This window comes from Pyrus communis, chromosome 2 (genome assembly GCF_963583255.1).
Source record: "Pyrus communis chromosome 2, drPyrComm1.1, whole genome shotgun sequence".
Classification (NCBI taxonomy): domain Eukaryota; kingdom Viridiplantae; phylum Streptophyta; class Magnoliopsida; order Rosales; family Rosaceae; genus Pyrus; species Pyrus communis.
The window spans coordinates 33,920,728-34,064,906 of record NC_084804.1 but is presented as its reverse complement, the minus strand read 5'-3'; the positions used below and the strand labels follow the sequence as shown (position 1 = coordinate 34,064,906).

General features: G+C 37.4%; 11 protein-coding genes and 1 pseudogene across 13 annotated transcripts; 4 read left to right on the top strand and 8 right to left on the bottom strand.

Moving 5' to 3' along the window:
* Positions 1–6,161: 6,161 nt before the first annotated feature.
* Positions 6,162–8,045, top strand: LOC137724399 (extensin-like). Its single transcript, XM_068463142.1, has 2 exons — positions 6,162–7,470; positions 7,750–8,045. Exon 1 carries the CDS (start codon positions 6,186–6,188, stop codon positions 7,440–7,442), a length of 1,257 nt encoding a protein of 418 aa, XP_068319243.1. The 5' UTR covers positions 6,162–6,185; the 3' UTR covers positions 7,443–7,470; positions 7,750–8,045.
* A 36,577-nt stretch (positions 8,046–44,622) lies between these two features.
* LOC137725941 (extensin-like) lies at positions 44,623–45,839 on the top strand. The gene is made up of 2 exons (XM_068464786.1): positions 44,623–45,249; positions 45,530–45,839. The coding sequence occupies exon 1, from the start codon at positions 44,640–44,642 to the stop codon at positions 45,219–45,221; it is 582 nt and encodes a 193-aa protein (XP_068320887.1). The 5' UTR covers positions 44,623–44,639; the 3' UTR covers positions 45,222–45,249; positions 45,530–45,839.
* Positions 45,840–54,988: 9,149 nt separating this feature from the next.
* LOC137725769 (serine/threonine-protein kinase STY46-like) lies at positions 54,989–67,612 on the bottom strand. Of its 2 annotated transcripts, none has more exons than XM_068464549.1 (16): positions 67,124–67,612; positions 66,274–66,388; positions 64,770–64,885; positions 64,489–64,608; positions 62,636–62,708; positions 61,366–61,476; positions 60,803–60,853; positions 60,588–60,727; positions 60,396–60,503; positions 59,554–59,627; positions 57,370–57,545; positions 56,565–56,660; positions 56,087–56,167; positions 55,958–56,008; positions 55,421–55,561; positions 54,989–55,336 (listed from the first exon to the last, which is right to left on the bottom strand). In XM_068464549.1, exons 1-16 carry the CDS (start codon positions 67,303–67,305, stop codon positions 55,307–55,309), a joined length of 1,665 nt encoding a protein of 554 aa, XP_068320650.1. In that variant the 5' UTR covers positions 67,306–67,612; the 3' UTR covers positions 54,989–55,306. The 2 variants fall into 2 exon arrangements, with proteins under 2 accessions (XP_068320650.1, XP_068320651.1); XM_068464550.1 differs by having other exon boundaries at positions 64,489–64,569.
* A 9,807-nt stretch (positions 67,613–77,419) lies between these two features.
* On the bottom strand, positions 77,420–78,484 carry LOC137725095 (uncharacterized). The gene has a single exon (XM_068463694.1). The coding sequence runs from the start codon at positions 78,482–78,484 to the stop codon at positions 77,420–77,422; it is 1,065 nt and encodes a 354-aa protein (XP_068319795.1).
* Positions 78,485–83,274: 4,790 nt separating this feature from the next.
* Positions 83,275–86,995, top strand: LOC137725432 (SKP1-interacting partner 15-like). Its single transcript, XM_068464106.1, has 2 exons — positions 83,275–84,521; positions 86,195–86,995. Exon 1 carries the CDS (start codon positions 83,402–83,404, stop codon positions 84,476–84,478), a length of 1,077 nt encoding a protein of 358 aa, XP_068320207.1. The 5' UTR covers positions 83,275–83,401; the 3' UTR covers positions 84,479–84,521; positions 86,195–86,995.
* LOC137725433 (germin-like protein subfamily 1 member 7) lies at positions 86,993–88,058 on the bottom strand. Its single transcript, XM_068464107.1, has one exon. It carries the CDS (start codon positions 87,826–87,828, stop codon positions 87,220–87,222), a length of 609 nt encoding a protein of 202 aa, XP_068320208.1. The 5' UTR covers positions 87,829–88,058; the 3' UTR covers positions 86,993–87,219.
* A 22,401-nt stretch (positions 88,059–110,459) lies between these two features.
* On the top strand, positions 110,460–113,497 carry LOC137726390 (serine decarboxylase-like). Its single transcript, XM_068465314.1, has 5 exons — positions 110,460–110,870; positions 110,966–111,197; positions 111,317–111,510; positions 111,628–111,764; positions 112,290–113,497. Exons 1-5 carry the CDS (start codon positions 110,558–110,560, stop codon positions 112,848–112,850), a joined length of 1,437 nt encoding a protein of 478 aa, XP_068321415.1. The 5' UTR covers positions 110,460–110,557; the 3' UTR covers positions 112,851–113,497.
* Positions 113,498–114,122: 625 nt separating this feature from the next.
* On the bottom strand, positions 114,123–116,338 carry LOC137724542 (abscisic acid 8'-hydroxylase 3-like). The gene is made up of 8 exons (XM_068463304.1): positions 116,127–116,338; positions 115,588–115,906; positions 115,335–115,487; positions 114,970–115,239; positions 114,718–114,883; positions 114,510–114,616; positions 114,300–114,418; positions 114,123–114,213 (listed from the first exon to the last, which is right to left on the bottom strand). The coding sequence occupies exons 1-8, from the start codon at positions 116,336–116,338 to the stop codon at positions 114,123–114,125; spliced, it is 1,437 nt and encodes a 478-aa protein (XP_068319405.1).
* A 4,637-nt stretch (positions 116,339–120,975) lies between these two features.
* On the bottom strand, positions 120,976–122,833 carry LOC137726305 (pentatricopeptide repeat-containing protein At2g20710, mitochondrial-like). Its single transcript, XM_068465220.1, has one exon. It carries the CDS (start codon positions 122,650–122,652, stop codon positions 121,207–121,209), a length of 1,446 nt encoding a protein of 481 aa, XP_068321321.1. The 5' UTR covers positions 122,653–122,833; the 3' UTR covers positions 120,976–121,206.
* A 1,446-nt stretch (positions 122,834–124,279) lies between these two features.
* Positions 124,280–126,656, bottom strand: LOC137726667 (pentatricopeptide repeat-containing protein At2g20710, mitochondrial-like). The gene is made up of 2 exons (XM_068465602.1): positions 124,778–126,656; positions 124,280–124,646 (listed from the first exon to the last, which is right to left on the bottom strand). The coding sequence occupies exon 1, from the start codon at positions 126,369–126,371 to the stop codon at positions 125,028–125,030; it is 1,344 nt and encodes a 447-aa protein (XP_068321703.1). The 5' UTR covers positions 126,372–126,656; the 3' UTR covers positions 124,280–124,646; positions 124,778–125,027.
* A 2,538-nt stretch (positions 126,657–129,194) lies between these two features.
* On the bottom strand, positions 129,195–133,218 carry LOC137725469 (transcription factor VIP1-like). Of its 2 annotated transcripts, XM_068464160.1 has the most exons (5): positions 132,445–133,199; positions 132,003–132,135; positions 129,955–130,039; positions 129,593–129,858; positions 129,195–129,488 (listed from the first exon to the last, which is right to left on the bottom strand). In XM_068464160.1, exons 1-4 carry the CDS (start codon positions 133,038–133,040, stop codon positions 129,626–129,628), a joined length of 1,047 nt encoding a protein of 348 aa, XP_068320261.1. In that variant the 5' UTR covers positions 133,041–133,199; the 3' UTR covers positions 129,195–129,488; positions 129,593–129,625. The 2 variants fall into 2 exon arrangements, with proteins under 2 accessions (XP_068320261.1, XP_068320262.1); XM_068464161.1 differs by having other exon boundaries at positions 129,195–129,858; positions 132,445–133,218.
* Positions 133,219–140,776: 7,558 nt separating this feature from the next.
* Positions 140,777–144,179, bottom strand: part of LOC137725094 (disease resistance protein RPV1-like) — a 3,508-nt pseudogene continuing 105 nt past the window's right edge.

Genomic DNA, 144,179 nt, shown 5'->3' with positions numbered 1-144,179 from the left:
TAAGAATATGATGATTTATTTTATTTTCTCAAACTATAGAGCAGTTACTCTCACACTGGCGACAATTATCCTCCCCCAAATCTGGGTATATTTCTACTAAAAAAAAATGTTCACATATAGAAACCGTATAGTAAGTTTATTGAAATTGGCTCTATATCAATGGAATTTCTGCATCCGTACATTAAATTAGAGTGGAACTCGAGGAAAAAAATGGATTACAGATGAAGATAAGAAGACAAAGAAGAAAACTACAAACTTGGAGCTTCAAGGAGAGGGACGGAGCGGGGAGTATAAAGCCACCACCCAGAATTCTACAATGAAAAAGAAAACATTGTATTTTTCTTCGAAGTTCTTTCACATTTTCTTCTTGGCTTTAAGAGCCAAAGTCCAGAATTCCACAATGAAAAAGAAAACATTGCATTTTTCTTCGAAGATCTTTCACATTTTCTTCTTGGCTTTACAGAATCAATTAGTCTCACCCCCAAGAAACGATACAAGAAAACAGCCAAATTAAGGTAAATTCGATATAATGCATTTTTTTTTAATTTTTTTATAGCAACTTGGCAAACAAAAACATAGTAGAAGAAAACAAGGAATATACAAAGAAATTAAGAAAAACTAATGAAAAGGATTTGAAAACTTTAAGTTTTAATGATAAGGACAAAATAAAGGGTAAAGTGAATAGTACTTGACTTTTTAGTGTAAAAATGTGATTTTTCGTTAAAATGAACAGTACCGTGGGCTTTTCGTTAAAACTTCGAAGAAATTAAGGAAGTATGGGAAATCGAAGAAATATAATACAGGACCAACTCTCAATGGGTTTATACTATATACGGTGCACATGTATATGTTCAGGAAATAAACTTTTAGCGAAAATAAGCTGCGAAATTGACTAAATTTTTCTTCATATTTACACTCAATTTTTTTTTCAATAATATATGTAGAATTTAGCCAAAGGAATTAACTTTGTTCCTTAACGATTGAGGAGGAGTTCCTCCCCAATTCACATTGTAGCCAATTCACGGACTTTCATCCTTATGATCGAAATTATTCATACTATAAATTACTGTGTAAATATCATCTTCGCAAAAAAAAAAAAAAAAAAAAAATCAATTAAATATAAGATCGTTTGGTCATGAAACTATGTAAAAATAGATTAACCGATCCGGTATATGAATTCCGAAACTTCTATCTACTTGCTATAATTTATTGACTCAACAATCTTAGTTTTAATTAATTTTTTGTAGATGATCTTTACTTACAAAGTGATTTATAATATAAATGATTCTGATCATAAGTACGAACTTCTCCTCAGAAGCCAAGCTCAAAAGTTAAATAAAAAACAAAAACCAAAATGATCCTCCGCTTTCTGGGTACTCAGCTCAACTCTCCACTTCCTTTCATCTTACAAGCTTCTAGATTTAGATTTGTCTCAAATCACATGCCAACTAATCTGCCCAGCTCGATTTTGATTCTTTGAAAATTCCAGTGCCTCTACTTTTTCATTTCTAAATCTTACTTACTCCCATTATATATAATTAGTTTTTTTTTTTTTTTTTATATATATATATTTATAAAGATGCTTTGTCTAGATATGAAAGACATAGTAGTGATTCAAAGAGATCATTAGGAGCCAAAAATATTTAGTATTTTAAATTGGTTTTACTACATTGCACATTGAGATGAATTTTTAAACAGTCCATCTAGCTTAGCTAGCTACCATGAAAGCTGACTGTCAAATTTCCAAGGGTTTCCACATGAAATGGCATGAAATGGGTTAATGTCACTTTAAATAGTTGATATAAAATGAAAACAAAAGTACAACTGGTTGAGAACCTTCCTTTCATGTTCTCCATATCTTAGTTGCCTCTTGCATAGTTGTCCTCTTCAAAACTTACAACAATTTTACGAATCTTTAATCATACATATCAAAATTTTGTTAAAGGATAACAACAGTTGCAAGTTAAGCTGGATCAAATACAAGAATGAAGATAAGAACGTGCATGCATGGTTACCTTTTCCTTTTTTTTTTTTTTTTTTTTTTTTTAACAGAGAAATCTTTAGAAGCAGTCAAAGGCAACGTTATGTTTTTACTACTGAGGTCTGTGTGCTAAAAGGAGATTACGTAGCTAGGTTCAATCTTCACCCAACACTCCTATTATCACTTGTGACTGTAAAAGATATACGTGTTGGGGTTGGTTGACGTTAATTAGTTGTTCGTATTGATTTGAGAAATTTGATGGAAATGAGGATTAACGAATTACAATTGGAGCTGGCAAATAGTTGGGTTTAGTTGGTTTGGGTTAGATTCACCACTAATTGATTTCTACATGGGTCATTCAAACTCAATCCATTAGCTTATGCAACGGTGGAGTGAAGAATTTTTCACCAGGTGGGTTAGCTTAAAGGTTTAAATATTTATAAACAAAAAAACATGATACTGTATTTTTCACAGTATCAGCTAACTAAATAAAATTCTGGCAAGGTGAGCCAAGAATAAACAAATACATTTTTAAATTCAAACAAATCCAAACTTGTACATACACAAGAATCGATGAGAAAAAAAGAATGTAAGAAAAATAAATGGTTTATAAATTGTATTATATAATCTTATATAATCAAATCGAGAGAATTTGGATTATGACTAATATATGGTGAACTACATTCGAAAATCAATAAAAATTACATGTCAAATTTTATTTTTGAGCTACAGCCCAGGATAGCCCTTAACGTGGCTCCGCAAAGCTTATGGTAAAAATGATTGACCTGAAATGACTCATTCTGTTAACGAGTCAACCGTTTCATCTCGTAACAATTTTCATTTTTTTTAATTTTTATTAAAAAAAAAAAAAAAAAAAAAAAAAAAACATTCGGCTGAAACCCAACTATTTCACGACCTAATTTAACGGGTCAACCGTTGGTCTAGTTTTGTACTTGCCAACAAAACAAAGAACATATGAAATAGTAAATTATTTCAAAGTAAATCAAATAGCGACGTAGATTATATAACAACGAGTTATCGTTTTAACAATTACATTTTTCTTTTCATTGGTTCAGACAATTTTCGAATTGGTATCAACTTCGGTGTTATTGTACAAATGAAAGGTACGGTGACTATAGAAGCTAAAAAAAACATAAACAGAAAATAAAGGGAAAGGTGACCAAGAAAAATATTAGTTTGTGTCGTTCTGATTGTAATAATATGTCATGTGATATTTTTATACATTATAATATGAACGATGAGTAAGTGTTTTTTTTTTTTTTTTTTTTTTTTTTTTTTTTTTTTTTGTGAAACGATATACTTATTAGATTAGATGTTATATTAAAGAATCGACGGAGTTCGAATTCAAACCGTGGTGCAAGGGCACCACTCCTCTCTACTACTGTGATAAAGGATCACTTGTGGTCAGTAAGTTATTAAATGGTGTGAGGATTACACCAAAATATTCATCAGTTTTGGAGTAATGCTAGAGAGACAAAATTTGTAGACAAAATTTAAAAAACTAAAATACATGAAAGTTAATGATTGATTTATTATTTAAAAGTTAATAAACATGCTCATTCCTATTGGTGACACATCATTTAGTTTACAAATTTTGTCTATAAATTTAGTCTCTGGCATTACCCTTAGTTTTAGGCTTTGTAATCAAAATGGTCATAGAGATTGGTATAACTCTTTACTTTGGTCCCAAAAATTGAAAATTGATAGAAATAATCTCTGAGTTTGTTCAATGTAAATCATTTTGGTTCATCTATAAAAAGTCTGTCAATACCATCTTTAAATTGTCACATGAGTGACCACACAAGACAACCTTTTCCATAGTATTTTTGCCAAACTAACTCCTTTTATTAACCAAAATGGTTGAGATTCGTATAACCCTTCATTTTGGTTACTAACAATGAATATCCATAGATGTGGTCCCTGAGTTTGTCTATCGTAAATAATTTTGGTCATTTTGTGAAAAATTTATCAATGTACTCATTAAATTGTCACGTGAGCGACCGCATGATCACCTTTTAAGGGGCATTTTTACCAAACCAACCCCTTCACTTAATAAGAATATTGACAGAATTTTCAAGGAAGGAACAAAATGATTTACGATGGTCAAACTGAAGGACCACATCTATCAATTTTCATTGTTAAGGGCCAAAGTAAAAAGTTATGTCGATCTCAGGAACCGTTTTGGTTAAAAGGGGTTGGTTTGACAAAAAATACATTGAAAAAGGTGGTTACATGGTCGCTCACGTAACAACTCAATGATGATATTGATAGATTTTATACTGAATGATCAAAATAATTTATGGTGGACAAAGTCAGAAATCACGTCTATCGATTTTTTAATCTTAGAAACTAAAACGAGAAGTTATGACAGTCTCAAAAGCCATGAGTTTAACTAAAAACTCTTCTTGTTATACATCAAAATTAATGAATGTGCTTTTGTATGAGGATGTAAATGTGTCAACGAATTAGACCTTCACTGGTTAAACCCATCCCTCCTACTGCTGTTTGAAAAGTAAGCACTAATATGATTAATGATTGTACAAAAAAAAAAAAAAAAAAAAATAAATAAATCTGAACAGCTCATCGTGCATGTTGATTGATGTAGAGCGGATTTTTTTTTTTTTTTTTGGTAAACTTGGGAAGGAATTTCACATTCTTGGGTGATCAATATAATGAGATCTAAGTCTAGTTAAACATGCTTAATTAAGCATTTAAGCATCTTTTATTTATTTGTTTTCATTCTTTATTCCTTCTTAATTTGTTGTAATTGTTTGGAACAACTAGCAAGACAAATCTAGATAGCTAGCATTCACTGCACAATGAAAGATTATTCGTATTTGGAAATGAATAATTAGTTAAAACCTGTATTATTAGGCAAATGGGATCGTAAATATTTGTATCTTAAACCTTCACAGTCAGAGATATTCGAGTCAATTAGTTAAAAGCTATGAAAATTGTGAATGTGACAGACTACGTGCTAAAGTCTGGATTATTTGAGCGATTAGGAGGAGAGGGAAGGGGAGAGAAAAAAAGAGAGGAGGAGAGGGAAGGTGAGAGAAAAAAAGAGAGGAGAAAATCCTACTCCTTGTTTGAGAGAGAGAGAGAGAAAGAGATCTGAGTCTCGCAGCCGACTGGTCCCTCATCTGAGCAGAAAGAACCATAGAAAGTTAGGCAATCAGAGAAGACTTTCTGTTTAAATTATTAACCCAGAAATAAAGCTTCATCTCTTGCTAGCTAGCTAGCCTTTCTGCTACGTACTCTTGTTGCATTAAACTAAACCTTATTAAAGAAAAAATAATCACACCATAGGTGATAGGTTTAGGGAAATGGTTAATGATTTTTGCAAGTTCTTGTTTATTTTTTAATTTTTTTTCTTTATTCAATTTAAATGCTAAAATTAAACAATGACGTGCACCACAAATGAGAGAGTGTGTGAAAATTATATCTCTATATCTAGCGAAAATTGTAGTAATGGTCCCTCAACTTTAATTAAATTGGAGTAATGGTCCCTTAACTAAAAATCTATGATCATTGGTCCCTTAACTCCTTCAAACATGTAACTATAGTCATTTTCTTCAATTCCATTAGAACGTCCATCAAAAAGAGTCACGTTCCATGCAATGAGGCTAAATCGATGGGCAAATATGAAAAACCAAATGAGAAAAATTGCAACAGTGGTCCCTTAACTCTAACCCAACTAGAGAAATGGTCCCTCAACTTTAACTCAATTAGAGTAATGATCCCTCAACTTTAATGTAACAGAGTTAACAAAAAGGATCATAGCTGCACGTTTTGATGAGTCAAGAGACCAATGATTATGAATTTTTACTTGAGGAACCATTGCTTTAATTGGGTTAAAGTTGATGGACCATTGCTACAATTTTCTCCTATATTTATTTATTATTATGTACGTTTACAATGAACCATCTATTCCATGAAGCAAGATATTATAAAAGGGGCAGGGCTTAACAAAATTCAGTCAAAGGCCTCCTTGATCCAAACATTAATTGATAATCTATTCAAATAGTCTGGCCCCATTAGTCTTATTGTTCTTGTTTTTTACTAAGGCAATTAATAATTGCAAGTGAAATTTGGCATGATTACCGTGGTATTAAAGGTAAAGACCAAAGCTATATAAAGGATGAGGAGGCTTAGCTTAAGAGGCAGAAATCTCTTAACAAAGATGGGGAAAATGGGGCCTTCACAAGTGGCGTCTCTTGTGGTCACTATACTAGTGGCACTAGTCTCTCTCACATTGCCTTCAGAAACTTCAGCTAACTACCCTTACTCATCTCCACCACCACCGGCTTCTCCTCCCTACCACTACAAGTCACCACCACCTCCTTCTCCTTCTCCTCCAGTGTACTCACCACCTAAACATCCCTACCACCCCAAGTCACCACCACCATCACCAAAGCCTTACCACTACAAGTCCCCACCACCACCACCTCCTCCTCTAGTGCACTCACCACCCCCACCTAAGGAGCCTTACCACTACAAGTCTCCACCACCACCACCCAAGAAGCCTTACCACTACAAATCTCCCCCACCACCACGCAAGAAGCCTTATCACTACAAATCTCCCCCACCACCACCACCCAAGAAACCTCACCATCACAAGTCTCCCCCACCACCACCACCCAAGAAGCCTAACCACTACAAATCTCCCCCACCACCACCACCCAAAAAACCTCACCATCACAAGTCTTCTCCACCACCACCACCCAAGAAGCCTTACCACTACAAATCTCCCCCACCACCACCACCCAAGAAACCTCACCATCACAAGTCTCCACCACCACCACCCAAGAAGCCTTACCACTACAAATCTCCCCCACCACCACCACCCAAGAAACCTCACCATCACAAGTCTCCTCCACCACCACCACCCAAGAAGCCTTACCACTACAAATCTCCCCCACCACCACCACCCAAGAAACCTCACCATCACAAGTCTCCTCCACCACCACCACCCAAGAAGCCTTACCACTACAAATCTCCACCACCACCACCACCCAAGAAGCCTTACCACTACAAATCTCCCCCACCACCACCCATGAAACCTCACCATCACAAGTCTCCTCCACCACCACCACCCAAGAAACCTCACCATCACAAGTCTCCTCCACCACCACCCAGGAAGCCCTACCACCCGGTGCACTCACCCCCACCACCAAAGAAGCCTTACCATTACAAGTGTCCTCCACCACCACCCAAGAAGCCCTACCACCCGGTGCACTCACCCCCACCACCAAAGAAGCCTTACCATTACAAATCCCCACCACCACCACCACCACCACCACCACACAAGAAGCCTCACCACCCAGTTCACTCACCACCACCACCACCTATGAAACCTTACAAGCCACCAACTCCTCCAGCCGTTCACCCACCACCCGCTTACATCTATTCATCACCCCCACCTCCTCACCACTACTAGATATTGAGAGCTTAGTTGCATCCAGTTGGTAAGCCTCTCCATTCTATGTTTTTAGATCATATCCATACAACTGCAAGAAATTGCCAAATAATTTGACAAAAAACATCCCTAGCTATAAAAGTATAAAACACTAGTGTTTATTTCCTTTTTTGGCTAATAATCCATACTGGCATATGCAAGCTTAATGCATTTCCAGCATATCGTCATTACTCAATTAAAGTTTCTTGATATTTAGTAGTACTCAAGTGTAACAAATAGACCAATGACAGAGACCTAACAAACAACAATAATATATATATCTTTGCAGGTAAAGGAAGAAGAAGTCGAACAGCGCGCATATCACCACACAAAGACGAAGAAGAGAAAGACAACGAGTTTCCACGCAGCTGCTGATGTAACGTGTTTTATTTAATTATGCCATATTTGTTAAAGGTCCATATTTTCCTTTCCTTGTAATATTAGACAGTTGTAGGGCACTCATGTTTCATGTATTTGATTTCCTGTTTGTCGAAAGAGATGGTAAATGTATGTCGTTTGTTTCAACCTTCCAATGGAGAGGTGATCACAATAATAAAATAAATAGATACCCCAAATTTTCCTTAATTTCTCATATATCTGATATGTTTTATTCTCTTAATAATTAGATTTCCAAATAATGTTAGAGAAACCACATATACAACGGGTGTACCATTTGTTCTGACAAATGATAATTACATGTTACCTCAATTAATGTGTTTATCTCACTGGAAGCTAGTTGTAATATCACTTACCACATTATATGGTGATGTGGTGTATATATGTGGCATCCTTAACATCACTCGAGATTCCTCGTAATTAATAATATATGTTAACAAATCAAAGGATGAGAAAGAAGAGCTAACAAGAGTTGGTTGAGTTGGTAAGGATCATTATCTTCGCTAGACCAAATTTTATGTTCGAGTTCAACTGCTGACAATCCCTTAGTGGACAATCTGTTAAAATAAAAAAAGGGGCTAAGACCCCCTCTATAAGTCTTCCATAAGGCTTGCGTATGCCTTGATCCTGGGATGGGATATCCTCCTGCACCCCTAAAGTTTTGATTAACAATAAAAAGAATGAGAAAAAAGAAAAAACTATTTACAAATTCTCTTGTTCCATAACACAAAATAAAGAAGACCACAAATTGTTAAAATGCCTACATAACCAAAAGATTACATTTTGTCAAACTTTATTTTTGTACTAAGTTACAACATGTATTTATAAAGACCTAATTCTAAAACAAACTGGAAAAAAGTCACATCCCGGCCCGGGACGGATCACTTCCCGGGCCTGCTCCACCACCGTAGCACGATATTGTCCGCTTTGGGCTTACCATTCCCTCACAGTTTTGTTTTTGGGAACTCACGAGTAACTTCCCAGTGGGTCACCCATCATGGGATTGCTCTAGCCCCCTTCTCGCTTAACTTCGGAGTTCCTACGGAACTCGAAGGCAGTGAGCTCCCAAAAAGCCTCGTGCTAGGTAGGGATGAGAATATACATACAAGGATCACTCCTCTGGGCGATGTGGGATGTCACAATCCACCCCCCTTAGGGGCCCGATGTCCTTGTCGGCACACACGCGATCAGGGTTAGGCTCTGATACCAAATTGTCACATCCCAGCCCGGGACAAATCACTTCTCGGGCCCGCTTCACCACCGTAGCACGATATTGTCCGCTTTGGGCTTACCATTCTCTCACGGTTTTGTTTTTGGGAACTCACGAGCAACTTCCCAGGGGGTCACCCATCATGGGATTGCTCAAGCCCTCTTCTCGCTTAACTTCGGAGTTCCTACGGAACCCGAAGCTAGTGAGCTCCAAAAATGCCTCATGCTAGGTAGGGATGAGAATATACATATAAGGATCACTCCTCTGGGCGATGTGGGATGTCACAAAAGTAATCTAATTAAAAGGCTTTAGGACAAAAGTTACAACATGTATTCACATTTACGCTGCAAGTGCAAAGAAATCTGAATAGCTCACAACTTCAGGACAAAAGTAAGTTTTGTGGAATCTTTCTTAAAAGGCTTAAATGTTAAGATGGTACTTGTAATATAAGCATATGGTCAATTTAGTCTTTATATTTTTGATTGGGTTTAGTTGACATACCCCGACTCAGAAAGTTCACTTGGACCCTGAATCAAGCTGTGCTGGCCGACACCTGGAAGGTGACGAAGCCATAAAATGTGATAGAGTGTAGAAAAATGTGAATAATTTGAACCTAAATTTTTTTAATACCAGAGTGCGTTGTGAGCGAGAGCGAACCCATTTCACACACGATGTCAGAGCATAAGTAAGGCACATGAGTGTGGGTAAGAATCATACCCTCAGAAATATCCATCGATACTAAGATTTGCCACAGATCCTTGTCGATACAAACTCAGCAGCCAAAACCTAGAGGGCACCAAACAGAAAGTGTGAGTGAGTAATAAAACCAAGTTTCCCAAAGTTATTACCTCTCTAAAAGTAATGCCCCTAAATGTAAAACCCGTATCGTTTTCCATAAGACAATACAACATATATACATATATCCAAACCATACTCAGAAATGACCAAAACCACGGTTTGCCATCAACTCCACCATGCATTAATAAGTAGGCCAATTGAACTTAATCAATACAAAATGATATATCAGTCGGAGTCATCTAATATGACATGTACAACTTATCCATATCTCATCAATCATGGCGAGCATATAAGTCAGAGCCACCTGTACGACTTATTCATATCTCATCAATCATGCTAGCATATAAGTCGGAGTCACATATAGTGACCTGTACAACTTATCCATATCTCATCAATCATGGCTAGCATATAAGTCGGAGTCACCTATAGTGACCTGTACGACTTATTCATATCTCATCAATCATGGCTAGCATATAAGTCGGAGTCACCTATAGTGACCTGTACGACTTATTCATATCTCGGCTAGCATATAAGTCGGAGTCACCTATAGTGACCTGTACGACTTATTCATATCTCATCAATCATGCTAGTATATAAGTCGGAGTCACCTATAATGACCTGTACGACTTATTCATATTTCATCAATCATGTTAGCTAATAGCTCAATAAGTATACCTGCACATGAGTCGGAACCACCTAAAGTGGTCTGTACGACAAGACTGAGTGTAAATAAATACGATCAAGTGCTACGATCACGTGAAGACTGTGCGAATAATCGCAGGTCACCTACGAGTTGAAACCACCTAAAGTGGTCTATACGACAGGACTGTGCACCTACCTTAGATCCAAGGTGAGCATAAAGTGAGGGAGGTGAACATCACGTGAAGGATTGTGCCCTGGCCACGGGCAGGAGCACTAACACCGAGGTGCAGGTTTATGAGCTATAATATATCTCAACATAATCATACTCACTAACATCAACATGTACTCACCTGAGGCTTACCTGGGCGTCTGCGGCGTTATATAGCACTTCAAAGCATTCACAATAGTCAGGTCCAGGTAATATCCATATGAATATGCCATGATGCAATCTAAACCCAAACATTTCATGATATTCCCAAAATATATAATACGGCGTAACATGTACAATCAATAACACCCTACTCCCAAACTATTTACTTTTGAGAGTAATCATTAGTGATAAGCCCAATTAGACTCTAGTTGCATTAACTATCATTACTTACCTTTCCTTACTTCAATTTCTTGATTCTTCACGCATTGATTTATGATCAACATTTAATTACCAAATCACAAAGCTAAATCTCACAATTCCCACCAATGTCCCTCACATTGCCCAATTCACTAAACAAGGCTATTGTCTTAATTATTTAATCTCATTTATTATATGGCTGCATCTAACGTCTTGTTAGACTGCCTACGTGCCCTAAACAGGGATTAAGCCATTCGTAGTTCGCAATTATTAATTGTAGGTAACAAGCATAGATCACTATAGAAGTGCTTGTGCAACTATCAATTATATGCCTATGAAAGAAAAAGACCCATTCACCTGGAGTCCACACTATGATTATCTTGCACGCACATCGAGACATCACAATTTATCGTTGCCTGTGACCAATTATCAAATCATGTCTCAAAGTTCTTACCGATAGAATACATAATTTACATAAAACATATCCTCAAGGACCTTCAAGAATAATTTGAGACCCATTGACCAAAAGTCAACCGTCGATCAAAGATCGACGGTAGGGTCTACAACCCTGTATAACTCGATTCGGAAGATCCACATATTAGATTTCCAATCCATAACTTCCAAAGATCCACATTATGCTTCTAGAATAACATATTAAAATTTTATTATGATCCAACGGTTAGATCCTAGCAAATTTCCAAAACTGATTAGCGGTTAACGTTTTATTTTATGAATTTACAAATCCAATTCGGAAAGATCTGTACCTGGGATTCCCAATCTGTAAGTTCCTACATTCTTCAAATATTATGTACTACAAAGAAACTAAGTTTGGTGACGATCCAATGGTTGGATCGTCGATTCACATAAATACCTATTAACATATCGTAGAGAATTTAGGTTCCAACGATCAACCTACATCATTCAAATATCAAGACTAAATTCAAGACATTCGACATAGCCTAAAAATAGCATTGGCGGCCCACTGGCCACGCGCCGCCGTGGGTGGCGGTCGGCCGCCCCGACTCGTTGGAAAATCCAACTATTTCCAAAAATTCTCAAACTTCACAGAAATGAAGATCTCAGTGAGTGGAGCAACTTTCATACCTGTCACGAAGTCCAAAAGTGGACGGAAGATGGTCAATTTTGCCCACAAAGCCGGTAGGTGCCTAAAACTTCCCGACGTCGATTTGTCGTCTACGGTGGTCCAACGGGTTCAAGGTTGGTTGGGTTTTTCTCCTGGGATGATGGGATACAAAGCCCAAGTGGTGGCATTGGCCATCGCTTTGCCGATTTGCCGGAAAATCGAAAAGGGTGGCCGGAGCACTATTGATTTTCGTCAACTTTTGGCCTCCAACCGCCACATACCATGGTTAATCAAGGTGGTTCTTGGGTCAATTTTGTAGAGGGGAATGAGAGCTTTAAGATGGTGGTGGTGGCGTCGAAAAACTCCATCGGAGTTGGCCGAAATCGGCCTTGAAAGATGGGTGGTCGTAGAGGTGTACGGACGGAACCCACGGGAAAAGCTCCCAGCTTTTCCTTTTTTTTTTTTTTTTTTTTTTTCTCTCACTAGTCCTCCACCCCTTTTAATTTGATTGGTCCATTTTTCTCTTTACTTAAGACTGATTAGTTAGTCTTCCCACAAGGTGGGAGTTCAAATAATTTAACTACCTTTAAATAACCAACTTCAAACGTCCGTAATTATACCATTATAATTTGGACTCGCAAACGGCTTTCGCCTATGCATTCGTAATGACAAGTACTACGAGGATATGCTAAAAGAATAAGTCATATGTCGCTCTAACCGATGATCAATGGAAGTAAAAGTCTTTGCCTCTAGGGCATTTTCATAAATTTACGCTTCTAAAATTAATAAAAATGTAAAATTTGGGACAGGTTGTCATAATCTATCCACCTTAAAAAATTTCTTCCTCGAAATTATAATCAACTAGAGGTGTATAAAAGAGAATGCCCTTCCGTCACGATTAGGGTGCATTGATTTCTCTTTCATGCCTCAAAACTCAAACTTTCATTCTCTTTCAAAACAATACTACAGTATAAAATCTCTTATGAAAACATCAAGTCAAAATAGATATATTTAAATCAAAATTGAACATTGAAAGTTTCCGCCCACACACTCGTAGTTTTACCTAATTTGAAGGTAAATGTATAATAACATTGGGTTAAGCCCAACAATAAGTAAAAGACTAAATGTAATCGAACGAGGGTACAACATTACCATCTTGTCCCTCATTGGAGAAATACCCATACATTATCTGAACAAGCTTCAAACGTGCTCACACACTACTTTCCCAAGCAACATCATCAATACTATATAATTTCCGTGTCACACTTTCCATCATTCTAATACTTACCCACAACTCTCTGCTACAACTCACATATTGCTACCATATCTCAATTGATGTCGTACTCATAACTAGGAATGTAACCTCAGTTACACATAACTCTAACAAAGCTAAGTGTCTAACAATCATGTACCAAGCATAAAATCTCCGTTTATCAATTCCAATGGTATTATAACTAACTATGGATACAAACAACTAAAACAAAGATAGTGATATATTACAACCATAGTACTTGTGGGATGAACAAAATGCAACATGTCCACTAAAGTCTAAGTAATTCGCTTCAGTCAAATCTTTAGTTTATGGGTGGAAATATGATACTAAACAACATCTCACTTCTATTTTAGTTGTCTTCACACGTGTCTTGCTGTTGAAATTTCAACGTCCATTTTAAAGAAAGAATCATCACCAATACCTTAAACTTTGAGGCTAAGAAAATACTACTTTCTACTTAAGAAAAACTACCACCAATTGGAACATCATATAAGTGTATCATTGGTTTAGCATCACGATTAATGAATTTCACATTCTTTACACATACAACATATCTCGAACTGAGCATATAAAAAGATACTTCCTAACTCCATTCATATAACAAAATGATTAAAATCATTTGAACCATTTCTTGATAGATTAAAGGTAACTCTATATCGATACTCATATTTCCCAACTAAATAGAATAGGACAGGCTGAAAGTGTGCAAGAGTAGATACACAATAGTGCACTCATAGATGCTAATTTAATTCTACTATTGCCTCTGACAGAACTTAGCTTGTTCCAAAAAGTAAATGTAATAAAAAGTTCTAAGATCAATGAAGATTTGGACACACTTTCCTACATAAGAGTACCAATCAGTTTTCCAATGAAAATAAAAATTGTTAATTCTAGGTCATAAATATGATGGTTCATCTTTAGCAGTTCTACCACTAAGAAACATAAGCGTTAACATACTAAGAAAGTCTGAATCCGAATTGACTTGTCACATCAATCGACAATCACCATGCATCATCAAAATCTCCACAGAGAGGTGTCATCTAGCCTTCGAAATAAGGTGATGATTGTTGACTTTAGGTCAATGAATAAGATGGTTCGTTTCAAACAGTTCTAATCGTTGAAAAATAAAAGCAATACTCCGTCATGTTGCCATACCAACTTAACAATGTGGTGGTATCCGCGTTAAGATTTTTGGAATATGATGCCCCAAAAGTATACGTCCTCAAAATGAAAAAACTACTAACCAACTCTACGACACGAACTAAAAGGTCTTCACAGTTTCCTCAACACTCATAACAATCTAACAGTGAGATATCATCTCGCATTTCGATTCTAATGTCTACCTATGGAAGTGATCGGGAGGTGGTTAGTCAAAGGGTTTTCGTTTACCTAGATAAGTGATAGGGTAAAAACAACAATCATGAGTTTACCGTCCTATTACAAAGCTTATTCCTAAGCTTCCACAATCCTAATTTATTCGGCTCAAGCGAAGTAGTTCATTGATCCTAGAAGGATTTGATGACTGCTTTTCGGATTTCTACAACTCCCAGGATATGACAACTTACATTCGCAAGCTTATTCTCACCCATTTAATAAGTAGAACTACGAAAGCAAAAATCTGGGAATAACGTTGATTGAAAAATCTCAATGCTAGAAAAAAACCTTGCTTAAGATCTACTTTCAAAAAGACTTCATTGACAGTCGATCTTCCTCCTGAATATCCAACATGAACACAAGTATGCTTGAAGATATTAGTGCTAATAGGGACCAAAAATATTTATCCCTCAGATGATCTTCCGTGAAATGTTACTAAGAAATCAAGACTACCTAAGATTTCCAATCTCTAAAGGATCAATACTAACGGCGATAGTTCAATGATAGAATTATTTGGTAATATCTCTGGCGATACATGATTATCAAAACATTTACTTAGGCCATCAACTTGCCTCACTTTCATACCTTTCCTCCACAAGGAAAATCTTCATTTTAATCCTAAGGACAAATGCCAAAATGATTTATAAAATGTCGTCAAGGCCACAAAACAGTCCAAAACTGAAGAAAAGTTAACATATTTTTCCGTAATCGACGAGGCGGTAAAGTTCGAGCATTAGACACAAAACCAAGAATGCTCACATCACGCGTGTGATGAACACAATACTGCCCAACTTATGCTCTAATACCAAATTGACACACCCCGACCCAGAAAGTCCACTTGGACCCTGAATCGAGCTGTGCTGGCCGACACCTGGAAGGTGACGAAGCCATAAAATGTGATAGAGTGTAGAAAAATGTGAATAATTTGAACCTAAATTTTTTTAATATCAGAGTGCGTTGTGAGCTGGAGCGAACCCATTTCACACACGATGTCAGAGCATAAGTAAGGTACAGGAGTGTGGGCAAGAATCATACCCTCAGAAATATCCATCAATACTAAGATTCGCCATAGATCCTTGTCGATACAAACTCAGCAGCTAAAACCTGGAGGGCACCAAACAGAAAGTGTGAGTGAGTAATAAAACCAAACTTCCCAAAGTTATTACCTCTCTAAAAGTAATGCCCCTAAATGTAAAACCCGTATTGTTTTTCATAAGACAATACAACATATATACATATATCCAAATCATGCTCAGAAATGACCAAAACCACGGTTTGCCATCAACTCCACCATGCATTAATAAGTAGGCCAAATGAACTTAATCAATACAAAATGATATATCAGTCGTAGTCATCTAATATGACATGTACAACTTATCCATATCTCATCAATCATGGCGAGCATATAAGTCAGAGTCACCTATAGTGACCTGTACGACTTATCCATATCTCATCAATCATGGCTAGCATATAAGTCGGAGTCACTTATAGTGACCTGTACGACTTATTCATATCTCATCAATCATGCTAGCTAATAGATCAACAAGTATACCTACACACGAGTCGAAACCACCTAAAGTGATCTGTACGACAAGACTGGGTGTAAATAAATATGCTTAAGTACTACGATCACGTGAAGACTGTGCGAATAATCGCGGGTCACCTACGAGTCGGAACCACCTAAAGTGGTCTGTACGACAGGAATGTGCACCTACCTTGGATCCAAGGTGAGCATAAGGTGCGGGAGGTGAACATCACGTGAAGGACTGTGCCCTGGCCACGGGCGGGAGCACTAACACCAGGGTTCAGGTTTATGAGCTATAATATATCTCAACACAATCATACTCACTAACATCACTAACATCAACATGTACTCACCTGAGGCTTACCTGGGCGTCCACGGCGTCATATAGCACTTCAAAGCATTCACAATAGTCAGGTCCAGGTAATATCTATATGAATATGCCATGATGCAATCTAAACCCAAACATTTCATGATATTCCCAAAATATATAATACGGCGTAACATGTACAATCAATACCACCCTACTCCCAAACTATTTATTTTTTAGAGTAATCATTAGTGATAATCCCAATTAGACTCTAGTTACATTAACTATCATTACTTACCTTTCCTTACTTCAATTTCTTGATTCTTCACGCATTGATTTATGATCAACATTTAATTACCAAATCATAAAGCTAAATCTCACAATTCCCACCAATGTCCCTCACATTGCTCAATTCACTAAACAAGGCTATTGTCTCAATTATTTAATCTCATTTATTATATGGCTGCATCTAACATCTTGTTAGACTGCCTACATACCCTAAACAGGGATCAAGCCATTCGTAGTTCGCAATGATTAATTGTAGGTAACAAGCATATATCACTATAGAAGTGCTTGTGCAACTATCAATTATATGCCTATGAAAGAAAAAAACCCACTCACCTGGAGTCCAAGCTATAATTATCTTACACGCACATCGAGACATCACGATCTATCGTCGCATGTGACCAATTATCAAATCACGTCTCAAAGTTCTTACTGATAGAATACATAATTTACATAAAACATATCCTCAAGGATCTTCAAGAATAACCCATTGACCAAAAGTCAACCGTCGATCAAAGATCGACGGTAGGGTCTACAACCCTGTATAACTCTATTCGGAAGATCCACATATTAGATTTCCAATCCATAACTTCCAAAGATACACATTATGCTTCTAGAATAACATATTAAAATTTTATTACGATCCAACGGTTGGATCCTAGCCTATTCCCAAAATTGACGTTTTATATTATGAATTTACAAATCCAATTCGGAAAGATCTGTACCTGGGATTCCCAATCTGTAAGGTCCTACATTCTTCAAATATTATGTACTACAAAGTAACAAAGTTTGGTGACGATCCAACGGTTGGATCGTCGATTCACATAAATACCTATTAACATATCGTAGAGAATTTAGGTTCCAACGATCAACCTACATCATTCAAATATCAAGACTAAATTCAAAACATTCGACATAGCCTAAAAATAGCATTGGCGGCCCACTGGCCATGCGCCACCGCACGCGCCGCCGTGGGTGGCGGTCGGCCGCCCCGACTCGCCGGAAAATCCAACTATTTCCAAAAATTCTCAAACTTCACAGAAAATGAAGATCTCAGTGAGTGGAGCAACTTTCATACCTGTCACGAAGTCCAAAAGTGGACGGAAGATGGTTAATTTTTCCCACAAAGCCGACGGGTGCCTAAAACTTCCTGACGTCGATTTGTCGTCTACGGTGGTCCAACGGGGTCAAGGTTGGTTGGGTTTTGCTCCTGGGATGATGGGCTACAAAACCCAAGTGGTGGCATTGGCCATCGCGCTGCTGATTTGCCGGAAAAATCGAAAAGGTTGGGCGAAGCACTATTGATTTTCGTCAACTTTTGTGGCCTCCAACTGCCACATACCATGGTTAATCAAGGTGGTTCTTGGGTCAGTTTTGTAGAGGGGAATGAGAGCTTTAGGATGGTGTGGTGGCGTCGAAAAACTCCATCGGAATTGGCCGAAATCGGCCTTGGAAGATGGGTGGTCGTAGAGGTGTACGGACGGAACCCATGGGAAAAGCTCCCAGCTTCCCCCCCCCTCCGTTTTTTTTTTTTTTTTTTTTCCTCTTCCTTTTTTCTGATTTCTCACTAATCCACCACCCCTTTTAATATGATTGGTCCCTTTTTCTCTTTACTTAAGACTGATTAGTTAGTCTTCCCACAAGGTGGGAGTTCAAATAATTTAATTACCTTTAAATAACCAAATTCAAACGTCCGTAATTATATAGTTATAATTCGGACTAGCAAACGGTTTTCGCCTATGCGTTCGTAATGACAAGTACTACGAGGATATGCTAAAAGAATAAGTCATATGTCGCTCTAACCGATGATCAATGGAAGTCAAAGCCTTTGCCTCTAGGGCATTTTCATAAATTTACGCTTCTAAAATTAATCAAAATGTAAAATTTGGGACAGGTTATCACATTAGTCATTATGTTTGTATCTGTTAACTAACTAAGGACATTTTATTCAATCTCTTTTAAAAATTTCATAAGAAAAATCATATGAGAAATAATTACCATTTCTCTTTACAAAAAAAATGCAAATCAATGGGATAAACACATATAAGAAATAAAACTTCCAATCTAAAAAATGATTGAGGTTGTTACATAAAAAAGAGAGGGGCTAATGTTAGGGATGAGGTTGGAGAGTTGGGAGGAGAATAATTTTTCCTTTAATTTTTAGGTTTTATTTCATTTTAAATATTGTAAATCAAATAAATTATAATTTTATAAATAATTTATAAAAAAGAAAATTTTAAAAAATTAAATGAAAATGCCTTTATTTGGCTAACGGAGATAGATAAATACAAGACCAAATCGGCTAAATTAAAAATACATAGACTAAATTAATCTAATGACTAAAACACATAAATAATTTTAACATTTAAGCCATCTTAAAAATGCTTGAAAGCTCAGAATGGCTGGAGCAGTTTATGTAACAATTACTTTTCGACATAAAGAAAATTCAACGACAATATAAATGAATACCAACAGGAGATTTAAAATGAATTTTTACCGAATCTTGGGGGTTAAAAGACTCTAAGCAGTGGTCTATTAAACGAAAAACAATCATCTTTCAGTCCAAATTTTGTTTGGATATATAATTCTCATGAAGAACATTTTCAATTCCTTCTATTTAAAATTTCGTAAATAATTTCTTACTAATTTAATTTATTTTTTTTTTCAAATTTAAAATCTCGTCACTAGTCACTTAGTAATATGGTCTAGTTGTATTTCTCTTTACTTGTACTTAAGAGAACTTATATTCGATTTTTGCTAAAAGCAAATTTGAACCACATTATTGATAGCCTCTTGTGAGACTAAGTTCATCTCCTCTCAGATAATATGATTTGTTAAAAAATAAAATAAAAATCTCGTCACTCAACATAACTCAAGTGTTTCCTGTTAAAGTGAGTAATTTATTTCAAGCAACACGGCTCAATTTGTCTTCCTCTTCGGCCATCTCCAACCGAAGGGTCCATAGGGCCAGCCAGAGGGTCGAAAATAGCCTGAAAACTGTCTCCAACTGAGGGCTAGGCCAGATGGCTCGTAGAATTTGAGAAGGCCCTACAGAATCTAAAAGGGCTGGCCAAAAAACTGATTAATCATCAGGAATTCTTAAAAAGAATTTTGAATCCAATGGCTAGCTAGCACCAGTTACCGTTGGATTCAATTTTTTTTTTTAGGTATTTTGGGCCTTTTTTTTTAAAAAAAAAAATCTATTTTTTTTCCTATAAATACCTAAACCATTCCTCACAAAATTTTAACCATTCCTACACCATTTCAATTCTCATATTTTCCTTCCTCTTTCAAAAATCTATCCTTCAATTTTTTTAATAATTTTGAAATGGCCTCGTTTGCAATGAAAGGTAGGGCTTGGACCCGAAAAGAAGATGAAACTCTTTGCAAGGCTTATAGATGGGTGTCAGAAGATAGTGTGAGGGGGAATTGTCAAACAAATGACGGTGTTTGAACTCGTGTGTCTAAAAAATACTTAGAGTTCTATGAAGGCACCACTCCAGTGAATATTCAAAACCATGAGAATTGTTCTTCAAGATGGAAGAAACATCTTCAACCAAGTTTGAACAAATGGCATCAAGCATTGTTAGCAGCCGTAAGTAGCGCTAATTACTACGACGAAGTAAGTGTTTTCACAATTTATTTTAAATATTTAATTATATTACATTTAATTTCATAAATTAATTTTCTTTAATTTTTTTCTAGGTACGCCAAGCGGAGGAATTGTATATGGACAGCAGCTTGAAACCCTTTCAGTTTCACAGTTGTTGGGAAATTTGTAAAGGGTGGGTGTTATTTGAAGATCCACCACAGAGAGCTCCTACGCCTATGTTCGGAACTGCATCCTCAGCTGCAGATACGGATGAAGATGGATCTCTAACCATTCAACAAACAAGGGTAGACAATCTGTCTTCGGGTAAAGGTTCCATATATAGGGCTATGGGATGAAAGCACGAAGGTTGAAGGAAAAGGGCAGGGCAAATGATGATTATGCCGCTCAACATGAAGTGGCGGCCTCATTGCAATTATTGGCGGAGCAAAATGCCCTTGAGGCGGAAGAAATGAAGTGTTGGCATGAAGAATGGGCAAAACAAATACAAGAAGAGATGGATGATAAGAATATGGAAATGAACACTTCGAATTACACTCCAATGAGTAAGGCCTATTTTGACAGAAAAAAAAAAATTATGAGCCGACGACAGTTGTTTACCTCTGACTATACTCCTACGATGGCGGATGATGAAGATGATGTTGATTATGGATATTAAATTTAAATTGTTGTAGTTTTTAAATTTAAGTTAATCTTGTTTTCGAATTTAATTTGTAGTTTTTAAATATAATTTGTCGTTTTTAAATTTTAGTTGTAGTTTTTAAATATAAGTTGTTGTTGTTGTTTTTAAATTTAAGTTGTAGTTTTTAATAAATAATAAATTATGTTTGGCCCTATAGCCCTCTGTTGGAGACGGTTTTTTGTGACTGGTAAAACGAGCCCTCTGACCCTTTTGCCCTCGGTTGGAGACGAAGACAAATATGGTCATGTACTGTTCGTTAAAATATTAATATCTTGGATGACCAGAAGACTAAAACGAGCCATTTGGCCAGTCCTCGGATGGAAATGACCTTATTTTCTAATATTGGGAGTTGAAATATCAAGTTAAGAACACTACAAAGCATGGAGGATTGGAGCGCGCTTTCAATTAAGTGATCTACATATTTTCTTCAATTATTTCCCACATTTCATGGCTTAAATTTGTGATTACTTTTTCAAAAATAAAATGTCAAATACTTTTACTAAAAGTTAATGCTGTCTATTTTTTTTAGAAAACAAGTTAAAAGTGGTAATTTTATTGATAAAACTTAGTTTACTATGTATATAATTGTCTTCCAGTAGACCATCGTGGATAGAATCAAAAGGACTATCAAACCCTAAAAAATTCTTACTAGTATAAAGAGAAAAACGAATTCACTGTTGTGCGATATTGGGATTGTTCAAAATTCTACAATGAACCACTTGTTAGGATTCAAATCATATATAACGTTAGCAAATAGAACGAACCAATCACATAAATAGGAAAGGATTCAGATCATGTATTCGGTCAATGACATTTATAACCAAATTAATCTTCCACATATCAAATAATTGGTAGATTGAAGCATTTACTAGCTAGATTCGGACCAATAATTTTTTAGCAACGATTTTTTTCTGAAAATTAAATTCAAAATCTCTCACTCATGCGTTAAGAGAAGTATATACCACTTACAATACTAGTGAAAGATATTCAGTTGTTTTAATGACTTAATTTTGAAAGGCATATTAATTATTTTTAAAAATAATGAGCAGATAGGATTTGGCCTAGTGTCGAGTGCCGACCAAAAATGAATTGTTTTTTATGAAGTATAGGATGCACCTTCACTGAAGGGGATCCTCTTCGAATCTTTTCCACCTAATCCTCCTCATCAAACAATGTGGACTCTTGAAATTTGATCCAACGGCTAAATTTATCATGACTTTTAAAGTGGGCCCATGTTTTTAGCCGTTGGATCAAATTTCAAGGGTCCAGATTGTTTGATGAAGATGATTAGATGGAAGGGATCCGGAGAGGATCCCTTTCCCACTTCACCACCTTCACCAAGAAGAAGAGAAATTCTAAGAAGATTCTCTCGAAAGTGAGATTATATATGACTTTTTGCCACCTCATGTGTTTTGTATAAATCTCATACTAACATTATAAAATAATATGCTAAAAATATGAGATGACGAATAGTATATAAAAAATCCCACTTTGAGAGACTCCTTAGCATTTCCTATAAAAGAATTGTAGAAAGTGAAGTTAGTTCAATAATTGTTCTCTTTAAAGTTCTATATATAATCCAAATGTTTGGTATTGATCATGAATTTAATGGGAACATAGGCTGATACAGTGGGGTACACAATAATTCAAATCTAGATCTTATCAAATGGTCAGGGCCTTACAAGTTACTGTAAGAAATTTTTAGTTATGACGGGAACCCAAGTAGTACATCACGTGTTTTAATAGGAGTGGTGGGAAATTTTATTTTTTAAGTTATTAACATTTTAACACACATCTCATCATTTACATAGTAACATATGATATACCATGTACTAATCACACTGAAAATCTCTCCTACCCTACACGTGTACTTCTATTATATGTGGATAGGATAACATTATAAAATAGAAGACAAGATCATGTCTTCAAACCACCAACAAACTTTCCACCTTGAAAATAATTTTCTTTTATTTTTTTGTCGATTTTATTTCACAGTTCGTCTCCTAATAAACCAAAGTTTGATTTAACTGCCATGCTAAGTTGCGTCAAAACACGCATGTTTCTTTTTACTCAAGATTTAGGGTTGAATGAAATGTTTCTTAAGATTTAGGGTTGATGAAAAATTAAAGGGTTTTTTTTTTTATGTACCCGTGAGCCGTTACAATACTTTTCCCCCAACTGTGGAACGGACAAATATATATAACTCAGAGTCCGTAACTATATTTAATGACTTTGGGGGAGTGAAGAACTCGCATTGAACCGAACAATCACCACCCTCGCTAATAATACAGTGTGAATTGAACGTATCATTATATTATAGGTTCGAGATAATACTGTGATGTCAAAAATGGATGCATGCAAGCAATAGCGGAGCTACACTGGGGACAATGTATGCTCACGACCCCAATAACCCAATGCTCCTCCTTGTATTTTGTTGTCTTGACCTCATAATTAGTTCAAAGAAGACCAAATTTGATGGTGTAGGTGGAGCGATGCTAGATATTTTGCATACCATCCAATTGGAATTTGGCTTCATCAATGGGACTGGAGATAAGAATTTTACTTCCTAATTCATCTTTCGCTTGCCAATTAGAATATTACATAATTCATTTAATTACATCTCTCATTAATTGTTTCGGCAACTATCTTCTTATTAAGTCTTGAATTTGATCACAATTTACATTATCATACCTAGTATCAACGATGGAGTTTTAGTTTTCTTTTCAATGGATTGAATTGATCTAATAATTGAGCATTTGTAAGACTCATGGCAACTGATCACATATAATTGGTAACTTTTTTAATACAATGATATATGTATACTGAAGGGTGGGGGAATGAATTGGATGTGAACTCATCATTCACGAGACTTGAACCTACAAACTCTCATTTACAAGCGAAGAGTAATAGCATTAGACAGTAGTATTAAGTGAGACATGTATTTATACTTATAAATAGGTTATTTCATTTAATTTTTTTTTTCCTTATGAAAAGCTTATTTCTCATGGTCCCATTATTATAGAATTCTAGCTCTGCAAATGCAAGTTATTCTCCAGTTGAGATCGAGTTTAAACAATATATTAAAGTTACGGAGTCTTAATCCAGCTTGTTTATTAGGTGGAATTTCCCTGACTACAATTTTGTTTCATCTTTTCATAACGTTGGATTCTTGCTATTGTCTTATACGATGCCAGTTGTTGTTTTTACCCTTCCACTTGAAGAGTCTGATTTACCTTGGGACTTTGTCTTTTCTCATCATCTTGCAGTCAAATATAAAAGAACAAAATAAAACATGTGACAAATTCTTCCCAGCTTGCAGTGGATAAGATTCTGGAAAAAGGGGTTTTAAAGATGAATATGACAGTGAAGCAAAAAGATTGAATATGGTTCACCAAAAAAAAAAAAGAAGAAGAGATTGAATAGTCCTTTTATCTTCACCTAGAAGAAACTTAGCTCATATCATCATCAGGTTTAAAACTTGGGAAAAAAAGACTATCAATCTAAAACAATACCTAGTCTATATAGATGATGACAATTGTTTTTTGAGGTCCACAATTAAAGTCGATTATCCTCCCTTCTCCTTTGATCAATATATTGTTGGATGAATGATGCTGGGCACACGAAATGTTTGTAGGAAGTGATGTGGCACCAATCAAATTTGTATCTTGATTCAAGTTGAAATTTGACTAATAAATAAGAATTTATATGGTGTAGAATGCGCCATACCATTTGGTGTACAAATTTAATGCATGAATTTAATGTATGTAGCACCGCCCATTGTTAGATATCTAGTAAATAGTGGAAGATATTTTGCTCTTCGTATACTAAGTGATTTTTTTGTGTAAACAAATCCGAATTTGACATGTCAATTTTCTATTTTAATGATATATATATATATATATATATATATATATATTTGTACGTATTTGTAATACAACCATTTGCTATTATAGTAAGTCTTTCTATTTTTTCTTTTGTTGAATATCAATAAGTTCAAGGGATTCAAAATTTTAACCTCCTTCAATGTTGAAAAGATAAGTACTCATAAATTATAGCCTCAATCATAGCCTCGCGGCTAACCAAAAGCATTGCACCTGATTTGTTGCATGTTAGACATGAAGCCTTAACATAATGTTGGAAAATAAAGTCCTACATCAAAGACACAATAAAATACTTTACAATTTATTTGTACAAAGTTCACTGCTAATACTATCGAATCCTTTTGTTATATAACACTTCATATTTGATAATACGGCAATTTTTGATGCAAAATAGTATGATGATTTAGCGATGTTCTGTCACATCCTGGCCCGGGTGGGACGACTTCCCGGGCTCGCTCCACTACCGTAGCACGATATTGTCCGCTTTGGGCTTACCATTCCCTCACGGTTTTGTTTGTGGGAACTCACGAGCAACTTCCCAGTGGGTCACTCATCATGGGATTGCTCTAGCCCCCTTCTCGCTTAACTTCGAAGTTCCTACGAAACCCGAAGCCAGTGAGTTCCCAAAAGGCCTCGTGCTAGGTAGGGATGGGAATATACATTTAAGGATCACTCCCCTGGGCGATGTGGGATGTCACAATCCACCCCCCTTAGGGGCCCGACGTCCTCATCGGCACATTTCCGGCCAGGGATTGGCTCTGATACCAATTTGTCACATCCCGGCCCGGGCGGGACGACTTCCCGGGCCCGCTCCACTACCGTAGCACGATATTGTCCGCTTTGGGCTTACCATTCCCTCACGGTTTTGTTTGTGGGAACTCACGAGCAACTTCCCAGTGGGTCACCCATCATGGGATTGCTCTAGCCCCCTTCTCGCTTAACTTCGAAGTTCCTACGGAACTCGAAGCCAGTGAGTTCCCAAAAGACCTCGTGCTAGGTAGGGATGGGAATATACATTTAAGGATCACTCCCCTGGGCGATGTGGGATGTCACATGTTCAGTAATGAACCATGCTAAATCTAAAGAGTTTATCACATAATTGAATTTTTGTTTCATTCAGAATGCGTGCATGCATGCAGGTCATCATTCCCGCGTAATTGAACCTGCATGCGTTTAGCATGTTCTATGTAAAAATTGTAAATACATACACACACAAGGACACACATGCTTTATGTATATGCAATGATCAAGTTCCTACAAAAAAAAATACAAAAACCTTCAAGTTAAAAGAGTAATGTTAGGAATATTAAATTTAGAAACTAAATTTGTAAACTAAATTATGTGTCACCAATAAGAATAAACACGTTTATCAACGTTTAAATAATAAATCAATCATCAACTTCTATATCCTTAATTTTTAAAATTGTCTCCAAATTTAATCTTCCTAGCATTACCCAAAGTTAAATTGACCAGTCACATCGTCTCATTGGGTGTCCTTACTCCTTAATGAAAGGACTCGGCTTTTCTAACTTAACTGTCGTATTCAACATAGTTGTAATTAATCAACTTAAACCATTTCGTTATGATCTAATTAATATAATCTTAAGGTGCATGCAGATTAGGTAGCTAATTCTACTTTTCATTCGATCTTTGACATCGAGATTATCTTAATTCGTGCCGGTTAATTTTAGAGAATTTTAATGAAATACTTCACTTTTAACGAAAAATCATATTTTTACCTTTCTCTGGCACAATTTACTACACCTTTATTTGTCTTTTTTCATTAAACTAAAGTTTTTTTTTTTTTTTTTTTTTGATCTTTTCATTAGTTTTCCTTTAATTTTATATGCACTTCTGAGTGATCAAATTTTATGAACCTATTTTGTGTGGTTCTTTTGTTATTGATTGACACGTATTAAGTTTATAATAATTTCATGACAATAAAGTTAAGCATGGTCATGTTTATTATCACGTATCAATTAATGATAGAGATCACAAAGAAGCCACACATAAAAAGAGTGCAAAAAATTTGAACTCCGTCTCTGATCACATCACCATGGCACGTAAACGCATTTGTATCCATGTATAAACATATGTAAGAGTCAAGGCTCAAGATTTATAAATTTGTTTTGTTGTCCTTTTTATGAAGAAATTAATGATTTGATTTGGCACATGAAAGTCGAACTGAAATGTAGGCAATAATACAACTCAATTTGCTGAGAAGTATGAAGGAAACGTAATTCTTCTTATATATATATATAAAATTAAAATTAAAAAAAAAAAATTGAAAAAAAAAAAAAAAACCTGAGCAAAAATCTATGATGGCCAACATTCCAGCCAGATTCATTCAAAGCTGATGGGTCTTTTCCCTTTGTCCTTTGGTAATATTACTTAAGAATGATTGGTAAGAAATTGAATGTGGATACGGTTTGACTATTGGTGACACACCTAGACCGAGATCAGGGCATGTTGGCTGTCATGTGAAGGTGACGTAACTATGTGCACAGTGCGGAAGCTAAAAATATTAATAAAAGTACGAATAAATAAAAACCAAGCTATACACTAAGTAGAAAACATCCAAGTGCAAGCGTAAGTGTGAAAAACAATATTCAGAGCACGAAAGACTTAGTGCAGTCCGGGGAAACAAACACTACATAAACACACCCAGAGGTGGTCCTACTTTGGTGATAATCTGTCAGATATGCCCTGAATCCCTCGAAAGCCACCAACAGAGCTATCCAAACTAGAACCTGGAGGGGCGCAAAACAGAAAGCGTGAGTGGGCAAAAACAAAGCTTTTCAAAATCATTTCAATAACAAAAGTTCTAACCCCTCGCCGTAAAACCTGTATAGTTTTCCAGAAAATAGAATATACACATATATACAAAATATGCTTAGAAATATGCCATGTCGAATGCCTCTAAATAAAATGCAAGTACTCAGGTAATGTCGAATGCCTAAAGTGGTCTGTACGACAGAACTGGGTGTAAATAAATACGCTCAAGTGCTACAATCACGTGAAGACTGGGCGAATAATCGCAGGTCACCTACGAGTCGGAACCACCTATAGTGGTCTGTACGACAGGACTATGCACCTAACTTGGATCCAAGATGAGCGTGTGGTGCGGGAGGTGAACATCACGTGAAGGACTGTGCCTTACTCTGGGCGGGAGCACTAACACCGGGGTGCAGGTTATGAGCTCTCTATGCATCTCAATTCACTACTAAATATAAATATAAACCATAACTTACCTAGCACTTACCTATGCGTCCACAGCACCACATATATATATATATATATATATATATATATATATGTATATGCAACTACTAATGCATAATTAATTAGGCAAACACAAAGCATGGCATTTAAAACATATAAGCGTTTCATTTCATTTTCTGGGAAAATCACAAGTATATAGGTATATACGGAAAACCAAAAGCCCACTCACTGGTATGTAGAAGGGTCGTAACCCCCTTGCCTCGAGTGACTGCGCTCGTCCTCGGGATAGGTCTCACCTATATGTGAAACAACTATAAAAACATTAATTTAATGCACATAACCCAAATTAGGTAAGAACTTCTCATACAATGCTCAAATAGGGTGCATGAATACACCAACGTGATCTACTCAACCTCACGAACATCCCTATATTTTTAAAATAATTTTCTGACGCCGCACGTGCCGGCCAAGGCACGGCCACATGCACCGCCCACATGCAGGCACACTGACGCCGTCACCGTCAGGAATATTCCGTTAACTCTGACAGATTCCGTTAAAGTTATACTAACGCCGTTAGGAATATTCCATCCAAATTGACGGAATATTCCGTCGTCTTCTCTGGCCAACCTCCGGCACCGTTGACGTCACCGGAAAATGGGGAAATTTTCCAAACTTCATTTCTCGCGTAGATGCTGTCAGTCGTGTCTTGCTTCAGGTACATAAATGTCTTTCTGGTGATCGAAACGGTCGGCCAAAGCAAGCCATAGAGTGCATGGGTCCTGTTCAGCAAGGTACCCCGTTTGCAGCGCATCATGGATATGTCTTCAAATGAAGATAATTGCAGTAGCTTTCTAAGCTTCATCAATGGGGTAATCGTCTGTAGGTTCCTCGATGATGGCTCTAATACTCTTTGCAATAAGATAAAGCTTCACATCTTGAACCCACTTCAGGTAGTTTTTTCCAGATACTTCTAAAGCGTTGAAATCGAGCTTATTCAAGTATGACATGTCCCTAAGACGGAGGGTACAACAAAATGTAGTTAGTCATATGGTAATCCATATACATACATTGTAGAACATTCAGGTTCTACAGACATGTATTGGTTTAACTTAAACATGAAAATTGCAGGTTTCATCTGGTAAGTTTTGAGTGAAAACTTTGGGTTTCAAAGGCACTAAATATGAAACTATAGGTTCAATTTAGTTTTTATGAATGATAAGTTCATAAAGGAAAGGTTCTTGCAAGAACACATAATGCAATTGAAGTGTAGTGGTTTTGAGTTGCTTCGGGAACTCAAGTGTGAGAGCTTGGGGACCATGAAAAAAAGTTAACGGTTCAAAGTATAAAAATAAATTATTGAATCATTAATGTCCAAAAGTGATCTTTAGGTGAATAATTTTGGATTAATTATCAGATTAATGGACTGCAGGTCACCTTTAATTAATTCAATAAATCTGGATCAAACAGGATCGATCGTGTAAGCAAAATAATGACAAACGGGTCATATTAGATTCCGTTGGTAAAAATCAAGTGAGAATTAAATTAGAATTAATTAGCGTAAACCAAAGTACCCAAAAAAAAAAATATTTGGGCATGATTTATAACGCGAGAATGCCAAAAATTGGCATTGGGTCGAAAAAGTAACACTGGAATAAGTTATACAATTCGGCTATAGGCTTATTGGGTCAAGAGAAGGTTGCAGGCATTAGGCCATGTGGTATGGGGATCCTAGCAGTAGCTGCTGGCATTTGGGCCAAACAAATAGACTCGGGCAGGCCCATTAAAAGCTGGTCGTGGGTTGGTCCATGAAGCCCAACCGAAGCTGGGTTGGGGTAGGCCAAGCCTAGTAACAAAAGCTACAAGCAAGCGGGCCGAAGTCTGGAGCAAAGCCCAGTTAGCTATGGGCTGCTGCAGGTAGGCCAAATCATGGGTAAGAAAGAAGCCCAGCAGCACTGGGCTGCTAGAATGGGCCACAGATGCGCGGGACAAAAGGGCCAAGAACGCTGTAGGCTTCTTGGTTGGGCTAAGGGACTTCAAGCCCGTTAAGCCTACCAAGTCGAAGGTCTGGCATGTCTAGGTTAGCGCAGCAAGCCCAAATGATGCTACAATGCGGTCGAAAGGTGTCAAAACGACACCATGCCATGATATGCTCCACACGGCTATGCTTCAGGCCAGCGGTGGTTCAGCGGTGGTGCCAAGGTGGTATGGTGGCCATGCCGCATAGTCCCAATATATATATATATATATATATATATATATATATATATTTGTTCGATTTCTTTAGGGTTTAAAAAACCCTAGAATTGCTTCTAATTTAGTTATATGCTTTGACTCACAAAGTCAACAAAGCAAAATAATTGCGTAATGCATGAAACAGATATATACATATATATATATACATTGACAAATATATGAATAATATACAATATATATATATATATATATATTTGAAGGAAAATATAAATATAGGGGGTTCATGCATCATGGAGAATGTTTTCATGATTCGTGGACGCTTCAAATATCTTATTTTATTTTAAGCCTACCTGATTGGCAGAAAACAAATGAGAGCCTTTGAATTTTGTAAAAGAGAGCCTCCTCTTACGTGGACATTTCAAATATCTTATTTTATTTTATGCATACCTAATTAGAGCCTTTGAATTTTGTAAAAGAGAGCCTCCTCCTACGTGGACATTTCAAATATCTTATTTTATTTTAAGTGTACCTTATTGGCTGAAAACAAATAAGATCCATTGAATTTTGTAGAAGAGAGCCTCCTCGTACAATCCTTCAGTTCCTTAGCTTCTGGCAAGAGTGTGATGATAATGTGTTGTAGCCCTATTTAACTGAACTATTCTATGGGAATAGAGAGGGGGGAGGCCGGTGGCAATAAGAGAAAGAGAGGAGAGATTTAATTGTGAGGTGTGTCTTATATCACCCAATTGTGCCTTTATTTATAGTAGTAGGATATGTAGAATCCTTACCCTTTTAGGATTATAACTCTAATAGGTATTTAACTACTAAGGGGAATATAAAGATATTTGTAGATACACTAGGTTTTACACAATCACATTCCTATGATAAATATGATTGTAGCATATATATATATATATATACACACACACACATATATATATATATACATATAGGGTTATCTTTGAATATTCTCTTTAGTAGTTAATATCCTATTAGAGAAGTAATCCTATAATGGTAAGGATTTAACCTATCCTACAATGGGGTGATACAATATACACCTCACAATTAAATCTCTCTTCTCTCTTATTGTCGCCGGCCTCCCCCTCTCTATTCCCTTAGAATAGTTCAATCAAATATGCCTACAACACGTTATCAGCACGCTCTTACCAGAAACTAAGGAATTAAAGGATCATAGGAGGAGGCTCTCTTTTACAAAATTCAAAGGCTTTTACTTGTTTTCTGCCAATCAAGTACGCTTAAAATAAAGTAAGATATTTAAAACGTCCACGAAGCATGAAAACATTACCCATGATGCATGAACCCCTATATTTATATTTTCCTTCTGATATATATATATATATATACACACACACACACATTTCATGCATTAAGCAATTATTTTCCTATGTGGAATTTGTTAGCCAAAGCATATAAATAAATTAAAAGCAATTTAGGGTTTTTCAAACCTAGAGATGTTGAAAAAAAATATTCTAGGAATTGTGTGGCACTGCCGTCGACCTCTGCGTTGGCCTGCAACCCAGCTTAGTTGAGCACACCACCAGGATGACATCATTTTGACGTCTGACCCCTGGTTGCAGCCTTTTGTGCTTGCCAAAACAACTCGGCCTCCTTGGCCTAGGTTTGGTTTAGATTAGGTGTGCAGCCCCAACTCATTTACCAGCACGGCCTGTAGTCGTTTGCTAGGTTCTACCCTCGCAAGCAACCCATGTGTTGCTAGGCCTAGTTCTGTGCCCTAACCCTGCCTGCAGGCAAGCCCATGTCGCTTGTTGGGCTTTGCCCATGCCTCAGCCCACTTGCCCGCAGCTCTTGTTGCTGGACTTAACATGCCCCGACCTAAAGACCCGAAACCCAACTTCGGACAGGCTTCCCCACACCAACTCGCAAGCCAGCCTTAGGCTAGGCTTGCCCCGTGCACGATTTTTAGGCCCAAGCCAGCAGTTTTTTGCTACTGGGCTTCCAAACCACATGGTCTAGAAGCCTGCAACCCTCCTATGGCCCAATGGCCTGCAGCCGTGCTACAGGGCTTATCCTCGTGTAGATGCCAACCCACTTTTGGTTGGGCTACCTTTTTTTTCCGACCCAATGCCAATTTTTTGGCATCCCCGCGTTATAAATCATGCCCAATTTTTTTTTTTTTTTTGGGTACTTTGGTGTACGCTAATTAATTCTAATTTAATTATCAATTGGTTTATCACCAACCGAAGCTAATATGACTTGTCTGTCGTTATTTTGCTTCCATAATCGACCCCGTTTGGTCTCGATCTATTGAATTAATTAACAGTGACCTATAATCTAATAATTAATCCAAAATTATTGACCAGAAGATCATTTTTGGACATTAACGATTCAATAATTTATTTTTATATTTTGAACCCTTGACACCCTTTCGTAGTCCCGAAGCTCTCACACTTGAGTTCCCGAAGCAACTCAAATCCACTACACTTCAATCAGCATATTGCATTCTATGTTCTTACAGAAACCTCTCCTTTATAAACTAATCGTTCATAAAACGAAATTGAACCTGTAGTTTCATACTTAGTGCCTTTGAAACCTGAAGTTTTCATTAAAAACTTACCACATGAAACCTGTAGCTTTCATGTTTAAATTAAATCAATACATGTTTATAAAACCTGAATGTTCTACGATGTATGTCTATGGATTACCATATGACTAACTACGTTATGTTGTACCCTTTGTTTTAAGGATATGTCGAACTTGAACAAGCTCTATTTCACCGCTCTTGAAGTATCTGGAAGAAACTACCTGAAGTGGGTTTAAGACGTGAAGCTTCATCTTACTGCAAAGAGTATTAGAGCCACCATCGAGGCACCTACAGATGCCAACCTCGTCGATAAAGCTCAGAAAGCTACTGCAATGATCTTCATTTGAAGACACATCCATGATGCACTGCAAACCGAGTACCTCGCTGAGAAGGACCCACTCACCCTCTGGCTTGCTCTGGCCAATCGTTTCGATCACCAGAAAGACATTTACTTGCCTGAAGCAAAACATAACTGGCAGCATCTATGCTTCCACGACTTTAAGTCCGTCAATGAACATAACTTTGAGGTTTGTAGAATCCGATCACTACTTAGGTTCTGAAAAGTGGACTTAACAGATGGAGATCTCTAGGAGAAGACCTATTCGGCCTTCCATGCCACCAATATTGTCCTGTAGTACAAATATAGGGCACATAAGTTCACCAAATTTTTGGATATGATCTATGCTTTACTTCTCGCTAAAAAGAAGAAACAGCTTTTGATGAAGAATCATCAAGGTCGACCGGCTGGCTTGAACGTTGCGCCTGAAGCGTATGCTACCAATTCTAGCAGCCACATATGACGAAATAATCATCCTGGCCATGGAAATAGGTGGCAAGCCCAACCATGGGCCTAAGGTCAACAGAGTTAAAGCCCACCCAAGGGATGAAATTTGACATAGAAATGCCAAACCCTTGCCCCAAACTTTAAGAGCAAAGGAAAAGCTACCGTTCAATCGGCTTCCACTGAAATTGACATGTGCTACGGCTGTGGATCAAAGGATCATTGTCACACGTATGCAGAGCTACCCCCGAAGCAATCGCCAAGTACCATTCTCTTCATGAGTCTAACTTTGCCCATGTGGAACATCCTGAAGATGCTACTACAACCATGTGGAACATCCCAAACCCACTAGGAGTGGCCATACCCCCTAATTTTAGGTTTATGGTTTAATTTTTGGACAATTTTTCTAAGTATTTGGAATAAATTGTTTTTTTTTGTTTGTTTTGAATTATGGATAATTATTTTATGGATATTATTTCTCGAATTGATTAATTGAATGAATGGAATTATATTTATGCATGTGACCAATTCAATCAATTTATTTCTAGGTATGTCTAGTGGGACGGTTAGTTGTTTGGCTGATAATGCTACTACGCACACCATATTGCATGAGCAACACTATTTTACTAACTTCGTACCTAAGAAAGCACCTTTGACAACTCTCTCAGGCTCATCCAACCTGATTGAAGGATACAGAAAGGCACATATCATGTTGTCTAATGGTACTGTCTTAACCATTAAATAGGCCCTTTATTTTCCATGTTCTGGAAGAATGTTGCTGAGTTTTAGAGATATTCGAGATAATCAATATCATATTGAAACCATTGAAGAGAATGGTTCTAAACTTCTTTGTATTACTTCTTACGAGTATAACCAGAAGCATATTCATGAAAAGTTGGAATGTATCCCGAGTAGGTTGTACATCACAACCATTTGTGGCATAGAAACCCACCATGTGGCCGGCCTTGTGCCTGAGTTCCAGAGCACTTTGCTGCTTTTGGACATCCTAGACGTGATATGATGCGCCATATCCTCAAATCATCACATGGGCATCATTTACCTCCTTACGTTGGATTCCCGCCATGCAAAGCTTGTTCTTTGGGGACGTTGAATACTCAACCCTCGATTACAAAGATTATTCACAACCCCCTTAAGTTTCTTCTGAGGATTCAATGGGATATTTGTTGACCTATCTAACCAACATGGGGACCATTTAGATACTTTATGGTGTTGGTTGATGCATCGACACATTGGTCACATTTCTGCTTATTGTCCACATGCAACGTTGTATTTGTGAAACTCATAGCACAAATTATTAAGCTAAGGGCTTACCATCTTGATTATCCGATTAGTCGATTCAACTAGAGAACGCTAGAGATTTTACGTCCCAGACTTTTGACGATTATTGCATGTCAGTTGGGATTGAAGTCGAACATCCTATACCCCATGCTCACACCCAAAAAGGCCTGGCAGAAGCTTTCATAAAGGGCCTTCAATTGATAGCTCAGACTTTAGTTATGTGAACCAAACTACCGGTATCTACCTGGGGTTATGCAATATTGCATACAGCTATGCTGTTTAGCCTGAGGCCCACCACTACCCAACCTCATTCACTGTTACAGTTTTTTACTAGATACGAGCCTAACGTCTCACATTTACTAGTGTTTGGGTGCACAATCTATGTGCCAATAGCGCCGCCACTACGTTCCAAAATGGGTCCTCAAAGAAAAATGGGAATCTATGTCGGTTATGATTTGCCATTATTTATTCCGTACTTAAAGCCCTTGACAAGTGATCTATTTACTGCTTGTTTTGCAGATTGTCACTTTGATGAGACAGTCTTTTCGTCATTAGGGGGAGATAAGCATGCTAATGTTCCTATAGAACACCGTGAATTGTCGTCATATGCTCCCAATATGTCTCATTTAGATCCCTACACTGCCCAGTCTAAAACTGAAGTGCGACGAATTATAGATATTCAGAGCATTGCTCAAAACATGCCGGATGCTTTTACTAATCTAGCTAAGGTGACAAGATCACATATACCTACTGCAAATGCGCCTGTAAGGATAGACGTACCTCGTAAGAGGAAAATGGCATAAACTAGTGACCCTAGTTTGAAAACTCATATGTTCTAACACATGAGGTTATTCTAGATTATGGTGATGTCTTAGATGAGACAGCTCAACCTCCCGAGAATCATGAGATTTCAGTCCACTACGCAGTATTGGATGAGGTTTGGAATCAGAATGAGATGATTGTCGACGATGCATTTGTGTACACAGTAGCTACTGACATCATGCTTAGCGATGACATTAAACCACGTTCCGTTGATGAATGCCGGCGTAGAACAAATTGGTCAAACTGGAAACAAGCAATCCACGTCGAACTTGATTCGTTTGCAAACTGTTAAGGTGTTTGGGCTTATAGTTGCTACCCCACCACATGTGAAGCCCGTGGGCTATAAGTGAGTTTTCGTGAGGCAATACAAAGCACGCCTCATAGCGTAAGGCTTTTCTCAACTTCTTAGAATTGATTACGAGGAGACGTATTCCCCCATAATGGACGTCGAAAGGTTCTGCTACATTATCAGTTTGGTAGTTTCTGAAAAACTGAATATGCCACTTATGGACGTGGTAACCGCGAATATCTATTGGGATCTAGGTGGTATAACCATCTGAGTGGAATATTTGACAAGTCAGGGTTTTGTGAACAAGGAATTATGCAATTGCGTGTTCATAAAGAAGTCATGTTCCGGATTTACGATCGTTGCAGTTTATGTCAACGACATGAACCTTATCGGAACTCCCGCAGAGCTTGAGGAAATTACCGTTCACTTGAAATCGGTATTTGAGATGAAAGATCTTGGGAAAACTCGATATTATCTCGGTCTGGAGATCTAACATTGTTCAAATGCAATCCTAGTACATTAATCCAACTACACCTAATAGGTGTTGCGATGTTTTAATGAGGATAAAGCGTAGCCTTCGAGTACTCCTATGATCGTTCGGACTCTAGATGCTAAACGAGATCCCTTCCATCCCAAAAATGATGATGAAGAGATTTTGGAGCTTGAAGTTCCATACCTATATGCAATTGGGGCTTTATTATACTTGGCTCATTGCACTAGACTTGACATTTCCTTCGCTATTAATCTTTTGGCTAGATACAGCAATGCACCTATATGCAGACACTGGAATGGTGTTAAAGACATTTTCTGCTACCTCAAGGGTACAACAGATTTGGGCTTGTTCTACACCCACAAATCTTCGAGAAAAGCCGCCGCCCCTTGGGTTTCGAGTTGATTTTACGCAGATGCTGGATATCTATCTGACCCATATATGACACGTTCTCAAATGGCTATGTCTTTACACCATTAGAGACACTGCCATATCTTGAAGGTCTACCAAGTAAACGCTAGCTGCGACTTCTTCGAACCTTGCTGAGATCCTCGCCCTGCATGAAGCATCGTGTGAGTGTTTTTGGTTGAGAGCAGTCATGGAACATATTCGAAGCACTAGTTGTCTTACTTCCGTGGTTGACCTTCCTACAATGATCTTTGAAGACAATATAATTTGCTTGCATAAGAAACCTTTGAGATGGGATGTCAATTTCAGTCTGTTAGGGTTGTTTTGCTATTTTTACTAATGGGTTTTGCGTTTTGTATTTGCAGATGTCGAAAACACATTACTCCACCGAGCGACAGAAAATTGGTGGGAAATTTTTAATTATTCCTTGCACTAGGAACCCTTCAAATAGGTTTTGACTTTCGGTCTTTTAGGGTTCCTTTTCTGTTTATGGCGTGGTTATGCTTCCTCAAATTTGTAAGCTTTTGGGACTTTATTAAATATGTCGGTGATATTATTTGGCAATGTTTTTGTTTCTCCTTGAATGAAATGCATCTAGGTAAGTGGATTGGTTTTTTGTTCCTCCTTTAATGAAATGCATATAGGTCAAGATGTTTTTATGGGGTTGGTGTGAGTGATATGCCACAGAATTAGGCATGTTGAAGGATATGTTTGTGTTTATGTTTCGAGGCCTACATAAGGTAGCTGCTGCCCAAGTCAATTGGCTCTAAGTACCATATATATTTTTGTTTTCTTGTTGTTTAATTGAATCGGGAAATGCATATCAGCAAGAGGATTGCTTTTTTGTTTCTCCTTTAATGAAATGCATATAGGTCTAGATGCTCTTATGGTTTAATTGTCTGTTTTATGTTTAACGGTATATATATGGTTCAAATGCTTGATTTAGTTATGTGTGGGGTTGGTGTGAGTGATATGCAACATAATTTGGCATGTGATGGGATTTATGTATACTTACTGGATATTTTTTTTTTCCTAATTGTGCAAATGTCAAACCTTATTAACAGTTGTAAGGCAGTGACGACTGTATCCCGTTTGCCTCCCCTGGCTCATTCGTCAGCTGCCACTGCTCCAGCACAAATGGACCACATGCCGATTGGTCCCGGAGTCTCCCAAGCGCCGGCGTCATCAGCCTCATCAGTGGCGCTACCTATCAGCGCCAGGTGTGGTCACCACCACCCCCGCACGCCCTACACACCATCAATATCCACTACTAATGCCTCGGGGTCACAACAAGGTATATTTTAATAATGTCATGCACGTTGATAAGTGTTTTTCTTTTTTCCTATAGTGCCTTGGTGATTTCTCCATATAGACTGTTCTACGTGATATTAGATTGCCTAATGATGCTACGAGGGTGGTCATTATTTCTTTGTAGAGAACAACATGTCTTTAAAAATGTTTGTTCAATTTTTCTGCTTAATTCCGAGTTTTACTAGTTTAATTTTGTTCAAAAATTTGAGCTCCACCTGCTCTAAGTTCGATCTTTAGTTATTTAGGTAAGTAGAAAGAAAATGTGTAAAGCAGACGTATCATTGTGCTTTTCAATTGCATATGCTTCCATGAACTGAAAGTAATTGTCGTTTACTTATGCAAGTCGCGGAGTTGGATTGCATTTACATATTGTAACAGTGCATACAATGTTGGCAAAAGTACAAACCTTATAAGGAATACCAAATATGAAATATGATAAAAATTTGGTTAGCTTGTTTTTGTTATTTTAGGTTCAGTTTGTTAAGTTGTCATTTAAGGATTAAAAAGTTATTATATATATTGTTTATTGTTGTCATCGTTCTGAACCTATTATTAAACAATTGTGATCATCTTGTTGGATACATATATTGTTTATGTTATTTTCAGGGTTTTGGGAAATGTTTTAATTATAAGGAGGTTATGCCGAAATTTTAGTATGATTTGTTATTAGTTTTGGGTTAACGTTAATTTATATTTCTTTGCAGCCAAGAAAAACACCCGGGGACTTTGTCTCCAGTTGAAGACGGCAAAGATCATCCGGGTGACCAACGGATGTATCACTATCGGATACGACAACCGGCATCGGGCTGCACCAATAGCGAAGTAGCATAGCGCATTGGCCCATGACATTGGTCACGTCGTTTAGACCTATTGCCCTATGCAATGGAAGTCTTAGAAGGTGATGCCAGACGAGGTGAGGACGAAGGTGCGCCCATAGTTGTCGGTAAGTATCCTACCTTTTAATTGGTGTTCCTTCAAATTTTATATATTTATATTACCTAATGTATGTAATTAATTTGTTACATTATTGGGTGTCGCTCTGTAGTCATTTTCAGGAGCCCGGCTATGTGGTACTTTTTTATATTAAGTTTAAAATTATTATACGTTTCCTACTAATCTTTATTGATTTTTTTATATTTCATTTAAATGTTAACTAATGCGTTTATTTTTTGTATAACAAAAGGCGAAAGCCAACAAGAGTAATAGGGAGAAGAAAACTTTTCTCCACCATTCCGATTCGAGGCCCTTCTCATATAGAATGGAGGCGCGGCGGCGGGTAATAATAAAGTTTTTCATATTCAATTTTTAATAAGTCATTAATATTTTTTTTTTTTTTTGTACTAACATTTTTCTTCTCTTGTTCTATTTAGGAGGGTTCAAAATTCCCGAAGATCGATATCTTTAGCGACGTTTATGTTCAACCCGGGGATGAGTTGGCTGGGTCCCTTCATATAAGTATTCTTCAATTTTAATTATTATCTTACGCATTCAAGTTTAATGGTTATTATATGAATATTATAATTAATATTTGATGTTATATTACACAAGCAACGATGATGGAGAAGAGGCAATTGGTTCTTTAAGAGTCCGCCTTCCAGCTTCCTCCCGAGACTCCCCTCGAGTTTGTGGATCCCTCACAGGATGTGAGATTTCAAATCCTTACGGAGTACTTGGATCACACTTTCAGGCGGAGGCTGGGGACATATTGTAGGGGGATAGAGAATGCCCGATGGCAGGAACCTAGAGCCCCTTCATCATCGCAATCAAACAATTAGGTGACAGCTTTAACAGCAGAGGTGGTCGACCTTAGGACTCAGTCAGTTCGGAATTCATCTCCAGAATCTTCGTCCCCCGTCGACATCTGAGCCCCTCCAACCCGAGCATGCCCACACCTCTGCCCCTTCGACCTCTGAGCCCGTCCACAACCTCAAGACCTTCTAGCTGTTTCTAAATGACGACCCGTTAGATTACGCCACATTATTTTCTTAGTTTTTTACTTGTTTACTTTTTAAACATTTTTCTTGTACATAGTACATACATTTATATTAATTTAAATATATTATTTTTCTCTTCATTACATTTTTAAATTGCAATTTAATTTTATTACAAAATAAAAAATTAAAAAAAAACACAAAATGTAAAATTAAATTTTAAAATTTTTTATTTTTGTGCAACGAAAACCTTCGTCTGGCAAACCGCAAGCGACAAATATGCTTTCGTTGTGCAATAATAAACTGTGGTCGTGCAAAGTTAAGAGAGACGAATAGTTGTCGTCCCACATATATATCTTGGTATTTTGAGCAACAAAAACATTTGTTCGTAAAAATTTTGTGCGATGAAGGTTAAATCGTCGCGCTGTATTTTTGTGACCAATGATGTTTTTCGTCGCGCAAAGTTTTTTTTCACAATCTTTCCACGACGGATTCTGCGCGACGAAGTTTCTGTCGCACTGAAGTTCATGCGACGAAAATGCACTTTGCGCTACAAACTTTGTTTCGTTGCACAAATGGTAAAACGTAGTAGTCATGGGTCATTCAAACTCAATCCATTAGCTTATGGTAAAAATGGTTGACCCGAAATGACTCATTCTGTTATCGAGCCAACTATTTCATTCGTTAATGAAATTTTTTTTTTTTATTAACATTCAACTGAAACCTAACTATTTCACGAACTATGTTAATGGGTCAACCTGTTAGTCTAGTTTTGTACTTGCCAACAAAACAAAGTACATATGAAATAGGAAATTATTTCAAAGTAAATCAAATAACGACGTAGATTATATAACAAGAAGTAATCATTTTAACAACTAAAATTTTCTTTTCATTGGCTCAGACACTTTTCGAATTGGTACCAACTTTGGTGTTATATTCGAATCCACGTTGTAGTGCAAGGGGACCACTCCTCTATACCACTATTGTAGAGGGCCACTAGTGAGTCAGTTATTAAATGGTGTGAGGATTATACCAAAATATTCTTCATTAGTTTTATGTTTTGTAATCAAAATGGTCTTAGAGATTGGTATAACACTTTATGTCCCAAAAATTGAAAATCGATAGAAGTGATTCCTAAGTTTGTTAACCGTAAATCATTTTGGTCCATTTGTGAAAAGTCTGTCAACACCATCATTAAATTGTCATAGGGTTATTATACAAAGTGGTCCCTGAGATTGTCAACCATCCATGATTTTGGTCCTTCTGTTAAAAACGATTTTGGGCAATTTTTAAAGCTTTGTAACTCAATCGTTTGTTAACCAAATTCAAACCATAATATATCAAAATGAAGATAGGAAAGTGTAGAATAATATTATACCTATTTGGAAGCCTAATGGTTGCCGGAGATGACCGGAAAATAGCCTGAAAGGTGACTAGTCTGCGGGAAAACTGGAAAACTTGCAGGAAACTGGGAAAACTTTAAACGTTCATAACATCTTCAATACTCAACCAAATTGAGTGATTCAAAAACAAAAGTAATACTTCTTGACGAGACGAAGAGAATGGTACCTTTTTCGAAGGCTAACTCGTTGTGGTTTGGTCGGACAATGGCTCAAAAATGGTTAACCATTTTCGAGTTAGCCATTTTCGAGCAGTTTTCCAGCCAAACCACAGTGAGTTAGCAGTAAAAAAAAAAAATACCATTCTCTTTTTCTCATCGTGAAGTATGATTTTTGTTTTTGAATCACTCGATTTGGTTGAATATTGAAGAAGTTATGAATGTTTAAAGTTTACTCAGTTTCCGACGAGTTTTCCAGTTTTTCTGTGGACCAGTCACCATTCAGGCTATTTTCTGGCCATCTCCAGCAATCATTGGGCTTCCAAATAGGTATAATTGTGTTCTACACTTTCTTATCTTCATTTTGATAAATTATGGGTCGAATTTAGTTAAGAATCGATTGAGTTACGAAGTTTTGAAAATTGTCCAAAGAGTTTTTAACGGAATGACCAAAATCATGGATGGTGGACAATCTCATGGACTATTTCTATTGGTTTTCAATCTCAGGGACCATTTCTATTGATCATGCAAATCTCAAGGATCATTTTGTATAATAACCCATTGTCATATAAGCGACCACAAGACAACCTTTTTAATAGTATTTTTGTCAAACCAACTTTTTTTAACCAAAATGGTCGAAATTAGCATAACTCCTCATTTTGGTCACTAACAATGAATATTAATAGATGTTGTTCCTAAATTTATCAATCGCAAATCATTTTGGTCATTGTGAAAAATTTGTCAATATTCTCGTTAAATTGTCACGTAAGCAACCGCGTGATCACCTTTTAAAATGTATTTTTGTCAAACTAGCCCTTCCACTTAACAAGGATATTGACAGAGTATTCAAGGAATGAACAAAATGTCTTACGATGGACAAACTCAAGGATCATTTCTATCGGTTTTCATTGTTAGGAACCAAAATGAAGAGCTATGTCGATCTCAGGAACCATTTTGGTTAAAAGGGGTTGGTTTGACAAAAAATACCTTTAAAAAAGAGGTTACATTGTCACTCACGTGAAAATTCAATGATGATGTTGACAGATATTTTACTGAATGACCAAAATGATTTATAGTGGACAAACTCAGAAACCACATTTATCGATTTTCAATCTCAAAAACTAAAGTGAATAGTTATGATAATCTCAAATACCAAAATTTTAACTAAAAACTTTTTCTTTTTATACATAAAAAATAGTGAATGTGCTTCTGAACGAGGACGTAAATGTGTCAACGAATCAGATCTTCACTAGTTAAAGCCATCCCTAGTACCGCTGTTTGGAAAGTAATTACTAATATGATTAATGGTTGTACAAAAATATATATTATATGAACAGCTCACCGTGCATGTTGATTGATGTAAAGCGGATTTTATTTTTTGGTAAACTTGGGAAGGTGGAACTTGGGAAGGATTTTCACATTATTGGGGTGATTAATATAATGTTATTTAAGTCTAGTTAAACATGTTAATAAAGCATTTAAGCATCTTTTATTTGTTTGTTTTCATTCTTCTTAATTTGTTGTAATTGTTTGGAACAACTAGCAAGACAACTCTAGCCAGCATTCACTACACAATGAAAGATTATTCGTATTTGGAAATGAATATTTAGTTAAAACCTGTATTATTAGGCAAATGGGATCGTAAATATTTGCATCCTAAACCTTCACAGTCAGAGATATTCGAATCAATTAGTTAAAAGCTATGAAAATGGTGAATGTGACAGACTACGTACTACAGTCTGGATTATTTGAGAGAGAGAGAGAGAGAGAGAGTGTGTGATCTGAGTCTCGCAGCAGCCGACTGGTCCCTCATCTGGTACAGTAAGAATCATAGTTAGGTAACCATGCACAGTTTTCAACGATGTCGATTACGAAAAATATTTTATAAACAAATTCAGTGAAGACTGTGTTTATATTATCAACCTAGAAATAAAGCTCCATCTCTTGTTAGCTATCCTTTCTGCTACGTACTCTTATTGCATTAAACTAAACCTTATTAGAGTAAAAATAATCATACCTTAGGTGATAGGTTTAGGGAAATGGTTAATGATTTTTGCAAGTATTTGATTTTTTAGTTTTTTTGTTTTTAGTTTTTTTTCTTATTCAATTTAAATGATAAAATTAAACAAAGATGTGCACCACAAATAAAAGAGTGTGTGAGAATTATATCTCTATATTTATTTATTATTATCTATGTTCACAATGAAAGAGAATTTTATGGCTTAATTCTCATTGTATTACATAACTGAAAATATATACAAGATACAATCTTTATTTCATAAGAAAACAATAGTCAATAAAAGACACAAACATATATCATTCCTAATAAAGGACTTCTAATATTTACAATATATTTACATCTTCTTTTTAATATTACTCAGGGCAATAAATGAACCATCGATTCCATGAAACAAGATATTAAAAAAAAAAAAAAAGGGCTTAACAAAATTCAGTCAAAGGCCTCATTGATCCAAACACTAATTGACAATCTATTCAAATAGTCTGGCCCCATTGGTTTTATTTTAACATTAATCTTGTTTTTCACTAAGATAATTAATAATTGCCAAGTAAAATTTGGCATGATTACCGTGGTGTTAAGGGAAAAAACCAAAGCTATATAAAGGACGAAGAGGCTTAGCTTAAGAGGCAGAAAACCAAAATCCCATTCTTTAAAAAAATGGGGAAAATGGGGCCTTTTCAAGTGACCTCTCTTGTGGTCACTCTCCTAGTGGCAATAGTCTCTCTCACATTGCCTTCAGAAACTTCAGCTAACCACCCTGACTCATCTCCACCACCACCGGCTTCTCCTCCCTACCACCCCAAGTCACCACCACCATCACCAAAGCCTTACCACTACAAATCTCCCCCACCACCTCCTCATCCAGTTCACTCACCACCACCTCATCCAGTTCACTCCCCACCACCACCCAAGGAGCCTTACCACTACAAATCTCCACCACCACCACCCAAGAAACATCACCATCACAAGTCTCCTCCACCATCACCCAAGAAACATCACCATCACAAGTCTCCCCCACCACCACCCAAGAAACCTCACCATCACAAGTCTCCACCACCACCCAAGAAGCCCTACCCCCCGGTGCACTCACCCCCACCACCACACAAGAAGCCTCACCACCCAGTTCACTCACCACCACCACCACCACCTATTAAACCTTACAAGCCACCAACTCCTCCAGCAGCTCACCCACCACCCGCTTACATCTATTCATCACCCCCACCTCCTCACCACTACTAGATATTGAGAGCTTAGTTGCATCCAGCTGGTAAGCTTCTCCATTCTATGTTTTTAGATTCATAATCCATACAACTGCATGCAGTCGCCAAATAATTTGACAAAAAAACATTTCCCTGGCTATAAAATTATAATACACTAGTGTTTATTTTATTTTTTGGCTAATAATCCCTATTGGTATATGCATGCTTAATGCATTTCCAGCATATCGCCATTACTCAATTAAGGTTTCTTGATATTTAGTAGTACTCATGTGTAACAAATAGACCAATGACAGAGACCTAACAAGTAACAGTAATATATCTTTCCAGGTAAGGGAAGAAGAAAGGTCAGAATAAAGAAAGGGGATGTCGAAGTCGAACAGCCTTATCACCACACAAAGAAGAAGGGAAAGAAAAAACGAGTCTCCACGCAGCTGCTGATGTAACGTGTTTTATTTATGCGATATTCGTTAAGTTTCACATATTTCCTTTCCTTGTAATATTAGACAGTTGTAGGGCAGTCATGCTTCATGTATTTGATTTCCTGTTTCTCGAAAGAGATGGTATATGTATGTCGTTTGTTTCAACCTTCCATGGAGAGGTGATCATAATAATAATAAAATAAATACATTTCCCAAATTTTCCTTAATTTCTCACATATCTGATATGCTTTATTCTCTTAATAATTAGATTTCCAAATAATGTTAGAGAAGCCACATATACCATGTTGTTGTACCATTTGTTTTGACAAGTGATAATTACATGCCTCAATTAATCAGTTTATCTGATTAAATGCTAGGTGTTGTATCACTTGCTACATTATATGGTGATGTAGTGTATATATGTGGCATCCTTAACATTAATCGAGATTCCTGGGAATTAATAATATATGCAAGTTTTGTTAACAAATCAAAGGATGAGAAAAAAGAGCCAACAAAGAGTCGATTGAGTTGGTAAGGATCGTTCTCTTCGCTAGACCAAAGTCTATGTTCGAATTCAACTACTAATAATCCCTCTTAATAAACGATCTACATAAAAACAAAAAAGCGGGGCTATAAGACCCCTTTTGTAAGTCTTCCAAAAGACTTGCAGTATTCCTTTATCCTGGGAAACCGTTTGATAACTTTTCCAATGTGAAATGCATACTCGGCCACCTTTTAATCCAAATAATAATATTAGTTTGACCCTTTCATTGAGCTAATAATTATACAATATAATAATTTCAGAACAAATTGTTGCAGTCATATTTAGAATAATGCGATTGTATTAATCCTAGTGTATTTAAGGATATTTTTTAATATTCCCTTTAGTAGATAATATCCTATTAGAGATGTAATCCTTTAAGGGTAATGATTTAACCTATCCTACTACTATAAATAAAGGCACAATGGGATGATACAATATACACCTCACAATTAAATCTCTCTCTTCTCTCTCTTATTGTTGCCGGCCTTCCCCTCTCTATTACCTTAGAATAGTTCGGTCAAATAGGCCTACAACAAGTTATCAGTATGCTCTTGCCATAAGCTAAGGAACTGAATGATCGTAGGAGGAGACTCTCTTATACAAAATTCAAAGGCTTTTATTTGTTTTCTACCAATCAGATACGCTTAATAAGATAAAGTAAGATATTTGAAAAGTCCACGAACATTGAAAACATTCCCCATGATGCATAAACCCCCTATATTTATATTTTCCTTCCGATATAGATATTATATATGATTCATATATTTGTCAATACACACACACACACACATACGTTTCATGCATTACGTAATTTTTTTCTATGTGGAATTTGTGAGTCAAAGCATATAAATAAATTAGAAGCAATTTAGGGTTTTTCAAACCCTAGAGATGTCGAGAAAAACAAATTTTGGGAATTATACGGCACGGGCACCACACCACTACCGTGACACCACCGCCGACCTCTGCACTTGCCTGCAGCCCGGTCACGTCGAGCACGCCACCAGGACGACGTCGTTTTTACGTCTGACACATGGTTGCAACTTTTTGGGTTTGCCGCGAGCAAAGACAACCCAGCTTCATTGGCCTGGGTTTGGTTTGGATTGGGCCTGCAGCTCTAGCCCATCTACCAACACGGCTTGCAACCGTTTTCTGGTCTCTGCCCTCGTACCCATGGCCCATCACCAGCAACCCGTGTATTGCTAGGCCTGGTCATGCACCCGAGGCTGTCCGCAGCAAGCCCATGTCGCTTGCTAGGCTTTGCCCATGCCTCAACCTACTTGCCCATAGCTTTCGTTGCTGGGCTTGACATGCCCAGACCCAAAAACCCAAAACCCAATTTCGATGGGCTTCCCAGCACTAACCCACAAGCCAGCCTTGGGCTGGGCTTGCCTCATGCACGGATTTTAGGCCAAACCAGTACCTTTTTGCTGCTGGGCTCCCCATACCACACAACCCAGAGGCCTACATCCCTCCTATGGCCCAATGGCCTGCAGCCGTGCTGCAGGGCCTATCTCTCTGTAGATATCAGCCCATTTTTGGCTAGGCCATATTATTTTTTTCGACCTAACGCCAATTTGTTGGCATCCCCGCGTTATAAATCATGCCCAAATGTTTGTTTTGGGTACTTTGGTTTACACTAATTAATTCTAATTTAATTATATAACTTGGTTTATCACCAACTAAAATATGACCCATCTATCATTATTTTGTTTCCACGATCGACCCCATTTGGTCTAGATCTATTGGATTAATTAAAAGTGACCTGCAGTCCATTAATTTGATAATTAATCCAAAATTATTGACCTGAAGATCATTTTTGGATATTAACGATTCAATAATTTATTTTTATACTTTGAACTGTTGACATCCTTTCGTAGTCCTGAAGCTCTCATACTTGAGTTCCTGAAGCAACTCAAATCCACTACACTTTAATCAGCATATTGCATTCTATGTTCTTACAATAACCTCTTCTTTGTGAACTAATCGTTCATAAAACTAAATTGAACTTGTAGTTTCATATTTAGTGTCTTTGAAACCCGAAGTTTTCATTCAGAAACTCACCACATGAAACCTATAGCTTTCATGTTTAAATTAAACTAATACATGTCTATAGAACTCAAATGTTCTACGATGTATGTCTATGTATTACCATATGACTACCTAAATTTTGTTGTACCCTCCGTTTTAGGGACATGTCGAACTTGAACAAGCTTGATTTCACCACTCTAAAAGTATATGGAAGAAACTACCTGAAGTGGGTTCTTACTGCAAAGAGTATTAGAGCCACCATCGAGGCACCTACCGACGCCAACCTCGTCGAGGAAGCTCAGTAAGATACTACAATGATCTTCATTCGAAGACACATCCATGATGCACTGCAGACTGAGTACCTCGCTGAGGATGACCCACACATTCTCTGGCTTACTATGGTCGACCATTTCGATTACCATAAAGACATTTAATTGTCTGAAGCAAGACACAACTGGCAGCATCTATGCTTCAAAGACTTTAAGTCCGTGAATGAATATAACTCTGAAGTTTGTAGAATCTGATCACTAGTTAAGTTCTGTAAAATGGACTTAACAGATGCAGATCTCCTGGACAAGACCTATTTGACCTTCCATGTCACCAATATTGTCCTGCAACAATAATATAAGGCACATAAGTTCACCAAATTTTTGGATTTGAGCTCTGTTTTACTTCTCGGTCAAAAGCAGAACGAGTGTTTAATGAAGAATCATTAAGATTGACCTAGTGGCTCGAACGCTACGCCTGAAATGCATGTAACCAATTCTAGCCGCCACAAATGACGAAAGAATCGTCGTGGCCGTGGCAATGGGCGGAAGCCCAACCATGGGCCCAAGGTCAACAGAGCCAAGGCTCTCCCAATGGAGGAAATTTGACCCAAAAGCACCAACCCCTTGCCCCTAAGGCCCTAAACTTTAACAACAAGGGAAAAGCTACCATTCATTCAGCTTCCACTGAAATGGTCATGTGCTACTGCTGTGGATTAAATGATCATTGGTCATGCGTATGTAAAGTTACCCCCAAGGCCATTGCCAAATATCATTCTTATCGTGGGTCTATCATATTGAAACCACTGAAGAGAATGGTTCTAAATTTCTTTGTATCACTTCTTACGAGTATGGCCAGAAGCATATTCACGAGAAGTTGGAACATCTCCCGAGGGGGTGGTACATCACAACCATTCACGGCATAGAAGCCCACCATGTGGCTGGCCCTGTGCCTAAAATCCAGAGCACTTTGCTGCTTTGGCATGACTATATGGGACATCCTGGACGTGATATGATACACCGTATCCTCAAATCATCACATGGACATCATTTACCTCCCTACGTTGGATTTCCGCCATACAAAGCTTGTTCTTTGGGGAAGTTGAATACTCAACCCTCGATTATAAAGATTATTCACAGCCTCCTAAGTTTTTTTAGATGATTCAAGGGGATATTTGTGGACATATCCAACCAACATGAAGACCATTTAGATACTTTAAGGTGTTGGTTAATGCATCGACACGTTGGTCACATGTCTGCTTATTGTCCAAACGTAATGCTGCATTTGCAAAACTCCTAGCACAAATTATTAAGCTAAGGCTCACCACCCTAATTATCCGATCAAGTCAATTTGACTGGATAATGCTGAAGAGTTTCGATCATAGACTTTTGATGATTATTGCATGTCAATTAGGATTGAAGTCGAACATCATGTACCCCATGTTCACACCCAAAATGGCCTAGCAGAAGCTTTCATAAAGTACCTTCAATTGATAGCTTGGACTTTGGTTATGCGAACAAAACTATCGGTATCTGCCTGGAGCTATGCAATATTGTAAGTAGCTATGCTGGTCCACCTGAGGCCCACCACTACCCAACCTTATTCACCGTTACAATTGGTTACTGGATAAGCCTGGCGTCTCGCATTTACAAGTGTTTGGATGTGCAGTCTATGTGCCAGTAGCATTGCCACTACGTACCAAAATGGGTCCTCAAAGAAAAAAGGGAATCCATGTCAGTTATGATTTGCTATCAATTATTTGCTACTTAGAGCCCTTGACAAGTGATCTCTTTATCGCACATTTTGCGGATTGTCACTTTGATGAAACAGCCTTCCAGTCATTAGGGAGATGAGCATGCTAATATTCCTATAGAACACTATGAATTGTCGTGGTATACTCCCAATATGTCTCATTTAGATCCTCGCACTGCCCAGTCTAAAATTAAAGTGCGACGAATTATAAATCTTCAAAGCATTGCTTAAAGCATGTTGGATGCTTTTACTGATCTATCTAAGGTGACAAGATCACATATACTCACTGCAGACACACCTGCAAGGATAGACGTACCTTCGCGTACGCCGTAATATCGCCTGTGAAGACCGAACCCTCCCCGAAGGTGGGGAGGCCGCGCCTTCCACGTAGCCTGGTACATTGGCGGCTAGCCAATCATCTGCTCCGACCCTGAAGTGTGGCAGACCCCTTGGTTCAAAGGATTCACGATCCTGGAAGAAGAAAACGGCACAAACTAGTTACCCTAGTCTTAATCCGACCATTGCACACTTATCTGTTCCAACGCCTAAGGCTATTCTAGATTACGATGATGTCTTTAATGAGACAACCCGACCTCCTGAGAATCGCGAGATTTCGATCCACTAAGCAATATTGGTTGAGGTTTGGAATTGGAATGAGTTGATCGTCGACAATGCATTTACGTACACAGTAGCTATTGACATCATGCTTAGCGATGACATTAAACCACGTTCTGTTGATGAATGTCAATGTAGAACAGATTGGTCAAAATGAATACAAGCAATCTAGGTTGAACTCGATTTGCTTGCGAAACGTAAGGTGTTTGGACCTATAGTTCCCACCCAACCATATGTGAAGCCCATGGGCTACAAGTGGGTTTTCATGAGGAAGCATAATGAGAAGAATGAAATAGTACGATACAAAGCATGTCTCATAGTGCAAGGCTTTTCTCAACGCCCTGGAATTGATTACGAGGAAACGCATTGCCCTGTAATGGACATCGTAACGTTTCGCTACCTTATCGGTTTGGTAGTTTTCAAAAAACTGAATATGCCGCTTATGGACGTGGTAACTGTATATCTCTATGGGGATATAGATGCAAAATTCTACATGAAAGTTCCAGAAGAACTTTCATTAATTGGTTCAAATAGTTCTAGACCATGAACACTTTCTCCATCAGATTAAGGAGATCACTCTACGGATTGAAACAATGCGGGAGAATGTGGTATAACCGTTTGAGTGATATTTGACAAGTTAGGTTTATGTGCACAATGAATTATACCCATATGTGTTCATAAAGAAGTCCCATTTCTGATTTACAATCGTTGTAGTTTATGTTGACGATATGAACCTCATCAGAACTCACGCATAGCTTTAGGAAATTGTCGTTCACTTGAAATCAGAATTTGAGATGAAAGATCTTAGGAAGTAATCTGACTGATTTACACACATTTCTCGTATCTCTCCAATAAGTTTAGCTTTAAAAAAAATTAATAATAAAAAAATGCAAACCATTTTGCTTTAAAAGGGGAGACATTGTAGTAAAAATATTTTCATCATTTTAATTTGTCGAGCCCATAGTTCTTTGCTCTATACATTTTATCTTTTTGGTGGTCCTTGTTTTGGTTGCTGTAAATTGCGAGGGATTGTAGTAAAAAGTGTCGGCAACCAACAATTTGCGCCGATGTTCTCGTCACCTCGCGTGGAAATCGGAATGGAGGGCCAAATGTCAATTTATATTTCAATTTTTGTGTTAAATTTTTCAAGTTAATACAAATCAATGGTTGAAATTGCCGTAGAAACCAACACATCATGTGGACAACAAGGAAGAAGACATGAAATCGGGAGCCTAGGATAACGAAGTAAACAAATTAAACTTAACTAATCCATTTTAATACATGTTGGTGTTTTCACTCATGGGGAAATGGAGAAGGAAATAATCGTTACCCACTTACGATTGAATGTTTAATCTATTAACTAGATAGTTGCAAAGTTAAAGGTTATCATTGAATAGAATCATAAGACGTATACATCTAGAATTAATATGTGGAAGATAATTAAACTAAAGCGGTGTAATTTTGTAATGAGTTTGTAATTCAAATAGTTAAGAGAATTAGTTCACTCGAAGAGTTGTGATCAATATTAAATCTTTAACTATTGCTTGTGCAGAACACATAGGTTTCACTACTAGAATTTGGATTCTTTTGAACCTAGGAGTGCAATACTAATTCTTTATCTTTATGTTAACCATAATATCAAAGAAAGTTATAACCAAACACGATCAGCAACTTGGAATATAGAGACAAGATGCACGACTTAAGGGAAATTTGAAATGATTTTCGAAACTCCTTTCTTATTTTCTGCACACCCCTTTTAAGTGTAGTTTTAGATTCTTTTTTTATTTGTTCAATCTAATTATAAGAAAAAGAAAAAGTAAAGATGTGTGGGAGGTAAATACGGTGTGTAGGAATCTGTTCCAACTATCATAATCCGCCAATTGGTTGTAATTCATAGGGGACCTTCTTGGGTACTACGGAGGACCCAGTACTTTGGAGCAGTAGGTGACGGAATGCCTCCGCAATTTAGGCCAAATTGTCCAGCAAAATAGAGTAAGAGTTAGGAGCCCGCATAGGTGGCCTAGGCGGTAATTTAGGCGATGGTTTTGTTTCTTTTTTTTTTCATACGAACTCTCTGTTTTCTTCGATAGCTGTTGCATCTCTTGTCTTTGCTCGTCGTTGCATCTCTCGTAGACAACGAAAGATCTAACGAGAAGAGGGAGGGTGGGGGAGAGAGAGGCGAGTTCAGATCACAAATTTATAATATATAGTAAATTTAGTTAAAGCTAGGCTCCAACTTGTGTTTCGCAACTCAAGCAAGCCTAGCTTCTTTTTTTTTTTTTTTTTTTCAAAATCTTAGTCATTCAAAGCAAAAAAGCGGAAGCAGCTCTCAACTGCTTTCGTAAGTAAAAGGAGCCGGGCTCGAACAAAATATTTTAGAAAAGTGAGTTGACCAGCTCATAAAGATCGTGACCAGCTGTGTATCATTTTATTTTGGAAATGCAATCATTTGAAAGTATAAAACTATGTCCGAGTACGAACAATATCATTTGAACCAAACACCTGGTATTTGGCGTCGCTAAGCTCATTTACACTCTATTTTCTATTTGCAAACCGACCAAGGTCTCGTTTAACAGCTTGAATTGTACTAATTATTTCGATCAGATAGGATAATCTGTCATCGGATAGTAATGACTATTTAGTCCGACGTACTGATTATTTAATCAGACGTTTGATGCAGTACCGGATTAAATACCGGTTTTTTTTTTTTAAATAATGTCTACATACTTTTTAACATAATAAACAAATTAAAGAGCACCGATCATATCTGTTCTCAATTAAAAATAAATAAAAACTCAATTCATCTTGGACTTGTTTTTGTTTGTATTTCTTCTTCCTATAAATACAAGTTGATGCTGCATAAAGAATCAAAGATTATCATGTTCATTTACTTCCTCAAAAGGAGATTGAAGAACATTTATGGCACTGAGTTTCACAATTTAAAACCAAATTTGGTATTAAAGCCCGTCGATTTGATGGGAAAAAAACTAAAAACCACTACCTCTGATCCAAACGAAAACGCTGCCGCCATGGATGCTCGCCATGAGCATCTGCAAATGCAGGTCGACGGCCTGTTCATCGATTAGCCCCAATTCCAACTTATTCCACCATCCCATCCCCATCCCCATCAACCATATACAGTTGCACACCCCAAACTCTAGTTCTTCTTTGACAAGAAAGAAGGAATATTGATTGAGAAGATGGACCGGAAAGGCGCTGGAGTAATCAGCAAAAGAGAGATGGAAAAAGAGTTAGCTTGATTTTGTTTCCAGCGACCTGACTAATAATACCAACGATTTGGAGTGTATAATTTATCCGGCGTGCATAGTATAAAATAGACAGGGCCGGTGCTAATTTAATACAGAATGGCACCAGACACCGCATTGTATTAAATAGTATTATCCGATGTCTAATACGGCATGCCAAACGAGGCCCAAAAGTTCTCATCAGGTAGTTACCAATCAATGACGCTCTTACATTCTCTTTTGATTTCTTCAATTCAAACTATAAATAAACATAGGTGTGAACGAGAAGAAAACGAGCGCGATAAGATTTCACGACAAGTCTGCCATGCAATCATCGTGCGAAGCGCTTGGATCATCGAAATTCTGCTACTACTTGGCTAACAAATCGGACAATATATCAATGTGTTTTTATGACAACATTCCCCATCAATTTCTCTCGTAAACAAAACACCAAAAACATGAAACATGAATTACTCTCTCCGCCACCCGATTTACATATTCCAAGAAACAGGAAAACAATCAGTTAGAACATACTCGCGATTAAAAAGAAACTAAGAAACCTGGACTGGCCTACAAGCACATCAAGTCGGGATCGGCAGAACTGTTAAGAAAAGAAAACCCTAAATCTGTCATATTTTCTGAGCTTCCAAATGTTCCACTCCATAACAAAACAATTCCGAGCTGAAAACCAAAACAGTCTGCACTAGTTAAGACAGTTACAACGCACTGCAATACAATCTGTTCATCTTCAAGCTACCTTTCTAAGCTTGTTCATGTCGATGTAACCCTCAACACCACCCCCAACCCCCCCCCCCCCCGGGGGGCGGGGTGTGAAAGATACACTGCGTTTTATGATCGCATCTACACCAAGCGCTTCATCCGACATAACCATCACTACGCATATAAGTGCAGAAAATATCTAGCGAAGCATCTACATCTCATTACTCAAAAAGATAACATTTTACAATGACATTCAACTGGGTGTTTTGCTTACATGAGTTTTACGACAGACGGGAAATCAGATCATCATGCACCATTGACGTTGTGTTGGGCAATCTCTGTAATTTTCTCTTTTCCTCGAGTGTACAATATAACCTCTATATCCATGTGAGAAACAAACAAAAAAACCAAACCTCCATCCATATCCCAAATGCCTAAAAATGAGCTGGTGAGAATGTTGCAAAAAGAGAAGTTTCGGGGACTTCGGAAATTTTCCGAGTCATGTCATGACTCTCTAAGTGCCATTGGAAGGTTCCGAAATTTCCTGAGATTTCAAGCATTTTATTTCAGAATGAGGCTCAGAGAACACGGGAGAACCAAACATCAAGAAAGATGGAGGGTGTCCTACCTGGACTTCTTGGAGGAGAGATTCAAGTTGAGCTGTTATATCGGAGAAGGAAGGCCGATTGGGAGGAAATGAATCCCAGCATCTCTGCATTAATTCCAAAAGCTTAGGGTGTCCATTATTGGGAATTTCCGGTCTCAGCCCCTGGGAAATAGAATGTCAAAACAATACATAACTATTAGGCACAAATACACATGGCGGCCGATAGAATAAACATGAAGTGTTAAGGATTAACAGGACTTCTTAAGAAGCAAATACAATGTGGGCTGTAGCAAACATGTCTCTGCATGAATCTAATACAACATCAACAACAAAGCCTTTTCCCACTAAGTGGGGTCGGCTATATGAATCCTAGAACGCCAATGCTCTCGATTTTGTGTTACATCTTCGGTTAGATTCAAGTACTCTAAGTCTTTTCTTAGAGTCTATTCCATGAATTTAATACACACGAAAAAAAAAAAATATAAAAGTGTGTGTGTGTGTGTATATATATATATATTATAAATTAATTATAAACAGATATATGAATCAACAGTAAACCTGTCTAACTCCCAAGGCAGCTTGTAACGGAGTCATGGTATCATATGGAACCTGCAATACAAAATCGTACTAGTTAAAAAAACGATTTAAAAAAGTTTGATAATGTGTATCACATGAGAGGAAGCATACTTTGGCTGTTACTAGCTCCCAAAGTACAATTGCAAAACTGAACACATCTGCTTTCTGATCATACGGTTGATGGTTGATGACCTTGCAAAACACAAGAAACCAGTAAGATATTGAAATGACAATGTAAACTAAAGTTGTCGAACTATGGTGCATTTGCTATAGTAATGACGCAGTCACAAAAGCAGAATGTTAACATCTGAAATGCGATTAACAAAATAGGAAATTCAATCAACCATAGCCTGCTTGCCAAAACAAAGGGGATATTGTATGGGTGGTAGCTGGTAATCGTTAATGATAAACTAATCAATCCTTAGATCACGACAAAGGCCAGTTTCCGAACCAAGTCCAACGGTTTAAGAATTGACAATAATTTTCAAGAAGACTGTCAAGAACTTGCATAAAATTCCTGATCTCCTATGGAATAAAATTGGAAAAAAAAAAAAATAGAAAGGAACATATTAAACCAGAAGAATCAGACCTCAGGTGCCATCCATCTATAGGTTCCAGTCTCTGCTGTCATTACACCCTCTTGATTCTGGAACCGAGCAACACCAAAATCTGCCACCTTTACAACCTAAAGACAAATAAGAAAATGATTTCAACTTTTAAATGAACAGAAACCTATTTGTTTTTCTAAACAAAAAGATAGAACTGCCAGGATATGAGAGCAGAGACTTCAACCATTATTACTTGGAAATCTAACTGGTAAACAGTTTACCCATTATCAAAAACTAAAACATGCCAAGTTTAACAACAAATTCTACTTATAGTTTTTAGAAAATATCAATATAGTTGTGGAAAGTAGAATTGCATTACTCACATCTTTAAACACATATCAATATATTGCATCATTCACGTTATCCTGAAAGTATCAGTTTCACCATTGAGAAAAATTTGGAAGACATCAACTCAGTGTGTCCAAGAGAATTTTGGTAGAATTGAATATTTGAAACACAGATATACTTCTTCAAACAATCAAACTTCATATCTCAAAGCACAATGCATTCATGGTTTGGTTACTCAAGTCGGTCCAATAACCATAACTTATATCAACTAAAGTAGCAATTGATCCACTAAAGAAATTATGGCCCTTTTTAAAAAATTACAAACAAATCTGTTGAACTCTACTGTTTTCCTGTCGCCTAAGTTAATCTATACATGTACGATCACAAATTAAATCAATACAGTTATCACGAATATGCAGTTATTCTTCCCAAACCTAGGTTGCATTTATGCACGAAGTGAAGCTGCCAAACAAGCGAACAAAAACCTTTAATTCTTACATTGTTAGTGTCCATTAGCAGATTTGCTGTCTTCAGATCCCTATGAATTATGTTATTCTGATGCAAATACTCCATTCCTTTACAGACATCAATCGCAAACTTCAGCAGTTCTGAAAGCTTCAAGATATTATGATTGTTATGCAAATAATCGTATAGACTTCCACCAGGCATATACTCTGCAAGAAGAAGAAAAACCAAACGAAATTTCGTAATTATTTTCATACGATAGGGAAAAAAACGACAGAAGAGTGGAAAAGGGAGGTTAAACGCATGTGCAGTTAAAACAACTTCCAATAGTAGAAGCAGAGAGGCACTTACTACTAGATAAGCATATGAAATATATGATTAAGAGTGGTAGCCATATCTAAAGGATAAAGCCCACAATTTCCAAAGCACTTTAACATACAGAACTGCCCTAAGCCTTGGTACGATTCTGACTTATTCAGGTGATCAATGACTAATTTAAAAATGATTACTGTACCAATTGAAGGAGGGAATTGTGCTAAAACAGCCAGGGTTAACGAAGCTAAACTTCTGAACCAAATAGTCTACTGCCAACCAAAATGTATCCTAGCTCTTGGTGCCATTTTAAGGTAACCTGATGATGAATGGCCACAATTAACACTTGAAACTGGACCGACTTCTCAAATGAAATTGGAGACCTACAATCACCATCTGAGCCTTTTTCATTCTTAATTGGAAGATGGTGAACCAGCCTCATAAATTTAGAACTTCCTAGCTTATCCTCTCTGAAATGCCATCCCAATCCTGTTTACATTCTTTATGAAGTTGCTGTCTTGTGCTAAATGGATTTACCAAAAAACCAAAAACAAACAAAGATGTACTCATGACATAATTTTTAGCATATTTTTAGCATCCATTACAAACAAGACATTTTTCTTCTTTTGCAAAAGAGAAGAAAAATAACAAGTGTAGCTTTTCTTTCCTGAACCATTGTCTCGATGAAAATATTGAAAGAGGTCATGACAGACCTTATGTTATAGATCTCAATCCCTATAGTTTTTTTATTTTTTTATTTTTATTTTTATTTTTTATTTTTTATTTTTTATGAAAACCATACTTTCATTAGCAGAAAAAGATCAGTACAATACAACGATAAGTTGTCACTGGACTAACTATACTCAGCTACAACTACAAATGCATCTAAAAACATAAAAGTTTTACATAAAGAAATCAAGATGAGATCTACAATACAACAATTTACTAACCACAAAAGGTACCCTGCCAAGAACTATGTCTAAACCCTCAACAAACAACACCCAAAGGTAATCCCAAAACGAACTCTATCTCACGAATGATCTACATCCTTCTACTCCTAACCCTCATGAAGCTTCAGAATATGCAACAATATGCCAAAGGCTGACATTACATATAATTGGTAGTTCCAATACACATGACATCCAAACAACTTAAGAGGAATTTAAGATATAGAACGCACAAGAAAATCTTCCTAAATGCTGCATACTCAGAGAAGAAGCATTAGCACCTCCAATGCTTAAGAGTATCAACAAAGTAAGTTCCGAAAAAGATATTTTTAGTTCCATCAATACTTCTCTTGATTCTAATAAAAAAATTTCTAAAAGTTAGAATGTAATTGGTTGGCTCCACCGATATCGGTGGAAACCATCCGATTTCATTGATTTTTAGTACACCATCCAGTTTCATTGATTTTTAGTAAGAATGATTCTTGAATGAGATCATAAAAAATGAACAGTTTGGATCAAAGGATTGCATTGAAGGTTGGGCACACAAAGGTCTGTTTTGGTGAATGGTAAAAAGGGATACCTTTTAAGAAGGGAACATCCGATTTCATTGATTTTGTGTAAGAATGATCCCTTGTTCCATAAAAGATATTTTATGAGGTATGTTTTGAGTGGTAAAAAAGGATAGCTCTTAAGAAGGGAAATGAATGTTTGTGTTTGCGTGTCACCTTATTTTGCTGTAAATTCATTTAGTGGAATCTACTATGCTTCACTTACAAAACTGCAAATAAAATAAAAAAGTATAAAACAATCTGATGCTTATTCTTACTTTTCTTAGTTGCAATGCTTCTAAAAGTATCTCCAAATGTAAGATTCTGATACAGAATGAACAAAACCACAAAAAGAAGCTAACTTACAAGTATAGTAAATGTTGGAGGCAACCAACAGGAGAGTTCCATACCTGTCACTATGCACAAATGTGGAGACTTTGTACATGCACCGATAAAGCGCACAACATTACTATGATGGACCTCTCTGCCATCATAAACGGACATAAAATATATCAGTATTTAAGAATGAGTAACATACAATATCTTGGCATTTATTTTGAAATTTGTACTGAGGAAAATCCATGCAAACGGACACCTGATCAAGATGAAATAAAATATATGCCCTTGAAAAGCATGTAGCCTTGATTTTTCCAGATGATGTGCCCCCACCTCAAAAGAAGAGAGGAATAAAAAGAGTGGTACTAAGAAGGTAATTTTGGGCACATAGGATCTGTTTGATATTTAAGAGAACTATCACAACTGGTTGATTTGGAAGATTAGGAAATTTGCTATGTTCAGATTGTCCATAATCAAGAGTGGAATTGTTCACAAGGGTGCAGAAAGAAAACCACCCAGAGAATGTAGGAATTGTTCATGTACAGTCTAGCACATAGATGCAGAGGGTGAAAATAAAATTTCCAAAAAAAATGATTTCTTTAAAGATTGAAAGTGCAACCAAACTCGCAGAAACTTACTTCCAGGAACCTTGATTTGCTAAACAACTGGAAAGAAACTAAGCTGTAACCTTCCAAAATCCCTTTTCCTACCCCTGTTCTACTTGAACCAACTGTTTACCAGAATTAGGACAATGAATGTTATCCCTTATAATCTAAATTCATTACGAGAAAATAATGGGAAAATCTTCAAAAGTTCACAAGTGGAGAAGAGATCTCAATAGATTTGGTAAGCATATGAATTCCCTAGCAGGAACCAGCCAAGATCAAAAGGAGGATAAAGCTAGAAAATTATTCACCTTAAAATTGCCACTTCTTGAGCAAACTCATCCTCTAGGGCATCATTCAAATGTTCAGATCTCAAAATCTTAACAGCAACATCTTGACCAAGATAAATTCCGCGATACCTGAGAATGAACAGCAATATAAAGTTAAGCAGCAGAAAGGACTATAAACGAATAAAGGAATTCCAGAAATAAAACACGTCTTACAAATCTCCACATGACCCAGATGCAATTCTGTCTCCTATCTTTAATAATCTTCGGTCTATTTCCCAGTTTCCCAGTTTTTGTTTCACCGATAATGCTTTCTCCACAGCCAAATGAGAATGTGAAGATCTTGACCATGACCCCTAAATTACCAAACAACAGATATATATTACTATCTTATTATTCTTCGATTATTTTAACAATGTGATGCAATTTACCTCACTTCTCGCAATTGCCTTTTCCATAGCTTCATATAGATCATCTGCATCCTGACCACAACATTGCAAAGTCAGCAACATTTGAACTCAGCACAATTCCCTGTCATATAAGAAATATAATCGCAATTCCCCTTGATGTATTCCTAAGACATTTTCCTTGAAACTTAGTTAATTTGATAAAACTCAGTATTTATAACAAAAACACTGGAAAGCATCAGATACAGTAACTGTTTCGTAAAGTGAGAGTCATTGTAACAATGCCATAGTATAGATCAAAGATAAAGGCTGACTAAAAAGCATTCATCCATGCATACCAAAAGAAAGCATTAACAGCTTGTAGTATAGCAAATCCATAACCAACAAAAAGAGACCTTTAAAGAAAGAAACAAAAATAAGCAAAATGTAGCAGCATATATTTTAAGAAAAGCCATCCAACGTTTCGTGTATTGGACATTACTCATTTGTAATATAGTTAACACGCAAAATTTCAAGATACAAAACTCTGACAGTAGAAATTACACAGTGAATGACGATAAACACGTTATATAGTAGAAGAAATCTACCTCAACAGGCCATCCATCCACCACAAATACGTCTAAAGAGTAGCCATCAGTTGTTGAGAAGACATGTGCTTCACGGATGTTAAGTCCTAAATCCGAAAGCAACGAAGAAAGCTAGAGAAAAATGATATAAGTCAGAAAGATGCGACTATAGTATGGTTCCAGTTCTGGAGTTCTCTTGGATTCTACAACATAAACAATATTTGTAATATGTATCAAGGGTACTGAATTACTAGTCTGCTGCAACCTTTAAATTTATTTTCCACTTATTTCAGAATCTGAAGGCCATACATTTATAACTTCATATTAATAGATACAAATCATAATGACAAAGAACTATTCCAATACAAAGTCTTCTCACAATTATCTTTAATACCCAAGCTTACTGTATTGAGGTGCCATTGTGTTTAGAGTCTAGACTCAAGAGTTGACACAAAAAGATCTGATGGAGAACCAAAAGACACGAATATCAGGCCATTACAGTGTCACATGACTACATCGTATTTTCTCCAAACAAGTAATAAACCCACTAAAAGGAGGCCAAAACACAACCCCAGTAGAAGCTGTCTACCCCAAAAGATCATAAGCATAAGCAGTACCAAATAAAATAAAAATAAGTAAACATCAGGTAGAAACTTGTATACATCCAAGTAAACCGATTTTTTTAGATAGCTTTATACAGGACGACAAGTTAGGGTGTCATTAAAGAATGAAAACAATGATGGTGGTTGGAGTTATAAACATTAGGTATTGAGCACACATTCATACTAGTGAGTAATACCAAGAGGACTGCTTAAGTGGAGACAGCGTATTACATGGTATGAAGCTATCAAATGTTAAATACCCTTTAAAATTGAAAAAAATCTGTACATGTGAACACTAAAATAGTAAAACTACAGAAATACTATCACTTGATGCTATTCAATCAGATGATCCTTTTGATTATTAATTGAAAAATGAATACTGAATCCAACTCCATGATCCAGAATGCAAGTGCAGTATCAGATAAGCTTGCCACTATCCTACCATACTAATCGTATATGAGCCCTTTTATATTTAACACACTGAATAGTTGGACTTAGTCTACAAAATCGACCTTCAGCTTTAATTTGCAAACACACAAGGAAACAATCAGCAGAGTTTCGAGCTTCAAACTCTTTATTTTTCAGAATTCAGATTCTAAGAATATTTTGAAACTGAAATCCAGGTAAAACTCCAGGTGGTAATACCAAACTTGATAACAAACAAATAACTTAAAGCTTCTCAGTCGTACCTGGCTAAGAAGCTTAGGCCTGTCAATAGTTGAAAATATTACTTCATGAATGGGAACATGCGGTATATCTTGCCTGCGTTATACAGCCCAATGGTCAATATCATTTCTGCATAAGTATAAATGTATTTTCAAATGGCAAACAAAGTTTTATTAAAGAAACTCAAAAGCACAGTACAAGACTCTGTGAACAACTGGTCCACCAACAAAATGATTCAACTCATAAATAATAAATAAATCCGAATTACACCTATGACGGTGAAATGAAACTCTAAAAACTACCCTATAACAGCTCCCCAATCTAATAAGATGTTAGAAATTGATCCCTAAAGGTGGAGAAAAACCAGCCCATAAGTATAAATGTAATCTCTCCAATATACGGACACAGTTCATATAAAAACAAAAGGGATTATGTTCACTGCTGAAAAAAAATGCAAAAGAACTCCAATTTTATCAAATTCAGTAGTTTCAAACAAAACTATACTTTAGGCTAATTGTTGATAAAGCTAATATCAGCATATAGAAAAATTTATTTTCTATTTTTATTTTGGAAAATAAGACCTTTAGCATATTACTTAATACATATGTCTGTTTATATGCATGTCTATTTATATATGCATGCATATGTGTTTATGCATACAATTTCATGTTTACATATATGCTTCTATGCATCATGTCTACTATTTATGCACATGACATATCATATACAGTAATTGTTTGTCAACATATTCTTTATAGCTTTACGAAACGTTTATCTAACTTATGTTTGATAAGATACAAAAAAATTATCAGAATAAAATTTTGATAAAAAAATACTGCACATTAAAGCAAGAAGAAAGTAAGTTTTAAACAAGTGTCTTCCAACCTATGGAAAGAGAGTTTCACAAAATTACACCCAAAATTTTGATACTGAAAGCCTGCAACATGCTTATTCTACTAGTAACTACTAAGAGCTAAAAATACTTGATGCTTGACCCATAACAATATTTTCAGTACGCATCTCAATATTAACTCACTCTTCATCATCCCAAATCCTCGAAAATTTATACGGAAAATATGAGAATTCAAATGAAGCAAAACAATAACTATCTTTACTGAACATAACAATCTGCTCCATAACTTAACCAATTCATATGTCTTCAACGCATCTATTCCCCACTCTTTCTACTATTTATGCACCATTTAGGAAATAAAGAAAGGTCTGACTCTCCTTAGTATCAATTACTAGTGTTAAAAAGTCAATATTTCATTAGCCAAAGCCCAAGGTTAAAGTTAACTTTCCTAGCAACCACTGAATTCCATTAAATTCTTAAGGGGAAAAAAAACTGATAGTGACAACCAATCAACCTTCGAAATAAAGATTTCCTATGAAGGGTTACTCAAAATAATTAGGGAATAGGGACCAAAGCCATTATGGCTCGTTGCTCTCAATATGCATTATGTTTCTATTGAGCCCTGTCATTTTATTTATTATTGGTTAGAGGCCAAAGAAAAGCTTGCAGCTCACTAAAATAAAGTAAACGAGTAAACCAAGATGCTGGCAAAAATTGAAGTAAGAAATGGTAAGCATTAATCTGACAATGGGAAAAGGATGGTGATTTTCACACCCCACCCCCCACCCCCCCATTTTACCTCCCACACGCTCTTTGAAGTTTGAATTTAATATTTATTTGTTCTTCCATCCTTTGTCCTTATCTTTAGAGGTGGGCCTTGAAGAAGAGCAAACAAATATTAAAAACTGAAAATGTGTGAGGGAAGTAAAATGGGGCGTGTGAAAGTAAAAAATCTTGTTATGATGAACTACAGTAGTGTTTATTCTAAAACAGAAAACAAGCCAACACAATTTTGTCAAGTACCTTGTGGGAGAACACTCCGTCAGATGCCTTCCGTCCATGTCCATAGCATTCTTTTTAACATCCAAATTTAGGTCCCCGAGCCTAGAGCAAGGTTCAAAGTCAACCGCACAATTCCTAGTTCTACTCAGAGAAATGAAGTAAATAAGAAATAAATAAATGACCACCAAAGGTCCACAGATCAATATCCACAGAGTCACTGAAACCCTTGTTGGGAAAAAAATACAGCAAAATATTTAAGCAATTAGATACTGAATACAACACAGATATAATACGGTTAATACCCCTGTGACAGAGCAGCTCTTTCAATAGTTTCATCACACGATGGCCTTGGGGTTGAAGCAATACTTGTAAATTGTTGAACATCATCATCGTCATCATCTGTCCTGGTAGAAGTATTCTGATCACAAGTACACAGATGAACCAAAAGAAGATTAACATAAACATTGAGGAACTTTGTGATGAAAAAATAGAAGGGGAAAAAAAACTGATTACACATTGGAACAGCAGCAAAGTTTCTGATGCTTTAAAGATTCTGTAAAATCTTATTTTTCAAGTGTAGTCAAGGCTTCTTTAGTGGGAAAAGGCTTTGTTGTTGTAGTCAAGGCTTCTTTAGGTAAAGTGACAGTCAGTACATGCAACAAGATTACACATTACCACACATTGTGATTGATCCAGATCCTGGTCAACAACATCGTGAAATAACAATTCCAACTTTTTTCCCAGAACCCAAAAATGTTTCCGATAGAATAGCTAGTAAAAATCGTATCAGGCTAAAATAAGGTATAGTTGAAATGCTAAGTAAATTAAATCACACTAGCTAATCAGTTTTTTATTTTGTTCTAATTAACAATATAACAAGTAATGTCTATATGACATAATGACTTTTTATTTTATTCTGAGACTAACCATGTGGAAAATCTTATTAAAAGAAAACTTATATCATTAATTACCCCAAAAAAATATTAGTTCTGAGGTTAAGAGCAAGGACTTAGGTAATGGTAACTTTTGTTGAAGTTCTAACATATTGAAGATCAGAAGCCGAACTTGTGCAACAAATAGTAACCAATTGGAGATAAAAAATTTAAATGAACCTACAAAGTTTACAGTGAATGTGCTGAAAAAAGGCTAGATTAGATTTTGGTTTTTAAGAACTAATTTGGTTTTTTCATTTGGGCTGTCTTGTACACTTGTGGTGTATACCCAAGTTTTCAAACCTAAAGCGCACAAGTTTGCATCAGTAGACAAGGAATTTATAGTCCTACCATATTTGGAACTTGAATCCATGCACCAACCTTATCTTCTTCTCCACTGAAGCCCTTTACTTAGTGCAAGCCAGAGTCATAATAAAGTAGTAGCACAGAACCGTTTGTGTTAATTATACCTCCTTCCTCAACGTTGCAACCGCTGCTTTATACCTTTTAAGGATAACATTTTCCCAATTATTCCATCATTTCTCAAAGCTAACCACAGTTAGGGACATTGTGAGTCATTGTCAAGGAAGTCGCTGGTGTCCCATCCTTCTGTGGGCTTAAAAGGAAATATAGTATTCGTCCAAATAATTTAAACTTTTTTCTGGAATACAAAGATTATGTGAATACAAGTTGTTATAGACATTCTAACATGTGGCTTTTCATAACAACAGGAAATAAACTAATACTTGGTTTAGCACTGGAACTCAAAAGTAATTCTAGTTCAGAACAAGATTTTTAGCACTGGAACTCAAAGTAATTCTAGTTCAGAACAAGATTCCAAACATAAACTACTGAAACAAATGATGGTTAGTACCTCCATGAAACGGACATGATAAACGGGCCGCTTTTCTGGGTCTTTTGCCAAAGCAAGAAGCTTTTGATGTAACAAGACATCTTCCACTCTATCCAAGTTAACATCAAGTCCATAACTGTGCAGAGAACAAAATCAGTAAAATAAATAAATAACGTAGAATTAGGTTCATCACCCTCCCCATCAAACAGGCAATGAAACATGTTGCTACTGCTCTTATGAAGTTCTGCAGTAGAAAATATCTTGGAAAATCTAGTGAATACTTTTCCCGGTAATATTTTAAACAAATCTTCATTATAACATAGGGTCTGGAAAGGTTTACCTTGAAATAACATTTCTTGACAAACCACAGGAAAATTTGTGCCTCCCGGAAAGGTACTTCCAAAAAGAAGAATACTTTCCAGCTCAAATAAAAATCGGAAAAAAATTGACGGCACTGTGCGGGACTAATTTCCGTCCAAACACACATTGCATATCTCACATAGTCAAACCGACTAATTCTTACAGATAATAAGCAAGAAAACAACACACACACAACATTTCCAGCTTAACAAATAGTCATATGCATACAGAACAAAGATTACAGCACAAAATCGACATTCATACGAATGCACAAACTTATTGGTGCTGAAACATTAAAAACTTCACTGAAACCGCTCCGAAAGCATATTAACTCAAGAAATCAATCATGTTTGGATCATCATTTGAGACTCTAAGAGCTTCACAACGATTCATACTTCACTAATATAATAATATTCTGTTCTTAAAAAACTGATTCCAGAACAAATCAATAGCCGAAGTTCGTTAAAATGAAAAGAAACGAAAATATAGGAAAGTGATCGAAGTGGAATACCTAGCCGGCAAGCGGTTGAAGTGCGCGTCCAAGCGTCCACGGAACTCCGGCAGAGTCAGAGCGTCTTCATGGCCGCTCTCCACCAAGCGGTTGTAGACATCGTTTCGGACATCGTAGTTACCGAAGCCGACGAAGCTTCTCGGCGGCGAGGAGCTCTCTCCGACGCCCTCGGTCAAATCCATAGGGGAAGGTCAAGTCAGCAGGTTTTCCATGAAAATACGAAGGAGGTGGAGGAGAAAGCGAGCTCGGAGAGCTGTCGATGATAAGCAGAGGATCTTTGACTGTTGGTGGAATCCGGAAGGAAGACGAGGACCTGTATGAGATTTCGTGAGGAAGCCAAGGGCAATTTCGTCATACAAAATCACTGTAGCAGTGTGAAGTTTCCAAAAAGAGAAGGCAAGTTTGAACTTTTGAGGGAGAGAAGAATGTCGTATGGTTAGAGAGAGAGAGAGAGAGAGAGAATGAGTAGAGATTAGAAAAGGAAAAGACCTCCGTCCTAAAGTCGAGACAAAACATTTTCCCTTTTTTATTCATATTTTATATATTATCTAATGTAAACTACAGAATGAGTAGAGATTAGAAAAGGAAAACACCTCCGTCCTAGAGTCAAGACAAAACATTTTCCCCTTTCTATTCATATTTTATATATTATCTAATGTAAACTACATATTCATATAATTCCATTTGAGCATACCCCAGAGCCTCGAGTAGCACAGCCGAGAGAGCGGTGGGTTTTCTGCATCTACGAGGGTGGAGCGACAGAAGTTTTCAGAATGCAAAAGTTTATTAGTGAGAAGAATTGATGAAAGCTTGAACCAAATTCCTACAATAATAAATATAAGCACAATTGAAATTCCTAAAAACTTTTACAGTTTTTTTTTTTAAACCTCACTAAATCACTCTATCATACCCTCTAAACTAACCATCTCTTTCTCCCTTCTTAATTGCCAACCTTTTTTTTTTTTTTTTCGAATGCTCAATTCCGTGAAAAGCAAATAACTCCTCCTATAAAAATTTAAAAAATAATATTTAAGAAAAATAAAAATAATAGTTCTCACACACATTTAGTGTGTGGCCTTTGCTAGTATTAAATAGTGTGGAGTGGATATGGTTGAAATGTTCTGTAGTTAAGAAATGCCCAGGGCTTTGGGCACAATTTGCTAAGAGTCACGTGGTAAATGTGGCCTGCTGCTTACACGCGGTGACGAATAAAAAATAAAAAATAAAACTTAATACCATAATTATGACGAAGCTCCACCGCTATAGATTTATTAATATATGCAATCCTCCATTTGATTGTTGGGCTGATCTGCTCATTTGTTTGTTTCTCCTTTCGTCCAATAACTCACATTTTATAGAGGATTATCATATTTTTTTTAATGCGAGTAGCCAGTGCTGGTTCTAGTACTCGAGCATTGTGAGATTTTTGTGCTGAAGGTTTAAGTTTTTTTAATAAAAACAGAGGGAATTGCAAAAGAAAAAATTTCAATATATTCACTGAGATATTTCGCCATACATTTGGTGGGCTTGTCGCCATCCGAACCATATTGCACGCATGTCAACAGATATCAATACGTGCCAAAGCAAACTAATGAGTGCTCTCGAGAGGATTTGAATGATCTCAACGCAACATGCCGAGTGCTGTCGAGATATGTTTAGCAAACATTACATCAAACACTTGGTAGTCACAAAAGGATGCATACTAGACATTTCAGAGAGTACTTAAAAAACCTTCACACATATAAGATGGTCTTGGGACCACCTGGTCTCAATGTACATCTGTCACTGTGAGCAGCATGTCCAATTCTTAGAAGCATTAGACATATCTTGTCCAGTTTCATGTAATGGAAGTTGGAAGCAAGTGTTCTATTTATAAAGTGCTTACAAAATAAGTGTTCATTTATTTAGGGGGTGTGCTATCCACACACCCCATTTTATTTCTCACACACCTCTTGATCATTTATGTCCGTTAATCTTCTTTAATTCATCTGATTCGACAATCGAAAATTAAAAAGAAGTGTGAGAAGTAAAATGGGGTGTGTGATATCACATCCCTTTATTTAGTATCGTAAAGAGAGAACAAATAGAAGTGCTTAGGGAATGATACACCAAAACGATCAAAATAAAAGGCATCTGGCACATATAAAGGTACGTGTGAAATCAAATATGTGCGCTACCGTGAATGAAGGAGTGCAAGAATGGTCACCTCCAAAAAAAAAAAAGAGACAAACTGTGAATTCCTAGGCATCGGTGTGGTACCAATTCAAATGTTATCCGAGGTCAAGTCAGTAAAGGTCTTAGAACTCAAGTACTGGGCTAGAAAGCGTATGTAGAGTGCACAATATTAGAATTACCTTGATGAACCCTAAATAGGTGTATTATAGTGATTAAGAGAGAGTCATTTTAGGGTAGCGAATCTGCATAAGCTGGGAGAATTCTAACAGATATCTAGCAATAGATATTCTTTCCTTATAGGATTGTGATTACTTGTAGCTCAAGTGAATCCCTCAATTGTAGAAATCTCCACAATATAGGAAACTAGTTCATATGAACAAGCTTCCGTATCTTGCAAAGCAAGCATGGTTATTCTCGACATGACCTACGAGCCTCGCCCACCATTTGTACGGCCCAACCCAATCGAACCCACTTATTCCATAACCGAACTAGAGAGGTGCTTACATTTCGATCCACCGTACTCCGACAAAAAAAAAAAAAAAAAAATTCATGTCCCACAATATCTTTATTCTACAACTGAAAATTTTGAACTTTATGTCCTAGATATACTCACCACATCCGCAACAAAGTTTACTTCCGCGAAGAGAGGAATGAGAATCCGAATGTCTTTAAATAAAGCAATGAGTATCCATGGAGATTAAATATATGATCAACAACAATCTTGATATCCCCTTTTGAAAGTCCTAGGACGGGTACTAATCTAACCTAGAGATATAAATTAACTTTCTACTTAAAACTAATCCAAATTATAGTTCAAATTAATAGTTATGCAAACTTAATCCTACACAAATATTCAACATAAATATAAAGAACACACACATGATGTAGGATTTAACGAGGCAAAACCCACCACTGGGAAAATATTCGGGCTACCAAGCCAGGAAGCACTAAGAAAGAAAGAATACATAAAGACTTACAAAACTCATCAACTAGACACCCATAGTAGTTGGCAGCTTTGTCTTTATGCTTTGTTACTCGATCTTTCTTCAGTCTTCGAGTTGAAGTGGCACGATACTAACACGATCGTCAATCACCTTTTCTCTCGAACTTTGCAAGATACTAACTCGATCATGCAGAATGTTTATATGATGAGGTGTTTGTTTGAAAACCAATCAATTACGAAAATCACAAGGCACATTTTCATAATTGACATTCAATAAAAAAACCAAATGAAACTAGCATGAAAATAATATTTTCTCTTTAAACACGCATGCTATTGAAACCGCAAGATGGCAACAACATAAAAATAATTTTTTCTTTAACAAAAACACACTGCTGTCTTTAGTTCCTTTTCACGAAGAACACAAAATTCATGCATATGCGGCTCACCCAAAAACCAATTCCAAACCTTCCTTATAACACCTCAAGGCACGGCAACAGTTTGGAACTGATAAGGATTCCATAACTAATGATAGGGCTTAGTTGGATAACAATCCTTATAACACCACAAATCCTAAACTGATGAGAATTTGACACACACGGCAACAACCCTTATAAAAAATTACAACCATGCAATCCATTTAATTGGATAACTCTCACCAACATGCAATCAGATAAGTCTCTTCAAATACAATCAAATTATCTTGAAAGTAGTTTTAATAAGAGACCTATCTCAAATACAATATTATGAGATATAGATGAATGTAGTTGGATGCATGCATGCAAACATACCTGTATAGTATCTCATTCACGTAACATCTTTGCATCAAAAGTGTGAGAGACCATCCTAGACTTAAACAATTACAATGGAAAATATGTAACAAATCTAAGATATTACAAACTCAGGCATTTTGTCAAGAATTGCCAATTTTTCACTAACAATCTCCCTGTTTGGCATTTCCTTGACAAAACCCTCAAATACAATATTTAAAAAAAATATTAAAACTTATGCACTGAAGTCTGTAATCTGCACACATTAAACAAAACACCCGTGACGTACAAAAGATAGATGGTGCAAGTTTATTAAGAAATAAGAATAATCATTTTGTCAAGAAAATGATCCAGACGAATATCCCGAGAAGGATCCCGCGGAGGATTCAGAGGAAGATCTCTATTGGGTTACTGATGACGAATCGTTGCCCAAGCATGATTGATTCTTTGGCTTTTCCTATGACAAAAAGGGGGAGAGTTTTAGTTACTAGTTAGGAGGAGCAATTTTAGTTTAGCTAGGAGAATATTTGGCTTAGTGAGTTTCTTTTAGTTGGATGATACATCATGTTTGGTTGATTATCTTTAGTTCTTAATAAAGCTTATTTTTATTTCTCTTTTGGACGATGAAGGATGGTGCAAGTTTTTTAAGAAATAAGAATAATCATTCAACCATCCTTCATCATCCAAAAGAGAAACAAAAATGGGCTTTATTAAGAACTAAAGATAATCAACCAAACATGATGTATCATCCAACTAAAAGAAACTCACTAAGCCAAATATTCTCCTAGCTAAACTAAAATCGCTCCCCCTAACTACTAACTAAAACTCTCCCCCTTTTTGTCATAGAAAAAGCCAAAGAATCAATCATGCTTGGGCAACGATTCGTCATCGGTAACCCAGTAGAGATCTTCCTCTGAATCCTCCGCGGGATCCTCCTCGGGATCTTCATCTAGATCATTTTCTGGAGTAGGAGTTGGCAGCGGTGTACGTTCCAAAATAGGTGAATAGGGAGTGTGAGAAGGTGGTGGAACAGTAGCGGGACGGAAGTCAGAATCGTCATCAGAGGATGAAATATGAATGAGAGGAGTAAGCAAGTGATTGGGGATGCGGTGGATACATTGCTCCAATTTAGAAAGTCGATGACTAAGATCCTTGGTAGAAATCTTAAATGAACTGCTCCAACTGTTCCAACTGCTTGCTTAGATCAAGAAGACGCTTGAAAACCTCATTGGGACAATCAGCAGAAAAAGTTGAAGAAGCAGGTGGGGACGCAAACAACTTTTGAGTGACAGACCATGTGCAGGGAGAAGAGAAGGAATGAGTAATACTAGGAGTCTTGCCTTTCAAAGCATGAGAACGTGCAGACTTGCGTGAGGAAACCATGACAAAAAAACTGTGTGTAGAGGAGGTCGACAACAAAGAACAAAGATGGAGGCCACGGCAATAAAGAAACAAAGATGAAAAAAACCAAGGCAATATAGAAGAAAAAAAAAATGAGTCCAAGTTCAAAACCAACTAAAAGACCAATAAGATAATCAGAAAAAAATAAGAAACCTAATCTAGAATCGGAAAGGATAAAGCAAAGAAAAGGACAAAAATGTTTTTTTATTTTTTTAGTAATATCCACTGAAACATAATACGAACAAGAGATAGCCAAAACAATCGTGACTATAGAAATACAATACGATTAAACAAGTCAACTCGACAGCAACCCCTAAACTCACAAGGAATATTCTCATAGGTGAAGTGTTTACTCTCAAAAAGATCATTATATGAAAATTCTACCATAGGCTTGCAAATCAATCTCGTCTCCACACATCAAAAATTACCGTCGTTGGATCAAGTAGGACTTTGTGAAGGATGGTAATGAGGCTTCGGGTACTTGGTTAACGAAATGAAGAAGATAGGAAACACAAAGTCTAAGAAGACTAATAGAGTAGTTGGAAATGAAACCAAGAGAGAAATACAACAATGAACCATGTAACTTAACACTCAATGGAGCGGTTGGATTTGAGACATACCACCGCACAATTCATTTCAGATGATTCTTCCTCTTCATGTAAACCAACACACGTGAGTTCGTATAAGGGTGGTAGTTCACTTCTAATTCATAGTGACTTCTTGTCCTCTTCTCTTCTTTTGTGCTTCATTTGTAGTGAGCTTTCTTCACAAAATTTGTATATTCAACTTTTAAATAATCTTGATCTCTCTCCTTTGAAAAGCGTACTCTACTAGCTTCTTAGAAGGGAGGGAATTCGCAATATAAGATGCTTGGGAAGAAAAAGTAAAGTTTAAGAACAAAAAGTTTACATAAAGGCTCAAAATGGCGAACTAGGAAAAAAAATTAAAGGCACTGGCATATATAGCAATGGTGGAAAGTCCTAATGCCTACTATCGTCTCCAAAATAGAGTAATATATGATACAGAGTTTTAAGAGGTCTCAAAGCAAGTTCTAGAGAATCAAAACACATAAGATCGCACACATGAAAAAATAAGAGTATATGAAAAATGCACACACTATATTTAGGCACAAAAGCTCACATGGTGTGGAGTTTCAGCCAAGTAGGCATGTTTAATCAATAAACATACATATAGTAACAACCACTAAGGCAAAGCATATTATGTTTAGCACGAAGCAGATAATTTGGGGTACAAAAGTTAGGCAGACAAAAGAAAAAAAAAATGAAAAGTGAAAAATAGAGTTTAAAGAACACGACAAATTCCTAATGCCTTTCGAAGAGTTTTGAAACGATGAGTGCCTAAAGGCTTAGAAAACAAGTCTGCAAGTTGATGTTCAGTGGCAATAAACTCCAATATTAAAACCTTCTTTTCAACTAGAACACGAATAAAATGGTGACGAATGTCAATACGTTTGGTACGAGAATGTTGAACATGATTCTTGGAAATGTTTATAGCACTAGTGTTGTCACAGAAAATAGAGAAGGTGCCTTGATTAATGCCATAATCACTAATCATTTGCTTCATCCAAAGCAATTGTGTACAACAGCTACCAGCAGCGATGTATTCAGCTTTGGCAGTGGATAAGGAAACACAATTTTGTTTCTTACTATGCCAAGCGACAAGATTATTTCCAACATAGAAACATCCTCTAGAAGTACTTTTCCGATCATCAGCATTTCCAGCCCAATCGGCGTCTGAAAATCCAGCAATTTCAGAATTGGTTTCAAAGGAATAATGTAAACCAAAATCAACTGTGCCACGCACATACCTAATGATTCTTTTGACAGCTTCCAAATGCGATTCTTTTGGATCAGCTTGATATCGTGCACAAGCACCAACACTATAAGAGATATCAGGCCTACTAGCAGTAAGATACAACAAACTCCCAATCATACTTCTATAAAGTGTTTGATCAACACTTTTTCCATTTGGATCATTGTGAAGTTTTGTGGTTGTTGCCATGGGATTGGAGACTGGTTTTGCTGAATCCAAACCAAACTTCTTAACCAGCTTACTTGCATATTTTGTCTGAAAGACAAAAATACCGTTTTCAACTTGTTTGACCTGTAATCCCAAGAAAAAATTCAATTCCCCACACATGCTCATTTCGAATTCGCTCTGCATAACTTCAGTGAATTCTTTGACAAGTATGTCAGATGTTGAGCCAAATACTATGTCATCCACATACTCTTGAGCTATCATCACATCCTTTTGTATTCTTTTAACAGACAAGGTTTTGTCAACAGCTCCTCGAGTATATCCTTTCTTTAACAAATGGGTTGAGAGTTCTTCATACCATGCTCTAGGAGCTTGTTTCAAACCGTACAAAGCTTTCTTCAACCGATACACATGATCCGGATGTTTTGGATCAACAAACCCCTTTGGTTGCTCCACGTATACTTCTTCTTGAAGTACTCCGTTTAAAAAAGCACTCTTAACATCCATTTGATATAATTTAAAACGCAGATGACATGCAAAAGTAAGTAACAACCTAATGGACTCCAATCTCGCAATGGGAGCAAATGTCTCGTCAAAATCCAAACCTTCTACCTAAGTGTATCCTTGAGCAACTCGACGAGCTTTATTTCTCATGATGATACCATGTTCATCGCTTTTGTTCCGAAAAACCCACTTTGTTCCTATAACATTTGTTTCTTTGGGTATGGGAACAAGGTACCATACATCATTTCTAACAAATTGATTGAGTTCCTCTTGCATGGCCATTATCCAATCATCGTCTAAAAGAGCTTCCTTGGCATTTTTTTGGCTCAATCTTTGATATGTAGCACGTGAAGTTTACTACAACAGTAGTTTTGCTTCTTGCTAGCATTTTATCTTCTACGTTGCCAATAATGTCGGACTTGGAGTGATCTTTTTGCACTTGCTTGTGTCCTTTTCTCAAAGCTTTTGTTGAGTCAACATTTTGGTGCACTTCAACCTGAGTAGTGGATGACTCATCGATTAATTTACTTTGAAGGAATTCTTCATCTGAAGCAGGTTGTTCAATACTTAAGGAGGAGTCATTCACAACAACATTAATGGACTCTATGACATCTTTAGTTCTCTTGTTGAACACTCTGTATGCTCTACTTGTGAGAGAGTATCCTAGAAAAATTCCAATATCACTTCGTGAATCGGATTTTGCTAACATTTCCCCATCTTTATAAATGTAGCATATACTACCAAACACTCTCAAATGCTTCACGTTTGGTTTCTTTCCTTTCCAAATCTCATATGGTGTGCACTTTGTACCAGGTTGAAGATAGACTCTATTTGCAGTATAGCAAGCGGTGCTGACTGCTTCAGTCCAAAAATGATTTGTCAAACGAGCACTAGTCAGCATGACACGACTTATGTTAAGCAACACATTATTTTTCCATTCAACAACTCCGTTTTGTTGAGGAGTGATTGGAGCAGAAAAATCATCACAAAACTCAGAAAATGATGTGTTTTCAAATTCAGTTCCGTGATTGGTTCTGAGTTTTATCACACGATCATTTGAAGCAACTTTATCATTTTGAATTTTATTCAACAAGCCATAAAATGCTTTGAACGCATCAGATTTCTCTCGCAAGAATGCAACCCAAGTAAAACGTGAGAAATCATCCACCAAGACAAGTATTTATTTCTTTCCCCCAATGCTTTCGGTCTGTACCGGTCCAACCAAGTCTATGTGCATCAGCTCCAAAGGTCGTGAGGTTGAGATGTAATTTGTTGACTTGTGTGAACTCTTTGTTTGCTTTCCCACTTGACATTCTCCACAAATTCCAAGTTCTCCAGCCAACATCGGTAAACCTCTCACATATTCCTTCTTGGAAATCTTGATCATATCCTTGCAATTCATATGGCCTAATCTTTTATGCCATAAATCCAAAACATCATCAGTTGCTTTGTTGCATATATTTGGCACATGTGATTCATTTGCATTCACACAATAACAATTGTCTTTAGACCTTTTTCCTTCAAAAATGTCTATCCCACTAGCAACTTTCACACTACATTTCAACTTATTGAAAAATACTTCAGCATCATCATCATCACAAATTTGACTAATGCTAATTAGGTTAGCTTTAAGTCCATCAACTAACATGACATCTTTTAAGCATGGAATTCCTAGAGTTTTGATTTCTCCTTTTCCAACAATCCTTGCTCTTTTTCCATCTCCAAAAGTGACTGCTCCATTTTTACAATCCTCAGTGAAGGTTATGAACCATCTTTTGTCTCCAGTCATATGCCTCGAGCAGCCACTGTCGAGATACCAAGTATCAGACTGACAAGTTGAGAAGGCCACCAAACATGTAAGATTGTCTTCATCAGATGATGGTGACATCTTATCCAATAAGCAAACTTGAGTCTCCTTTCTTCTCCATACTTGCTTTAAGTTTGAAGTGATGGAATTAGCATTATTTTTTAAATTCTATTCATTCCCTTCGGATGAGCAACAAATCTCATTTTGAGATTTGATTTCCAGAAATCCAATGGGTGGTGTGCTTAGTTCGATCTTCCTTTCGAAGTTTATTACATCTAGGTCTGATATGTCTTATTTTTCCACAGAAGTGGCAAATATGAATGAAAGTTTTTGACCTAATGAAATTTCTTGGATCAATAAAGGTGCTCACATAATTTGGCTTATTTTGTGGTACACGAATTTCCAAAGGGTTCATCACTACTTTCTTTCCTGCTTGGTTCTTGTAAAGCTTTGACAAATTTAGTAACAGAAGAGGAAGAACTTCCGGTCACATTAAAATCAAAACCTAAACCACTTATATCACCTGAATTTTTTCCATAGCTTAACATTTTGTCAATTTTTCTTGTTCCAATACTAAACTCTTCAACCTTCTTTTTCATGCCACTTAATTCATTTTCAAGAATTTTGTTGTTTGATGCTAGCATGTGTAGCTTTTCCAACATTGACTCAGCTTCTCTACATGTTCCATTTGAGATTAATGCTCAATCTTCCTTCTTCTCGCTTTCAAGCTGCACAAGTTTATTTTTCAGTTCATCATTTTCTTTCTTCACTTTCATGGTGATATCATAAAGTGCAGTATACTTTTGTAAGACTTCTACAAAATCAGGTTCTTCAACTACCGAGTCATCAATCTCATATCCATCCAAGATTCCAACAAACGCAACCATTTCATCATCATCTTCAGATGCCGTGTCCTTTTTTGAATCACTGTCACTCCAAGTGGAGGTTAACGCCATGTTCTTTTCATCCTTCAGCTTTTTAAGAGTATTGGCACATTCATAAGCATGATGTCCATACCCTTGACATTCAAAACACTTGTCTCTATCATTTGAACTTTTCTTTTCACCAAGTTTGACAAACTTAGAAGAATTTCCATAAGAGACATCTCGAAAACGAGGAACTTTGGAGTTTGAATCAAAGTTGTTTCGATTTTCACGTCCCCTGGAACTTCTGAGTTTCAAAAATTTCCTAGCTTGTTTGGTGAGAAGAGCAAATTCATCTTGAGTCAGGTTTTCAAATGAATCCTCATTCACTTTTTCATTATTGTCTTTGAAGGCAACATTTTTTCCTTTCTTGACTTCGGTAAAGTCAGACTCATATGTTTGTAATGATCCAATCAATTGTTCCAACTTGTAAGTGCTAAAATCTTTCGATTCTTCTATAGCTGTCCTTTTCGCATGAAACCTTGAAGGAAGAGATCTTAGAATTTTCTTAACAACTCTATGTTCAGGAATGTTGTCACCAAGATTGTGACAACCATTGACAATTACACTAAGTTTAGCATAAAAGTCATAAAAACTCTCATCATCTAGCATTTTGATATTTTCAAATTGTGTGATGAGATTTTGAAGCTTGGATTCTTTGACAGTGAAGTTACCTTCATGAGTAACTTCAAGAATATCCCAAGCTTCTTTTGCCGTTGTGCATTTACTGATGTAGTTAAATTGCTCAGGCGAAACGGCAGTGAACAATGCATTCAATGCTCTTTGATCGAATGTGCTAATGATGCGTTCATCTTCGCTCCATTGTCTTCTAGGCTTAAGCATAAAAATAGTTACAAAAGATTATCCTTCGCCTTTTGTTTCACTAATTGTTGGAGGTTCCCAGCCTTCTTCAACCGCAAGCCACACTCTGTCGTCAAGCGCCTAGAGAAATGATTTCATCTTTGCCTTCCATGCAGCGTAGTCGTCTCCATCAAAATGTGGTGGATGAGAAATTGAACCCATAGCCCGATTCATCCTAGACTACCCACGGATCTCACTAGGTATTTTTAGTGACCTGCTCTGGTGCCAATTGAAAGTCCTAGGATGGGTACTAATCTAACCTAGAGATATAAATTAACTTTCTACTTAAAACTAATCCAAATTATAGTTCAAATTAATAGTTATGTAAACTTAATCCTACACAAATATTCAACATAAATATAAAGAACACACACATGATGTAGGATTTAACGAAGCAAAACCCTCACTAGGAAAATCCTCGGGCTACCAAGCCAGGAAGCACTAAGAAAGAAGGAATACATAAAGACTTACAAAACTCATCAACTAGACACCCATAGCAGTTGGTAGCTTTGTCTTCACGCTTTTCTACAAAAAAAAATACAACCCCCTGCAACCCAGAAAGAAGAGGAGGAATAAGAATAAAACAAAAAAAACAAAAAAAAACAAAAAAAAAAAAACTCAACCTAACCCAATTCGTGTACCCCTGCAACCCAGAAAGAAGAAGAAAGAGAAAAAAAAGAAAAAAAAAAACAAAGTGAACCCATTTCGTCTCCCCCCCCCCAACCCAACCTCTTGCCAACCTCAAATCCACCACTTTCATCCATTCTCCACATCCTCTTCCGCACCCATCCTCCACCTTCTCTGTGCACCCGCCGACAGGATCTGGGTTTTTTTTTTTTTTTTTTGGGTTGTAGTAGGGAGAAGAGGGGGTGGGGAGGGGGAAAACTGAGGGTGGGTGCGGGGGAAGACAAATTGGAATTTTTTATTTTTTATTTTTTTTGGGGTTTGCAAGTGGGGGGGAAGAATATGAAGATGGGGAGAAGAGAGAGGAGGGGGGAGGGGGAGGGGGAGGGGGAAGGGGAGGGGAGGGATGAACTGAGGGTTTTTTTTTTTTTACTTTTTATTATTATTTTAATATTTAAAAAATATTAAATAATTTTTTTTTAATTTTTAATAATATTTTAATGATTTTTTAATAGAAAGTGGGCCCCAAATCAAGCCACGTTAGCATTTAACTGAAAAGTAAACGGCCAAGTAACGGAAGATATAACATTGGACCAAATTCTAAAGATAAGGTATGACATTGTCAATTTTAAAAGATAAGATATAAAAGCGTCTTGATACTTGAGGTAATTTTTTGTACTTTACCCTATAGTTTATTTTACGCTAGATCTTCACTTTCTGTTTCCTTTTTACATGTGCTTGTTGTGTATTTGAAAATGACTTGTCACTTTCTGTTTCCTTTTTCCAGTTTGAGAAATATAGCCGAATAATGGTAAAATATAGCCAGTTTGAGAAATGACTTGTTACATGTGCTTGTTGTGTATTTGAAAGCTCATACTCGTTGGAGGAAGATAAGGACTTCCAATTTTAGTTAATGCTTTGCTCGGAGTCGTTGGAGGAAGACTTTAAATGAGTGTTTCGAATTTAAAAATGTATCTTTGCTCGTTTATTCCAGTAGAAACTTATAAACTAAATGCTTAAAATCTGGAATATGTCTTGTTTACTGATGGAAGAGATTTTGCTTCTGTGTATTAAATTTTAGTGCTGGATTTATTGCCAAGCACATCATGTTACTCTGAGTTATGGTAATTAAGTGGTGTTTTATATTAGGCTTGCATATGTTCCATGCCCACATAATGCCGGGACACTTTCCGCTATAATGATAGATTGCTTATCAGAGTGGAATATTGATGGTAAGTTGTCTGCTCTCACGGTAGATAACTACTTTACAAATGATGCCATGATTTATGATATAGTGACATATTGCAAGCTTTCACTTGAGTTAAATGGAGAATTATTTCATATGCGTTGTTGGTCAAAGAGTATGAACTGAAGCATAGACCTGGGCTTCGGTCTTCTGAATCTTCTTCTTCGACTGATTTTCCATCACAATCATGTGATTTCAGAGTTGGTGATCCTTTAACATCTTATGACCAGTTTGTATGGATTCTACCATCGGTAATGAACAATCTGACTTAGACCTATATTTGGGGGAGAAAGTCTTTCCTAGGACTCAAGATTTTGATATATTGTCGCGGTGGAAGACAAATGGGATTAAATATTCTATTTTGCATTATGTATTTTGAGATATTTTGGCTATTCATGTATCTACAGCAGCTTCAGAGTCTTCATTTAGTACGTGGTAGGATTATTAATCCACACCGTAGCCGACTTCATTCAAGCACAATGGAAGCACTCATGTGTTCTCGAGACTGGTTGTGGAGTCAAATGCGAGGTACTTATTGTAAAATTTCATATAAATTATGTATATGTTCAAAAATTTACTATGTTAGCCTAATTTTAATTTTTACTATTGAATCACATTCAAACTCTACTTCTCGTGTTGAAGATTCCTCATTCGGTGATGATATTGATGTGAATGTGGCAAAAACTAATCTTTATTTTTGTTTTTAACTTTCGAGTTATTGATGATATTAATTCAATTTATGCATATGGGTGTGTGAAAAGTCATGGAATGTAAACCTTCTGTTTATGCATATTAATGAATGGTGATATTAACTCAATTGATTTGGTACTCCGCTTTTGTTTGCTTTTTTTTTTTTCCTGATAACTGACTGTACAGTGTAAACCTTCTGTGATCACTTACCTTTGTTGGATTCATGCTAATTGGTGTTGGTGTTCCTAAATGGGATACTAATTCAATTTATACATTTCTTTTGTAGGCTTATTTTGGTGACAACGAGTCGATGAGACTTTGTGATTGAACTTGCTAAAGCATTAGTGTTCGAAAGTGTTTAGTTTCAGAATATTTTGGAGCTTTGAATCATCTAGTATTCAAGATAATAACTACTTTTTGTTTTTAGAAGCTTTACTTTATTATCATATGAATTATAATTAAAGACTTGCTTTGGTGTAGCATAAATATATCGTTCGTAAACTATTATTTCAATTATTGGAATTGTATGAGGACTTAAATGATTAAAATAGGGAAATGCATGCAAAAATGTACCTATAATGGTGTTTAATTGTCAGAAAACAAAAATTATGACAAATTTTTCTTTTGTAATTTTCAAGTTGTTAAAAAAAAAAAAAAACATGTAGAAGGGTGAAAAATGGGGTAAATGGGTTAAAAAAAATAAAATGATAAACAGGTTCAAAAAGGGTAAACAGATAAATGGTTATGATTAAATGAGTAAACGGTTATGGTTAAATGGGTACACGGTTGGTTAACCGTTTATAAACGGTTATGGGTATGAGTATAACCGTTTATACAATTACCCAAACAGTTATGCGGGTATGAATATAAACGATTGTGGGTAAATAACCACGGTTACCCGCCTGCTATAACCGTTGTCCATCCTTCACCATGTCGATCGGCCCCCAAAATTTTCAAACCAAATATAAGAACAATACTTCGACGAAGTGGAATAAAAATAAAATAAAATACATGACATAATTCAAGAACATGAGCAACAATTATCAGAGTTTAGGAACGGAAATTAAATTGACTAATGCTAAATTCAACCAAAATAATATTATTACTCCAAACTTTTTTTATTATACAATAATATAATACACAAAAGAGGTGCATGAATAAATTAGTGGGGAACTCCCCATTTTCGAGATTTGAACATAAGACCTCTTAATTACAAGTGAAGATGAATACTACTAGACCGTAGTACTAAATAACTACTACTCCTCCAAACTTTACTAATTCAAAATATGCAAGTTCGAACCTCCAACTTTGTAGCAAATGTTTTAGCTCATTTGGCCACTCTCTTCATTCTTAAAGTATTTGGTTTAATAATGTTCAACTTCAAAATGGCTTAAGGAATGCCTTATGCTTGAGTGCATATTTGGTCCCCATTCCAGTAAAAATCGTTGGATTAATTTAAGTTTTAAGATTTGTGTACTAGATATATTAAATCAAACTCATACAACGATAATCAATAAGATTGTGAGCATCACCGTCACTTTAGGGTAGTGAGTATCACCTTCACTTTAAAGTGGTGAGCAAAAATATTTCCCTTGCTTTAATCCTTTGCTTTCTCAAAATAATTTCAAACCTAAAACATAATGAGTTGAAGATGAAAACATTCTTCATTATAACTCCACACTTTGCGAAAGTAAAGTTATTTAGCCAAAATAATCTCTAAGATTGTTATAACTCATCGGTTTGGTCACTGAGATTTAAAAATGATAGAAGCGGTCCCTAGAATTATTCATCGTCAATCATTTTAGTTATTTTGTGAAAAATCTCATTTAGATTGAAGAAACCATCAGTTCCGGGGGAGATGTTGATTTGACAAAAATATCATCAATTTAACAGAGATTTATCACAAAATGACCAAAATGATTGATGGTGTAAAATTTCATAAACCACATCTATCGATTTTAAACCTCAGAGACTAAAATAAAGAGTTGGAAGGGTGTTGATTCCTTGCATGATAGCGTGGGTTCAAACCCATCAGTAACTAAACTAACATCTAATTTAACAAAATCTATCGTTTAACAAAAAAAAAAAACAGAAAAAAATCTATTTTTAGTTATTTATTTATTTTTTGTGTTTTGCACAAAACACTAGCAAGTCTCTTATTTTATTTTATTTTTTTAATAAAACAAGTCTCTTATTACAACAACCAATACTTGCGTCTTTTTTCCACGCAGCCCACAATCCACCATTTGATTCAACTGCGTTTCTCTGTGTCTCACTCTGAGTCTTCGATCTGTGCATTTCCTCTTGTCCAGTTCTCCGGCAGCCCACCGCAAAAAGCCATGGACGCTCTCCCGCAGGACACGCTCCACCAGATCTTCTCGAGCCTTCCCCTCCGTCAGATCATGATCTGCCGCTCACTCTCCAAGTTCTTCAACCAACTCCTCACCTCACCCTCCTTCCTCCACCTCATCTCCACCCAATCTCCGCCCCTCAACCTCCTCGCCCTCCGCCCTCCCCACCACCGGCACCTGTCCTCCCCATCCTGCCTCCACGTCTTCGACCCCGACCTCAACCAATGGCTCAGATTCCCCCTCGATTTCCTCCCCTTCCGCTCCCCACACCCCGTCGCCTCCTCACTCGGCCTCGTCTACCTCTGGGGCGACTCGCCCGACCCGCCCGAGTCAACCAAGTCACTCGTCGTCTGCAACCCTCTGACTCGCCAGTTCCGAGTCCTCCCTCAGCTCGGCTCAGCCTGGTCGCGACACGGCTCGGTCCTCGTTGACTCCCAAACCCGAGTCATGGTCCTCACTGAGCTCGCTGCACTCTACTTCTCCGGTTCGAACCAGTGGCTCAAGTTCTCATCGAACCTCCCTTCAAAACCCAGAAGCCCAATTTTGGTGTTCGACTCGGTTTACGCCCTGTGCGATGTGGGTTCGCCGTGGCGGTGTCAATGGAAGCTGTTCCATTGCACAATTTCGAAGCTTAAGACCTCGCAGACGTGGACTCGGCTCGAAAAGCACGAGTGGGGGGACGTCTTCGACATCCTGAAGCGACCCCGTTTGGTTCGGGGGAATGGAAACAAGGTGCTGATGGTTGGTGGGTTGAAGTCTTCTTTCTTGCTCAACGCTTCGTGTTCGACGATTTTGATTCTGCGGCTGGACTTGGATAGCTTGGAGTGGGACGAGGCGGGCCGAATGCCGGTGGAGATGTTCAGGTGCTTTCAAGAGTCGAGCAAGTTCAAGGTGTTTGGTGGCGGCGATAAGGTTTGTTTTTCGGCAAAGAGAATTGGGAGATTGGCTTTGTGGGACCGTTGTTCCGGGAAAGCCGAGTGGCGGTGGATTGATGGGGTTCCCGGAAGTGGCGATGGGCTTTCCCGCGGTTTCGTTTTTGAGGCCACGCTCACTGCATTTCCGTGATGGGGTTCAACGCAAATATCAGAGCTTTTGATGTCAAGTAGAGGTTGGTGTTTATTGATTAATGAATCCCAATGTTGTATTAGCTTTGAAATTTGTAGAATTTATTATGTTAAATGAATTTCTTGATACAAATCAATAGAATTTAATGTTCCAACTAATGCGTTAGAATTGCTTTATTCTCTATGTATCCAGTCTCACTAATTACTTGTATGGTGAATACATAGCAGCCGAAAATACAAGGACAAGAATACTTTTTCTTCTTCTTCTTCTTCTTGTTAAAGTATCGTGCACTTGATTATGATTAAGGATGAAGTTATGTCTCTAAGTAGAAGAATGAATGAAAACATTCCTAGTTAGTGTGCTTGTTTTAGTGTTTGCACTGAAACTACGATTTGAACTTCACCATCTTTGATACAGGTAATAATGGGAAACTTTCTTATAACATCACAATGGTGTTATTTGATACTTTTGTTTGGTCTTTTATCGCTGGTATGGCAGTAAATATTTGTATGTGTGTCTCTATGCAGTTTACTTCTCTCTTCTTTTTACCATTTTGTACCATAACTAGCTTGTGACTGATCTAGATGTATCTATTTGACACATTATTCTAAGCAAGAAGGATATGAAAAAAGAAGAGCTAAGTAATATAATTTAGGGAAGTTTCTGCTCACCGAGACGCACAGTTGATTTCTTTTCCATCAAAAATTCATCATATTGTACGAGTAATTGTGCTGAATTTTAAAATTCTGGGCTGGGGTTTCAGTTTAACAGCTTGACAAGTTACTTCATAATGCATTATCCTATCAAGACATGCACAGTAGAGATTTACACTTAGATGAACATTGTTGGTTAGGTCAGTTTATGGAGCTCGTTAGAAGGTTAGTTTGGTTTGCTAGTCTGTTTTGTATGTTACCTAAGCGTCTTGGGAGCTAAGTAATTCTCAGTTGTATAAATAGTGGGATACATCACTAAAACTGTACGGTTCATTCTATTGGGAATATACAAGATATACCGATTCTTTCTTCTTCCTTTCTCTCTCCATTTCTTCATTTCTGCATTTATTGTCAAACATCATGATCACCACACCATTGTTGTTATGATGGTATCACGAACCAGAAGTGGCTAACGCCGTTTGATCTCTATTCTTCGGTGTACTCATCTGGGTTCAAGATTGCGACTTTGTCTGCAGAGTTTCGTTCTGGTGTTTGTGCATCCCACCTATTTGATCCAATGTATAAGTCAAGATCTTTTCCTGAGGTTATGTTTTTCTCTGAGATTTTCTTGTCTCTTTTGTGCTCATTTGGTGAATTGGGTTATGGTGGAATTTTTGTTTAGAAGAATGATTGTTGATTAGTTTGGCACGAAGCCTCTTTGATTGAAATTGTAGAAATGTTATTTGGCACGAAGCCAGTTCTGATTTGATACTTCTTAAGGCACGATAGCTGTCTCTCTAAGTTGAAGTTTTAGGCACAAAGCCAATTTTATTGGTTTGGGAATATTCAGGCACGAAGCCAGTTCTTTGATCTTCAATATTAGTGTTATCTTCTAATTTCTGCAGTCTTTCAAGCTGAGAGCAATAGTGGACAGATTATCATAACAACGAGTTGAAGGGGCAGATAAAACTGATGTCAATCTTTTAAAATAAGCTGTATTCAAAGCTTTGTACTCCGCTTCTGTGGAGCTTCTGGACAATGACCCTTGCTGTTTACTTTGCAGGAAACCGCAACTGTTGTGAGCAGCTGACCAGGTTGCTGGCTTACTGTTCTCACGATACTTGAATTGTGGCAAGGCTGGAATTTTTAATTTTGGATTGAAGTCAAGGAACTTGAGCCCTTAGCGCTTGTTTGAGGTCAGATTCCTGAATGTATTGGGAGTTCTATTAATCCCTTTGTTGATGCAGTGTGATTCTCTGAACTCCGAAATTGTATTGGTTATGCTCTTGGGAGCTCAAGGGTATTTAAATGGGACCAAGGAGCACAAATGCTACTTGGAGCTTGCATTTTTGGAGGTGATGTAGGACAATAGTAGGAGAAAGTAAGAGAGGAGAGATTAGGACACACTCCATCCATTTCCAGCATTTCTTCATCCTTCGGCAGGACGCGTAAGGAGCCTTGGACTCACTCCAACAAACTCATGCTTCCCAGAATGTAGAGCATAAAGCTCATAACGTGGTAAGCCACCATTGCCATGGTACAAAGGCCTCTCACAGCTACCGATAAATCCTAAGTTTATCATATGAATCAACGATATAGGTATGTATAATATATTAACGATGAATCGCCCATTTATTTGATATATTTGGATGACTAAGCGATCTCATGTTCAAATGAAACTTTGCAAGGATAATCTAGACTTGAAAATTAGAAAGTTGAACGGTTCCAATTATAAGGTTTTTACGGTAAATATATGTTACTTGCAAGTGGAGGAACGAGCGCATCACCCAAGGGGAAAATGCAAGTCTATCCAAATATAAATTGTTCCGAATCATTGAAATATGAGGTATGGAAAGAATTTCCTTAACTTTGTCAAAGTTAAAGGATATTTAAGAGAGCGCACATCAGAACATACCATATATAATATCGTATCATATCAAAATTCACACAAGGATTAGGTATACATAAGCATTAACCATCTTATTCAATTTATATATTGGCCAACTTAAGTAGCACATCCGACCAGGCATACATGGATCGTTCCTAATGGCCTTTTCCTCCTTAATTTTCACAGATAGTTCTTCGTTATCAATTGTTGTCGTACCAAAACTGTCTCTGAAGATAATCAACCGGCTTGTTGTCCACGTGGAAGGCCTTGGCTAGAACATCAGGATTGATGGGAGGCTTGGATCCAAACACTGCATCTGCTATGGTGATCACTCCTGGGTTTTGGCTGCTAAGTCCAGCAATCGCTACTGCTTTTCCGTATCCGACATTGAGTTGGAAGTGAATGAGACCAATCGGGAACACAAACACATCTCCCTTGTTCAACACTTTGCTGATTAGCCGATTATTATCGGCGTTTGACGTGACGAAGCCAACGAGCGTACCTTCCAAGACTACAAGAATTTCGGAGCCACGAGGGTGAGTGTGAGGAGGGTTTAGGCCATTTGGTGCAAAGTCTATGCGAGCCAGGGATATGCCGAGAGTGTTCAGTCCTGCTAGGTTATCCACGTTCACCGCTGTCACTGTCGAACCAACTGGATTCGCTGTGCTTTTCGGGACTTGGAGGCCGGTAAAGAAAAAATCATTTGCTGTGACAAGCTTTGGGTCCTTGCAGAATTTCCCATTCACAAACACTGCTTGCACTACAAAGAAATGAAAGTATTTATTATGTGTTTCTTGGAGGAAGTACATGAAGTGCTTTTTTAAGATTCACTTGCATATTTACCAAGAATTGGTTTCAAAAATATTTTTATCAAAAGAGTTTTCACTTATTCTAAAAGCACTTCCAAACAAGCTCTTAGTGACCAACCCTCTTATACATGTGTAATCTACATCCATGGGACACACCTCTATTAGAGGCATGACCAGTAAAATGATGATATAAATAGTACAAATAACATGGATTCTTATACGTATGTATATATCAGTTTTACATGTCTATACATGTGTATATGCATGCAGATGAAATTTTCATGCATATAAACCATGCCGTGCAAAAACGTATAATTAACAGAGAAAATAGATAAAATTACATAAATATGGAGACACATGGTATATGAATAATATGATATACTAATATATATTATATATACCAGATTGGGGGTTATTAATTGCTACGCAGAAGTCCAGAGGACTGGGATCGTAGGCAGAGACAAGGAGGGCTGCGAATGCCAATGTGGCCACAGTGCTTATGAAAATGAGCACTTTTCATCTTGGCTGAATTAGGTTGCCTCCAACTTAGTTGTTTGGTTTGGTTTAAGATTGCTTAATTTGATGATAGCATGATGATAGAACTGTATGAGGCACTCCTCTCTACAAATCTCTATTTATAAGCACGTGTTTAGTGACTTGATGAATATTCGTACTTGGAAGAAGGAAATTAATTGGCTGATGAAAATGTTTAGTGGATATCGACCAAAGTTGCATTAGACTCTAATTCGATATTAATATCCTAATTCCTTCCTTATCCGTAGTTTCAAATACTTAAACTCCATCTTAATGTTTTATGGGAGAATAATGAAGACAATAATCAGTGGGTGGAAAATTTAAACACTCCAACTACTGAAGTACATTAGCCCTAGTTTTATGTGGTGATAGCGAGTGTTAATCACATCCATAAAACAAGGGTCATATTGCCAATTAATTTTGTGGTGGACCTCGACTTCTTCTTGGCATCAAAACAGGTTGTCTCCCATATGAAGCCAAATGGCCACATGTGCTCCACATCATCCCGTTGTGTAGTCTACGTGTTAGGCTTGAAAATTCGCTACACGTGAGTATGCGTGTTGAGAATGAATCTCACATTGATAGAATGAGGGACCTTACATGAACTTATAAGTAGGTTGAGCTACTTCCTATATTACCAATGGATTTTATGGTGAGTTTCCAACTTTCTTCATTCCCTGAGTGAAAGAGTTTCAATGGTGGCCAAAAGTGATGACACACGATCGATACAAATATTTTAGAGTAAATTGTAGCAATGGTCCCTCAACTTTAATCAAATTTGAGCAATGGTCCCTCAACTAAAAATTCATTACCATTGGTCCCTCAACTCATCAAAATGTGTAACTATGGTCCTTTTTGTCAACTTCATCAGAGTTTTGTTAAAATAAGTTAAGTTGGAAGGACCATTGCTACAATTAAGATCCCTCAACTCATCAAAACTTGAAGCTATAGTCATTTTCGTCAAATTTGTCAGAATTTTGTCAAAATGAGTTATGTTGGAATGACTATTGCTACAATTAGGTTAAAGTTGAGGGACCATTGCTCTAATTGAGTTAGTTGAGAGATCATTTCTCTAGTTGGATTAAAGTTGAGGGACCAATGGTAATGAATTTTTTAGTTGTAGGACCCTTACTCTAATTAAGTTAAAATTAAGGGACCATTGCTACAATTTACTCAATATTTTAATATTGCTCCAATGTTTATCATTGAACGCAAATCTAATTAAGATAAACAAATATAAAACAACTGAATTAAAGATGACTCACGAAAAAATACTGAAACTCAAGAACACGTGATAAATGCATGCAGATCAACGAGAAAAGATAAGCATTGGAAGATGTGAAAAGGGGATACCTAATTCTTTGAAGAGATTTTCTGTACATTCGAAGCACAATGCGGTATAGCATGTACCATAATATAAATAGACGATAGGACTTATATGTCTTATTTTAAGGTATACTTTTTATGGACAATTTTATGTATATGTCATGTATAAAATAGTTTACAAGATCAACCATAAATAGGAGAGGAATACAAGAAAGAAAGTGGAGGAATGGTGCGGACAGGGATGGCAGCTCAGCAAGCATGAGTGAAGACCTGACCTCCACTATCTCTAACTTAAACTAATACCTAGCTTTACATGATGAGGGAATATTGCTCTTAAATAAGCCTAAAGTAAACAAACAAGCAGCTAACCCTAGCCGAAAGTAAGATGACAATGAGTTGTTATCCATCACCAACTAAACAATGACAACTAGACAAACCCTACCACCAATAATAATAGATACTTCAATACTCCCCCTCAAGCTGGATCGAGAGTTCTTCTGGATCCAAGCTTGAAGAGAAGACGATCAAGTTGTGCAGAAGGCAGAAGCTTGGTGAACACATCGGCAAGTTGATCACTGGAACGAACAAATACAGTTTGTAATAGCTTGGACTGAACTTGGTTGCGAACGAAATGACAGTCAACCTCGATGTGCTTTGTGCGTTCATGGAAGACGGGGTTGGCAGCAATATGCATTGCTGCTTGATTGTCACAGTGAAGAAGAATTGGTTTGGAGGAGATGATTTCAAGATCACGTAGCAACCTCTTTAGCCAAATTAGTTCGCATGCAGTCGATGCTATTGCACGGTACTCAGCTTCTGCGCTTGACCGAGATACAACAGATTGCTTTTTGCTCTTCCACGTAACGAGGTTACCACCAACAAGAGTGCAGTAACCAGTTGTGGATTTGCGATCAAGGACATTGCCTGCCCAATCAGAGTCTGTGTATCCTTCAATGGTGAAGTGTCCGTTGTTTTGCATGAAAATCCCAGTAGATATTGAGCTTTTCAAGTATCGAAGGATCCTTTTAACTAGTTGCAAATGATGAGATGAGGGAGAATGCATGAACTGGCTGACAAAGCTAACAACATAAGCAATGTCAGGTCGGGTTATAGTCAAATAGATAAGTTTTCCTACCAACCTTTGATACTCCGATGCATTTTCAAGCTGGATGCCTGAGGTTTCATCCTTGAAATTTGTTGGTAGTGGTGTTTTGGCAGGCTTGCAATGCATCATATTTGCTTATTCTAAAAGATCTAGAACGTACTTTTGTTGATTTAGAAACAAACCAGTTGGAGATTGATCCATTTCGATTCCAAGAAAGTATCGAAGTCTGCCAAGATCTTTGATTTTGAAGGTTGAATGTAATGTGGCTTTGAGAGCAGTTATTTCTTCTGGATTATCTCCCGTGACAATAAGATCATCAACATAAACAAGTACCACCAATCTTCCATGCGTACCAATCCTAGTGAACATTGAAGAATCTGCATTGCTTCGTTTAAAGCCGGATGACATAAGGACAAAATTAAGTTTTGAGTACCAAGCCCTTGGAGATTGCTTGAGACCGTAAATAGCCTTGTGAAGCTTGCAGGCTATTCCTTGTTCCTTCTCTCGTTCATGACCAGGTGGTAGTCGCATGTATACCTCTTCTTCTAACTCTCCATGTAGGAAGGCATTTTTTACATCCATTTGATGTAGAGACCAGTTTAAATTGATAGCCACCGAAAGAAGCACTCTAACTGTGTTCATCTTTGCCACAGGGGCAAAGGTTTCTTTGTAATCTACTCCGAAGGTTTGTGTGAAGCCCCTTGCAACTAACCTTGCCTTGTGCCGCTCTATGTTTCCATCTGAGTGAAATTTGGTCTTATAAATCCATCTTGCCCCAACCACACGTTGACCTTTTGGCAGAGAAACAATGCTCCAAGTTTGATTTTCATCAAGTGCCTTCAGTTCTTCAAGCATGGCTTGCCTCCATACAGGAGATTGGTGTGCCTCTTCGAAGGATCGAGGCTCAGAATTTTGGGATAACTTGGTCACAAAGACAGCATGAGATGGAGAGCTCTTGCTATGAAAAACCATTTGTCCAATAGGATGTCTAGGCGTGTAGATTTCAAAATCATCAAGCCTGGCTGGAGGTTGTCTGTTTCGAGAAGGATTCCTTTGTGGAGGAGGAGGTTGTTTAAGTTGAGGCTTTCTCCTTTCGAGAATGACTTCTTCATTATCTACTTCCATACTTTCAGGAGCTGGCTCTATCTCAATAGCTTCATTTTGCGGTGTTGACAGCCTTGTATCATCAAGGAAGAGAGGGGTAGGAAACACTTCATATGAGAGCTCCCCCTGAGGTTCATCATCATGCATTTGAAAGAAGGAGTGAGTTTCATCAAAACGCACATCCCTGGATACACATACCTTTCTGGTCTTAGAGTCGTAGCATTTGTATCCCTTTTGGGAAGTTGAGTAACCTACGAATGCACATTTGATAGCCCTTGGATCAAGTTTATCTCGGTGAATAGTTTGAATGTGCACATAGCATACACATCCAAACACACGGAGATGACTTATGTCAATTTCTCTCCCCTTGAGAATTTGGTAAGGAGATTTGAACTTTAAGATTCTACTAGGAAGGCGATTGATGATGTATGCAGCGGTTTGTATAGCTTGAGACCAGAACTTCTTTGGAACTTTTGCTTGTAACATTAGTGATCGTGTTTTTTCAAGCAAATCTCGGTTCTTTCTTTCTGAAATGCCATTTTGTTGTGGCGTTCCTACACAACTTGTTTGTTGCAAAATTCCATGCTCACTTAAGTAAGTTGTCATGATTTTGGAAGTGTACTCAGACCCATTATCAGACCTTAAGATGCCAATTTTAGAGTTAAAATGATTTTGAATTAATTTATGAAAATTTTTGAAACACTGGAAAGCTTCATGCTTGAATTTAAGTAAATACACAAAAGTAGTTCTAGAGAAATCATCAATGAACGATATGTAAAATCTGTAACCATCAAAGGACTCTAAGGTGGCAGGTCCCCAAATGTCAGAATGGACTATTTCAAAGGCTTTGGTAGCTCTAGAGAGAGAGTGGGGAAAGGGTAACCTGGTGAACTTAGATTTTTGACAAACTTCACAATCTGGAATCACTTTACAGAAACTAGGAAAAAGAAAAGACATAACATGTGAAGAAGGGTGAGCTAATCTCATGTGCCACAGCTGCTCCTTGTTTACAGTGCTTGAGTTTACGTAGAAACTTTTTGGGAAACTTGAAGAGAATTTGACATAGTACAGTCCATTGAGGAAGAACCCTTTACCAATCGTTTCCTTCGAAACTTGGTCCTGGAAAAATCACACAGTGAGTTGAAAAAATTGCAAGACAATTTAGCAAATGTGTTATTTTTCCTACTGACAATAGTTTGAAAGGAAAAGAAGGGACATGCATGACAAGGGATTCTTTTTGACTCGAGAAGATTTTGAGTTTCCCTCTGCCTACTATACGAACTTTGGTGCCATTAGCTACGGAGACAAAAGAAGGAGTGGAAAAGTTTTGAAAATCATTTAGTAAAGATGCATCGTTAGTCATGTGATCTGAAGCTCCTGAGTCAACTATCCAAAAATCACAACTACTACTAAGGTCCAAAGCAGTGGAGATAGTTGCAATAATACCTGGCATGTCATTTTGTGACACTAAGTTTGATTGTTCGAGGAAGCCAGCAAACTTGCCGAGCATGGCTGAAGGAGTTTCATGATTTGTTGCTCCTTGTTTCTGTTGCAAGAAGTTAGCGAATTCATTTATGAGAGCAATGGGACTAGAAGAAGAGTTTATCACATTATTGGAGACATTGTCGCAAACAAGATTTCCTCTAGGAGTGTAGGCAGGCTTCATTTGGTTTCTTGGTGCTCTTCCATCGTCATTGAACTTAGGTTTAAGTTCTGGATAAAGAATCCAGCACTTCTCTTTTATGTGTCCAATACCTGTACGACCTATCTTCACACAGTGAGAACACTTTAAGTCTGGTCGTTTTCCCTTGTATGGTCTGGAGAAGGTGAAGGCTCTTGCTTCTGATGGCCTAAAATTTGATTCTCCAACGACCATTTCTGCGTTCATGACCTTCTTTCTTACTTCTTCACGTTGAATAATGTTGCAGACCATCTGTAAAGTAGGAAGTTCAGGTGTCATTAAGAGATGGCTTCTAAGGTCTTCATAATCTGGTCCAATGCTGGCAAGCAACTGGAACACTTTGTCTTCTTCAGCACGCTTTAAAAGAATGGTTGTGTCCGTGGTATGAGGTCTGTAGAGATCCAATTCATTCCATTTGGCCTTCAAGTTGCCAAGATGTTGAACAAAAGAGAGATTTCCCTGTTGTAATTCCGTAAGATCTTTCTTCAGCTGAAAGACTCGCGCAGCATTGTTTAGATCTCCATACATGTCTCGTACGGAATTCCAAAGTTGGTGAGATGATACTGAGTAGCTGAAAATCTCAGCCATCTTTGGTTCCATAGAGTTTAACAGCCAAGACATGATAAGTTGATCTTGGGATACCCATGCTACATAATCCGGTGCAGTTGTTTCGGGGATGATGTCATCCTTTTGAATGAATGGGAGCTTTCCACGTCCTCCAAGAGCGAGAGAAATAGCTCGTGACCAGGGCAGGTAGTTGAATTCGTTTAGAAGCACAGAGCTCAAACGTTGAATTGGATTGGTATCCATGGTTTCGTTTTTTGATCTGGTATGGCCATAATGGCTCAACTGGTTTGGATTCGGAAGAACACAGAAGCAGGTCCAAGAGGAATCACTGCTCTGATACCATATGGACAATTTTATGTATATGTCATGTATAAAATAGTTTACAAGATCAACCATAAATAGGAGAGGAATACAAGAAAGAAAGTGGAGGAATGGTGCGGACAGGGATGGCAGCTCAGCAAGCATGAGTGAAGACCTGACCTCCACTATCTCTAACTTAAACTAATACCTAGCTTTACATGATGAGGGAATATTGCTCTTAAATAAGCCTAAAGTAAACAAACAAGCAGCTAACCCTAGCCGAAAGTAAGATGACAATGAGTTGTTATCCATCACCAACTAAACAATGACAACTAGACAAACCCTACCACCAATAATAATAGATACTTCAATACTTTTATTATCTCTCTATTTATATTATGATACATGATGTACCATTTAATATTCCGAATACACTGAAATATCTCTCATGCTTTGATGGTTTTTTTGAGTGAAAATTAGGGATTGTTTAATTGGGTTCTTACTTCTGGATCAAGTCTAAACGCATGTGAATGACCAAATCAAAAGATAATTTAATGAAAATATGTCTTTTCCCAATGGCAATAGTGTCCACTTGTAAGAATGATGATGAGCGGCCGATGGTTAAAATCCAAAAATTGACAAGAAAAAAAAGACGAGTAATTACAATCCTCTTAATTTGCCTAGTTCAAACTCGGTTCATAAGTAAAACGAGGTTAACTTGAACAATTATACTAAGGACTTCATAGAAAAATGAGCCGAGCTTGAGCTTTGCTTTGTTCGGCGCATAAACCAGTGAACAACTTGTATCTTTTCATAAGACATGCATAAGTTTGATTTGTTCCTTAAAGCTTGAATCATACATTTCTCTTTAATTTTATTTTTAATCTTTCTATTATCCACTCTTTAAATATTACTATTAATGGTTCATTATTGCTTAGAAGATAATAATCACCGCTGATCACAACCTTTTCATCACATTGCCAATGTGGTGTATGAGATTTACACATATTATATATAACCATAAAATCTAGACCTGTTAATCTAACGGATCATCCAAACTCAACCCGTTAAGCTAACGGATCATTCGAACCCAACCAGTTAACAATTATTTTTTTATTTTTTTGTTTTTTTTATTTTTTTACATTTCATCCAATCTGCAGAAAGACTCCACTACCTACTTTGAGGCAGTGGAAGGGAATCTCTATGACAACACGATTCAAAACAACCCGAAAATACTTTACTCCGAGGCCAAGCTCTAAAAGAAAGACTCCACTGCCTCTTGCTGCTCTTAACAACCAATAATTAAGAATTATAACGTTTAAAAACACTTAAAAATTTAAAAAAAAAAAAAAAAAAAAAGGAATAGGAAGAAAGGAATTAGGAAATTGGATGCGGGAAAGCTCAAGAACTCGGACCCTCTTGGCCTGAGAGTCATCGGAGCAACCAAGAACAGCAAGAATTCCACACCTGCGGCATGTTGTGGCTGCTGCCAGATTGTAGACACCTCTTCCACCTCAAGTGCATTGATCCGTGGCTGCGGTTGAACCTTACGTGTCCTGTCTGCAGAACGTCTCCAATCCCAACGCCCTTGTCAACTCCTTTGGCCAAGGTGGTTCCATTGGCTAGCAGGCATGACTGATTCTAAAAAGAGGTAGAAGGGAATCGAAGCCTACCAGAGAGAGAGTGGTGGAGTTCGGTAAAATTTTTGAGAGAAGAAGATGAGGGAAATAACTGGAGCTAGAAGGGAAGGAACACAGTGATCTCTCAAAGAGCAATGGCGTGCGGCATATAGTCATGAGGGACCTGAGGGTTTTCTATTAAGACTATTGAAATTACACAAAAGTCCTCAATAATGGATGTTAACAAGTTTTACGGGTTCACCCAAAATGACCCGTTATTTAACGAGTGATTAACAGGTTGACCTGTTAACCACCCGACCCGTGTATCACTTATCCGAATACTAATTTTAACGAATCGGGTCGGGTTAGATTAAAAATGCCAGGTCTACTAAAATCTAAGTCACTAGTTAGTTTTGAATATATCCTAAACCCTAAACCCTAAATATATATCATATATGTGATGTATTTATCTTTTAACTCTCCAAACTCCAAATAAGAGAGATCCCACAGATAACGCACACACAATGAACACAATAACATTATATTAATTAAGGATATCAAAAGATCCAAGTATAGACGACAATGTATAAATAAGCAACCATCTTATTCAACTAATAATAGATCATACTTAGTAGGTAGTGAAAAGCTTAACATATTCACTCAGACTCGTGGACTGTTCCTTAGCCCTTTTTGTTATTAGCTGTTGTTGTACAAGAACTGTTTCTGAAGATATTTAACCAGTTTGCCATCGACTTGGAAGGCCTTGGCTAGAACATCAAAATTGATGGGAGGCTTGGAGCCAAACAATGTTTTTGCTATGGTGATCACTCCTGGGTTCTGGTTGCTAAGTGCAGCAATGGCCACACCGTTTCCGTATCCAACATTGAGTTGGAAGTGAATGAGACCAATCGGGAACACAGTTCAACACCTTGGTGAATAGATGATTATCTCAATTCCATATATGTGACAAACCCAACGAAGAGTGTACCTTCTGTTGGAGAGAGTTAGACCTTGCCTGTTTGGGTCCTTATAATCAGGATGTGATTAGGGTAGATATTATTTTATGTTTCTTCTCTTGTAAATTAATCTTGTACAATATATGTTTACCTCCTTGGAGAGAAGAATAATATCATAGAATTAAACCCCAAGATAAGCCCTAATTAGCATGGTATCAGAGCAGAGATCCTGGGATTTCTGCTCTGTCCGTTCCTTCAAGCAAACCCAGCCCTCCCATAGAGAACCTACCACCACTCCACGTTGAAATCAACAACCCCATCCTAATTGATACTACCCCTATCCTAAACACTACTACCCTAACCGAGCCTCCCATGAATCTTACTCCATCTCTAGCATAAATTGTTCATCATGATTCTTTTACAGCTTCGATTGGCATCAAACTCAATGGTGCCAATTATGGAGTTTGGTCTCAAATTGTTAAGATGTTTGTTGGTAGCAAAGACAAGTTGGGCAACTTGTTTGGGAGTAATCCCCAACCCTCTACCGAATATCCAACCTTCACCAAATGGCATACGAAGAACGCCATCGTGAAGAGTTGGCTCATCAATTCTATGGAACCTAATTTAATTGGGTATGTTCTTCGACTACCAACAACGAAAGAAGTGTGGGACACGGTTGCTCGCACATATTATGATGGTTCCGATATATCTCAAGTATACGATCTTACCTACAAGGCCTCTCGCATGAGGCAAGATGGACGATGGAGACATACTATAGTGATCTTCAATCTTTGTGGCAAGAGATTGATTATCATTGACCCAATCCGATGAAGTGCGGTACTGATATTGAAATTTATAATAAAATTGTTCAAACAAATCATGTGTATACTTTGCTTGCTGGATTGGATGAGATGTTTAATAAAATTCATAGTGATATTCTACAAACTGAGCCCTTCCCTTCCGTCAAACAAACCTTTGCCTATGTTTGCCGAGAGGCAATGCGACATGCTGTTATGAACACTAGAAGACAACTGCCAAGTGAGAAGCATGAGCCGAGGCTCCACCTCGTCCTTATACCCCCGAGAACCCGCTTGCACCGAGCCCAGGGCTGCAGCGCCAGGCTACTGCCTCGAGCCCAACACAATGCTCGCTTTTTGCTGCCAAGATGGCCTCGTGGCTTACCGTGGGCCCCCGCCCTCTTCGTCTCAAACCACTAATCCCTATTTGTGGTTGTACCTACTGCGGCAGTGTGAAGCACGACCGTGATAATTGCTTTTAGTTGCATGGTTATCTTGACTGGTGGGAACCAGTGAAGCTTTAGAAACCACGAGAACGAGATGAGCAAGCTAAGCTTGAGTAAGCCAATATTGCAACCTCAGTGTCCTAACTATCTTTGATATCTTAGGATGATCCTCCTCCTGTTTTGAGATCTTTCGATATGTCTCCAGAGTCTTCAAGTCACTGTGGTTATGTTTTTAATATGCATAGTGATGATACTTAGTTTGGTTAAATCATCGACTCTGATGCCACTGACCATATAACTTATGACCCCTCTGATTTAGCATGTGATACTGTTCCACTTCGACGTAATATTACCAATGTTAATGGTCTCATCTCACCGGTGACTAGCGCTGACACTGTACGCCTCACGCCCACCCTTTTTTTGCCTCATACACTACTTCTATCTTCACTAAAGTATAAATTGATATCTCATGGCCAAGCCACTGAGCAATTAAGTTGTTGTGTACTAATGTATATGAAGTTTTTTCTTATTCAGGATAGTCTCACAAAGAAGATAATTGGTCGTGGTACTAAGATGGGAGGTATCTCTATTTTATGGATAATGTCAGTACAGGTTGAGTTAATCTCACCCAAGGAGTCGTCAACCACAAGCGGCATCAGATATAGTTATGGCATCACCGTTCAGGTCATTCGTCTTTTAGTTATTTACAGCATATGTTTCAGGATTAATTTGTTGGTTGTTTTGTTTCAAACTTTAAATGTGACACTAGCGTACTTGCAAAGAGTCACCGTGTTTCTTATTCGTTGAAATCTAATAAAAGTGTTACTCTTTTTGGCCTTGTTCATTCGGATGTTTGAGGGTCATCTCTGAATACTACTTTATCTGGTATTAAGTGGTTTGTGACTTTCATAGACGATTGCACACAGACGACATGGTTGTACTTTCTTAAGCATAAAAGTGATGTGTTTTTGGCTTTTAAGGCATTCCACACCATGATTCAAACACAGTTTTCTACTAAAATCCAAATTTTGCATTCTGATAATGGCGGTGAATATGTTAATAATGATTTTACACATTATTTGACTAATCACAGAATCCTCCACAAAACTACTTGTCCTTATACTTCTCAATAGAATAGGGTGGCTAAACGCAAAAATTGCCATCTATTAGAAACGGCTCGGTCTCTATTGATTGGGGCGCATGTTCCCCACCCTTCTTGGGATGTCGCTCTTCAGACTGCCACTTATCTTATCAACCGAATGCCAAAGTCTTGAACTTTCTTACAAGTTCTTGCTACATTCGAGCATCTACTGTCGATTTTGGTGCTCCCACCTCGGTTTTTTGGATGTGTTGCATTTGTTCATCTTCATGAGAATCAACGAACAAAACTTGACCCGTGTGCTCTCCGTTGTATTTTTATGGGGTACAGATGTCACGCCCCGACCTACGAATAAAGACTATTTATGAGTTAGGGTGTGAGCCATATCTTAGCTATAGGAAAATTCTACAACCAAGATATGGTGGAAAATAAAATAAAATTATAACAGTTACACCATACATACATCAACAAAATCTTACATACAAATTTTTAAAATATGCAGCGGAATAACTATAGTGCACAAATTAATTCTTAACAAAAGTACCAACTAAAAGAATAATTGAAATGAGTAGCTCTTGCAAATACATAAAATGTATGCCATGAGATGCATGGAACATTTGCAAATAAAATGAATGAATGTACTCACTCTCTTCTAATCCCGTCAACACATATCTAAGGCACCCAAGCATGCACGTCCCATACCATGCTTATACCACTTGGCTCTGGATACGTTAGAATATGAGTTCACTCCCGTTCATCCCTTAAACTCAATTTCTGTAGTTAAACTCTTAGTTTCCACTTTATTAAATAGGCATTTCCCCCGATGCCCAATTGTATATTCAAGCCCTGCACCCGACGCCTGACATATACAAGATTTCATTATTTTTATAATCAACCAATTTGTATACTCAAGCCCTGCACCCTACGCTTGACATATACACGGTTCATTATTATTCAAGACAAACTTCGGCCTTTGAATATCCTCACAACGCAAACACTTTACAAACTCAACACAACTCTTTTTCTTGCTTTGCAATGCATATGTATATGTCATGTTCACATAGATATCAATACTCACACTTTATCTTACAAGCCTGCAAGCTTCAACATAAATCAAATTGATTAGTAACAAGAATAATATAATCATAATATTAATAACAAAGTAATAATTTATAATCCATCATATAAAATGTTGCTCGTAGACCACTCCATATATGTTTTTCCAACATCTCGTCCATCTTGGTCGGGCAACCTGTTTTCATTAGAAAAGAATAGACATTCATGGTAGAGAAAATAATTTTTAGAGTGAAATATATGTCTCAAAGGCCACAAGGCATGGAATATGTTTCTAGCTTTTCCCTTTCCAAACATCATGTTTTATTTTTATTTTATCCCACCACTTCTACTTCTTCTTCTTTAATATAGCTGAAACTATCAGCTGTTCAAACTGGGATATAAGTCAGCACATGGATTAGATTGATCTATTTTTTGGATATGTTATAGAGGAGATGATAAGGAACAACTTTTGTGAGAGAAGTGTTTCAATTGGAGCTACGAAAAATGGGGTTTCGGTACTCACAACATGGCTGTCCAGTTTTCTGCGGGATTAGAGACTGAGTTGGTAATTTAAACATATTGGAAGATCGCACCGTTGGATTTTCCTAAACTTTTGATATATCATGGTAGAGATACAGACGAACAACTCTTATGAAGAAAGTATTATGATATAATCTATGAATGATGGTGTTTTGATCTGTTAAATAGCCTCGACGAATTTCTAGTTTTTGGATATCTTTCTTTTGATAGATGAAAATGATAGTAGTTTGATGGAAAGATTTGTTGGGTAAAGGCTCATGTATTTTTCTAGGATTTGTCTCACACTCTTGTACATTCTTGTATATCATTCTCAAGTGAAAATAAATGGAGATTTTTGATAGTTTGGTGGAAGTGCTTCTCATGGAAATGATCTCAAGTGTAAACGCATAAACACACAAGATTTAAGTGGTTCGCAAAATCGACTACATCCACTGGGTTTTGCTTTCATTATATTTCACTATATATATAAGGGACTTTACAAATACAATGAAAGATGGCTTAAAGCCTTAACAATATGTAAAAGAAAGGTAATTGAGTAATATGAAAGGGAGGATGGCTTTTTATTGGAGTTGTTTTTTCCTTCCTTTTCTTCTTTTTCTTCCTCTCTCTTCTCTATTCTTCCTCTTTTCCTCTATGTCCCCCCGTTGTTTCTTTTCTCCTTCCTTTATGTAGGTTGCATGACATCTTCTTCTCCAAAGAATCTCCACCAGTGTGCCAATGGAAAGAAAGCAATCATTACCATGAAATGTGTTCCAATCACAAAGCAACAATTGTTGTCCTAATCAATAGCAATGAAATGTGTTCCAATGGAAAAACAAGTGTTAGATTAATCATGAATTAATGAATATCATGCAAGGTGTTCCTTGCACCCAAAGGCCACGTCCAAACAATTTGGAGAATGAATCCTCACCAATTATCAACCATGATATGTGGTCCAATAGAAAAATAACAAATGTTAAGCTAATCATTAGTCCTACTATGTGTTCCAATAGCAAATTACCAAATGTAGTTCCATGATAGTTCCATGATATATGTTCCAATACCATGTCACCAAGTGTTGTTCTCATCATTAACAATGAAATGTGGTCCAATAGACAAACAACAAATGTTAAGCAAAACCTTAGTTGTAATATGTGTTCAAATGGCAAAGAGACATGTGTGAAGTTAATCAATATTATGCAAGGTGGATACAAGCATCCAAGGCCAAGTTCATCTCTAAGGAATATGCATCCCACCCGTTCTCACCTCATTGGAAAATTTGGAATGATAGATTGAAGCATTGAAGAGAGAATATAGACAATTAATTGAAATTCCCCTAGGCTAGTGAGTAAGCACACTCTAAAACAACAACATATTGCCACATGCATGCCAATACATACACATACCTAGCTATGACTCTATATAGACTCACACCTCTCCAATGTTTAGGGATGAGTAATCTCTCTACATTAACTCAACTTGCCAACTCACTCCTACTTGGTAAAAATATCAAACCAAACTCAACACCTAGCCACACGTATAAGCCAAAGGCTTCCCACCTCCACACCCTAATTATTAGCTTCTATTAATTACCAACTTTCACCTTAACCTATCCAGAGTAGTGACTAACTCCTCCTCTTTATTCTCTAATGGTTGTCAAACGCCACAGCCTTTGTGAGAAAAATCTAGCCAAACTCATCATAATCCCCTTCTCCAACTCAAACTAAAAATATCCCTAATTACATATGAACATGGTATACTACTAGCTAGTGTTTGAAATAATTTGTAGCAAAAAAAGGATTTTACATTGAAACTATTTCACATATCGAAAGTAGGTTCTTGCACAAAAATAAATCAAATAAAATCATTACGTAGAAATAATCACCCACACACACACACACACACATATATATAATTTTTTTTTTTTTTAATACAGGGTACTACAATAGACTACATCAAAAAGGGTACCGTTGCTATCACCTCCCTTCGCAATGGATGTATGTTACCATAGATGTCACTTTTTCCGAGTTCGAGATGTATGGCTCTTCGACTTCTTCTTCTTCCAAACCTACTCTTCAGGGGGAGACACCAAATGACGAGTAGGATTGGACCATGGCTGCTACCACAGATCTTCCATTGCCACTATAGCCGAGCTAGCAACGGCTGCGCTGTTAGCCCAGCCAACAACAGTAGTAACGCTGCCCCCGGAACTAGCAATAGGCACAGCAGTGCTGTCACCACCCACGACAACAGTGCTACCACTTGCCCATTTTGAGACTTCTACTGATATACTCCCCCTCGTCTTTAAATATAGTACCACCAAATGACCATACTCCTGAGAATATTCCTGAGGTAAGCTCTGAATTATCAATTACATTTTAGGCATAACCGAGGAAAGCCCCCTAATTGATACTCACCAGAAACAACGAAAGGCTCTAAATATCATTGAAGAAAGCATTATTTGACTATCGGTGGACCAAGACAATGGAGGAAGAATTGGATGCACTTCATAAAAATCAAATGTGGGATTTAGTTTTGCTACCCTGAGGAAAGAAAATAGTCGGATGTAGATGGGTATACACCATCAAGTACAAAGCCGATGGGTCCATAGAGCGATACAAAGCACGGCTGGTGGCCAAGGGATACACTCAAATGATGGTGTTGACTGTACAGAAACATTTGCCTTAGTAGCGAAGATTAATACGGTAAGAGTGTTACCTTCTCTGGTGGCTAAATTAGGTTGGCCCTTACAACAATTCAATATGAAAAATGCTTTCTTACATGGCAATCTTAAGGAGAAAGTGTATACGGATACAAAGCAATTCCTATCATACACTTTTCTTGAAATGTTGAATGGGTAAATTGACGACACTCATTATCTATGTGGATGATATAATTGTTACTGGTGATGATAAAGAGGAAATTTCAAGGCTGAAAGGTTATTTAGCAACCAAGTTCGAGATGAAAGATTTTGGTGGATTGAAATATTTCTTGGGTATAGAAGTAGCTCAATCTAAACAAGGTATATTTCTATCCAAAAGCAAATATGTTTTGGACTTGTTAACTGAAACCGGAGTGCTTGATTATAAACCGGCTGACACCCCTATAGTCCAAAATCACCATATTGCCATGCACCCTGATCAAGTCCCCACCAACGAAGATTGTTATCAAACGTTAGTTGGGAGGTTAATTTATTTATATCTCACACCAAGCCTGATATTGCATATGCAGTGAGTGTTGCTAGTCAATTTATGTATTCCCCAAGTGATACTCATATGGGTGCGGTTGGACGCATTCTACGATACCTAAAGTCCTCCCCGGGTAGAGGCATCATGTTTTCCAAGAATGGTCATTGCCAGATAGAAGGTTATACCGATGCAGATTGGGCCGGGAATATTATTATTCAACAATCCACATCAGCATACTTTACATTTGTGGGAGGAAATTTAGTGACCTTGCAGAGTAAGAAACACAAAGTGGTTGCTTTATCAAGTGCAGAAGTGGAATACAGGGGTATGGCAAAAGGAGTATGTCAATTATTATGGCTTCAGAGGTTACTCGAGAAACTCGAGTGTCCTTTAATGTCGGCATCAAATTTATTCTGTGATAATAAAGCAGTCATTGATATCTCACACAATCCAATCCAGCATGATTGTACGAAACATGTGGAAGTTGACAGACACTTCATTAAGGAAAAGTTGGATGGGATATTATTCAATTCCTGTTCGTAAAGTCAGAGGATCAATTAGTGGACATCTGAACTAAAACTGTTATGAGTTAAACGTTCTACAGCTCTCTCGTCAAGTTGGGCATGAAGGACATTTATGCACCAATTTAAAGGGGAGTGTTGGAGAGAGTTACCTTTGTAATTAGTTAGTTGCCCGTTTGGGTCCTTGTAATCAGGATGTGATTAGGGTAGATTGTAAATCAGTCTTGTACAAAATGTATTTCCCTCTTTGGTGAGAAGAATAATATCAGAGAATTAAACCCCAAGATAAGTCCTAATTAGCACATTCCTAGAGAAAAAAGGATTTATGTGGCACGAGGGTGAGTGTGAGGAGGGTTTAGACCATTTGGTGCAAAGTCTAAATATAGAAAATTTTGAATGCAAAATGAGAATTTTGGAGTGCCAATAACAAATTTCCTATATATAGGTATTTTTCCTTTCCCATGCAAACTTAAACAGTATATTTCCTCCTCATCATAAATTACTTTCATCATATCATAAGGTGATGTGATCCCTGTGCCTTGTCACTTTGACCCCCTGTTCTTCATGGAAATGATTCGCCCCTAAATTCCTCGCATTGGTTTCCGATTACATGGAGCTAGATATCAAAAGGGAGTGAGTTCGAGTGAAGGTTCTTCCGTTGTGCAAGGAAGAACCTAATTAGAAGAAGTAGGTTATGGACCGTTTGATCTTAGGGATGATGTGGTGTTTATGAACTACTTGCACACTTTGGGCAGAGCCTCAAAACATATTAAAGAGAGTGACTCTATCTGCAACTCATTCCAAGAATCATTCATCACTCAAAGCTTCTACATTTACCTGGTACATTTGTTCCCTATTCTTTCAATTTGTGGCCATCTCGGAAGGTGTGTACAACATCAGCTCGTGTATTCACACCACCACCTTCCTTGTCTTTGCCACTTTCCGGCACTATTGCTACTGACCTGCATATTCTCATTGGCTTCTTTTCGTTCGTGGTAAAAATAAAAAAATAAAAAAAATAAAAAAAAATGCAATAAAGGAAATAGTAAAATGTAAATGTAATTATATTCCTTAAATCTTCATTTTGACGGACGCTAGTGGGTGCTTAATGCATCTGCATCTTCTGTTACATATGATATAATGTGTACTCTTGAATTCCCTTGATATCTAAGACTAGCCAACACGTGCAGTCAATGGAGTAGAACTTGGAGAACTCTGACCAATCCTCCTCAAACTAAACGCCCGATTGCATCTTGGAAGCTCAAGATATAGAGAAATTTTTTATTGTAACGGAAACACAAGTGGTACATCATGTGTTTTAATTTAAGTGGTAGAAAATTTTATTTTTGATGTTATTAACTATTTACCACACATATCTCACAATTTGTATAGTGACACATAGTCTACCATCCCGTGTACCGGTCACATTGAAAAATCTCTCCAAGATATAACAGACTTGATCATTGTTCTCCATTTTTCTTCACACAGTCCCCTGGAAAATTTCAGCTTTAACAGAACATGATTATATATCTTTATATGGGCAAGAAGTGATAATTTGCACGTGATAAAGGTTGTAAGTCCTTATTTACCATAAATTGGTGATGCAAAATGTCAACAAATAAAAGTTAATTTAAATTTTATTCATTTATAAGATATTTTCTAAACTTCATCTTATTTAAGGATTAAAATCTAGTTTTGTATTAGGATTTTTCACCACATAATTCAGAAGTGCAACAGATGAAAATGTTTGCCGATTAGTTACAGAAGCCATGGTTGAACTCATGGACGGAGGCACATGGAGGACAGCCTTCTTTGATGCAAAGATAATGGGGATATCGTTTCAGTCTACTTGCATGCATATGAATAACGTTTTATGGTTATTTTGATATTATATTTTGCCCACATAAAGTTATGCATGATTTTTTTGTCCACTTCACGCTACATGTCGATCATCAATCAAGAAGATAGCCCACGGGAGGACAACTTTCCGATTGCTTGAACCAAGCACTTCGTCCGACAACTTTCTGACAAAAATCCTCAAAGAGTATGCCTGCTCAGACGTCAACTCTACACTACGTGCCAATCATCAACATTAAAAATAGCCTACGATATGATGTAGCGAGCAACTACAAAGAACAATCGGTCTGACAAATTTCTGATCACTTGAACCGAGCGTTTCGTCCAACAGGTTTCTGACGTAAAACCCCAAAGACTAGGCATTCTCAAACGTGAACTTTGCACCACGTGTTGAATGCTGATCACCCGCATGGAAGATAGTTTGCGGCGGACCCTCACCTGCAACCCACCTACCAATTGCAGCAGCCCAAGAATGGTCCCCGCAAATAACGTCCATGGCCACAAGCAAATCCATCCGACTCTTGAGCACTCGTAACAATGGAAAGAGATCATTTCCGAATCTCTTCTACCAAAGGTCTAGATCTAATGTGAGTCGGACGATCGTTTGGGGTTTAAAAAAATTAGGAGCACCAAAATTATTAAGGCGGTATATTTATGTATGTTTTCATAAAAGTTTAAATTTATAAAATTTGGTTCAATGACACAGAAATTTAACTAGAAGTGGTGGTTTTGTCATTTGAAAATAATAAGGAGGTCTTGGGTTCAAAACACTACCTGTGCTTGTTTACTTTCCAATTTTTACAAATTTCTTTTCATAAAAATATAAATTTATAAAATTTAGTTAAAGGATCAAGAAGTTTAATTAGAAGCATTGATTTTTGTTGTTTAAAATTAACGAGAGGTTCTAAATTCGAAATGCTATGTACATGTTGATTCTTTTCAAATTTTACAAATTTTTGTTTGGTTGTTAATTTATTTTTAGTTACTAGCTAGTAACTATGTGGGTTGTTATTTTTAAATATTCGTTTCAATTTAAGTCTAATCTTCAACAAAGAGTAATACGTTGACCAATTTTTAGAGCAAATTTGCAAATCATATGACGTGTCATCAAAAAGTTTAATTCAATGCCCATTCATTACTAATACATATGAATAAAAGAATTGAAAACATCATTATTTTTTCAGTCCCATATTGACAAGGTTAGTAAATAAGAAAAAACACCTCACGATTTATACAAAAACACTATCAAAGTTTAGATGGAAAACAAAACTCATCAACTATCTACTTGTAAGCCCGGAGTTTTTTGGTTTCTTTCTCTCGATACAAAATAAAATAATATTTCTGTTTCTAAATTATTGAGTTTGAAATGTTTTTATAAGTATAATTTTATTGATGACTTACGTATGAAAATAAATAATTTTCTTATATAAAGTTAGGGCACTATTTTTGGCGTCGTCCTGGGCCTCAAAAATCTTTGGACCGGCCATGTACCAAAGCCACCAAATCAAATTATCCAGATCCTTAAAATTTGATTCAAATGCTAAAGTTAATATAACTTTTAAAGAGACCTCTATTTTTAGCTGTTGGATCAAATTTCAAAAATCCAGATAACTTAATTTAGCGGTTTTGATGGAAGAGATCTCTTTCCCGTAACAGCTACAATAAATTAACAAAAGTAAAAAATCTAGTCCTCCGTGGCTCTAACTCAGTCTAAACGACAAAGACCTAGATTCAGAACTTGTTCCGCGTCGTTCAATTGTTTGCTGAATATTCATTTCCCCACCCCACCAGTGGGCCCATTCTTATCTACGATTCCCGTACGTCGTCGTTTTTTGATCATTGAGATTGGTGGACCGACCCATGGATATGATTGAGCATGGCAAATGAATATCTTCATCATTCCGAATTTCCAAAGTGTTAATTAAATCTCTAGTCGGAATCTAATAAAACATTTGTTTGTCGCAAAAGAATTATAACACCAAATGATTTGAGTTTAGGATACGATCAGAGATGCTAATGATTTCCATTTCATTCTAGCGATATTTCAATCAAATATAAATTCATAAAAAATAAAAATAAAAAAAAAACCAAATTTAAATGTGAATGAAAAACATTAATGTATTAGTCAATTTGGTTACACCTGTTTATAAATAATACGTCATTTTTTTTAATACAAACATACATTTCTCTCAAGTGTTATTTCTTTTACGTCTAGTAGTAAGAGAAATAACACTTAAAAGAAATGTAATCAAATGTGGACGAGTTAGGAATTGTAGTTCTCATCCTGAGTTTGACTCCTTATGCTGGTGAATCACCTGATGATGGTTAAAGGGGCTGAAATGCCTCTGTGAGTCTTTCCTATCTCTAAAAAGATAGATTACCGCGACTTAACTACCTATTGATCCCCTTTTAAAACTTTTTACATAAATGAGTAGCTTCTGAACTAAAAAGTGACCATTGTAACACAAATAATGGTTTTAATTTAGTTAAGTTCTTGATAACATTTTTTTCAGTAAAAGAAATAAAATAAGCAGTTGAAATTACCGTGATTATATTGGTGAAAACTTAGTTTGGTTTAACCTTCTTTTTTTTGTTGCATGTAACACTAACTAGAGTGACTTTTCAGTAGGAACACGAAGTAATACCCCATATATAATTACACAATTTGAGAGACACTTAAAAAAAAATTTCACTAATTGTATGATGTGGTGTAATGTCACATCCCGGCCCAGGCCCCCATCACATCCCTGGCTCGGCTCGATTCCACCGTAGCACGATATTGTCCGCTTTGGGTCCCAACCACGCCCTCACGGTTTTGTTTCTGGGAACTCACACGAGAACTTCCCAGTAGGTCACCCATCCTGGAATTGCTCTCGCGTGAACTCGCTTAACTTCCGAATTCCTATGAAACCCGAAACCAATAAACTTCCAAAAGACCTCGTGCTAGGTAGATATGAAAATATAATAAATCCTTTTAACGTTTAAATCTTGCGTATATATAAAGCCCACGACATACTATCACATGAAATTTCACCACACCATCATCACATCTTCGGACCAATTTCTGACGACATATTCTACACGCTTCAATGTGTGTAACGTAGTATATATAGATGCTAAGTTTTCAAATTATAAAGAGAAAAAGGCAAAAAGATGATTTTTTTTTTTTTTTTTTGCTCTAGAAAAGGTGAAACTTTTATAATACTTAATTATTCTTTTCATTAAAATTTCAAAAAAATAAAAATCGAAAAAAAACCTACGTTTTTGCAAATATATTTTAATAAAAAAACAATAATATCTTATGTAAACAAATAAACACAAAGTAAAAACAATAAAAAAACTAAGAAAAAATAATAGCAATGATCCCTCAACTTTAACTTAATTAGAGCAATGATCTCTTAACTAAAAATCTATGATCATTGGTCCCTTAATTCATCAAAATGTGCGGCTATGGTCATTTTTGTAAATTCTGTTAGAACTTCCATAAAAATAAGTCACGTGTTAGGCATATGTGATTGAATCAAGGGATAAATATAGAAAACCAAATGAAAAAAATTATAGCAATAGTCTTTGAACTATAACCCAATTAGAGAAATGATTACTCAACTTTAACTCAATTGTAGCAATAGTTCTTCCAACATGAGTCATGCTGACGGAGTTGATAAAAATGATCATAACTGCATATTTTGATGAGTTAAGAAACTAATTATCATAAATTTTTAGTTAAGAGAATATTGCTTCAATTGGATTGGAATTGAGCGATTATTGTTGCAATTTTTTTAAAATACTAATTGGCACACGCGTCCTAGTTTTTTAATTAGCAAAAATAAGAGTACGCAGACTGATTATTTCATACGTGGCAAAATATTACAGAACAGATTCTCTAAAATTCCTCGATATTTATTACAAACCACAACCGCCAATAACGGCTATAAATACTAAACAGAAACCGACGCTCTTCCCTCCCTCCCTCTTTCCAAACTCTCCTCCCCCTCTTCTGGTGTTTCAGCTCCTCCAACTCTCGACCGTTCGATCTTTCGGCATTAGAGGTTGCATGGATCATGAAAATGGAGTTGTGGCGGTGGAGATGTTACCCAAGGATTTCGATCCGACGGCTGTGGTTACGGAGCCTCTGCCTCCGGTCGTAACCAGCACCGCCGACTGCGATCTCATTGGAAAATTGGCTGAGGACCACAAAGGAACCCGGGAGAAACAGATGGTGCTCGGCCGGAACGTGCACACCACTTGCCTCGCCGTGACGGAGCCTGAACCCAACGACGAGTTCACGGGCGATAAGGACGCCTACATGGCCAGCGTCCTCGCTCGCTACCGCAAAACCCTCGTCGAGAGGACCAAGCACCATCTCGGTAAGCATCGTTTGTGTGATTTGTCGATTAAATTTTAAATGAAAGCGAAAATCTTGAATCTGAATGGTGGGTTTTGGTTGGGATTGGAAATGAAGGTTATCCGTACAATTTGGACTTCGACTATGGTGCTCTGGCGCAGCTTCAGCATTTCTCCATCAACAATTTGGGTGATCCGTTTATCGAGAGCAACTATGGTGTGCATTCGAGGCAGTTCGAGGTCGGTGTTCTCGATTGGTTTGCTCGGTTGTGGGAGATTGAGAAGAATGAGTATTGGGGGTATATCACCAATTGCGGCACGGAAGGCAATCTTCATGGAGTCTTAGTTGGGTATGTTAAGTGTTTAATTAATTGTTTTTGTGAATCTGCTCTTAATTTATTTGCACACTAATCTAATGACAAAGCTAAAGCAGTTGGATGTGATATACAATGCAATTGAATTCTTGCAGGAGAGAAGTATTTCCAGATGGGATTCTGTATGCCTCTCGAGAATCGCATTATTCAATATTTAAAGCGGCCAGAATGTATAGAATGGAATGCGAAAAGATTGATTGTCTGATCTCTGGTGAGATTGATTGTGCGGATTTTAAAACTAAACTTCTTGCTCACCAGGATAAACCGGCCATCATCAACGTTAATATAGGTATGTGTAAGAGTTGAGACACACATTGACACAAATTGAACTCAACCGTATATATGTGCGCACATTTGTGACTCTGGTTTGTTGGTTGGTTGATTTATTGGGTTGCTTGATTTGCAGGAACAACTGTCAAAGGAGCTGTTGACGACTTGGATCTTGTCATAAAGACCCTTGAAGAATGTGGCTTCAAGCAAGATCGTTTCTACATCCATTGCGATGGAGCATTATTTGGACTTATGATGCCTTTTGTCAAACTTGTATGTCATCTCATTTCAACTCTTGTTGTTGTAGATAGGAACTTATCTCTTATGCCTTATTCCCATTAATTCCTTTGGTTCCACACTGTTTGGTGTTTCGTACATTGCAATTTTTGTTGGGGATGTTTTGGTTGCTAATAATTTACGCTCATGAAAGCCTGCTCATCCGATTGATCTGCTCTCAGCAATTGAGAATGAGTTGGCTCTAATAGTTGATCTTGACAGTTTATAATCCTTTTTCATAGTTTGGCTAGTTGAATGACACTGATATCTTTGATTGGGTAGGATGGATTAATATTTGCAGTCTACTTTTACTGAATCGTCTTGTGACTTCGAAGATTATTGTTTTTATAAGTTGGTTTCCAACTCGGTTAGTGTATGATGAGATTAGAGTCCGCTTGTATTCAAAAAGCTAGTCTGATATAGCTGTGGTAATATTTTCTTTTGCTTCCTCAATATGATATGCGCATATTTTCTGTTCTGGATCAATGCTTCCCCGTTTCTCATATGCTTGGTGATGAGCAGGCACCAAAAGTTTCGTTCAAGAAGCCCATTGGAAGTGTCAGCGTTTCTGGTCACAAGTTGGTGGGATGTCCAATGCCTTGTGGTGTTCAGATAACAAGGCTGGAGCACATTAATGCTCTTTCAAGGAATGTAGAATACCTAGCTTCGAGGGATGCGACAATCATGGGAAGCCGAAACGGTCATGCTCCTATTTTCTTATGGTACACGCTTAACAAAAAGGGTTACACAGGGTTCCAAAAAGAAGTCCAGAAGTGTCTTAGAAATGCTCACTACTTGAAGGGCCACCTCCGTGATGCTGGAATCAGTGCCATGCTGAATGAGCTAAGTAGCACGGTGGTGTTTGAGCGGCCCAAGGATGAAGAGTTTGTTCGTAAGTGGCAGTTGGCTTGCCAAGGAAATATTGCACATGTTGTGGTGATGCCGAGTGTCAGTATCGAAAAGTTGGACAATTTCTTAAACGAACTAGTTGAAAAGCGCTCAACTTGGTACGACGAGAAAGTTCAGCCTCCATGTCTTGCAGCTGATGTAGGAACTGAGAATTGTTCCTGCAGGCAGCACTAGTGATTAAAGTCTTTGCATTGAGCTATTGTCTTGTAGTTTTGATTGAACTTCTGGATCTCATAGATTGTAGTGTTTTGTTTCAAAGGGGTTCCTCCCCTGGCTCGTAGAACGCTTTACTAGTCATAGCGGATATGAAAATGAAATTCCTGTATCAGGGCATTGCTTTTATGTTGTTCAACCGTTACTTGACGCGTTAAGCCAGTGCTCTTTGTTGTGAAACCACTTTTTTAGGCACTAAAAAGAACTTCGGCATCTTTCCTCTGCTACATGTTGCACATAGTTCTTCAAGCTGGCTACAGAATGGTTTCATGTTCATTACTTGGGTTTGACAGATTATCTTGCAGCATCAAATCTTATGGTAAGAAACAAAAGGCCGAGACTGCTGCATCAGTGTTTGCGTTTGCCTTTGCAGTGGGGGCGCTGCGCTGATCCCGTGGCTATTGACGGGACTTTTATAACCTATCCCGCTCCATGAACAGGGAAGCGGAATACCTACTATGGAGCTGGTCCTATATATTTAGACAAATCATATTCTTTGAAAGCATTGTAAAATTGCTCGTCTTTGTTAACTGTTAAGTGTTTGGATTAGATTTGCTTGGAACAACTTCCAATAGCTTCAAGGAAGTACGATGTCTTTTTAAGTATTGCCTTGACGTTGCATGTTTCTTTAAGGGAGAGTACGGGGAGCGAGTGGTTGAAATACTAGAGTGCTATTTTTTCGATGTTCGTAGCCTGGTAGATGCTCTGGTTGAGAAATCTTTTTTAACTAATACCAATTACAACTACGCCGAGATGCATGATTTGATGCAAGATATGGGAAGGGAAAATTGTTCGTCGAGAGTCTCATTCCATTGGTGGAGATGTGCAGTCTGTTTTGGCGTCAGGAGGACATCATTTTACCATTTTATGTAGTGTTTTTGTACAGTACTTGTAGCATATTAGATTATTCTAGTGTTGCGCCCAAGGGCCTAATGTGCCTCCACATTACTCAATGTATTGTCTACGTATTTGGCTCGAGTGACGTAACAAGTGAAAATGAAACCTTGCATCAGTCTTTGAAAGGTCTTGGGCCTCTCTAACCATTACAAATTTATTTCGGATTGTATGCTCACATTCTAACGTGATATAACATTACCCGGCTCATGTCGTGCATTATTTAAAAGCCAAAAGGAAAATATTTGAAATGGATGAACTAATCAACCAGAACAGCTTCTGGATATTGAAAATTTGAGGCATTATTGCTATTGTAATCAGTGCCTTGGGATCCACGTTTTAAAGTCGCTCAGCTACAATTGGATACTTGTTTTTTGGCATCCTTACAAGTGTTGGCTGGACTGAATCATCCTTCTCCAGAGGACTCCACCTGCATTGGATGATTATATATTGTTATCCTATGCATCTTACTAACTGGATTGAAAGAGTTTTTTTTTTTTTTTTTGTGCTTCTTACTTGTATCTGCACACCAGATGATGAATGAACACTGAGATTTCAAGCTTTGCCAGGTTGAGTCCGGGGCACATACGCTGTCCACTACCGAATCCAAGAAAGCTAAAAGGCTTTAGGGGTTGCTGCATTTTGTTTAAAAATTATTTAGCGGTGTAATAGTTTCAGGAAGTTATCTATGTCAACTACTGATTGGTTATATGGGGACAGACTTACATCAAACCGCGAGGGATCAAACTTTTGAGGATTGGGGAAGACTTCTGGGTCATGGTGAATGGAGACGACATCCAAATTGACAGACCAACCTTTCTCTATTTTGTATCCTGTAATGTGGATTCATGATTTAGAGCCACATATTCAAACTTGTACAGAGAACAATATGGCTGCTTTTGTAATCTGGTTTTTTGGAGTCAAAGTGTTGTACCATCAATCTCGAAATTCTGGGCCGCTTTTCTTGAATACCAAGGCAAAATAGTGGCTCTCCGAAGAGTTTCGCTGATTACTTTCGCAGTGTAAGGCATGTTGTTAACTTCATCCCATGTTAGATTTGCTCCACTGTTTCGGTTTGCTTCAATTTTTTTGTGCTCATCCTGCAAATTTGACAACATTAAGTTCTTAGTCTTCGGTGGAAATCAAATATCAATCAAACGATGCCTAGATGGCAAAGATACATTACCCTTAGTTGTTCCAGAACAGTAGGATTTTCTCCCAGGAATTTAATAAGCCATGTGAGCCCAGCAGTTGTAGTATCATGGCCTGCAACCAGCAGAGTTAATATGTTGTCCTTCAATTGTTGATCAGTGAGTTTATCTTTATTATCTTCATCCCCTTCTCCTTTGCTATGTTTCATAATCAGCGATTCTAAAAAATCTTGCTGAAAGCCACCTCTTCCACTTCTTCTTTTAGAAATGGTCGAGTCTAACATCGCATACATCCTATCCCGTGCCTGATAAAAGAGAACAATGTATTCGAGATGAATCCAAAAATTTCCTTCCATCTTTGACAGTTACAAGTTGTAAAAAACTACATAAGAACTGATACCTGAATGCCGCTATGGAACGCTGTCCCAGGGATCTTAAATGGCAAGGATGCGAAGGAGGAAGAGATAAGTTTAAAATTTGACCGAAATTGCTCCTGCTCTTCACCAGCAGGCTCCAGACTCATGATCATATTGCCAATCACTTTGAGAGTGAACTGCAAAAATATTAAAGGTGAAATGATTATCAAACAGGCCTCAAGTCAAGAATGTAGAAAATAAAAATTTGCTCGTTCGCTTGGTAACTTGATACTAAACTGTAGAAGCCTCTTCAAGAACCAGTACAGTTCGTCCAGGCCATTGTTCTAGTGTTTCAATTGCCAGAGTATTGATGAACTGGAAATATTTTTTGAGGCCATCAACCGATAGGGGCTCTGCAATCAACCGCCTAAGGCGCTTGTGTTCTTCACCGGTTGTTTGGAGCAAGCTGGTAGGCCCTAGCACCTGCTGCCCGGTGTAGAATAGGTTTAAGCTAACCATCCCATCTCTTCCTGCTAACAAAATCTTGCTGGCTTCCCTCCCAGTCATGAACACAGTAAATCTCCCCAACACAAAACTCTTGAAAACTTTTCCATACCTACATAAACACCAAGCTTAGTACTAACTGAAATATCACATATAGATTTCTTTCTGATATTTCGGAAAGAGCAAGTGATTTTCACACTCGTGTTTTCTCCTTCTGAATCCTCTCCTTGTTTCTGTCCCTTGATTCCCAAGGAAACAAAAAGAGTGAAAATCACTTCCCTTTCGGAAATTCATTTTCTCGTTACAGAATTCAAAAAATGTAATCGATTTACCTCTGCTGCCTGTTGTTCATGAAGCTGTATATACCAGATGGACTTGAAAACTCCGAAATAAATGAGAAGCTCTCTCCCACAATAGGCCAACCCAAGCTGCCCGGGATATCCTTCATGCTTTTCGGTGACAAGGTCCAAGATTGCAGCACGAAAAAAGCCGAAAAAACAAAAATGGACAGCAATGCCAGGATGATCAAGATGAAGAGCGCCATTGCAAGTTTTGGCTAATCGGAAAATTATCAGATGATCGTCTGTCTTTTGACTCTAATTACACTCTTAAATCATATTTTGCAATGAAAGATACTTTAACATGGCTCCCATTAATTGTAATTAGCGCCAGCATTTAAGTAAACGTTAGATGTTTGATGAGCTCTTGTTTTAGCATTTTTGTTTCTTCCTTAAGTGGTACTTAAGGGAGGCCATTGTTTTTCTTCTTGTTCTTCTATTTTTCTATAATACGCTGATTATTATTTTTTTAATCAGGCTTCGTGCTAATCTATTTCTTAATTTAATCACTAATCCGTGACAATGGGACATAAAAAGAATCGGAAGTTTAATTTGTCTTCATTTGTGAGTGATGGTGAAAATTACAATGCCGGCCCTTGCTAGCTTATATGTATTATTCTTGCAAAATCTCCCTATCTTACTAAGACAAATTATTTTATATTTGCGCTTGTATTTTGATTCAGTGTTGAGAGTATGGATTCCACATCGGCAAAATAAAAGATTTTACATGTACTTATAAGTAATTTGACTATTTTCCATATTGCCAATTGATTTTATGGTGAAACCTCAACTTTCTTCATAGTATCAGATCAAATTGTCCCACATGTGAAGCTTAATGGCCACACATGCTCCACAGTACCCAATCTGTGTTGTCTACGTGTTAAGCTTGAAATATGTCACTCATGAAATGGTGTGTTGAGTAGGAATCCCACATCAGAGAAAGAATGGATCTTACAAGTACTTATAAGTAATTTGGCTACTTCTCATATTGATGATTGATTTTTTGGTGAACCTCAACTTCCTTCGTAGTATCAGAGCAGGTCATCTTGCATGTGAAGTCCACCAACGGCTACACGTGCTCTACGTCACCCAATTTGTGTTGTCTACATGTTAGGCTTAAAAATTCGCGAATTTATTTTACGGTAAAACCTTCACTGAGGTAATAAAGAACGAAAAATCACTAATTGATTTTATAGTGGAACCTCCACTGAGGCAATGAAGAACAACTAGACACATCTTGTATGTCTAGTTAATTATTTGATTTGCTGTCACGTTTGATTAGTAATTTAATTTGCATATTAATTTGGACATAATAGATTAACGACTCAAAAATAAAGAGTCTGTTCTCGGTGACTACCCTTCGGATATGTTTATATGGGGCTCAGAAATTGGATTGCATCGGATTGGAGAGCGTAGCACTAATCCAATGGTTGAATAATTGAAAAATGAAACTATTTTGAGTTTCACTTTAAACATGGTTCAATTAAATCACAAGTCTTGGTGTCGAGCAACATATCCGGTTAACTTGCATCGGATCACGAATCAAGCTCCCGATCTAGGTCTTGTGCCCATTTCGCCAAGTGTCGGAGTTTCAGAGTTGGACCGATGTCTCCATTCAGTTCCCCGACATCAAAAGTTCTCTAACCAGGTCTTTTGATTTCGATGTCCCTAGTCCAAGTCTACAAGTGTCAAGTTCTCTAGGCTAGGTACTGAGCCCCGGAAGTCCCAGTCTGTCTTAGGTGTCTAACATCATCTCCGAATGAGATGTCAAATTCTATGTGAAATTCCATGTAATCAAATTTGAAGGTAAGAGTGAGCTCCAACCGATGTGTCAATCCTAAGTGGATTGACATATGAGTTTTCATATGTCAAATTTGACATATGAGAAAAGGTGATGTCAATGTTTTTTTTTTTAATTATTTTATTATGTAGATCCTATTAATGCACCTATTATAGATCTTGAAAAAAATGTATTTTAATTTATTTCTTTTTAAAATGGGTCTTACATATATCATTTATAACAAAGAAACATATCTGTTGGAAAAAGAGAAAATCTAACATTGTCACATCAATCATCAAATTAACATTTAACATTTATCTTTTGATATCTTCTTTGAAGATGCTCTAAGTTTTCTGTTCGAGTCCTAAACCTCCGAGTTCTTGACCCGAGTCAAGCTGAACCCCGAGATCTCTAATAGCCGAGTTCCGCGGTCTGGGTCCTAGGCGTCTATCTTACTGCGTCGTGACCTAAAGAGTTGGGATTCCTGTGCCTTGACTCGGCGATCAGGGTTCTAGTCTACGTCTAGGGCGTATGTCCAGTCCCCCACATTGAGCCACTGAGCCGAAACCTGTTCACCAACTACGAGTCTTGGGTTCGAGCCTTGAGGTCACGAGGTCGAAGTGGTTGGATTAATTATCTCCATTGTTTTGAATGGATTAGTTTTCCTAGGTAAACACAAATTTCTCTTCACTTTTGAGTACTAAATATAGGATCAATTTAACACTTATCCTACCAACAAAACAAAGCCAAAAGAAGTAGGAATGCCGGTCACAATAAGCCACGATAGATTCCCACTGATACTTCCACATTCATTCTTCTTTCCCCCACTTTCTTGTCCTTTTGAGATTTGTACACAAGGTAAGTGCTGTACCTGGTCACTGCCACCTATGTTCTATATTATATAAGAAAAATGACTTGGATATATATGCTTTGATGAATCGAGATCCGGCAATCCAAAGCCGAAGGATTAAGTAATCTTGACCACTCATTTCAGATCTTACGGCCCCCATCAATCCATCACATTGGCCACCTCACAAAAAATAAGGGTCCAGATCTCTCCCTCCATCTTTTCATCAACCCGGATTACAATGTTCCATCGGCTATAGACTGCGAGATCAGGAGAGGATGTCAATTCATCCTTTGACATTCCTTAGATTGTGGGGTAGTGAAAGAGTAAAACTAAAAGGTTACCTTAAAAGAAGAGGAAAACTAAAAGAATAAGGACACTAAGCAAAAAACAGCAGTAGCAGAAGAAAACCCAAACAAGAAGAAGCTTGCAGATAATCCAGACACATACTTCCAATTACTATATACCAAACTACATAGACTACTTTCCCAAATTCCCAATTGAGAGAGTTCTTGGGCATGTCAGACACATAGGTTACTCCAAAGTTATTCACGCAATGCATGCATCAGATAAAAATGAAATCATTGTGATGATAATCAAGTGGCTAAACAATTTCCAATTTTACTGACACACCGCAAATTTACAAACCATGCCCTGGTCTGTGCTGTATAGCATTTTGCTAACCATGTACATACTGAAGCCCAAGCATTTAGATAGAACAAAGTACCTTTCACAGATTTACGTATCTTTTTAGCTGCTACACTTGCTTCTCTTCATCCCGAATTTGTGAATACCTTCCACATAATTAGCCCCGTCAACTTCTCAAGGACCCAAGAACCTGTGGTTCACCACCGTCTTATTATTTTACAAACTACTGCACAAAGATGTTGGTAAATGACCCTTTTGCTCGATAATCGTCAAAATCTTATGTATCACTTTCATATCTCCCTTCTCTTTCAAGTACTCCAGAAATGCAGCCAAAGAAGAAAAATTATTCAACTTCCAGCAGGGTTCAAATGTAAAGTTGGCTGCCTTTTTCATTGCGTCCTCTCCTTTCAGACCATCTGTACAGTAACCATTGCCAAAAAACCTACTGCACCTGCATAACCTTTCCACTTTTCAATTTCCGTGGCTGTGCATGCCCTTCACATCCGTTGTTAGTATAAAATGCAGCATCTAAGTATCTTATACATTTTAATGTTGAAGTGTTCACGGTTGTACATAATGATTAAATTGGAAAAGATCTTGAAGTTCTTTCTACTTGTTCAGCTGGTAAAAAGAAGAGCACTTTCACAAAGGTTTAATGAATTTTTACTAAAGATATTTTTGTGAACATCATGTGAAAAATGTGACTAAGTTGTCTGCTTGTTTAGTCAATTAAAACATAAAAATTAACATATCGGGGAAAATTAAACCTCTAGCCACTCTGCATGTGTGAGATTGAAACTTTCGGAAGTCCAAACATCACTTCCTACTACACTCTCTCACACATGAGGAGTGCATGTGGTCTACGGGTGATTTTGGACTGCCAAAATCATCGCTTTTGCTATCGCATGTAACTAGCACCTACCAAGATTTTAACTGCAGTACACTATCAAAACGTAAAGTGAAACCAAATAAGAAGAGACCATCCTGGACTGATATAACAACCAGGAGCAAGGGTAATATTGGGGGTTGAAGGTTTCAACAGAATAGAGCATAAACTGCAGAAGCATAGTATGCAGTTTCTATGTTTCCATATATAACGCACGGAACACCAAGCATAGTATCAAAGATTGTGCGACTAAGAAAAAGCATGCAAAGAAATAAGCTGAGACATGACACAGAATTTCCTACACCACCATATTTGTGCATCGCATAAGGGCACTCAAAGAACAGGAGATCTAAGGATTCTTGACATCCATGGAAAAGCACACCCATAAATAAGGAGAATTGACCAATTTCAATCTGTTGGCAAAAGCAACAACCAGATATACATGCAGCAAAAACAACAGCAGCCCAAACCACACAAACAAGAAACAAAACTTAGCCATTGTTAGCAAATAAGACTCTTACTACCAAGTTTTTTCAGCTTTTGCATTTGTGTTTTTTTTTTATTTATTTTTTTTTTTTTTTCAAAAATGAGATCTCCACATTGTTTTTCAAGATATTGCATTGGTAGATTTCAATCTAACATCATCAACGCTGCCCTGGTAACCTGTCGTTCTTTATGTCACTTTTCTCAAGAAAATTACGTGTAATTTGAAGCTACCAATTACAGAGTCATCTGGAGCATTATGAAGATGATAAAACCATTGTAAAAAGATGCTATACTACAGATAAATACCTCTTCACAATGTTACATAAATATTTGTCTTCCACCCTTGTCGTTGACTTGTACTGTCCGTCTATTGCATCCCTCCATCCTGAACTTTATAAATTCGTTCCATATGATATCCCCCTTCACCTTACTCCAGAACAGCGAGGTCACCACCATCAAAATGATTTTCAATCCTATCACACAAATCTGTTGGAAGATGACCCCTTTCTCTCAATAATCCCAATATCTTATGTGCCACTTCCACATCTCCCTTCTCTTTCAAGTACTCAAAACATGCAGCCACAGTTAAATTATGGAACTTCCACCCTGGTTGACATGCCATGTTTGCTGCCGTTTTCAATGATTCCACTGCCTCTGTCATCTGACCATTCGTACAGTATCCAGTAGCCAAAAGGGACCATGTTCTACAATCCTCCTTTCCTCCATCTGAAAGCTTGTTTGCCCATGATTTGGCCTTCTCCAACAGACCTTTCCCGCAGTAAGCATTGATCAGCAAGTTTGGTATTTGGATGTCAAAGGATTGGTTCCCAGATTCCCATTCCTCCAGAATCTTCTCGGCACCATCAAAGTCATCCATGTTCATCAACGAACTTAACATACACCGATACCCATTATTGTAGAATCCTACAATACTTTTGTACAATCCCCAAATTCGATAAACCTCATCCTTATTACCTATAGCAGCATATGAAGTCATCAGGTATTCATATGCAATTTTCCTCGTTTTAATGTTGATGCGTTGCTCCGCTCTCCTCAGCAATGTCGATGTCTTCTCCAATAGTCCAACCTTCAAGAATGCTTCGGCTGCACTAACATAACCATGCCAGTCGACAGACACCAGAGGATCAGCTTCCATCTTCATCAAAAGCTTCTCCATTCGATCAATATCAGAAGTGGCAGCATAGGAAAATAACCGAATGTTCAACGTGTGAATGTTATAATCAACGCCTCTCTGTTCCATGTCTTTAACTAGAATATCTACCATTCCATGTTTACCCATTCGAGAATAAAGTGTCAGCATTGTATTATAAGGCAATGGCCCTCTTATACCCGAATGCTTCATCTTTTCGAAAAGAGCCTCAGCCTTTTCCAAGCAATTATGCTCTGCATAGCAGGACAAGAGAGCACCACACACCTGAACCACTCTCAATAACTCCGGGATGCTATAGAAATACTTCTCTGCTTCTTCGAGGCCACGGACCTTCGAAATCAACTCCAACCGAATTGCAATGTCTCCGGGATGCAGATCATGGTTCAGCTCATCGCTCATCCACTCTGAAATCTGCAGGGCTTGGGTGTAGCGACGGAATTTTCGGAGCTGCTTGATGAAATCTTGGAGTTCTGATCGCTCAACGTTTCTCCCTTCTTCCAGCCACTGATGGAGCACCGGCAGAATGGAAATCCTAGGGTTTCCGGACCGCAAAATCCTACGGCGCAGAGGCACAAATGGGTGTGGTGCGGAGGCAGAGACGGAGGCGGAAGCGGAGGCCAGCGCCTCAGTTGAGTTGAATAGCGTGCCGAAAACCCTAGAAATGGCATTGCCACGCCATGGATTCGAACCAATAAGCTTCATCTTTCAACCCTAATTAATTTCACAGAGAACTGTAACTTTGGGGCTTGACGCTTTTTTGTTCGAGGGGAGTGAACTTGAACGACAATTTAGGGTTTAGGGTTTTGAATTTCTTTCCCTTTTCTTCTTTTAGTTCTGAAGGAATTTTCATTGGAGCCCAAAAAATTGAACAAAGTAAAGTGATCCACAATATATTGGCAGCCCATTCACAGAGAACACACGAGAGGAAATGAGCATTTGATCTCCAATTTTGGCATCTTTTTTATTTTTTTTGGCCATGACACTTGTTTTTCACCAAATTTTACCTTATCTCCTTTACTCTATTGGCTTGTTTGAAAATACTTTTAAAATGATTGAAAACGTTTTTTATAAACTAATTTTAGGTTCCAAAAGCATTTTCAGTGCTTTTTGGAAGAAGTATCATATAGTGCAAATGCCTTTTGGAAGTGCTTCTTGTGGAAGGCACCAAATATGTGCTTCTTGCGGAAAATATTTAAAGTGTTTTTTCATGATTGAATTAGATTTTTTCTATGGACTGGTTTAAAAAACATTTCCACCAAAATCACTTTCAATCATTTTAAAAATAGTTCCAAACGAGTCTCATATTTACTTACTTTACCGCGTACACTCTTCCTCCATATTCCACTTTATCTCTACACTCTATATTGTCTCACTTTAACACCTCCATTCTACCTCAATGTCTCACTTTACCTTATTTCTTCAAATAAGTTAAAAATAGCTGTTAATTATGCTAATGTGGCATGAATAATTTAGTATTTTTAACTGTGTTAGTAAGACCCATGATTGCAAGGATGTGGGTTAAACTCACACCAGTGTTTGATTTCTCCAAACTAATAAAAATAAAGAAGAGGAAAGCGATAAAGGTAGACATTCTCATGACAAAACCCTAAGAATCTTTGCAAAAGGATTTGAAAACATTGAAATTAATTAGTGAATCTTGAACTTCAACCTTCTTTTCTTATATTTTTTTCTCTTAATCTGGAAGAATCAAATCCTAGTTTGAGTTTAACTCACCTCCCATTACCCATGAGTTACACTAACATGCCATGTCACATGCCACCAAACCAACATGGTTGAAAAGACTAAATTGTCCATTCCATATAAGCACAATTAACAACTATCTTAACTTATACAACGACATAGGGTAAACTGAGATATTGACAAAGAGTAAATATGTTAAAGTGAGACAATATGGAGTGAAGTAGGTAAAGTGTGACACGAAAGAAGAGTGTAGGTGGTAAAATGAAACAAAATAAAGAGTAAGAAGTAAAGTGAGATTTGATTAAGGGTACAAGTGCCAGAACAAAAAATAAGCCTTTTATTTTTTTTAAGATAATACTTCCTTATTTTCTTTTCCCTTCTACTTGTCACTTTTCCTTTTACAAACAATAAAATATCTATATTAAACTACGGAGAGGGGATTCAAACGGAAGACCTCGACTTTAAAAGTGAATATGCTTAATAAATTGAGCTATAAGTCACTTGCCTTCTACTTGTCACTTTACTTTATCGTGCAAAATTGCAAATGTCATAATTAGAATTGATTATATTTTTTTGTTATCATCTCTAAAAAAAAATCGGCTGTCATAATAACAAGTTACAACATCACAACGAATCATCAAATTTCTTTTAATTAATTGAAATTTCAAGAACGAGTTTGCAACGCTTCAAAACTCATGCAAGTTATATCGTCATACGCTGGTTACGTGACTGTTGTAAAGGTTGAACAAATGCAGTGGCAAAATGAAGCCTCTGGTTCCAGCTCTATCTTATTATCCATCAGCCTTCTCGGTGTCTGGCTCTTCGACACTCCGGCATAACATCCTCAAAAACTCTTGTCCGGATCATAAAACTATCGCTCGAGAAGTAAGCAAGCTGCGCCTTGTTCGGTCATAAGGATAATCGAATACAATCCTTAAGTAATATAAAACGCTCGTGTGAATTTCGTGCTCCTATTTTCGCATCAATAAACATTACTGCCAGTGCAAAACAGAACTATGAAACATTTATGTGAAGTGCATATGGAAGGTAATAAACACAAAACTGTCAATGCATAAAGTGAAACCACGAAAGCAGATTTAGAAGCACAACTTTTAAGCTTACTCACAATAGCTAGAGCATAATCTGCAGCTGGTAACCCTCACACAGTGCAGCCGCGACACCACCAAAACAAGAAACACTACCCTTCAGACATAACACATATTTGGCTGCTACCACATTGTTGAGCTAAACTGTCGAATCCATCCCGCGATCCTGAACTTTATCAATCCTTTCCATAGGAGGTTCGCCACCATCAATATAACTTCCAATTTTATCAAACAAATCTGTTGGAAGATGACCCATTTCTCTGAATAATCTCAATAATTCATGTGCTGCTTCCACATCCCCTTCTCTTTCAAGTAATTGAAACATGCAGACAGAGTTGAACAATCAAACTTCCACCCTGGTCGACATTCCAAGCTTGCTGCCGTTTTCAATGTTTCCACTGCCTCTGCCATCTGACCATTCATATGATATCCGGTAGCCAATATGCCCCAAGTTCTACAATCCTCCTTCCCGCCCTCTGAAAGCTTCTCTGTGTATGATCTGGCCTTCTCCAAAAGGCCTTTCTTGCGGTAAGCATTGATCAACAAGTTGGGTATTTGAATGTCAAATAGTTTGTTTCCACATTCCCATTCCTCCACAATTTTTTCAGCACCTTCAATGTCATCCAATTTCACCAACGAACTTATCATACAGCGATACCCACTATTGTAGAATCCTACGACATCTTTGTACAATCCCCAAATTCGATAAACCTCATGCTTATTACCAACAGCAGCATGTGAAGTCATCAAAAATTCGTAACCAGACTTTCTTGTTTTACTTGTAATGAGTCGCTCTGATTTCCTCAGCAATGCCCATGTCTTGTCCAACTGTCCAGCCAACGCGTCCGCTGCAACAGCATAAGCATGCCAGTCCACAATAACAGTCGGATCAGCTTCCATCTTCATCAAAAGCTTCTCCATCCGGTCTACATCCGAAATGGCTGCATACGAATGCAACCGGTTGTTCAACGTCCTAATATCATACTCAATGCCCTTCTCCTCCATCTCGTTCACCAAAACATCAACCTTTCCATGTTTTCCCACCTCAGAATACAGATTCATCATCACATTATAAGTAAATGGCCCTTTCACAAACCCCAAATCCTTCATCTTTTCGAAAAGAGCCTCGGCTTTTTCCAAACATTTATGCTTTGCATAGCTGACCAAGAGAGAACCATACACATTAACAACTCTTAATTCATTCGGAATGCAATCGAAATACCTCTCGGCTCGTCCGATTCCGTGGACTCTCGAGATCAAATCCAGCCAAATCGCAACGTCTCCAGGGTGCAAATCGAAATTCATTTCATCTCCCATCCACTCTGAAATCTCCAGGGCGAGGTTGTAGCAGCGGGACCGGCGAAGCTTACTGATGAAATCTCGGAGCTCTGATTGCTCCACGTCTCTCCCTTCTTTCAGCCATTGATGGAGTACTGGGAGAACGGAAACCCTAGGGCCTTTATTGAACAGAATCCTATGGTGCAGAGGCTGAAATGTGGGAGATGTGGTGGAGGAGGAGGAGGAGGAGTTCAGAGTATTGGTTGAGTAGTTCAGGGAACCAAAAACCCTAAAAATGGCAGTGCCACGCCATGGATTTGAACGGAGAAGCTTCATCGCTGAACCCTAGGGCCTTTATTGAACAGAATCCTATGGTGCAGAGGCTGAAATGTGGGAGATGTGGTGGAGGAGGAGGAGGAGGAGTTCAGAGTATTGGTTGAGTAGTTCAGGGAACCAAAAACCCTAAAAATGGCAGTGCCACGCCATGGATTTGAACGGAGAAGCTTCATCGCCGAACGCCAATTAATTGCAGAGAGAATTAAACAGAAATGTTTAGGATTCAAAACTTTTCTTATTTTATTTTGAGAACTTCAAAAAAATAAATTTTGAAGAAAATTATAATCTTTTTGGGGATTTGAAGATGACTTCCTAGAAGCCCAAAAGAACTGCACAAAACAAGTAAAATATGGCCCATAACAATAATTTAGAGGAGTTGCTTTGAATTCGAAACGTATTGGTAAAAATTTAACATTCTATTCATTGAAATATTGTATTATATGTAAAATTTAATAAAATAAAAGAGAATGATTGAGCAAAAATATGATGAGGTGCAAAAGAAAAAAGTGAAAGTGAGAGTGTGAGCATCACCGCCAATCCGTAAAACACAAGCAAACCAAAATGATCGTAAAAATAATGTTGAACTATGCAAAACTTGTTAATTTGGTCTCCCAATCTCAAAATCACTTCATGCCATCCTCGTTTCTTGTACTACACATTCCGCTCCATTTTTGCAGAAAAGTTCGTAGATGGCCACTAAAATGGTAGGATCACATCAACATTGATGTGCGTTTGAAAAAAAAAATTGGTAACATGTCACACACATTATCAATTTTGACAAAGTTCTGTACAATGATGACATTAGAGACCACGTTGAGAATGAGAATGAGAATAACATTGAGGTCCCGTTAGATTATGTGACAAAATTGAGAAAGAAACTTGGACATAATATGTCAAAATTGATATTTTCAATTCTTGATATGATAAATTTCGAGGAAAAAAAAATTGAATGTGATGTTATTGCAGGTATATTGAGTTTCCCCCTTTTTTCAACACTAATTAGTATTTATTACATATCTTTTCTTGTACTTACTAAATACCAGAAAGAAATTGATTTCTCATTTTTAAGCCCATTCTTTGTCTTGGTAATACGATTTTCAGTTCACCCAAAAAAAAAAAAAAAAAAAACAGCCCCGGTGTCTTTAAAATTTGAGGGATTAAATTGTTATTTTATCGGGCACTACTGTGAAAAATCCTCAATTGAACTCAACCCAAATCCAACTAGTAACAAACTGCATAGTGGGTTACCTAAACTGATAGAGCTGGGCTTAAATACCTTTGCTCGAACCGTGGCTTAAAAGGATTGAACTTGCAAAAGTGTGCATGAGCATGATTATTTTTTGATACTGTGGTAAAATGTCACCAGATTTAAAGGATTAGTGCACCGTTCAAGGTAACATAACGACATTCCTTTGGAAACCAAAAAGAAGAATTTATTAGAGGGGGAAATGAGAGATATTTTGTTCCACCACAGAGAATTATTTTATTTTTGCATTTAAAAGAATTTACACGATGCATCAGTACAATCATTTTTAGGATTCCTAAGAGTGCATTTATCCTTTATGTATGAAAAATAAATAAATAAAAGAAAGCGCTAGAATCTACATCTACACATTGATTCTTTTTTCTTTTTTTCGTGATTTTTGTTGAACCATATGCATCAATAGGTGCATGTACGGTTTCCAAGGGATACAACTTTATCCCAATCAACCGATTTCAACGAGAAATATTACCTTTTTTAGGCCAACGGGTTGATAGCGAGATCTCGAATCAACTTATTGGTCTTATGGTATATCTCAATACAGAAGATGAGATAAATCAAAATATGAATTTTTGTTCAAGAATGAAATCTTATTGGAACTGTCAATATCCAATTTATCCTTAGGAACCATATCACATGCATATTACATATTATCTAGTCTATTTATTGTGCAATATTTTTGTCAATATAAGCGGCATTTTAACCACTAGAGCAATTCACCACTTATTTTTTATTTTAAGTTATGCAAAGAATAGTGTGCAGAAATAAATCAAACCTAGAACCTCGGTTGAGAGGAACATAACTAGTACTATATTATATACGATAACATAATGAGTGACTAATCTAGGTATGATTTTTGTATATAATAATAGTAATAATTGTTTTCTTGTCTAGTAATTTGCGTACATTATACAAATACTTAGTTGTATAATTGGAATTTTGTTAATGAAATATAGAAGAAGGTTTGAACATGTAACCCTTACCTAACTTGCATGTGATATTTCTCCTTCTCCATCATTATTAATGGACTCGGTACATATGACAACGACACAAATCATTCTTTAGTCATCAACTGACACGAAATAATTTATTTCTTTGACAAGAAGCACCATTATCGTTATCCTTCTTTTTATCACACAACAAAGTGCCTTTATTTTCTACCCTCCACTCATACATGGAGAAATTCTTAGGTCGGACAGTCTCCGTCAGCAATACAACAAAACCCCAAACCCTCCATCCGCGTTTATGGCCCACCCGCCCCACCCTTGGATCCCACCGCCCCTCTCGGACGCAGTCCACCCGGGCGAAGAGAAGGATTGCTCCATACATAAGGTGTTTTTGTTCCATCCCAGCGGCGGTATCCAAACAAAGTGTACGTCATAATGTGGTTGGTTTGGATACGGCAACTGTGGCACCCCATGTACAGGAAATTTTTTCTAAAGAGGCGACGAAACGGGATAAGACTTGCCACTTGTAAGCATATCGACAAGCTTAAAAAGTGGAAATGTAAAAAACCACAAAAAAAGAGAAGAAAATAAAATCAATAAACAATTTCAGAATCAACCATAACAGAAGGAAGACAGATTGACATTGCTTGGCAAAGGGGACCAACACAACATTTGATGTTATAAACTTATAAGCAATGCATAACCAACCGTTTAAACCCTAGAGGTTGCTTGTTCGATAAGTACAACGACGGTAAAAAGGTGTTCCTGTAAGTTTTGGACTCTAAGATGATATTCTAATCCGCCAGAAATAATAACATAAGAGTAGATCTGTAGTTTTTAATTAACTGATACAGGGTACTGTGGGGTTCTGTGTGTACTGGTGAGCAGCAATTTTCACAGCCTTCAGTCCTGTACCACATACATATACATTACCTGTATGTATGTAGTCTGTACAAGAAGCTATCTGATGAGATTTATTACCCTCTTCTAATTCAAAAAACATTATGAAATACCTAAACTGTGGTTAATGAGTTCTGCGAGAGTTTCTATGCCCTCCCGTTGAAGTCCATAAAGCTCGGGTGAGCCTGCCCATTGGCGACATTCTGGTTGTGATGCTGCTGGTGCTGGTTCTGCTGGTTGTGGTTCTGGTGGTGCTGAGTCTGACCATATTGAGGGGGAAGCCCTCGGTAGAAAGGGTTTCCATTCCCAGCCCCGGGTGGGATTTGGTTGGTTTCAATCTTAAGCCGCTGCACTTCCTCCTTAAGTTTCTCATTCAAAGCTGTAGGTGTAAAATAAAGCAAACGGAAACTATAACATAATTTTAAAAGAACTAATGGTTAAAATTTAGCGCAAACTTATGAAATGAGATTCATACCATCTCTAAGCTGTGCTTGTTGCTCCAGAGCCTGTAGGCGAAGTTTGAGCTCCTTATTCTCAGCAGTTATGACAGTAGTGTCTCTCTGCACAATAGATAAGTTGTGTAAGCACAACAAGAACGTTTTGTATTGTGATTGTAACCTTTGCTTTATTTACCTTTCTAGTTAATTTTTTGTGGCGACTCCAACATCCAACTAACATAATAATTTGGGAAGACACAACATGAAAAACTCTGGTTTTAAGGTTGTACAGGTAAACTACTAAAGCTTGTGAAGAAATCAAATCACTTATAACTATGACTATTTACAGAAACAAGGGCTGAAGTAGGAATACAATAAGAGGCTATTACCAGAAACATTGAACACCTAACATTAACAACCAACCAATATTTAAAGGGCAGAGACATGAAATATGCAGTCATGTAGCATGTCCAAGGTGTTTGCAAATTAAAGTAGATATAAATAGTTTCCGTAACCAAAGAATACAGGACATGTAAATACTAAATAATAGAGACGATGTAAAATGCAAGACACCTACTTTTCTACACATGGAAAACTAAGCAATAACAGATACAAATTTCCATCATTTAGACAGCCGCACAAACACGCATATCATTTACTGCATCTTCAGGAACCATGGTGACAATGGCTAATTTGTTGAAGAATATATAATTCAAGAAAATGTCAAATTTGAGTATCTTGGTTAGTACCCTTTCTCCCTGCTAAATCGACCAATAAGGATGCCGAGATATTGTTAGGTGTTAAACTAAAAACATTCGCCTATATTTAGGGAAAAAGAAAAAAAAAATTACTTTGATATCGGATCTGACACTTAGAGAAAAATCCTAAACTGAGACATCTGAATTACCTGAATTACGTGCTATACAAACTTGCTGTGTTTTCCAAGGACACATGCTATAAGTTAAGACTAGGGTCACACAACAAAGTCCCTTTAAAAACAGCTTGGTTTTAAACTCTGCCAAAAAGCAAGGGTCCAAAACCAGACAACGACCCTTAAAATGCTGTTCAACTGTGGCAAACTTGTTTGATTTCTTCCCAATCAAACAAATTAAGAAAAACATCCCAAGACATCTACGAGGGCTCAAGTGTGATTGTAACTTATGACTTTTCAATTCTCCTCGGCTAGTATGCATCTATTACTGCATTCATGGACATGGAGGCTGTGGGGCAGGTGTTGAGGGTTTGGACTCAAGTTCTTGGGGTTGTTTAAGTAGCTGCCCAGGTTTAAACTTTAAAGTAAAGTATTTGTTGTAGGTTATAACACCGTTTTCCCTTAATAATGTCTCCCTATTTACATCCTTCTAAATACGTAGCCGGTTCCATTTTGGATACACCAAAATATAATGCAATCAGAAGCAGACACCCAAAAAGAGAGAAAACACACAAAAAATTAACAACTGCAGCAACGGCATACACAAATAGTTAGCATGTAATTGTGGTTTTTGTAGGTGATTATTCGCACCATGAACACATAATTAAAAAAAAACGTTTCTTTGCATGTTAGGATTAAGCATCTCAAGCTTGGGGTTTATTGGAAAGATAATTACATGGAAGCATGCAATGACGCAGATTTTGACATAAGCAAATTATCACCACTGAAACCCAATGAACACACATTATTAATGTGTACAGTGTACATTTCCTTCCTGGGTTGTCAATGTAAGTTCAAAATCATACCAAAATAAGGATCGGTCAAAGTTAAACTATCACTTAAACAAAGCACATTCTAAAAACAATAACGGCACATTTTTGTATCCTGGATCATTCCAAAATCACACCAAAACATTATCAAATCAACCATGCACCCAAACCAAACCACGGACACAAATAAACAATGAAAATAACTTCATGGCAAAAATAGCAAAGCAGAAAATACCATTTTTGCAACGACCATGATAAAATATCCGTTTCATAACAAGCCAAGCTGTGGGATCCATTGGTTTAGCGTGTAGTACCAAAAAAGTCTTGCCCAAATGATACATCTAATTCTACAAAGCTACAAAAGTCAAGGTCTTAAGTATTATACCTGTAACAGAGTGACCTGCGCGGAGAGGGTGGTTGCCTCCGTCTGAAGCGTCTGCACCTTCCTCTCCAGCTCATTCGTATACCTCACCTTCCTCTCCTTTGACCTCGCAGCCGATTGCCTATTAGCTAATATCCTACAAAACCAAATAATTAAAAAGAATCAATTTCTCATTTAATCAAATAATATCCACAAAAATAGTCCATAAATTCAACAAACACACACAAATAAAAATAAAACTTGAATAATCTTTCCTTTCCCAACACAAACTTCAACCACAAAATTTAAGCAAATGTAATTTCTAACAAAAAATTTGGAGAATAGAAATACCAATTTATTTACGATAATTACAAAATAATTCAATTGCAAGCAATTTAATCGAAATTTGCAGAGTAAAAAAACAACAGAAAGCAAAAACATGATCCACTAAAGGAAAAGGGGCAACCTTTTGGCTCTCTTAGGGTCAATCAGAGAGAGCTCAGCAAGTCTCTCAGGAGCAACGGACTTCTTGAAGCCATTCAGCGTCATCACCGACGAGTCCGCATCGAAAGACGAGCCGTCCATCGAGCTGCTGTGCCTGTGGTGGGGCCCAGACCTCTGCCCCCCGCTCACTTCCCTGGCGGAATCCCCCAGGCCCAGGCCGTCGAAGAAGTCGGAATCGACGGAGAGGCTCCGGAGGTGGGCAGCGGTGGCGGTGGAGCCGGAGGAAGCGGCGGGCTTGGGGGTGGAGGAGAAGGGGTTGGGTGGTTGGCCCTCCGAGGAGTCGTCGGAGTCGAGGGACATGGGGATGTTGTTGTTGTTGTTGCTGCTGTTGCCGCCACGTGGCAGGAGGGTTGGGGAGGGGAGACAGGAGAGGTCGAGGTCGGAAGGGTCGAAGAGGAGGAGGTCGTCGAAGTTGGGGATGCGGAAGGAGGTGTCGGAGTGGGCCCGGCGGTGGTGAGACCCGCGCTGAGGGGTCTCCGACATCTGCTCCATGTCAGTCGATGATGTCGGGGAAGGTCTGGAAGCAGCGCCGAAGTTGTTGATGTTGTTCGAATCCATTTTTTTTGTCTTTTGGTCGTTTTTTTCGGTTGGTGGTGGCGAGTGGTGGCGGAGGGCGGTGGCCGGAGTTCAGGTTGTTGAAAGCCAAGGAGGAGAAGGGAGAAGGTTGGTAAAAGTGAGGAAAGTGCTTTTGGTTTTGGTTTTGGGTAGTAGGGTGGACTTGGAGAAGCTGCAGCTGCTGAGTAGCAAGTGGAGAGAAGGGGGCCATTTTGGTTGTATTTATATCACAAACGCGATGCATGTGGTCTAGTTTGAGAAAGAAGTTGAAGTTGTGTGCTTGAACTGCAAATATTTGTAACTTTTTTTGTGCTTTTGAATTTTATTTTTTACCATTATTATTCTCATTATACAAAGGAACGCTCTCCTGATAATATATGAACTATATTCTACTTCAAACTAATTTAAATTTCATGAAAGAAGAATTTAGACGCAGAAAAACTACATCTGTTAAAGTAAACATGACTACGTTTACATTGCAATACTAACATTTGAATGACACAAAAAGCTACCACGTGGAGTGAGCAATGCATAATCCTTTAATTAACACTATTTGTTGAGTGGTAAGTTAAAACTCTATCCTTTTAAGAGAAATGCGTTATATTCATCAAATCGGTAAAAAGAGACATCGTACAAGAGGATACAATACAAATAGTGGGTTTGGGTATAACAACTTGTCGGAAAAAACATCATACACCAAAACTAAGCACGAGAGTTATCCCATAATAAAAGTAAATCCTCAATCAATTGGGTGGTTTTTCAGATCAATGTTGCAAGTTTTATTAACTTCAGAGATCTTGATTAACAAACTTTTGATTGAGTGACCAATTCCAAGCTAGAGTAAAAATTGAGGGACTAAATCTAAATTTTTCTTCCATGAAATGAATGTTAGGCTAAAAGCATCCTAGTGTAGATATGCATTCCATAAGAAATCTCCCTCGAATAGCTTTCCATTCTTGCATAATTACTTTCTCAATAACTTCCAAACTTTTTTCCATTAGGGATTTGGTTGAATAGCTTTCCATTCTTTTATAATTACTCTTAATAAATTCCAAACTCTTCCCATAAGGGATTTGTGTTGAATAGATTTCCCTTCTTGGGATGATCCTACTTGATTAGGTTATAATTGCTTATTGGGACAAACTTTCCATCCTTGAAGATAAATTAAGAACTTATATTACAAGATACTTTAGAACATCATGAAAACAATAATCCTTACTTAAAATATCACAATTATTTAATTATTGGCCAAAGAGACACAAATCAATAAATGGACAATTTTAAGCCCAAATACATCGAATCCAAGCATTTAAAATTTCAGTCCATACTCTTACTTAACCCAAAAGAGATGCAAAAGGAATAAAAATGATTCAACTAAAATATCAGCCAAAACATCTAATCAGAAAACGAATAAATTGTTTACACAATAATTTATTTCATTTTGGATTGTAAGGCCTTTAACTAAATTATAATTTATTTTTTTGGGTTTTGGTTGCATGCAATTTGTGTAATTTGCTAGTATAGTAATTTGTTATCCTAAATTTCAACCGATAATGAACTCTAACTTGTGCCAATTTTTGGAAGCAAAGTGGTAAACACCTGGATCCGGATATCCAGGAGGATACCCAAAATTGAAGCGTGCTAACTGAAGCCTGAAAATTGACGAAGTCATAAATGGTAGATTATGTGTAAAAAGTATGAATAAATATTCAAAACCGAAGTCTAATACTAATTAAAACTAATAGTGAGAGTGTGCGCAGTGCGGAGGAACCCGTATTATAGAGTATGTAATGTCAGAGCATAATGCAAGTATAGTAAAAGTGAGAGTATTCACATCCTAGGTAGAATGGATAATGCTACAAACTATAAGAATAAGAATTCCTACATTGATTGGTGTGAATGTCAAAACCGTTGGAGAACCCTTGCTTGCCACATAAATCTAGCCATAGAAGACTTGGAGGGGCGGAAAATAGAAAGTTACGAGTGGGTAAAAAAAAAGGGGGGTTTAATAAAACTTTTGTCTTCCATAAAATACTAACCTCTCGATGTAAAACCTATGTAGTTTTCAAAATTCATACTACGTATGGTATAAAAACAATTATTGTAAAGTTACGATAAACACAAGATCTCAACAATATAACATATACTACCAAATGTTCATCTATATACGATGATATACAAGCTAATGCAGAGATATTCTGACATGAAACAAGCTGGGTGTAATAATGATCTAAACTCTACTACATTACAAGTGAAGTCGGTGCAAAGCGTGTCACATACAACTACAAGACATAACTGCCTAAAGCAGACTAGTATTTCTCTTAAATATCAACTAATTGTTTGTCGTCCTTTCATGCGTACGAGAGCAAAGCTCATCTCTACGATGCCTTGAAGTAGATCCAACTAGCTGATTATTTATGTCACGAGGTGTAAGTTGGCTCTGACTAGCTGGCCTCACTAATTAAGCCTGTTTTTACTGGAAGCAGAGGTTGTGTTACTTTCCCATATTTTGTATTCGGACGATTCGTTTTTTGTACAAGTGATGATGTCTATCCGCAATCTGCGAAGTTTTCCAGACAATTACAGTTGGGTCTCTAGTCAATTTATTTACTCCGACTAAAAGATGTTTAGACACTACTGGCATATTTTGCATCCAACTTGAGTCAAGCTTTTCAAGCTCAAAACGCATTTTCGAGTTCAAGTCTTCCTGCTGCGGCCTTGTTTGAATTGAAGAAGATTACTCATAGAGAAAATTCATAATCAATTAAGCCACACAGTTGCAGCTCAGTTCGAATCATGCTACATTTTTCTTAGCATCCAAATTAAATACAATTTGGTAAACGTAATCAAGGTGAGTTGATTTCAGCAAAGTTTGGGGTTAAAACTCTTTAATCATGATCATTATCATGATTATCAATCATATACTGATATACATATACATATATGTGTATGTATAGTTCTCAGTCAATTAGTCAGCAGACAACAGCGAGATTCTGATACCTTTGTCCAGCAACAGCTTCTTTCATGGTTTCGCCCTACGCCACAACGCACATTGGTTTGATCAGATTCCAAAACAGCAGGAGCCATTCTTCCGAGCTGTGCAATTTTAAGAACAGAGATGATTTGATCTTTCACTTGTTTCAGACTTTCAGTTTCATTCTAAAACTAAAAGAAAAGGGGAAGAAAATAGTTTTTAAAAACAGGAAGAAAAGTATTCTTACCTTTTGAAGTACCGTTTGAAGGAATTGGATGGTTAACTGGGCGTAAGACAGTCATATTTCAACCCTTTTTGGAGTGATTCGTTGGAAGGGATAGATGAGCTTTCACTCTATCCTGCCCCATATAAATTTTCAGTTATTTTCTCCATGCTGATCGAACTTTGCACATGTGCTGAGTTGTCGATAGGCTTGTAAAGAGAACGACTTTTGATGGGGTTGTTGAGGTCTTATGCATCTTGTTCATTCACCAACCGCACCCCACACTTCTTAGCTTCAAACATTTTTTGGTTTCTTCCCTCGAACAAAAGGTCTTGAATGAAAACTCAAATTTACGAAAATCACCTTTCCAGTCATTATTAGGTTCATAGCCCTTAAAGCAAAGATAAAGTAACCAAAGGTGATCTGACTGAACCTGGCCGGCTTTCTAATAAATCCCTTTCACAAGCAAAGATGTTTTCGATCCATCAATGTTGGGAAAAACTTTAGAGTATACAACTCTAACACAAGTGTTGGAGAGACAACACAAGTGAACAAATTACTTGTATTACACAAACAAAATATTACAACACTCTCAATGGACACTCTTAAGAGACAAACTCTAGAGCACTCACACTCTTACAAGACTACTTACAAGGCTTCCCACTCTCTTACTTAGCTCTTCTTAATTGATTGGTTGCTTGTTGATTTGTTGATACAAATGGTGTGGATGCCTTCTCCTTTTATAGGCATGGATGGAACCTTGGAGAAGCATGAACACACCATGCTAGAGATATCTAGATAATTTCACTAACTTCCTAAGCTAGAATTATCTACACTAATCTTGCATGTTGGTGGAAACCTCACCATTCTTCTAGACTCTTCCACCAACTTAAGAAACAACATTCTAGTCATTTCTACAAAGGACTACTTTAACTTGGATAATCTAGCAAACCAACCTTAGTGAATGTTCTAGAATTCTTTGTTCTACATTTGTGTAGGTCCTTTAATGAGATGGGGTTGATTTCTTTAACAATCAGCTCTCGAAAAACATTTAATTCCACATGCATCGCATCCTAAACAATCAAGTTTGAAGGCAGTTGGGTTTTCTTGAGGTGCAAAAACAGCAGATAAAGCAAACCTGATAGCACCAAGGCTCAGCAACCCTTTTCTCAACCTGCAAGTTACCAGATAGCAATGGAGGAAGATAGGGGAAGAGAAGAGAGAGAGAGAGAAATGTTTTTGTAATATATTGTATAGAATTTTCCAAATAACTGTTTGAGAACAACCCCGCCAATTTGATTACATATATGTTTCCACTAACACCAAATGCTAGCTGGCCATACGACTAAAACAACTTGATTACTACTAATTAAAGTACTAGTAAGCTACTAATTGCGATCAAGATAATCATAATCGTAACAAAACCCTTCAACTTGCTTCTAGTTGGATGTGTTGTGCGGAAGCTTCAAATATGAAACCAAAGCTAATACGACAAAATATGACAAGACAAATAATCCAAAAATAACACAAGGATTTATACTGGTTCGGCGTAAGCCTACATCCAGTTCCGAGACGGCGAGGAAATTCCACTAATGTCAAAAGGAGATTACAAATAGAGTTTTAACTCTCAAACCCAATAGCCCACATACACCCAATAGCTCTCACTCTCACAAAGAACAAATGGAGAAGATGGAAACATATACCAAATTCCTTCTCTCCCAAAAGCCACAAAATGTAGCACAAATATCTTTTATTGAGTGTGATCACTAACAAAAGGGGATTACAAACAAATGGGAAGGAGCAACACTGTTTCAAATGGGAGAGCCGAATCCTCTCTCCTCTGCTCTTCTTGTTTTTGCCAAAACCGAAAAAAAACCCAGCTCTCTTTCTTCTCTCTTTATTTGAACCAACACCCACGGGTGTTGAAGACAACAAAACATCTTTTCCCTTTTTTTCTCCCCAAAACAAGGAAAGGTGTTTCCACCTTTGGATTGTTTAATCACCTAAAGTTTTCTTGGACATTTGTCCACTTGGCCACTTGGCCAATTATTCAACAATCTCCACCTTGGCCAAGTTCCGAAAGCATCACAGAGAATCGAATCAACAATCACCATAAGCACCCAAAGTACACACTAAAGACAACAGGAACTAAATCAAATTCCCCAAACTTACCAGTGCTCATAACAATTTCCACCTCGACTCAAACTGTACCAAAGCCAACAAAAGTAGACCATTTCTCTATCGTCTTCTCCAAATTTGCAAACCATAAGTGCCTTGATCAAAACAAAAGGTGATTCAAACGAAGAACTGAAATTCTTCAATATCACCAACAAAAGATCAAGTACACCATACCAAAGTTGGACACACAATGAACTCCACCTGCTCACAAACACCATGGTCTTAAACTGCACCAATAGACTCATTCACATAGCATGGCACATTCTTCAAGTCAAAACTGATTACAAATTTGGCAACAAAGTCTCACATACCACATACGAAAATATGCCCTTCACTCAAGTTTACCATCATCACATGAGCACCAACAGGACAACCAAAATTTCAAATTCAAATAATCAGTAGGAGATCCAAAACCATACCTCAACTGGAGTCTTCAAGAAAACTAATTGCAGATGATGGAGACCAACAGACCAAATAGCAGTGGCAAACAAATCCAACCAAATGTCCATAGCCCAAACAAAGTTAGAAAGCATATAACTTGCCTTCTACACGAGGGTTCCACACAAATGTTCTGCAGTGCATGTGGTGTATCCAAAATAGTGTGGTGCCTCACTATCCAAACTTGCAGAACTCAACAAATTGGCCCTCACTGAATTCAACTTTACCAAAAAACAAAACCATACCAATATCCAAAACAATAAAAAAACACCGATGAAGAGCAACTGACATAACACAAACATACATAGAGGCTACTAAGCAACTTTCTCAAATCATAACAAGGAATCCTTACAAACTCTTAAATCTCCATATGTAGTGGAGAGATTTAAGAGTACCCACAACACCAGATTCTCTTTTTTTTTTTTTTTTTTTTTTTTTTTTTTTAATTTCAAATCTGGTGTAGCCAACTGTCATCATAGAACAAAGTCAAAGTCGTCATCAACGACATTTGCACTCGCACCAGCATTATCTTTCAGTTTTGGGCAATCAACTTTCCAATGCCCTTCCTTGCGACAATAGTTGCATGTATTGTTTCTGGACTTAGACTTCGATCTCAAATTTCCTTTATTACTACCTGAACCATATTCCCTATCTCTGCCTCTTGCTATCAAAGCCTCAGAATGAGAATCATTCAAATTTCCAAATACTTTGTTCTTTAACTCTCTTGAATTCAAAGCGGCTTTTACATTCTCCATACAAATAGAATCTCTCCCATATAACAAAGTTTCGACAAAATTCGCATACGAAGGAGGTAAAGAACACAACAAAATCAAAGATTGATCCTCATCATCAATTTTATTATCCATACTTTTCAAATCCATAATAACCTTATTAAACTCATCAAGATGATTTTGAATAGGCGTACCTTCAGTCATACGGAGAGTGTACAAACGTTGCTTCAAATACAACCGATTGGTGAGGGATTTGGTCATATATCTACTCTCCAACTTAAGCCACAAACCAGCTGCAGTAGTTTCATTATCCACCTCACGAAGAACTTCATCAGATAGTGATAACATAATTGCACTATGTGCTCGATTCAAAGCGTCTTCTTTTTCTTCAGCAGACTAATCTTGTGGCAAGGCTTCCACACCCTGTAGCGCCTTAAGCAACCCTTGTTGAACTAGCACAGCTCGCATCTTAACCCGCCAAAGGCTAAAATCATTCCTCCCATTGAATTTTTCAATATCATATTTCACCGACATATTCGATGGTTTCATAGACATACTTGTACAAAGCCCCAAGTCGAAACCCAGAGCTCTGATACCACTTGTTGTGTGGAAGCTTCAAATATGAAACCAAAGCTAATACGGCAAAATATGACAAGACAAATAATCCAAAAATAACACAAGGATTTATACTGGTTCGGCGTAAGCCTACATCCAGTTCCGAGACGGCGAGGAAATTCCACTAATGTCAAAAGGAGATTACAAATAGAGTTTTAACTCTCAAACCCAATAGCCCACATACACCCAATAGCTCTCACTCTCACAAAGAACAAATGGAGAAGATGGAAACATATACCAAATTCCTTCTCTCCCAAAAGCCACAAAATGTAGCACAAATATCTTTTATTGAGTGTGATCACTAACAAAAGGGGATTACAAACAAATGGGAAGGAGCAGCACTGTTTCAAATGGGATAGCCGAATCCTCTCTCCTCTGCTCTTCTTGTTTTTGCCAAAACCGAAAAAAACCCAGCTCTCTTTCTTCTCTCTTTATTTGAACCAACACCCACGGGTGTTGAAGACAACAAAACATCTTTTCCCTTTTTTTCTCCCCAAAACAAGAAAAGGTGTTTCCACCTTTGGATTGTTTAATCACCTAAAGTTTTCTTGGACATTTGTCCACTTGGCCACTTGGCCAATTATTCAACAGGATGTACGTCATTAGGCAACATCACAACTACTGTATCTCCCACTCTTCTATCACTGAACCACTTTGGAATTTCACTTCCAGGAGTTACGATATTGATACTGTGAACCACAAAAGGAGGGGTTCCCTGTAACCCAAGAAACAATTATATCAGCAAAAACAGATTTTTACACTGAGAGAGAGAGAGAGAGAGAGAGAGAGAGAGAGAGAGAGAGAGAGAGAGAGAGTACCTGAATGAACCGCTTTAACATTGAAAATATCATATTATTGCTGGCTTGATTGCCAACCAATCTGTAGCAATTGACTGCTCTGAAAAAAAAAACCACCTTAATCTTCTTATATTTGGTGGATGTGGCAACACTTTTAAGCTAGTGCAATCATCTGCTGTTACAGTTAACTCTTCATTTGATGGGAGGTCTGGCAATTGTTCAAGCCTTTTGCAACTCTCCAAGTTTAAAAATTTGAGATTATTAAGCCATCGAATGCTTTTAGGAAGGCTAACGAAATCGTTACCCCTAAGAGTCAAGTCCTCTAAAGAGGACAAGCAGCCAATATCATCTGGGATTGCTCCTTCACAAAGACTGCAGTCACTTAGATCTAATTTGCTCAGGCAATACAAATAAACTATAGTCAGCACCAAACCCATAGGGTCATGGCTCTTTCCCGAAAATAAGCCTAAACGAAGGAACAAATTCCATGATTTAGGCGGTGGGCCTTCACATCCACGTAGAGATAGTACTTTGAGATTCTTCATACGAAAGAGAGATGATGGTGCCTCTCTTATTGTAGTTCCACTCAAATCAAGCTCCTCCAAACACTTAATTTCCTCCAAATTTTCTGGAATTGTCTCAAGTTTTGAGCATCCAGACACGTTGAGATTTTAAAGAGACTTCAGACTGCAGATGGCAGTAGGAAGACATAACAGACTTATACAATCTTTGAGATCCAACGAAATAAGCCCAATCAGATGATCAATTGAAGAAGGTATTTCCTGAACACCAGTCCCCTCTAAAGAAAGCGTTGATAACATTTTCATGTTTCCCACAAATCCAGGAACCCTTTTCAGTTTTGATCAGCCAGAAAGAATAAGAACTTCGAGAGATTACATTTCTAGCGCAACGGGAAGACCCCGAAGACCATTACAGTTTCTAAAATTCCAAACTTTCAGCCTTTTAAGAACTGTAATGGATAGGTGAATCTCAACTAAATTCGTGCAAGATTCAAGCACCAGCCTCTCAAGATTTTGAACACCTGTAAAATCTGGGGTTGCGGTCAAGTTTTGAGAGTAACTAAGATCGATATGTTTCAAGCAGGACATGTGCTGTACAAAACATAAAAGGTGACATAACCATTAGCTTGAAAACACAAATGAACAAAAAAGTGTATAATGGCTTTTATCAAATCTCTTACCTTTATTCAACTCCAAAGTCGATCAATTTTACCGTGATGCAAACAAAGTTCAGAAAGTTCGTCTGGTTGAAAAGTTGGTGGGAGGGAATTTGAAGGATAACAACTTCAATCAAGCACTCTCAGTGCATTGGAAAGATATTTGGGGCCAACAGAAAGGTTCAAATTATGAAGTTGGAGAACTTTAGTCTACTTATCTTAGAGAAGCTTTCAGGATTCCACTGAGCTTGTTCTAATTCGGGCAAGCGTAAGACGATGCCTTCAATTGCTTCTGTTCCCTAATAAACAAGAAGATATGGAAAGTTAATTTCCCAAGGCAAGTTATATATATATATATGTTGAAATAAACTACGGTGCTATCCATGGTTGGTATTTCTCGTACTTACCGTATTCTTCATGAATACATGGAAGATGTCCTTATAAAGCCATAGCCTACTACGTTGACCGGGCTCTTCAAATGATTCTTGTCAAACAATTTCCCATCCCATTTCTTGTGTCAAATCATGCATCATCACATACCCATCCATAATAGTTGAAAGAGATTTCTCAATGAGAACATCTATCACAATACGAGCGCAAAATCCACAATTTTCTAGTACTTCAATTGCTAAGTTCCTTGTCATTCCCAGTATGGAAACATGCAACATCAAGAAAAACTGTCTTCTCCATCTCATCAAGGCCATCATAACTTATTTTAAGTGTTCGGAAAATTGTTGCATTGGGAGCTTTCTTTAACTTATCCAGTGCACTACTCCAGGCATCTTTCTCGCTTTTATACAAAGATGATCCCAAGATCGTAAGAGCTAAGGGATGACCTTCAGCATAATTTACGAAACACTTGGACGGCTCCACATAAGCGTCTTCTGGCTGATCTGTTTTGAAGGCTTTCAAACTAAAGAGATGAAGAGCTTGATCAACATTTAGTCCCAAAACCTCATATCTTTTATGTATACCATGCTCGATTAGCAAACCCTCATCTCTTGCTGTAACGATGATTCTGCTTCCCCGACCAAACCAACCTATCTTTCCAGCCAATATTTCAAGTTGGGTTAATTGATCAACATCAAGAAGAATGAGAAGAACCTTTTTATTAGATAAAAGTTTCTTTGTCATAGCACTTTCACTATAAGCATCCCAGACTTGTGTAGTTTTCTCCTTCAAAACCAAGGAAATAAGTTGGTTTTGTAGATGAGATAAACCAAATCTCGAGGAATGCTCTCTAATATTGGCAAGAAAGCTGCTAACTTGAAACTCATGGGAAATTCTCTCATTAACTAGTCTAGCAAGGGTTGTCTTACCCATCCCGCCCATCCCCCATATCCCTATAAAGCGAACATCATTTGCACAAACAAATAAAAGCATATCTATATATTTCAATCTAAAATCAATTCCGACTAAGTTCTCTGTTGAAACTGAGAGTGTGTATGTAGGATGCACCTTTTTCCATACGACTTCGACAACCTCTTTAATAAGCTCTGTTTCGTACCTACAAGAAATTCAAGTAAAAAAAAAAGTCACCAAAGGAGGTTCAAAGCACACGACACCCGAGTATATATTGCTTACCTATCGTTTGAAGTCCACCCTGCGAGATTACTCACTTCCATTAAAGCAGCTCTCCACCGATCCAGCTTCCATTGGCGTATGTTAATAATGTTTTTTGCATGCTTTGCGAAAGCTTCAGCAAAAGTCCCCCCTTGATGTCGTACGTCAGAGGGATCAACATTGTAAAAGATTGGCAGAATTATATCCCTCTTTGCCATGCATTGGAAAATCACTGCAAGTTCATCTAAGCACCAAGTTGAAGAGGCATAGTTTGGTGAAAGAACAACGATAGCATACTGAGATGCTTTGATTGCACTACGAAGCTCAGGAGAGTTAAATGTCCCTCTTTCAAGTCCTCGGTCGTCCTTGAAAGATTTGGTTGCACGCCGCTGTAATTTATCATAGAGATGGTCTGTGAAACCCTTGCGGGTGTCTTCACCCCTGAA

Coding starts and splice junctions, on each gene's coding strand:
- LOC137724399 (XM_068463142.1), top strand. CDS start 6,186: ATGGGGAAAATGGGGCCTTCACAAGTGGCGTCTCTTGTGGTCACTATA.
- LOC137725941 (XM_068464786.1), top strand. CDS start 44,640: ATGGGGAAAATGGGGCCTTTTCAAGTGACCTCTCTTGTGGTCACTCTC.
- LOC137725769 (XM_068464549.1), bottom strand. CDS start 67,305: ATGGATTTGACCGAGGGCGTCGGAGAGAGCTCCTCGCCGCCGAGAAGC. Junction 60,504..60,587: donor TCTGGGTCATGTGGAGATTT/GTAAGACGTGTT, acceptor GTTCATTCTCAG/GTATCGCGGAATTTATCTTG. Junction 55,562..55,957: donor CTGCCTTGGGAGTTAGACAG/GTTTACTGTTGA, acceptor TCTATTTCCCAG/GGGCTGAGACCGGAAATTCC.
- LOC137725095 (XM_068463694.1), bottom strand. CDS start 78,484: ATGCTTAAGCCTAGAAGACAATGGAGCGAAGATGAACGCATCATTAGC.
- LOC137725432 (XM_068464106.1), top strand. CDS start 83,402: ATGGACGCTCTCCCGCAGGACACGCTCCACCAGATCTTCTCGAGCCTT.
- LOC137725433 (XM_068464107.1), bottom strand. CDS start 87,828: ATGTACTTCCTCCAAGAAACACATAATAAATACTTTCATTTCTTTGTA.
- LOC137726390 (XM_068465314.1), top strand. CDS start 110,558: ATGGATCATGAAAATGGAGTTGTGGCGGTGGAGATGTTACCCAAGGAT. Junction 111,511..111,627: donor CATCATCAACGTTAATATAG/GTATGTGTAAGA, acceptor CTTGATTTGCAG/GAACAACTGTCAAAGGAGCT. Junction 111,765..112,289: donor TGATGCCTTTTGTCAAACTT/GTATGTCATCTC, acceptor GGTGATGAGCAG/GCACCAAAAGTTTCGTTCAA.
- LOC137724542 (XM_068463304.1), bottom strand. CDS start 116,338: ATGGCGCTCTTCATCTTGATCATCCTGGCATTGCTGTCCATTTTTGTT. Junction 114,419..114,509: donor TTGATCCCTCGCGGTTTGAT/GTAAGTCTGTCC, acceptor AACAAAATGCAG/CAACCCCTAAAGCCTTTTAG. Junction 114,214..114,299: donor CATCTGGTGTGCAGATACAA/GTAAGAAGCACA, acceptor CATCCAATGCAG/GTGGAGTCCTCTGGAGAAGG.
- LOC137726305 (XM_068465220.1), bottom strand. CDS start 122,652: ATGAAGCTTATTGGTTCGAATCCATGGCGTGGCAATGCCATTTCTAGG.
- LOC137726667 (XM_068465602.1), bottom strand. CDS start 126,371: ATGAAGCTTCTCCGTTCAAATCCATGGCGTGGCACTGCCATTTTTAGG.
- LOC137725469 (XM_068464161.1), bottom strand. CDS start 133,040: ATGGATTCGAACAACATCAACAACTTCGGCGCTGCTTCCAGACCTTCC. Junction 132,136..132,444: donor GACCCTAAGAGAGCCAAAAG/GTTGCCCCTTTT, acceptor TTGGTTTTGTAG/GATATTAGCTAATAGGCAAT. Junction 129,859..129,954: donor ACAAGCACAGCTTAGAGATG/GTATGAATCTCA, acceptor TTACACCTACAG/CTTTGAATGAGAAACTTAAG.